General features: G+C 43.0%; 3 protein-coding genes across 3 annotated transcripts; all 3 read right to left on the bottom strand.

The window, feature by feature from the left end:
• Positions 1 to 32,359: 32,359 nt before the first annotated feature.
• LOC127196847 (phosducin-like protein 3) lies at positions 32,360 to 33,246 on the bottom strand. Its single transcript, XM_051154594.1, has one exon. The coding sequence runs from the start codon at positions 33,244 to 33,246 to the stop codon at positions 32,521 to 32,523; it is 726 nt and encodes a 241-aa protein (XP_051010551.1). The 3' UTR covers positions 32,360 to 32,520.
• A 26,940-nt stretch (positions 33,247 to 60,186) lies between these two features.
• Edem1 (ER degradation enhancing alpha-mannosidase like protein 1) lies at positions 60,187 to 86,426 on the bottom strand. Its single transcript, XM_051155022.1, has 12 exons — positions 85,838 to 86,426; positions 78,339 to 78,411; positions 74,847 to 74,950; positions 73,292 to 73,463; positions 71,409 to 71,592; positions 69,512 to 69,686; positions 67,401 to 67,521; positions 66,754 to 66,924; positions 64,983 to 65,056; positions 63,394 to 63,490; positions 61,666 to 61,866; positions 60,187 to 60,740 (listed from the first exon to the last, which is right to left on the bottom strand). Exons 1-12 carry the CDS (start codon positions 86,317 to 86,319, stop codon positions 60,651 to 60,653), a joined length of 1,944 nt encoding a protein of 647 aa, XP_051010979.1. The 5' UTR covers positions 86,320 to 86,426; the 3' UTR covers positions 60,187 to 60,650.
• A 6,980-nt stretch (positions 86,427 to 93,406) lies between these two features.
• Positions 93,407 to 126,679, bottom strand: Arl8b (ADP ribosylation factor like GTPase 8B). The gene is made up of 7 exons (XM_051155021.1): positions 126,404 to 126,679; positions 103,612 to 103,692; positions 101,521 to 101,594; positions 100,827 to 100,920; positions 97,345 to 97,412; positions 97,015 to 97,085; positions 93,407 to 94,232 (listed from the first exon to the last, which is right to left on the bottom strand). Exons 1-7 carry the CDS (start codon positions 126,524 to 126,526, stop codon positions 94,183 to 94,185), a joined length of 561 nt encoding a protein of 186 aa, XP_051010978.1. The 5' UTR covers positions 126,527 to 126,679; the 3' UTR covers positions 93,407 to 94,182.
• Positions 126,680 to 144,179: the final 17,500 nt, after the last annotated feature.

Below are 144,179 nucleotides of genomic sequence, written 5' to 3'. Positions count from 1 at the left end.
ATTATTTCAAGTTTGCATTCTCTACTTTATGCTTGTAACTCTAGATAGGAGCTTTCAGCTTTCTGCTTCTAATGCCATGTCTATGCTCTACCATCATGGACTCTTACCCTCTTACCTTATTTGGGCAAACCACAAGCCCAAATAAACTCTTCCTCATACAGATTGCCTTGTTCACGGGGTCTTATCACTGCAGTAGAAAAATAATTTATGTACTATTCATTAAGAATTTATATACAATACTGCATAAGTAGCTTATATACTACACATTAAGACTTTGTACATCATGCTATATGCACTAAGAGTGCAACACAGTATATACCAGAAGTTCATCTTCACACATGGAGTACAGAACAGAAACCAAATCTTTTCCAGATAAAATATTTTGTGGCTAGAAGAAAGGAGAAGAAAGGAGACTAGAGGTTGGCTATCTGATAACATCCTGACTACACTGATACCACCACAGACAAAAACACAGTAAAAGAAAAATATTTTACATAACCCTAGTCCTCCACTCAGAATAATGTATAAACTCTGGCACCAGAAATATTTAGACACAGTAGCTCTTATCTATAGTCCCTAAACACAAAAGGCTAAGGCAGGGGAACGAGGCAAGTTTCAGGCCATCTTAAGCTACAAGTCACACCACCACATCTCAAAAAAGAAGTAGAATGGTGACTTTAATCTTTGTTCTGCTGACAGGGTCTCCTGCCTTACAGAAGCTTCTCAGCCTCATGAGGTCCCATTTATTAATTGTTGACGTTAAGGCCTAGGCTGTTGGTGTTCTGTTCAGAAAGTTGTCTCCTGTGCCAATGTGTTCCAGGCTCTTCCCAACTTTTTCTTCTAACCAATTTAGTGTCTCGGTTTTATGTTGAGGTCTCTGATCCACTTGGACTTGAGTTCTGTGCATGGTGACTAATATGGGTCCAATTGCATTTTTCTACATGTAGACATCCAGTTCTCAGGCTCAGTAAACCATATATAATGTCCCTGAGAAGGAGATTTAAGACAAAACTCTGATCTATGTTAAGCTTAACTATTTTTAAAGCACTTTATCAGTGATATTCTCTCCCCACCCCCAAATGTAACTGTCATGGTTTTTGGCTGCTGCCGCTGCTGGTGGTAATGGTGGCTTGGTTTGGTTTTTAATTGTTGTTCCGTTTTCTTTTTTCCCCGAGACAAAGTTTCTCTGTGTAGCTGGCTATCCTGGACTAGCTTTGTAGACCAGGCTGGCCTTGAACTCACAATCCACTTGTCTCTGACTCCCTGAGTGCTGGATTATAGCCGTGCACCGTGGTGACTGGCAAATGTCAAGATTTTTTACATACATAATCCCTTTTAATGTTTACAAGAGTCTCCTGAATTAGGCTCTTGCTTATATTTAGAAGATTGAATATGAAAGCCTAGATGAATAAAGTCACCTGCCCTAACCCAGTCAACTAACAGTGGAGACATAGTCCTGACAAAACAGCCAGCCTGGAGCCCAGGTTCCTGTTCACCTCACTGTATGATCCCCCTTTAAACATCTGTAAGTGTGTCTGTACAATAACTACATGAAGCCACAGATGATAGAAAACATACAACATTTCTCTTTCTGAAATTGGCTTAAAATTACCTCAGTATCATTATCTTCCAGTTGCATCCATTTTCCTACAAATGACAGAACCTCACTCCATTATATACATGAACTTCCTTCTCCTTCTCCTTCTCCTTCTCCTCCTCCGCTGTTGGACACCCAGGTTGGCTCCACGGCTTGGTCATTATTCAGAGTTCTACGATAAGCCCTGATGAGCAAGTGCGTCTGCGGTAAGCTGAACTGACATACTTCTCTGAATTTTTTTTTTTTTCTTACACTTGGCCTGCCTGGATCACTCTCCACAAGCACCGGCTCAGCATAGTGCATCCATTACCTTCCACATCACTGTGACAAAACACAGGACAGGGACAACTTAAAGGCGGAAGGATTTTCTTAGGCTTATAGTTCCAGAGAGTTCAGTCCACTGTGGCAGGAAAAACACAGCAGTGCCACCCAGGTCACAGCATGGCAGGTGGGCAAACAGAAGGCATGACAGGAAGCAGCCTCAAGAACCCCCCACCTTGCCCCACCCCCACCCCTGGCCCCACCCCCCGACCCCACCCCCGACCCCCCTGACCTATGTTCTCTATATAGGTTCATCATCCTAAGTTTTCTACAACCTCTCAAAATAGTGCTACCAGCTGGGGACCAAGCACTCAAAACATAAGCCTGGGAGAGACATTTCTCTCGGTCTAAAACACACACATTTGTGTCCAAATCCCACCTCATTTTTTACTACACCCCTCTGTTTCCCCATCTAGACTACGAATGCCTCCAGGATCAAAATACTTCCTTCTACTTCGTGCCCAGAAAATATTCTCACACCAGGCCCTGACAATCAGATTCTCCACGGGAACCTGCTAGTTATAAATGGCCAACAACTATTTCTGTTGGCTAAAATGGCATCTCCAGGAACAGGACCAGGAATCTGCATTTTAAGCCATTTCCTCATGCTCTTCCGATGGACATTTAAGCGTATAAATAACTCCAATATCTCAAACAGGCTTAAACAATTTTTTTTGTTTGTTTTGTTTTTTGAGACAGGGTTTCTCTGTGTAGCCTTGGCTATCCTGGACTCACTTTATAGACCAGGTTGGCCTCGAACTCCCTGGCGATGAAACTGATGCGTGTGTTGCAGGAGACAGAGAAGTCAAACTGGATCTGGGTTGGAAGCTTTGTCCCCGCTGGCTAGCCCTCATATTGCCAGAAGATGTTACTCGTGCTGCAGGGGGAGAATTGTCTTACTCAGCTTGTTTGTACCCTGTGTGCAACAACACCAACCAGCCAGGTAAGATGAGCTCACCAGCGTAGTGATGACAAAGTCTGTTAGCAGGTAACCGTGTGCTTTCTGATTGGATGTGATGCTCACATCCACATCCCTTACAGTAAACCCAGTCAAAACCTAGTTGAAAAGCCCTTAGTTTGGGAGCTTCTGATGTTTTCTTCCAATAGAACATGATGTACTGGTCAGACTGCCTTCTAAATAACTACATTTACAGCTATAGATTATTGCTGCTGTCGCCTTTGGTCAGAGAAGGTTCGTTTCGCATTGATCAGAGGTGACTTTAAAGACTCCTAACTAGTCTAAGTACTGAAAATGAATGGCTGTTGAATGCCCAGCCATAATTGAGACATTTTCATCATCACCTCTAAGGCTCAGGGATCAACTAGGAAAAAGGATCAGAAAGAAAGAGGTGAAGGAGAGAGAGTGGTGATTAAGATAGAAGTCTGGCCTTTTCCGGACCACTGGTTTCACGCTCAGGCCACGAAGAATGGACTCCCTTTCTCAGTGGGGCCTTCATCCCACCTGATCTGGTGAATCCAGATTTCTGTAGAGGGCATCACAAAATCCTAAAAGGAAATATAGGCCCAAGCTTTTCTGATAACAAGCACAGGGAATTCCAGGAAATACCCCACCCAGTGCTGAGATCTTAGCCTCCAACAAATGGTCTTTAATTGTACCCTGGCGCCATCCTCTCACACATAGATAATTAACTACTGCCATCTTCCCTGTGATAAAGGCTGTTAGAACTCTGCTTCGGTCTGCCTATATGTGATGTCATTGGCTACCTGCCATGGGGGCGTGGCCCTGCCCAGTGTATAAAAGGACTGACCTACCTTGCCCCTCCTTCGTTTACCCCCTTTCTCTCTCTCCCTCTCCCTCTCTGTCTCTCTCCCTGTCTCTCTCTCCCTGTTTCTCTCTCTCTCTCTCTCTCTCTCTCTCTCTCTCTCTCTCTCTCTCTCTCTCTCTCTCTCTCTCTGTCTCTCCCCACCCACCCTCGGGGTACCCCTGCCCTCTTTCCTTCTCTCTCCATACTCATTTAATAAACCTCATATAATCTAATATCTGGCATCTGGTTTCTTATTATCTTTTTTCTTATTTTTTAAATCATTATAAAGGCTCCTTGTTACCAAGGCACTGTATCACTGTATGTTAATGAGGTATCCTGGCTCTTTTAGCCCTAGGGAATCAGACACACCCTTACTTCCCAGAGTTTTATAAATTCCTAACCCACAAGTAAAGTTGGCTTGGCTTGACTTATCACTCCACCATGACCATCCGAGACTCCATTTACTCCCAATGAAGGGTGAAAGGGACTCTGGCTGGCTGCGGGATTGCAGTCACTGGGGCCTGCCCAACCTCTGCTGGTAGCTTGGTGCTGATCCCTGGGGAAGCACTCCCCAAACTGGGAATCCCACTCTGTCTGCAAGTGATTAGCCTTGAACTCTAAAGTGCTCTAGCCACCCCTGAGAGAGTGACAGAACCTTTGATATGGAGGTCCATTTCTACCATATAGAGACAAGAAGTGGCTGGACAAATCAGCAGAGGCCCATGGTGGGGGTGGGGATGGGGGCAAGAAGTCATGAAGTGCCCTGCTAGGACCCTGTGGCTAACACTGATGACCAAGGAATGCTGATTTCCAGGCAAGACATGGCTGCTGCAGTTTTGAACTTGCACAGCTGTGTTCACCTGCACAATATCATTACAAGACTGGATTGATCAACCCTCTGTCATGGGACCAGGAGTGACTGATGGGGGTTCTATTCTTGCCTGAAGATTTAACACAGTAAAGATTGATAGGGAAAAGAGACATTTTTTTCTTTACCAGGTATATCCACTGGTAAGGTGCTCCTGTAAATGAACCCTCACACATGCTTCTGTAAACAACCCGAGTGAAACTCATCAAGTCTTACACATACACAAAGAGATATGAACATATAATCAAGACTAACTGAGAAAAAAAAAGAATTATCAGGAGTGGGAAAGAAACAGAGGATAATGGGGGTGAACATGATTAAAATATTGTATATACATGTATCAAAATGCCATAATGAAATTCATTATTATATATAATTACTACCTACTTATAAAAACAGGGCTAATGAATCTGAGAAGAAATTGAGGGCATGAAGGAATTAGAGGGGGATGGAGATTACAGTGACATTACTATAGTATTCATTATGAAATTCTAAAAAATTAATTTTAATTTTAGAATAAAATGAGAAAAATATGCCTGTAGAAATTTTAAACTGAAAAAAAAATTATGAAGTTTAATTACAGATAATTTTTATTCACACACTACCCATCACCTCCTACTTTCTATGATTTCTGCTCAAAACACAGGTCTAGGTGGTCCAACTGACCGCCCATCACAAAGACCCAGGACTATACTGGGCCTCTAAAGTTAAGAGGGAGAGCCTGGAATAGAGGTGGTATAATTTTCCAGTAGAGGTAGAAATACAGACCTATTAAGACATCCCTGGGAGATTTAAGTTGTGCTGAATGCATTAATGGAAATTCTGACAAGAAATTTAGTAAAGCCTCTTTAAAGAGGTTAAGTAGATTGATTGAATGATGAGCTGACATTGAAGGGAATAGGACTGGGGAAAGTTAAGCATGTCTGAAAGCAATAAGAACTAGAGCCCATAACATACCTTTGTTGGTTTTTTTTTTTTTTAAGAACTATATTACTATCAGTAAGTAATGAGCTTCCAATTATATGAATTATATTTTCTCACCAGGCCTTGACAATCGGTGTCCAGGGCTATATGCAACAAAAGGAATTCCCTGGGACATATGTGCTAATGTTAAATCATCTCCAATGCACCTCTTTTAGAGAACAGGATGCAGAGCCACATAAAGTCTATGATTCCATTTGTGCTCAGGGAACATCACAAGTGGTAGGAAAACCTGGGGCTGGAGAGATGGCTCAGCAGCTAAGAACATTGTCCACTTTTCACAGGACCGGAGTTTAGTCCCAGTACCCACATGACAACTCAGAGACATCTTTATTTCCAGTCTTAGGAAAGCCAATGCCCTCTTCTGGCCTCCAAGGATATGCCACACATATGGGACACAGATATACATGCAGGCAAGACACCCATGCATTTAAAATAAAATAAAATAAATTTTTAAAGAATGTAAGAACTGGTGGAAAGGATGGAGTGCTATGAAATGCTCTCTTCTGGGCATGATAGGCCATAAACTCAACACAGATGTGGTTACCTGCACAAGACCTACATAAGAATGGGCCCTATCAACATTGCATCATGGAAAGAGGAACGGGTCATGATGCTCCACCATCTTTAATGGACCATTGACAGTTAATGGTGGTGGGGGTAGAGGGTGGGGGGTTGGGGGTTGATGGGGTCGGGGGTTTACTTTCTTCACTGGAAACAGATATGTTGTCCAGGCCCCAGTAAATAGTGCACTCTAATTAAACTCAGTGCATCACAGATGATAAGAGACATAAAAGTAGGAGGGAGCTTGTTGAGAAGAAAGGGTTCAGTGGAAGAATGATGGAAGAGAGAAAATGGCAGTGAGCAGAAATGAATAAAATTCATTATATGCTGTAGGAAACTGTCCAAAAAATTAAAATTGACAGGCAAATGTGTTTATGTGTATGCACTCACATGAAGAAGAATGAAGGGAGGGAAACTATATAAACAGACACTTGTCTAAAGGCAAGAATATTTGAATAAATATACATAAAATATGCTTGAAGGGCACTTGGGGAGACGTAGGAAAAGTATGTGTTACTATATGTCATTTATACTGATAGATTAATATGCATGAATTAATCTTTTTTTTAATTGGTTAATATTTTAAACACAATGATGGCAGCTGAATAAAAGGAAAACTAATCTAAATGCCACTGCAACCCAGGCAGTGGTGGCACATGCCTTTAATCCAAGCACTCTAGAAGCAGAGACAGGTGGATCTCTGTGTTTGAGGCCAACGTGGTCTACAGTACTAGTTCTACACAGGCTACACAGAGAAACTCTATCTCAGGGAGAAAAAGAAAATGTCATTGTGAAGAATCAGTTCCCTCCTCAGATGAAAAGCACCCCAACTCTAAAGTGTCCAAATGAAACCAAATCAATTGCCAGCCCAGATAATGTAGACACATGAAGAAATGGGTTGCAGTACTGATATTAGTGGCATTAGATGACTTTCTGAGTATGCAAGGCCAGGAGTTCAGAACCTACCCACAAAATAAAGCAATTTCCAGATGACCTATGAGCTACAACCAATCAAGAGGATCTCAGATTCTACGCAAATACCACTGAGCTGGACCTGTATCAAGTTCAATAGAATAAGTTACTAAACCCACAATCTCATTAAAATGCCTACATTTTGAAAGTTCACAAAAATACAATAAGTTCACATGCATGCAGGAGTTATTAACTTTTTGACACTATGGCAAAAATGGCTTAAAGGAGAAAAGATTTTATTTTCACTTACATTTTCAGGCTGTAATCACTGGGTATCACTGTTTCTAGGCACATAATGTGGTAGGAAGCAAGTGGTGAAGAACAGCTCACCTTTGGCAGACAAGACACAGAGAGACTGAAGAGAAAGGACTCGATACAAATCCTTCTGAGACCTCCTTCCTCCAGCCAGGCCCACCTACAGGCTGACCAGCCATGACTACATCGGTGGACGACACACTCATAAAGTTAAAGCCTTCATGATCCAGTGTTCTCTGACTCTCTTATACTGGGGACCAAATTTTTAATGTATGAGACTTTGAGGAAACATTTCATATACAAACCATAGTAGAAATTAAATTTCTGGTTAAGAAATACGCTGAAAGTCAGGCCGGGCATAGTGGTGCATGCCTTTAATCCCAGCACTCGGGAGGCAGAGACAGCTGAATTGCTGTGAGTTTGATGGTAGCCTGGTCTACAAAGTGACTCCAGGACAGCCAAGGCTACACAGAGAAACCCTGTCTCAAAAAAAAAAAAAGAAAAGAAAAGAAAAAGAAAAAGAAAAGAAAAGAAAGAAATATGCTGAAAGTCTAAATTATTAATTTTCAACAGAGGTGACCAGCATTTAGTGAAAAGATTTTTCTCTCTGAGGACTCTTTTGATTCCTAGGTTTTAATAGGCCAGGCATGTTGGCACACATCTTTAATCTCAGCACTCAGGAGGCAGAGGCAGACACATCTCTGAAAGTTTGAGGCCAGCCTGGTTTATAGAGAGAGCTCTAGGGCAGCTTGGGCTGTTACACAGAGAAACTGTGTCTCAGGGGAGGAAAAAAAAAACCAAATAAAATAAAAAACTATGTTATACATGATTGTCTTTCTTTAGCCCAAGGAACAACACCTTCCCTTCCTTCTGTTCTTCCCAGGTAGTGTTGCCTTTGTATTATGATCTAGTACCATTCTTAGGAAGTTTCCTTTGAGCTCCACAATGTCAGCAAACCCACTGGTGAGTGTAATATGTGGCTTTACACTTTGCCTCTAGGAGGACAACTGAAGGCAGGATCATTAATCAAGTTTAGAAATAATGAAAAGCCATTGAGCTCCAAATGGATCAGTGCATGATTAGCAGCCCAGAATATCAGATATTCAAATGTGAAAACAGGAAGCCTTTGTGGCTAAGCTGTGTACTGACTAGGCTGAAGTGCCAACTTATGGGCTTGAGAGCACAGTGACCTTTAAACTGGTGTCAATGTCACTGACTTGCTGATATTTGCATTTTTCTGTCTATCATGAACTGGAGTTTTTCAGGAAACTATAAATGTATCAATTTGGTACAGTCTCTATGGTGACACCAGTGAGCACTGAAGGTTAATTGAGTGCTTCTAGCTAACAAGATGTTTGGTAAGCACCTACTGTATACAAAAGTCACTCTTGAGAATATAGAGTTGGATATTTCATCCAAAAAGAAGGAGGAGGAGGAAGAAGAATTGTTCTTCAGCCAGGCACATCAGTGCACGCCTGTAATCCCAGCACTTGGGAAGGCAGAGGCAGGTGGATCTCTGTGAACACACGGCCAACCTGGTCTACAAAGTGAGTCCAGGGCAGTTAAGGCTACACAGAGAAACCCTGTCTTTAACCAAAACAAAACAAAACAAGACAGAATTGTTGTTTGTGGGGTTCTCCCCACTACTGGGCTTATCATACACTTCTTCCGTGAGTAACGCTTGCCCTGCCCCAATATCTCAACTTATCCTTCCAATCATATGTCCTCCAACGCCATGCCAAATCTTTCTCCTGTAAGAACACTGTAAGTGCTATTCATCAGCATCATTAGATAATGGTTGTGGTGTACATTCCTCATTTTCCCTCCTAGAAGGAAGGATGTATTTGCCTAGCACCCCTCCCCCATACAATGGCCAACACTAAGCCATTATATAACTGTGTGTTTGCAAATAAAAAAATAAATAAAAGATAGTATGTGATACCACATTGAATTTATTAGATTCCTCCCAAAATGAGACCATCCTGAATTAACTAGGTGCACTGTAATCCAATGACATGTATCTTTATGAGAGACAGAGGAGGAAACAGAGGAAAGGAAAGGACCAAGAGAAGGTCTGTCTGAAAATGAAACCATGCTACTGTAAGCCAAAGAACACTGTAAGCTAGCAGGTACCGAAAATTGAAGAAGTAATACTCAGCTTTTGAAATGCTGAGGAGATAAAGATAGAGAAGGTTCTGGCCACAGTCACTTGGCTCTTTTGTTTGGAACCTGTATTAGTTACTTTTCTGTTCCTGCAATAAAACACCCTGGCTGAGGCCATTTATAGAAGGAAGGGTTTATTAGGGATTACGGTTCCAGAAGCTTGAGAGTCCACCATGGCAAGAGAGAGGCATGGCAGCACGGTAGGCATGGTGTCAGGAGCAGAAAGCAGAGAGCTCACATCTTGAACCACAAGCCTGAAGCAGAGATCATAAACTGAAACTAGGATAGAGTCTAACTTTCTCAAGCCTACCTCCAGTGACATACTTCCTCCAAGAAGGCCACAGCTCCTACACCTCCTCAAACAGTGATACCACCTGGAAACCAAGCGTTCAACTGCCACAGAGTATGGGAGGCATTTCTCATCCAAAGGTGAAACAACAAACCCTGATGGAGAAAGTGGTCATAAAAAATTCTCACCACATGCCTGCGAAGGAAAAAAAGAGGAAAACAGAGGACAAGTTCCACTCTGGTGGTTTGAATAGATTTGGCCCCCGTGTGTTTGAAGGCACTTTTAGGAAGTATAGCCTTGTTCGAGTAAGTGCGGCCTTGTTGGAGGACGTGAGGTGAGTTTTGAGGTCTCATATATATGCTCAAACTCTGCCCAGTTTCCTCCTGGCTACCTTCACTCAAGATGTAGAGCTCTCAGCTCTTTCTCTCACACAATGGCTGCCTGCATGCTACCATGCTTCCCACCATGATGATAATGGATAAACCTCTGAACTGTAATCTAGCCCCAATGAAATGTTGTCCTTTACAAGAATTGTCTTGGTCAAGGAGGTCCCTTCACAGAAATAAAATCCTACCTAAGACATCCATTATCCTTTCCAAGAACACATCTCCAGTGCTTGAAAACCTCCTCCTCCCAAGCCTTACCTCTCACTCTGTTTCCTTATCATGCCAATCTAAACCTTTAACATACAGATCTTAAAAGAAATTTAAGACTTAGCCTGTACCATTCTCATGGAGACTTCAGAGACGTCAAGTCCTTGCCAACATCTTTGTTTCAGATCTTCACCCTGTAAACCTGAGACTAATTTTTCAAGTCTCCAACTTTATACCAATATTTTACAGTAGCCCTGGAAAGCAAATACAGATATGGTCTCTGGATTGAAGTAAACTACTTTAGGAGACGATGCATTAAGACTTTGTAAGATCTCCAGTTAAATACAACAGGAATGCCAGTCTCACTAGATACTATATAAACTGCACAGATTTTAGATACCAAATGTCCCGGTTGGTTGGTTGGTTGGTTTTTGTTTGTTTAGTTTGTTTTTGGTTGGTTGATTGGTTGGTTGGTTGGTTGGTTAATTGGTTTTGTTTTTGTTTGCTTTCTTGTTTGTCAACTTGACAAAAGCTAGAGTTGTCTGGGAAAAGAAAAATGACTCCATCAAGATTGACTGTAAACAAATAGGGCATTTTCTTGATTAATTATTGAAGTAAGAGGGCCAAGCCCACTGTGGATGGTATCATCCATAAGCATATTCTATTAAAAAAAAAAAAAAGCAGACTGAACTAGCCAGTAAGCAGCATTCCTACATGGTCTCTGTTTCATTTCTTTTGTCCAGTTTCCTGCCCATCATCAACAATGCTCTATAAGATGCAAGATAAAATAAATTCTTTTCTCCCTCATGTTGCTTTTGGTCATGATCTTTATCATAGCAATAGAAACCTAAAATATAAGACATTTGTTAATTCAATAAATGTTGATTCATTGATTGGCACACTTGCTCCAGGCACTGAGAACTAAAAGAGCAGGCATATTTCTAGCCTCATACATCTTGCAGACTAGGCAGAAAGAACTCAGAAGCTATGTAGAGACCAAGATGGTGATGGGAAACAATGAGGCAGAGTAAATATATCTATCATTTCCCAACTTATGATAAAACATTGATACAGACATGTAGTTCCTTACTTCAAAATATCTGCACAGGTCTGAAAATATATGCTAGGCATGTTTAGGCAGTGTTTAATGCCCCACACTCACATTTGATTTGAACAGAAAGTACAGGAAGAGGTAAAGACTATGGTAAACTAAAACACATGCCCTGAGGTGGGTGGCATAGGGAATAATTTAGTAATCTGGGACTCCACTTGGCTTGGACTTTATGCACACCTCTCTTCTAACAATATGCTTGGCAGCCGGAGACCTATATACATACATACTATGTCTAAACTCCTCTCTCAGAACTGATTGTACCTAGAAACCTATTAGAAACCTAGGGCCTTCCCATACATATATCAAACCGTGGGCATACAGCTTTCTGACTAGTGGAATAAGTTTATTCTCCCCTTACCAACCATCGAACCTATATTCTATTCACCCATAGTCTGCTTATATTCAGGTCTAAAAGTAGGAAAGCTAATCTAACTTAAACTAGTTCTCAGTTCATATTGCATGTTCTGTAATGCAAAACTGTATTCTCAAGTGAACTTGTAAGGATATTCCCTATCTACCATCTTATGTCTGAGCATAACTGTGTGCATATGCTATTAACATCAGATACATTATGGGAAGGAACATTCACAGTGACCAAAGAAAGACCTATGGAATCATAATCCAAGCTTGTCGATCAAAATTGAGAGCAACCCAAACTACACCTTTTAGTATGCAGCCCCTCCTTTTTTTGAACTCCACAGAAAGAAGACCCAACAATAATCAAGGCCATTGAGTACTTTCTCTCATGTGACTCCCTATCATGCTTGACAGTGTATTCCTTTCTAACTCTGCCTTTAACAAATTTTTCTTGCTGCTTTGCAAATCTGTGTATGTTTATTTCAACACTTTGAATAAGATACCAAGGACCTAGAAAACACCTCATCCAGACAGCGACCTTCTACTAGTGGTAACATGCCTCAGCTGACAGGATTCATCCAAGTGGCGGTCACTACCATCTGAACATGAGAATGCAGCATTATCAAAGTTTCTTTTTGAAAGAGAAAAGTAAATTCCAGAGGTTAGTGTTTTCACTGTACACTCCCTCGCATAAAGAGCCAACTGTTTAAAGTAGCCAGACACATAGACCACTGTACCTCACCCAGCCCTCCTACTTCCAAAGCCTACAGTTCATATATAAGGAGAAAGGCTCTATAATAAAACTGTACCCTTCCAAATTTACATGAGAAAGCCCTAACCTCATGTTTTAGTTAGGGTTTCGATTGCTATGATAAAACACCATGACCAAAAAGGAAGTTGGAGAGGAAAGGATTTATTTGGCTTACACTTCCATGTTATAGTCCATCATGATAGGATGTCAGGACAGGAACTCAAGCAGGGCCAGAACCTGAAGGCAGGAGCTGATGCAGAGGCCATGGAGGATGCTGCTTACTGGCTTGCTCTTCATGGCTTGCTCAGTTTCCTGTCTTATAGAAGCCAGGACCACCAGCCTTGAGATTGTACCATCCACAGTGACCTGAGCCACACACACCCACTAAGAAAATTCCCTACAGACTTCCCTCTTATCCAATCTTCTGGAAGCATTTTTTTAATTAAGGTTCCTTCCTCTCAGATGGACTTTCATTTGTATCAAGTTGATATAAAACTTAGCAGCACAATTGAACCCTTGTCATCTTGACACACAAACACATTACTGTCAAGCCACAACCTTTCCTTTCTTGTTCATCCCCAAGGTCATACATTCATATCAACATCACAACATAAAACATTTTACAAATTTAAGTCCCACAGTCTTTACAAATGCAAATACTTTACAATTCTGTGTCTTCAAAAACCCAAAGTCTCTTTTAAAACCTAAAATGGGTTTAAAAATTCAGTCTGCGGACTCCTGTAAAAATCAAAAATAAGTTAAATATTCCCTTCTTCCAATGGAGAAGTATCTGGGCACAGTCAAAATAAGATCAAAGCAAAACCAAACCCCAATAGTATAAATCACTCAATATCCAATATCTGGGACTTACTCGTGATCTTCTAGTCTCCTCCAATGGGCTTGGGTCCTTTTTCTCTATTCCTTCTGAAGCACACACAGCTTGTCTTCTAGGCTCTGGCTGGTACCACTCCACTGCTGCTGCTGTTCTTGGAGGTTGTCCCATGGTATTGGCATCTCCAAGACCAAAATGCTGATATCTTGTGGTATAATGGAACTGCATTTTCACCAATAGCCTTTCCTGGGATTTCTTCATGGTGCCAAGCCTCAACTTCTCTCTGCATGACCCATTTAATCCTAGGCCTTCAACTGCTATTGAGGCTGACTTTCACCCATGGCCTTTCTTGGCCTCTCACAATGTCAAGCCTCAAGTACTCTCCATGACCCTTACATGCCTTCAAAACCAGTACCACCTAGGTGACTCTTACAGTACCAAGTCCTGTTGTCAGCAAACGGTACAACCTTGGCTGTCTCTGCAACACAGCTTCTGTGTGCTGACTCCAAAGAAACACTTCACCTGATGATGGTCTGTTCTTTTTTTCTTAATTTTTTAATTTATGTTATTACACATATATGCAATAAACTACCTACAGCAAGAAGAACCACAAAACAATCAGGAATTTACACACACACACACACACACACACACACACACACACACACACATACACACATATATATATACATTCATAGTGATTTGGCTATTTGTATTTGGCAGCCTTGAAGAAAACATCTTTCCTGTCTTGGTGAGTCTAAAATTCTGAATGTAAATCACTATCTATCATATCTCATCATATCTATCATATCAACTTGAAACATCTAGCTAGACCTAAAAGCATCTTAACACCTAAACAAGTAATCTTACTTATAAAACTAAACTATCTGGTCCTCAACTCCATCTTATTCCCTGCTAATTTCTCAGCTCCAGCTAACAAGCATCAATTGTCCCAGTAATGCAATGACTTCACTTCACTGGTGCTGGTCCCACATTAAAGTCACAGCTGACTCTGCAGCCTAAGATAACCAGAACTACATCTTAATTCAAAATAGCAAATATGCAACTTCCCCCAAAGGACAGGAATTCAAACAGTGCAGGAGCCTGGAGACAGAAGCTGATGCAGAGGCCGTGGTGCTGCTTACTGGCTTGCTCCTCCCAGATTTCTCAGCCTTTCTTATATAATCTAGGACCACCAGGACAAGGATTATACCACCCACAATGGGCTGGGCCCTCCCCATCAATCAATAATCAATGAAATGCCTTACAGGCTTGCCTATAGCCCGTTCTTATGAAGGCTATTTTCTTAATTGAGGTTCCTTCCCCTCAGATAACTTTAACTCCTGTCAAGTTGACATAAAACTATCCAGCACACCCCAGTATGGTGATGCATCTTCTAAAAGGATAAAGTTAAAAGAGCTAATAATGGTGAGGCTTAAATCCAACAGGACTGGGACCTTTATAAAAAGTGACAACAAAATCAGACTGACATAATTCTTGTTCTGCTCAGGTTTCTAAAACCAAGAACCAAAGGCTAGTAGTTTACACAGCAGATAATTTCTGTTAATGCTTGTTTTTAAACTCTATTTTGAGCATTGAAGTCTCTACCTCACTTCCACCAACCCCTTAGTGGAGAGAGGGGGCACAGACCCCTGTACTTCTGCCAGCTGTTTGGGGCCAATGGGTTCTTTGGGGACAATACCAATTGCCATCAACAGCAAGCACAGCAAGCAGTCTCTGCCAAGCTGCTGCATTGAAACGTTTCTCTTCATCTATGTCCAAGCCACCATATCATCCATCTCTGTTCTCTCCAAACTGCTACAAGTCACACTCCACATGCCACTCCCCCCGCCCATTCTGGGCTCTTGTGTTTATCTTCCTCTGATTCCTAGACCACATCCCTCTCCATGCTGCAGGAGGCAGGCCATTACCAGCTGGCAAAGACCACACCCACAGGAGGCAGTTATCAGGTGTGGACATACTAAAGCCCGAACTAAAACCCCAGACTTAGGATTAAAACACACACACACACACAAAGCTATACCACTTGAGCTGACATGGCTTCCCACAAGAACCATAGACTACCAAAAACCCCAGTCCCAAGCACAAGAAACTTCCTTTCAAATGACCGGTCAAAGAAGCCCAAGTGACTCCCCAATCAATATAGACTATTGATGTTGCCCTTGGCTGACTCTCAGAGGTTGAAGGTAAATCTCTATTGCCAGAAACTCCACACACTTAGGACTCAGGACTCTGATTAGTCAAACTGAATCTAACCTGAAAGTTTCCTTCCTGTGGTCTAACTTCTGTGGTACCAGAAACTCCTGGCAGGCTGTCTGGAAAGGGAAGCAATTAATAGGCCTACCCAGCTGCTACACCTATGAGCCATAACAATGACCAGCATGGCCAGGTGTCCTTACAGGTGCAGCAGTGGCACTCGCATGCCGCTGGTAACCAACAGCTGTCTAATTGAACTTAAGGCCCATTCAACATGCCTGGTACTGAAAACCTAGCCAAGCTCCTGGGGCTGGGGAAGTCATGGACCTTTGAAAAGAATCTACTACATCCACTTTGCAAGACTGGCGTAATTCCTTACTACACTCTACAGTATACACTCTAAATCTTATCTTTATACTCACAGGCAAGTGTAGCTACCACCCCTCACCAAAGAAGCCATCATAGAAACACACACACACACACTTACACATACACACACACACACACACACACACACACACACACAAATGGACACAATGCATGGGGAGCCTAGAACCAATGGCTACATCTACATCACATCTCTTGCACATGTGGCTCAGAAAACAACATAGAAGAGAGGATGGAACTATTGCAACAGCCAGAATACCAGATGTCTGCTATGAAACAGTCTCTTCTAGAAATGGCTGCACAAACAAGACCAGAACAATGGCGATATCAATAGACATGCTAACATTGAAGGGGCGGCATTTCACAGGGTCCCACTAATGACTGCAGAGAGAGCAAGAATTAACCCCTCCCAGGGATGAGCCCCTGGTTGACTATCCAATACAAAGTAGTCATGACTAAAGCCATATTCATACAAACAACAAAACAGACTCAGAAGATTATATTTATATATTTGTGCCTGTATATGAACACACACATATATACAATAATAGTGATCAAAGAAAAAGAGACTATCTTCTGATTGTGTCATGCTTATTCTTGCTATAGGTAGTTTATTGTATATATGTGGAATAATAAAAATGTATATGTAAAAAAAAAAAAGAAAAAGAGACTATTAACTTGAGAGTGGAGGAGCATGAATGGAGTTGGATGGAGGCGGCCTGGGAGGGGATGGAAGGAGGAAAAAGATGGGGTAAGTGATGTAAATCAATTTTAATTTAATATTAATAAAAAATAAAAGAAAGAAAATCCATGAGATGTAGAGTTAGAAATGGAAAACAGCGAAGGTTTTAAAAGAATGTTAAAATTCAGGAACATCTTAGTGGGAGGAATAAGGAAGAAAACAAGGTTTGTTTATGTGCTCACTTATTTGTAGATGTAGCTCACATCCTGAGATGTGCTGGGTGTTATCTCAGACACTGAAGATGCAGCTGTGAACACTGCAGGCAAAGCTCCGTTCTCGGGAAGCCTCAATTCCAGTGAAGACAGAGAAATAATAAACAACAGTATGCTAGCCAAGCCTGATGACACACAGAGAGACACATATAGGTGTCAGATTCTGGGCTACTCAGGAGGCTGGGGCAGTTGACTCACAAAGTCAAGGCCAGCCTGGACTAGAGGGAGCTCAAAGCCAAATTGGGCTGAAATACAGAGTGAATTAGACAATGAAATGAGATCTTGTATCAAAATAAAAAAGTGAAAGGTGGCCCTGGAGAGATAGCTCAGTGGTAAAATGCTCACTTGTTATCCACTAGGCCTCAGGTTCAAGCCTCACTACCCCCCACCTATATTATTTGTAATCTCTCTTGGACTTTGTGAAGGAAAAGGCAGAGTAAAGACTTCCCTTTAGAAATAATTATCTTGAAGATCTCTAAACTGAGATGACCTTCCAGCAGAGATATGAAGAAAGTCAGATAGCAAACCATGTGAGCACACACGAAAGAGTTCCAAGCAGAGGGTAGAGCACATGCAAAGGCCTGTGGCTGCACTGATGGACACATGTTGGAAGGATAGTACAGGAGGTAGAATTGTGAATGGGCCACTAATCTCCATGTCCCGACTGTTAATTCCATGAGAATCTGGGATACAGAAAAAATTCATCTCTTGTCAAGACTACAAACTGAACATGGTAGAACCCACAGCAATCACAGCACTCAGGAGGCTAAAACCAAGGATCTAGGGTTTGAGGCTGGCCTGCAGCACAGAACAAGATCCTATCTTTTAAAACTCAACCTTAATAAGAGTGCCAAGATGGGACTGACCTAATCATGAGGGACCTGTAAAAGCAGAGAATTCTCTCTGGCTAACAGCAACAGAAGTGAGAGGAGGCTACAATGCACCCTGGTTGACTTAAAAATGGAGAAGACCATGTGATGTGGGATCCAGCGGGGCTCTAGGAGCCGAGAGAAGCTCTCAGGCAATACCTGCACGGAAGCTAAGTCCTCCAACTGAGGGGAACTGAATTATACCAATGACACACTAAATTCAAGACTCCTGTTTCTGCTGGAATATCCAGATCTACCACCCCGTTCCAATGACACGTGATTTCCAGCCTTGGCAGACCCTAAACCAGGGAACGCAGCTCACCTGCCCAGGCTTCCAAAGCAGCACTATGCTAATACACGGGTCTTGTTGTGCAGCACTGTGTTTGTAGTCGGTGTTAAACAGCATCAAAAACCAAAAGAAACAGCGTGAAGGTCAATACATCAGGAGTAGGGTGAGCAAGAGAGCCTGAAGAGATGACAAAGAGGAAAGACCACCTGAGACCAGACAAAGGCTTTGCTTTCACAATGAGGCCATTGGATTTCCCACTGAAAGATGTTCAAGAGTTGACCAAAAGCAAACGAACAAAAACCACAGCCTTTATCTGCCATTCCATCACACGCACGTGCATCGCCTTCACCCCCAAATGCTAACCACTGCTGGATGTACTCATAGAAAAAACAGCTCCATCATCAGTGCACCTGCCGACCTCCAGAAGCACTGAGAAAGGCTTAATTGTAAATTATTCAGAGGTGGCCTGCAAAGCAAATGGAGACCTGCCAAAACTGAGAGACACAGCACAGCATACATAGCATTAAAGAAGTGACTGCATCTCTAAAGGAAGAGCAAATCCATCCAGAGGGGTCCCATTAGGCAGGGCGAGGTGTAATTCACATTTCCCACATCTCCCCGTTCCCAAAGCCAACACAAAAAGCACTTTCAGCCAGTGTGTTGCTTTGGCACTCGCATCCACAGATTTGGCCTCTGAGGTATGCGATGCTGCCCCACCCCCAGACCATCCTGGCAACTGGCTCACAAATGATTAAACGCGATGATTACCCAGAGCCGATAACTTGACTGTAATAGAGATTGGAGTGGGGAGTAACTTTTGTTGGAGGTTGAGTGCTTTGGCGGAAACTGCCTCCCAGGGGTAGTTGGCTGGGAGAGACTGGAAAGTTGACTAAGAAGTCCCGTGGTGGGAAAAATTAAGCTGTACAGCCATGTGATAATAACAGCAATAGAAAAAGAGGCAGAGCCTCCACCCACGCACCAAGTCAGAAATACCTCAGGTATAATTAAACCCGATTCCAGAATTTAGCACCTTTTTGTAATAAGAATCTTTGCTTGCAGTCTTTAGCATTCTGTTGCCTTGGCAAAAACCCTATCTCTTGACATTTCAGAGGTTTCTGTCCCATTTTCAAACAACAGCTCTGGGGAAGATGCCTTGGGAAGATACATCTGAATCTGTGGGTGCCTCGACTACTGAGTTCCCCTCCGTGAGGCTAGTCTCTTCCTTGAAAGAGACTTTTACAGTCCTCTGCCTGCCTTGACTGGTCAATGATGGGCACTCCTTGCCTCCGCACCAGCAAACCTTGAGTGGGACACGCCATGACAAGCCCAGCAGAGCACAACCAAGATCTCCATGTCAGTGGCGCTTGGGGAAGAGCCCGTGGCTTATCCCTGAATGTCAGTGCTCTGAACTGACCTTCTTAGACTTGGAATTTGTCTTTTATGCTTGTTTGACCCTTCTGTTATAAAACTCAGCTCCAACCATCATTTCATCCATTTTCTTATCACTGTTTCTGCTCACCGCAACCCCCTCAGACACACACACACACACACATATGTACACACACACGTCTACCTATATGTCTCTCCTGTCTCTATCCTCTCTTGCTCCCCTCTTTCCCTTCCTTCCTATCCTTCCATCTTACCCGTGTCTCTCTCCTCAAGAACCACAGTCACAGTCCAATACTAATGTCTGAAAATGGAAACCATGACTTGGACTCAAAGTGTGACTGTGATGAAACAAATACGAAGGCCTGGGCATGTATTTGGCACATGGTACACGCTGGACAAATGTTACTCATTTTAAATAGGAAAAACTGGTGCACAGGTGGCAAGAGATAAAGCCTAAACCTCAGAGAGGGCATTCAGGTAAGAGAGTATGGGAATAGAATTACAATGCAAAATATCTAGACATTGGATCCCTTCTCCCATTTCCTGAGCCTATAATTATAAAAATGTAGAATCTGGCACTTGAGAGCTTGCTTAAAGTTATACCTAATTAAGGATGCTCTGCTTGAAAGTTCTAGTAGTAGAAACCCACCTTAATACTGCTTTAACCTTCTGTCACACCAGTTATAATTATGGTCCATTCAATAAATGTACCCTGCGTGTGTATGACATGCTTGGAACTAGGTGTACTAAAGAAAGCAAGTGAAGTGCTCTGACATCATGCAGTGCAGGGCATGATGGGGAAGACAGATGACAAACGTGCACATAACACAAACGTAATGGTATAGCAGACTGAATGAGTGACGAGAAAGCGTCTTTTCACACATGAGGTGACCAAAGAAGTCCCCCTTAAGAAGCTGCCTTTCAAACTGTGAGAACAGATAATAAACAGCAAACAGAAAATGGACGTGAGGCAGGAAAAAGGCAGGCACAGGGGAATAGGATCAACACCCACCTGCACCAAGTTGCTTGCTCTCTGCCACCTGCACCGAGTTGCTTGCTCTCTGCCTGCCATTTCATGGCTTAGTTCATTTCATCCCACAGCTTCCCAAGGAAGGGAGGTACCATCATCCTAAGAGATAACTGAGGATCAGAGAGTTGGAGCAAATCATGCAGAGTAAGTGGTATCACTGACTAATGCTGAGTCGTGACAGTATATATCTTTGTTTATCAAAATAACTGAACATCTGAAACAGGAAACAGACCAGACCAGGAAGGCTTGGGGCGCCGAGGGCGGGGAGCGCGCTTCCAGTCCAGGAATAAAGGCCAGCAGCCACTGTGCTAGATCTCAGTGGGTCTCTTTGTAAAAAAAAAAGAATCACAATAAATAGCTACAAGGCGCTAAACAATGGCCCTACACAACATTCATCATCCTTATGGTATGCTACAGATAGACACTACAGTCTTTGCCTTCCTCCTCTTACCCATGGCTTCCTCTCCCTTCTGCCATGTCACACACCCAAGGAAACACCCACATTTGTTTTTCTGTGTTGAATCCTGACTCCAAAAGAGAGTGGTAAAGGAGAATACAAGCCCTGAACCTGTGGCATGTGGCCATCAGTTAAAGTGAGTTGAAACTGGAGACAACAGTAACTGGCAGTGGGGACAAAACCATGTCTTCAGGAATCCAAAAGCTTGTGTCTTAGGAAACCTGAACTAGCTTTATTCTGTGTAATATCAGAAAACAGAACTGAAGTGAGTGAGCAAAGTAGAGACCTTGGGTGCCCTACACAGTTTCCCAGATCTGTTCTAAGTTCCAAGTTCCCATGAAGTTGTTTAAAGGCTTTGTTGTCAATTTCTCAGAGTCACGTGGTCTGTGAAATTCCCACGAGGGATGGATACTACAAAGAGTTTTCTCCTGTCCCTTCTTAGAAGATGTACACCTTTAAATATGTGGTGAATACACCAGCCGATCTTCCATTACAGGTAGAATTAACAACCAATGAGCAAAGACTATTGTCAGAAGACAGCTCTGGGGCCCCAGTCAAGCAGATACAAACCAAAGCCAAAAAAGATGCACCCAACATCACACCCAGGAAACAGCTTTGGAGTTTCTGTCTGGTGCTTTCTTGATTCCCCAGAGCTTTCCCTTACTTGGATAACTTGCAGGTCGCTTCTTTCAATCCATTTTGCACTCCTTGTTTTTACCTCTTTCCCGTCAACTCAAGAAAAGTCGGCAGAAGAAAGAATGGAAGGCCATAGCAAAATGTAGATGTGAAAAACAGTACACCGAGATCAAACATTTATACTGCAGCCAGCTTGCTGAATGATTCTAATATTATAGGCTAATAAATCAGCTGGGAAGGGGGGGAGGAAGTGATCAATGTGACTAGCATAATTTGCATTCCATCAGGTGCTGCTAGAAGCTTGATTTTTGTCATTGCTGATATAAACCTAACAATGAACATTTTGATTATATTTTTCTCATTTAAAAACACATTTTCTTTCCCTGCCCCCAAGCCGCTCAGAGGTGCCCTGCTATTAGGTGGCAGATTGTGAAGAATGCACTGAATTCCCTACTTTGTACCCTGTGAAAGGAAACGTGACATTTTCAGAAGCTGTGTCTGTTTTTCAGTGGCTCCTGCTGTTTTTACACGATTAAGAAATTGATTGAAACTCAGATGGACGGGAGCATTTCAAAGAACAGCTGTTTTCAAATTTTGGATTTCAGTAAATGAGACATACAAAAAAAAAAAAAAAAGGACCAGCAGCCAACTTGTCGTTATCTCTCATCCCTAGCCAACCACATCCCCCCACTCCAGTCCAAATGGACAGCAAACAAGAGATAAAATGTAGGTTGGGAAGGACAATGCTCATGATCATTTTCAAAAAGAACAATCCATCTTGATGTATTTTTTTAGATCCATATTATATGCTTCGATTACAAAATCTTCTTGGAAAAGTCTGAAAACAAGGTCACACTTCAGAGATAAGCTGCCCTAATATGCTGCATTGATCTATTCATACACAGTAGAAACAACCTGGTTCGTAGAGAATGCTTAGGTGTGGAATTTTGTTCTGTGTTTAAATCTTTATGTATAGCTGGTATGAGGATATAACTCACACGCCATACAATTTGCCCACCCTAACAGCACAATCGGCTCCAGGTTTTATAATATTCACAGGCTTGGTTTTTCTGGAGAAGCAAGTCTATTGTTCTGAATTGGACTTTTCAGGCTGAAAGCCTTTTGGAAAAAGTCAGAAGAACCGATGACCTCATGGACACCTGAACTCAGAGCACCAATGGCTACTTTTCCTCCACCCCTAGCCATTCTTGGTAAGTGTTCCCTTTGACTTTTGGAAGCATTGATTCCCACAGTTGGCACTCTCTCTGCCTGACGTCTGCACGGCAGTGATGCCATTCTGTCCCTTGTGGAGGGAAGCAGAGATGAGGCTTTGCTGTTAGGACCCCAATGCTTTGTTCCCATCCTCCCCACCCGCCACAGTTCCTGACAGGCCTTGTTGGGCACAGCCGATCTTTATAAGTCCAAATTTGCCCAAGGCAAGTGATTTATCAGAAGCAGCACCCACATAAATTTATAGAGAAAAAATATACCATATTAGTGAACGACAGCTCATTCTAAGCACCTCACACTGCCTCTGGGTGTGTGTATGAATGCGTGTGTGTGCACATGTACACTGTACACACACACGCACACAGGCATATACACATGCACATGCATGCATGCACAGACAATCACACACACACACACACACACACACACACACACACACACACACACACATTAGCTGTGTATATCATGGTTTACCGGTCAATTCTACTTTTAGGAAAAGAGACCAGCACTGGCAAGATGACTCAGTGGATAAAATGTTTTAGCCAAGACTGACAGCCTGAGTCTGATCTCTGAGCCCATATGGAAGGTGGAAGGAGAGAACTGATTCTCGAGAGTCATCCTCTGACTTCCACAATGAGCAAATAAAAGTTCTAAAAAAAATAAATTAAAAAGAAATAGAAGATATTGTGAGCCAAGCATGGTGACCTATGCACATAATCTTACAGCTGAGAGGCAGAGGCAGGACCTATATTCAGGCTGTTAAGATGGCTCAGAGGTTAAGAGCACTGTCTGTTTTTCCAGAGGTCCTGAGTTCAATTCCCAGCAACCACATGGTGGCTCACAACCATCTATAATGCAATCAGATGTCCTCTTCTGACATGCAGGCAGAGCACTGAATACATAATAAATAAATACATAAATACATAAATGTTTTTTAAAAGAACTTATATTCTTGAAGATTTTCTTTTTGTGTTTATTGTTATAACATCTGTCATGGCATGTACAAAACCAAAACAAAATCAAACCAGACAAAAATCCCAAGATGGAAAGGGGAGGTGGGGATGAAGTTGGCCCCTATTTTGAGCTATTGGCAATTGGGAGACTTAACATTTTAAGCAAACTCCCCAGGTGACTCAAAGGCTCTGACACTGGTGAAACAAGGCCACACAACCAAATGCTGGAGCAGGAACATTCAGTAAAGCTCTACATGACATTATAGCTGTCAAGGAGACAGAGGCACTGGGACACATCCTGTCCCTATCAGAAATCTTAGAGCTTCCAAATGTACATGCAAACTAAATGTCTACCAAATGGTCTGTAGAGGAACTACAGCATTGATAAGGCTCAGCTCCTGACTTCCTGTCTGCAGAGAGATGTGGACTTTGACCAGTAATTTGCAATAAGTTATTATAAAAATAATATCAAAAATATGGATGAAATTAGTCAAATTGAAGACACACCATCAAGTTTACTTTATCTCCTCTTTTTCTTCTTCTAAGTGACCTCATCCTCCTGCCTAAACCCACACTTTACACAAGCATAAACTCCACACTAAACACACACACACACACACACATGCTTGTGCACACATGCCTTACCATGTATATTTATGTGTATATACACACAGGTACACCCAGCCTGTGCACCACGTTTCTCCTACAGATATGTCACAGAGGAAAATGCCAAATTTGGAAAATACTACATTCATCCAACTGAAGGAGTTTCAGAAAAACATACTTCAGATATACCTATCTGTTCTAAACAAATTAATGTCAACTTTATATAAGTTATTGCCATCTGAGAGGAAGGAACCTCAATGAGGAAAATACCTTCACAAGATCAGGCTGGAGACAAGCCTGTAGTGGATTTTTCTCAATTAGTAATTGATGGGGGAGGGCCCAGCAGCACATTGTAACTGATGCCATCCCTGGGCTGGTGTAAACTAAGCAAGCTATAAGGAGCAAGTCACTAAGCAGCATCCCTCAATGGCCTCTGCATCAGCTCCTGCCTCCAGGTGCCTGCCCCACCCCTGCACCTTCAGTTCCTATCCGAACTTCCTTCAGTGATGAACAGTGACGTGGAAGTATAAGCCAAATAAACATTTTCTTCCCCAAGTTGCTATGGTGTTTCATCACAGCAATGAAAACCATAACTATATGTCATATACATGTATTCCATCTGTAATTAAAATTTTCTAATGGTCAAAAGTAGTTCAAATGCATATTTAGCACTGTTAAGCCACCATCATTCCTAGGAGTGTGCCCCTTCCAAAACCAATTTAGGAACTGACCCACAATACATCAAGTGTCTGACTAAATGTAAGAGATCATAGAAGAAAAGGAGGAGGGGCAAGAATAGACCCAGCGGGTCCTAGAAACCTACAAGAAGAACATTGTGATGGGTGAATTGGGGCCCAGGGGGTCTGCTCAAACTATTGCACTAACCAAGGACAATACAAGTAGTAAACATCGGACCCCTACTCTGATCTTCCCAATGGACCGGACATTCTCCACAGTTACATGGAGAGTGGGGTCTGACTCTGACATGAACTCTGGTGCTCCATATTTGACCACCTCCCCTTGGTGGGGAGGCCTGATGGCACTCAAAAAAAGAATAAACAGGCTACCAAGATGAGACTTGATAGCCTATGACCGTATAGTGGGGGAGGAGGTCCTCCTCGGTCTTAGACATAGGGGAGGGGAATAGGGTGAAAGTGGGAGGGAGGGAGGAACAGGAGGATACAAGTGATGGGATAACAGTTTACTTGAATCTGAATAAATTAATAAATTTAAAATAAAAAAAAAGAAAGGGCAGCTGGGAATGGATGCTGGGGAAAGCAATCAAGGAAGTCACAGGCATGCTAAGGGCTTTGATGTTTTTATGAGGAAATTAATTCCAATAGCTACCATAATGATATTTTTGTTGTCATGTGTATGTACTGCAAAAGAGGCTCATGGTGGGAAGGGATGCCCTTCCCCATGTTCAGAGGTCGTCTTTTCCTAATTTCTCTAACGGTTTCATAGGGGCTAACAACTGCCTTGGTTAGTATTTCAGATTAATTGTGACATGCTGGGTAGTGTGCTAATTGACTCCAAATTATCAACTCCCTGTGGGGAGCTCCATATTACAAAAGTAACAGAACTCTAGGAAAACCCAGCCAGCAGCAGGTAACCTGGGACATTGTCTAACTCACCCCTTACAGGCTGTCACACTTTAATCAACCTACGCCATCGTGCACCACACTCAGAGAGAGGGATGATGTTTTCCTAACATGACTGCAAAGTGATCTTCCACAGTGTGACTCCCTCATCAGTACATCAAGTCTAATGCCCCCAGCCTTGAGGCCAACCAGGGTGGCAAATACTAAAGAACAGCAGGGTTGACCAGAGTTGATGGAGATAGCTGGGTCATGAGAGACAAGGGGTTTTCCGCTTTGTTTCCTGTAGTGCTTAGCCAGGACTTAAGAAGTGTGGCCATTATAAAGTCACCACATTGTGAGGAACCCAAGCTGCATGCAGAGGCCAGAGGTAGAGTCAGAACTATCTTCAAGACACTGAAAACACGTACGAATGAACCTGCTTCATGGACTCCAGCTCTCAGAAACCACATGGCTATCAACTCGGAGGTCTTCTTAAATGAAAGCCGTGACATCCCAGAGGAGAGACAAGCCATCGCCAAACAGACATGTCCAGTCTCATTGCCTGACCCACGAGGTCCAAGAGCATAAGTCACTAAGTACTGAGGCAACTTCTTATGTTGTCCTTGTACCTAGAACAAGACAGAATGTGAAGATGGTAAGGCCTAACAAATTCTATCAAAGTTGGAGAACTAGGTGGCAAAGAGGTTAACTATCTTCCTGAAATCGACCATGTTGGGGTTGTCTTCATCTCTGGCCTAAACAATACTGTACTTTGATCACAGTAGTTCACAACTTACATGGGGGGAAAAAGCACCTAATTCATTGTTTTCTTTGAATCACCCCAACCCTCTTGGAAATATGAGATTCTTCGATGTTATGAATATTTCTGAGCCTCATGGCTTGCGTAGCACATTCAGCAAAGGAGACAAGACAGAAAATCCTACAGATGAAATTGGTTCACTTAGACATTTAAGTTTTATTCCCTCTCAAGTTTCTAATGAGGGTTGAAGACCACATAGTTTAGTCTTACAATCAAGTTTAGTTGGTTAGGGGATAAGTTATTTTTGGATCAAGTTAGATGATTTAAGTTAATAGAGATGAGATATAATAGATATTGATTTTCATTCAGAAATTTAGACCCAACACGATAAGAAAGAGGTTTACTTCAAGTTTGACAAATACAAATAGCCAAATCACTATGAATGTAACATTTGTATAACTCATGATTGTCTCTTGGTTCATCCTGCTGTATGTAGTTTATTTTATTCATGTGTAATAATACAAATACATATGTTAAAAAGAAACACAATAAAATAAAAAAGAAATTGGGTAGAATAGTGTGATGCCTTTCTGTGCTTCTTCATAGATAGACATCATGACACTGTGGTGTTAGCCAACCACAAGTTTCCGGGGCCTTATTCTGGTCACAGATAATTTTCCTCTGTCTGTCCAACATGCAGAAGAATGTGTCTAGTAAGTACGTATAGTTTTCCTTTCTTGCAAATAAGTTTAATGCACGGTCAAAGTTTTTAAAAAGTAAAAATAGCACCACACTACACATGTGCAGTCATGGTTTCTAAATGATGTAGTGTTCATCAGAGGGCTTAAACATGCTAAACATGCCCTGGAGCAGACAGACATGCAGCCCATCTCTGAGAAGGAAAACAGAATCATGGGACCATCCTGCAGAAACCTTTAGGAAATGCCCCAAATCCGTTAGTTCCATCTATTTGCCCAGGCAATGAAAAAGACATGACATACTGTGGTCAAGGGTAAGTAAAAGGTTTAATTTGCATATATTTAAATAAGCACTTGATAAAGTTTAATAAAGTCCAAGAGGATCCCCGAATCATCTCTATACTTCATGTGCCTCACAATTTAAAATATCCAATGCCCCCATAAAATAGATGAGACCAAATTCATGAAAAATATCTGAATCAATTGGAGCAATTGTATGCTATTATTTAGAAACAAAATCAATAGCACTTATTTTTAATAATGATGTACATTTAATTGTTTTGACTGTAAATGCTCCTGAAAGACCCATGTGTTAAAGCTCAGAGTGACATAATAAAGAAGTTGTTTAAACTTTAACAGCTGGAGTCTAACCCAAGGATTTAGGTCCTTGGGCAGCCAGCCCTCACCTCACGCTCTTCACTTCCTGGCCTTGAGGTTAGTAGTTCTATTACATGCTCCACCATGGCAGGCCATCTCTCCACTGAACTAAGGGTGACCTTTCTGCCTGGTCATGGAACAAGACCTCTAAAGCCATGAATTAAGAAATGCTAAAAAAAAAAAAAAAAAAAAAAAAAAAAAAAAAAAAAAAAAAAAAAAAAAAAAAGAAAGAAAGAAAAAGAAAAGAAAGAAATGTTGCACTACGTTCATTTAATCAGCAACTCTTGCGCTAACACTGGCTCCTGGTTCCCTTAGTCTCCTCCCTTCCAGAATTATTTCCTCCCAACTCCAGTTGTTTGCTTGCTTCAACTGGGACACCTGCCATGGTTCATAAGGAAGCCAATGGAGGTACTCCAAGAACTGAGGGCTAGTGGCCTTTCTGCAGCATCAGACTGAGAGCCAGCCCTGGACCTTTTGAAATGGACTCTAGTTACATAAATATGACTCATGCAGGGAACCTTATTAAATGATGAGAAATACCTGGATCTTTGTGCCGACAGCTCTGGCTACTCTTCCCGTACCACTGTATGGTTCACCTGCATAAGCCACGCCTCCTTAATCACCCTCAAAACAACAAGAATGTCCTCTTCCTTCCCAGAAGTAGACAGTTCTGAGCACATTTTATTGAGAGTCTGGAAATAATTATCTTGTTATGCCCACTGAAGTGCCTGTTCCTGATCCAAGCACAGCCATTGGGTTTCAGATCTAGTCTCTCCTCTTGAACTGCTGGGGGCGGGGGAGAGGATTCTAAGCCACATCTAGAGTCACCAGCAAAGACTTCAATGCATCATTAATGATGTCTGCAAGGGATCAGGAGGAAGGATTGGTGCTGTGGTGTGGATTTGCTGTCCTGGCTCTGAACAGAGGTGTGCTGGAAGCCATTGGAGTCTAGAAACAATAAAACCATTTTTAAAAAGCACAAAAGTCAGTCATAAATTAGCAGGGGAAATTTAAGTAGATTTTTTTTTCTGTAATATTGTTCTTTGTGTACCACCAACCCTTGAGGAGAAAAGGTGTGAAAAATGAGTCCACTTTATTACATCGCCAGCTCCTACAGCCAATTCCAGTGGGATCAGAGTTAATAAACCTCTGAGAGGAAAGAATGAGTTGTTGTATTTGCCGCAATCCCCGATATTCGTTACAGTTAATATGTACTCACCAAAAGTAACTTTATTATTCTTCAGACATCTTTTCTCTAACTCAGAATCAGATGGCCTCACCTATGAAATGTGTGTGCTCCATGCCCCAAACCCTCAGAAGTTGGGAAAAGCCCACCTTGCCAGCATCCACACCTGGCCTCTCCAGGTAGAAACACACCCCTGCTCCGGTGGCCAAATTCACGAGAACCAGTTAGCAACAGCTGTTTCCAAATGCTCAGCTACACCCTTACAGTGAAGAAGGAAGGGCGATGAAGCAGCTGTGGGCCCAGTTTGCTCAAGAGACTAAGAACCAGCACCAGGTCAAACTTATCTCCCACAACAGACAGAGTCTTCAAGCTGCATGATTTGACCAGGTAATGCCTTACATGGTGAAAGCATTTCAAGAGACCTGGCTTCTAAACCAGTATTCAAATACCCTTTCTGTGATGATAAGAATATCTAATAAACTTACCTGTCAGAGTTAAGGTAGTATAGCTCAACTTACCTAGCAAGTAAAAGGCCCTGAGTTCTAAAACAACTGGACAGTCCAGGACAAATAGCCACATGTCTACTGGGCACTCAGAATGTGGCCATGCCCCTGAGAAAATAATTTTTTTATTCAAATTTTAGTTATTCTAAATTTAAGTAGCCACTCTATAACATTGGTCAAATCAGTTTGCCCAGTGCTCAATTTTATTTTCCTCTGGGGCCCCCAAATCTACCCACTCCTTCTTTTCTGCCATCATTCAGTTCTCTAATCTAAGCTACTCAGGTTACCCCTACTCCGAGTGTCTACCATAGCCTCCTAATCAACTCTCTTCGCTGACCCTGAAGAGCAAATGCTTACAAAAGTTAATAGCTCAGAAGTTGAAGAGCATCCTGCTCTTCGAGACGACCTGAGCTTGGTTCCCAGTACCTGAATTAGGAGGCTCACAACTGCCTGAAACTCTGGCTTCAGGGGGATCCCACAGCTCCAGCCTCTGCAGGCACCTGCACACACACACATACACACACAAGCGCGCGCATTAAAAGTGTAAAAATAAACTATTTTAAAAATTAAACTTGCTGGGCATGGTGGCGCATGCCTTTAATCCTAGCACTCGGGAGGCAGAGGCAGTAGAATCGCTGTGAGTTCGAGGCCAGCCTGGTCTACAAAGCAAGTCCAGAACAGCTAAAGCTATACAGAGAAACTCTGTCTTGAAAAAACGAAAAAGAAACACTTAAAAAAAAAAATTAAACTTAAAGGCAGGCATCGTACTCTGGTGCCTCACATTTGACCATGTCCCCTGGAGGGGGAGACCTGGTGGCACTCAGAGGAAGGACAGCAGGTTGCCAAGAAGAGACTTGATACCCTATGAGCATATACAGGGGGAGGTAATCCCCCTCAGGAACAGTCATAGGGGAGGGGAATAATGGGAAAATGGCGGGGGGGGGGGGGGGAGGGAAGAATGGGAGGATACAAGGGATGGGATAAACATTGAGATGTAACAAGAATAAATTTGAAAAAAAAAAGAGCAAACATCCATGATCCCAGCACCCAAGAAAGGAAGACAGTATGATTAAGAGTTCAAGGCTAGTGTGCATACAGCAAGACCTTGCTACCCCCACCCCGCTCACCCACCCACCCCCAAAGACAAAAAGTGGATCTAAAAATTAGCGTTCAAGAACCTAGAGTGATGACTCAGCAGTTAAGAGTACTTGCTGTTTAGGGGGAGGATCAAAGTTTGTTTCGCAGCACCCATATAGTTAGTGGCCCACAACTGTCAATCACTCCACTCCAGGGTGTCTGGTGGCCTCTTCTGACATCAACAAGCATCAGGCATTCACATGCACATAAACACACATAGGCAAAACACTCATACACCTAATATAAATAAATCTCTTTTTAAAATTTGTTGTTATTTGAGACAGAGGTGGCTTGTTGTTGTTGTTGTTGTTGTTGTTGTTTTGTGGTGGTGGTGGTGGTTTTTTGTTTGTTTATTTGTTTGTTTTGTTTTGTTTGGTGTAGCTCTGTCTGTCCTAGAACTCACTCTGTAAACCACGTGGGCCTCAAACTCAGAAATCTGCCTACCTGTGGGAAGCTGAAGCGTTCGCCCTCGCTAAGATGGCGCCTGGCAACCTGCCAGGCAGGATGACTTGCAATTCTGCTCCTGGTAAACAAGTCCTTATTCAGGTTGTGGGCCGTGCTTTGCTCTGACGTATGCATCCCGCCTTGTCGGGAACCAATTGGAGCTACCGACGTAAGGGCTGCTGATTGGTTGAGGCAGAGTATATAAAGGGGCGCGGAGGTGTTGGGGGGGGAGAGAAGCGAGCGAGCGGGAGAAGAAGACGCTTGCTGAAAAGGTTCCTGAATAAACTGCCTGGAGAAGAACGGGTCGTGTCCTTATTTTCCGCTGGTCGGAAGGGACGCGACACCTACCTCTGCCTCCCAAGTACTAGGATTATAGACATGTGCCACCACCTGGCCTAAGAATAAAATTTTTAATTAGTTTTTAAGGAATGCCTATAAAATTATGTCTAGGGAGGTTGATTGTTAAGTTCAAGGCTAATAATCTAGGATACATGGATACATAGCAAGTTCAAGACCAGCCTGGGCTACATGAGACTTTCTCTCTCCATCTCAAAATTTATTTTATTTATTTATTTATTTATTTTTTACTTTTTAAATAGTTTATTTAACTTATTCACATTTTTAAAATTCCATATTCCTTTCTATATAGTTGCATGTCAAAAAATACTAGTTTCATGGTTTGCTGAAATACATGTAGAAAAACATTTGGCATAATAGCGTGTTTACATTTTTCTTTTTTAAAGATCTATTCACTTTTTTTTTTTTTTCGTGTACACGTGTGCTCTGACTTCATGCATACAAGAAGAGCTTGTGAATCACCATGTGGCTACTGGGGATGAACTCAGGACCTCTGGACGGGCAGCCACATGCTTGGAACCACCGAGTCATCTCTCCAGCCCATTTGAATTTTTCTTAAAGAAACATTATTAATTTTTTTAAAAGGTTCCAGGAATTAAAAACAAAAATCCAGCAATGATTATTTCTGAAATGTATAAAATTTAAGCAATTATAAAAAGGTTAAAAACCAAAATGATACACTTTTGCTTTTTTCCTTACTAAAAATCTAGATGATGTGTCATGTCAAGAAAGTTCAAAAAGTTTCAGCAGCTGCTGTCTTAGTCGCTCTCGGAATTGCGGTCCCTTCTCATGGGGGCAGGGCCGCGCACTGCAGACAGCAGCACGCCTTCAATGAGCTTCTTGGGGTTCTTCTCCAGGTCGGTCTTGAATGTTCCCGACTCAGACAGTTTCCACTCCAACTCATCTCTCGTCAGGTTCATGCCACCGAAAACCAGAGGACCGATGAACTGCACCTTGATATCACCCTCCAGATAAACAAATACTGTGGGCAGATTCCTATCAGGGTAATTTGGGATGCAGGTCGTTGAGATGGCTTTGATGAATTTCACATCGGGGAACTTCCTGGCCAGTCCACTCAAGTGCTGGTTTATCAAGGAACCGAGGGGAATCCCTTGTTTGTACAGGTGTAAGACCACCCACAAGCCCTCGCCGGCTCTGATAACTTTTTGAACATAATCCTTTCCTGAGATCTCCAGAACTTCTCCAAACTTGTTCTTCAGCTGGGCCGCTTTCCACTCGGCCAGCCACTGCTGCCGGTACATCTCGACGGCACGCTCGTCCTCCTCGCTGAACTCGTCCTCGTTTTCCCCCAGCTCCTCCAGTGTCATGTCTTCATACCTTTTCACTACTGACTGGCAGAGGAGCTTCTGCTCCTGCTTCTCCTCTTCCACCTTTTCCAATTCCTTCAGGCTTTCCTTCGGGGGCAGGATGCCCTTTTTGCATAAGATGTCATTCCATTCTGTGTCTGCATTGGGGTCCTGCATCTTGCCTCCAGTCTCTCAGACAAGCCCTCCGCGTCCCATCTCAAAATTTAAAAGTCCATTTAAAAAAAAACTGTTCCGAAACATTTCCACAGAAAGGCCACAAAATTGTGTGACCACTTTAAGGAGGTCCTGTTTGGTGTCTGAGCCCTCACCTTCTAAGTTCCAGCCACTCTGATCTTTCTTTAGTCCTTGAAGCCTCCTACCCCAGGATCTTTGCGTGTCCTTCCTTCCTGGTCAGACACTCAGAAGAACAGGGAAGCACACACCAAATAATGGCAGAAGTCTGGTAGTAAAGGACTTCTCCAGGGGTGACCAAGACCACACTTGTCCTGACCCAAAGCTCATGTGTAAAGGCTAAACATACCGTTAAACATGTCCTACTGTGTACCCCTGAGCTATGTTGTAGTGTCCAGACACAAATGTTTAACCACCTTAATGATAGAAAACAAAGACCCGCATTCTAGAATGAGCTTTTTACCACCATTGTCATACTCTATTGGCAAAACTATGAGACTCGTGGACCTTATAAAGGGCAAGGAGCCAAACTAGACCAAGACTTGTGAAAATGTTAGTGCCTCAGCATGTACCTCAGTGGTAGAGAAAACACCTAGTACACATGCGGCCCTACTCCCAGCACCACTCAAAAAATGTTTAAGTATTCTGATAAGTTTATTTCGAGAAAAAAAAAAAAAAAAACTTCTTAACATGTGAAGGTTGGTGTATATCCAAGTTCATATGTAAATCTTAGTAGCATTGTTCATTACAAGAAATTCAAAAGACAGCCAGAATTGCTACTCGCAGAAGAATTAGGTTAAAAGATTGTGGCTCGTTCATGAAAAATCCTGTTCGCGGCTAGTTTGTAATGCCCCCAGGTAAATGATTCTGCCTCATTTTCCGTCCACTGCAACAATCTTGATCAGTGATCGATTGCTACCTAACAAATGACCTCCCCGACCCACTAAACCCAGCAACCCAGAATACCACTACTCTTGCTGGGCATGCATCTGCATCTCCCTGCTCACTCCTCCCCCAGAGCTGCAGTCCCCTGAAGATTCAACTAGAGAAACATCTGCTTCTTCGCTCATTGCTGACAGCTGCAGGTTCATGGGGCTGATGGTCAGTCCTACTTCTGCTTAACACACAGACCTTTCACCAGGCTGGTCACACATCCAGCAAACAACTTATGTCATCAGGGCAAGCGACAGTGCAAGGAAGAGAGTCAGTAGGACCCAGGTCACCGTATTTTATGGAATGGGAAAAAAATAGCCAATCTCTTCTGCCCTATCCTCTTTAGTCACAGTACCTGGTTAGCTGGGCATAGTGGCACATGCCTTTAATCCCAGCGCTCAAGAGGCCAAGACAGTGGATGGCTGAGTTCAAGGTCAGCCTAGAATACAGAACAAGTTTCAGGACAGCCAGAGCTACACAGAGAAACTTTGTTTTGAAAAACAAAAACAAAAGGCGCCTGTTACACCCTGTGAATGGTCCTGCTGTGAATGGTCCTGCCAGCAGCAGTAATGTGCTTTGTTGTTGGCACAGAGAAGCATGCTAAAAATTATACTCAAGATCCAGAGAGAAGCTCTATCTGGAGCGCATACACAGGAGGAAAGGATTCTACAAGCCAGCAAACACCAGCTCGTAGGATCAATGGGACCTCTAGAGAGGCAGTCACCTTCAAGAGCAGGTCAGAGGCCACAAAGCCTAAATTCTCCTGGTCTTTCCCATCACCTTTAGCAATGCTAAAAGAAGGAAACAGATTTACAGTAAGCTCCTACCAAAGGCTAATGAGCTATGAGCACAGAAAAGCAAAGGATTCAAACAATGGAAGAAGTTGAACATTCAGAAGTTCTTCCTTGTAAGTACAAAGACCAACGAAGGTCACAATTCTTAGAGCAACGGGGACTGAAGCAGCCCAAGGAAATTCTGATGCCTGATGTGGAGTTTGAAACTCCACAGAACCAGGGTCTGAGCCAGGACAAGAGATAAATGTCCAGATGATGGTAGGAGGCCCCGTGTTCCCCATTCAGGCTGTTTCCCCATCCTTTCATTACCCACTGGGTCTGTGGACCACTTATAGCAGACAATGAGCATTTTTCCAGTGAACTGCTCTCAGGTGGCAAAGGCCACCTCCCCAGGAAGATGCAGGCACGTTGTTACCAGGATAGCTTACTAACAGAAAGCTGGCTACCTCAGTCATCATCCATGGTCAACTGCTTCCCTTTAACAGGCTGGATTCCTTCCATAGCTTTTGTTTTTGTTGGAATTTTGTATGTTGTTTTTGCGTTTTGTTTTATTTTGTTTTGGGAGTTGAGTGGGTGTGTTTGCTTTCTAGCCCAGGGTGTCCCCAAACGTCCTGTGTAGCTAAGGATTATGTTCAACTTCTGATCCTCCTGCCATTGATTCCCAAGTGTTGGGTGTACAGGCATGGACCACCACACTCAGTCTGTACTACACTGGGGGGTGAGAATCAAGCCCAGGACCCCTCCATACTGAACTGCACTCCTAGACTTATCCTTCATCCTGTTATAGGTCATTTCCCCTCAAGAAATGTCATTCTGCTGGGCCCATAAGCACACATCTGTAAGCCCAGCATTTGGGGACCTGAGGCAGAAGATTGCCACAAATTAGAGAGCAGTGTGGACTACATTGAGGTCCAGCTGGCCTTAACTATCATGTGAAATGCTGTCACAAAAGAAAGGAAGGAAGTAAAGAAGGAAGGGAGGAAGGAAGGAAAAACACTATCAAGGCTCAAATCTCCACCTCAAGCCCAAAGCTCTGCTTCTAGGCAAAATAACTTCAGGTAGTCAAGATACATAACAAAGGCACAAGTGCTAGACTCTGCCAAAAGAGCTTCAGGGTGTGCACCAAGTTCCAGGAGATCTGCCTGGTTACATTTGGGAAAGGCCGATATCTACAACTGCAGGAGGAAGTAGTAAGAGTGACCCTAGCAGGAATATTTATTACTGTTGTTTTTACAGTGTGTGTGTGTGTGTGTGTGTGTGCGTGCATGTGTTGCCTATGTGCCACAGCATACATGTGGAGGTCATGTTCAAGAGTCAGTTTTCTCCTTCCACCTTGTTGACACATGGTGTCTCTTGTTTCTGCATACTCCAGACTGTCTCTTGGGCTTCCCACCAACCCTCCTGTCTCCACCCCTCATCCCACTGTAAGAACTCTGGGATTGCAGAACAAAACCATAGAATCCAGAGTTTTTATTCGTGTTCTGAGGACTGAACTCGTGTTATATAAAGTAACAGTTATGGACCAATGGGATTCAGGTGGTGGTGGTGGTGGTTGTTGTGGTTGTTGTTGTTGTTTGCAGGGCATTACTGAGCCTATCACATTCAGTTTAGTCTTTAATGGAATGTCTAAAAGACTACGTTTAAGTTATCTTGCCATACTGTGCTATTATAATAATTGTAATGTTTACTTGTAAGGCCTGTCTTTGTCTACATTCGGATCTCCAACATTATGTAGTAGAGCATTTGACATTAGCCACAGAGAACTCTGGCCAAGAGTCCTTGGAAGTAATCTGTATCATATCTGATAAGATTATTGTTGATAAAGCTATGGCTGCCCCACCAGATCTTAGGGTTATGAAGCAAGGATGGTCCAAGCTAGAAAGGATAACCATGGGATTGAAAGTAAGGCCTTTGAGTTGTGCCAAGAAGGGTTGCAACATGAACCTCAAACCTAGAAACACACACACACACACACACACACACACACACACACACACACTAAAACCAAATCTTAAAAATAAAATGTTACTTTTCCAGAACCACACTGCATCCTTGCCCCCTCCAGGGTTGTCAGAGTTATCAGGGCTACAGTGATGTGGTGGAGACCGTTCTTGGCTAGAGAAGGCACTTTATGCCCTGCCTCCTTCAGACAGAATCTCAGCTAGCCATGGACTTGTTCCCTCCCCCCCACCCAATTCCTGTTTCGTGTATTATTAAAACCAAACATTGTGAGTGTCTGGGCTGAGATAATTTTACTTCTTTCTTGTTGAAATCTGTTTTCAAAATGACTGATATGTGGTTTCAATTTTTTTAAGGTGTAATGTAAATTAGCCTCAAAAAATGACTGATTTTTCCCCCTGTAATTCTGAGAAAAGAGGAAGTGTCGCCCAAAGAAAGTGTCATCTATCTGCATACAATCTGAGGTAGAAAGAGAATCCTTATCAATATCTTATTATATATCCCTTCATCCAGTGCCAGGAACCACAGGAATCTGACAATGAATATCATCAATTCCATGAATTCAGTATAATTGTATTTCACTGAGAAAGGGGGGAAATGTCTTTCCTCAACCACTCGAGCTGCTGCCATCTGGACTATAAAAATAGAGATAAAAAATAAAGAACAATCCAGCATCTTGTTCTTCATTGAGAATTTAGTCAGATGTTTCTTAAAGACAAATCATGAACACCATTAGGCTACAATGAAAGAAACTTTATGCTGTTGTTGTTTTTGTTGTTTGTTATTATTATTTTCTGGAATATTCTCATGTCTTCTTGAACCCCTACATTAGGTCAAGGGCTAGGGTACCTGCCTTGAAGACTCTCCTCTTGTTGTGTGAGCCTTCTCAACCTGCCCTTACCAGAGATAATCTACTTGGTCCAGGCCAAAGGTGGCAAAGATGTTAATAAATGTGTCTTCACTGGATTTAACATTACAAGTCCTTATGTTTTAAGGAACAAAAACAGGTGCCAACATAAATGCAATATAGAGATTTGCCAAGCTAAAACATGCAACAGTAATGGCTCCAAAGCCTAGCAGTTCAACTGATATGGTCAGAACTGCCTCCTCACCACTGCACAATCTGGGTGGGCGGGGCTCCTTGGGAAATCCTCTGGAAGCCTCAAGGCTAAATCCTCACATCCTGATAACTCCACCAATCACTGAGAGAATTTTCTTTTTTCTCTTTCCAATATCATCTAGGAGAAGCCCCTAAATGAACCGTCCTGACATAGCTTGTGCCCTTCCCTGGAGCATTTGTTGTTGGAGATAAAGGGACAAATGCTTTGATCTGGCAGTTCATAGTCCCATGCCTGCTCCCAAAACAGTGGATAAGGAAGATGGAACCTTTGGCACTGAGAGACACAGGGTGGAAATCAAGGTGTTCTTCTTCCATGCAAGGGTTAAAAAAATACAGCAATCTTTACATTACTCAAGAAAACACATGTTAGTTGCCTCTTCTGACCATCTCCCTCATCCAAATATCTATCCCCAGGCCCTGTTTCTGCCCCCAGAGCTCTGGCCACTATTTGTTATTACAATGTGTGGTGTTTTAAGTGAGAGTGGTCCCACAGGCTCATATACTTGAATATTTGGTCCTCAGTCCCTAGAATTGTTTGGGAAATGCTAGGAGGCCCGGTCTTGCTGGGGGTGGTGTGTCACCAGGGGAGGACTTTGAGGTCTCAAGCGCACACCATTCTCAGGCAGCTCATCTTCTCCCCACCTTCTGGTTGTTGTCTGGTTGTGTAAGTCCTCAGCTACTGCTCCAACTCCCCACCATAATGGTCATGGACGCTGATCCCCTGAAACCATGAGCCTCCAAATTAAATGCTTTCTTTTACAACATGCTTTGGTCATTTGTTTTTTGTTTTTTTTTTGTTTTTTTTTTTTTTCCACAGCAATAAAATGTAACCAAACAATGCCTGCTTATTTTTTTTGCAAAAGCATAATTACATCACTATATCCCCACTACTCTTAGGAATACCTGGCCAATAACAGAACTTAGTATTTTTTGAGTTAACGAGTCAGAAGGAGCAACCTACCTTTCACCTATCATAATACATAGCTAGGCAATAAGATATTGTCAGAGAGGAAAATAAATGACCATTTGTCATACACCTAATAGGTGCTTAATCAATGATCACTGTCCACACACACAGGAGAGTGGGGAACAATTCCCATCCTCACCCCACCAGCTTAAGGCTGAAAGAGATATGGTAGTTTCCCCTTTATCACAGAGAATGGGTTTCAATGCCCCCCTACCCCTACCCAGGAAATGCCTTAAACTGTGGACAGTACCACTGGTCCTCATATATTCTGTATTTTCCTATTCATAACTATGACAGTTTAACTTCTAACTTAGAAAAAGCAAGAAATTAACAACAGCAGCAGAACATGACAGTCACAACAATACTCTATAATAAGCATAAAATTCATTAATTGCTTCTCCCTGGGATTTCTCATTTAATAGTTTGGACTTCAGTTGACCCTAGGTAATTGAAAATGGGATATAGAAACTGCAGACAATGGGAACATAATAGATGCCAAGGGGTGTCACACCCGGTACAGAGGAGGGACCCTGACCCACACACCAGGGGACCCACATCTTTACTGGACTCACCTAACCAGTTCTTTACTGCACAGGGGTCTGGGTCCTAGCTCCAGTGTTTCACGGGCATTAAGTCTAGAGTGTAGCCTTTGAATGTGCACCTCTGACCATTTCCCAAGTGGTGTAGCTGCTATCTCAAAAGCTATATTGTCAGAACCAAGCTCTCCTGGGGAGACTGGATATTCCTAAGTTATTCCAAACTAACGCAGCAACTACTGAATAGCAGAGTCCATAGGAACAGAGAGCAGGCAGCCACTTCTGCAAACCTTGTAAAATCAGTCCCAGAATGCTTTGAGTGCCAGGATATGACAACCGTCTCCCTGCTAACTCTCAATGGTATGATCCACAAAGGAATCTCTGACCACTTACACCATGTTCTCTGCAAGACGAAGTCTGATTCCCTGCCATCAGGAACGTGTTAGCAGCCACACGCAGGGATTCATAGCGAAGTCTGAGGACCACTGCCCAGTAGCAGAGCCATAAAGAGATCACAAAGGAGAACTCCGTGAAGTAGCCTCAGAACTGGGAGCTGTAACTATAGAGAGAGAAGATGGGAGGGTGATGGAGGAGGATGCGGATTTGCTAAGCACAATCATTTACTGTGGTCCAGACCCCTGAACACCACTGACTGAACCACCTCCCCAAACCTATAAGATGGGCTGAAAATCAGTCCCATTTCCCAGTGAGGAGCCCGGAGAAGACTATTAATCTAGGGAAAGAGTTCAGATTCAATCCCACAGCTGTTGAAGCTGAATCCTGTCTTCCATCTGCTGAATGAGATCACGGAAACTGAAAACAGGCAGGAAGCAGTGGGAGGCCCCAGGAGACAGGGAAGCTTCTGGTGGGGAGGCGTGACAAGAAAGAGGGGCTAGCAACGCTGTCCTCTAAGGGGAACTCCTTGTGAGGCATTGGTCTTGAGGGCTGAGAAAGTGGCTGCCTTCCAAGCTTTATCTAGAGCTGTGCATCTGAGATCCTCATCAAGTGAGAACAACTTCTCAAACAAAAAGGAAACCAGCCACCTAAACACAGAGAAAATCCGGATGTCCCTCCCAAAGAGTGAGTCTCGTTTCTCCTTTCTCTTCTTATGGCTGGTGCTGAAATATTGCCAGCTAACTAAACAACACATCGGCCTTCCCTACAACTCAGGGTTACTTCTGGATAATGATAACACTGAGCACAAGGACACTGTACTAACTGGGTCATGGCTATGAAAGACCCATGACTCGGGAACTGTCCCACATTTCAGCTGGCAACACACACCCTGAGTTTCATATTAGATTCCAAAGGACCACAAAATTACATTTTTGTATTGTGTTTATTTTTACTTTCTTGGGTTTGGTTTTTTTTTTTTTTTTTTTTTCCTGAAACAGGGTCTACATTATATTTAAAAATACAAGATTGGTTTTGTTTTGTTTCTTTTTTTGTTTGTTTGTTTGTTTGGGGTTTTTGGTTTTTTTAGGGCACCACTAGAAAAAGCAAAGCAATAGTGGTCTCTTGTGGAAATGAGCAGTATTTGCAACTGTATTTATAACCTAACACTGAAACACAGGATGTTTTTAAGATCCACGGTGGAAAATGGCCCTTTTTCACAGTGGAGACCATTTAAAAATAGAGGCCTAAAAGCCTACCACTATACTGAGGAGACTTTCCTTGGAGCCATGAAAACTTTGTGGTTATTGTTTTTCTTATTGCCCACCATCCCCTGCTCTGCACTCCTCAAATCTCCAGATAAGCCAAAGGCAAGTTCCAGAGACTCTGTGATCCTGTGGTCCAAGACGTCCCAATGGCACTGTACAAGCACATTGCTACATTTCATTAAAAGCTCTTTTCACAAGGGAGTCACAATAATTAAACCCTTTCTACCCAGAGACCCACTCAGAAGTGCACAGGAACCTACTGACAACTGCTCTTACTTGTTTGTGTCCCTGGAAGGCAAAGAATAAGAGGGCAACAGAACTAATAGGGTTGGGAGGAACACAAAACCCTTGGTGAGTTCTTCAAGGGATGATGTTCATTAAGTCCCCCCATAGCTCAATGGATGCTTTGCCATTCTTTACACTGGACAAGAACAAACTAAACTTATGGCTTATGTTTCACAATTTGGAAAGTGGACGCTATTACAACATTAAAATCCACGTAGGAAATTTGGCTTGCATACTGTCTTAGTCAATTCAAGCTGCTGTCCCAGATCATCACCTTCAGTGACTTACAAGGTAACTGTACTTTCTCACAGGCCTGGAGGCTGCAGGTCTGAGGCTAGCATGCCAGCACTGTCCGGTTCTGGTGAGAACATTTTCCCCTTTGCAATTTGATGGCTTCCCATTTTTAACTCACAGAGCAGCAAATGTAAGTGCCTCTTCCTTATAAAGACACTAACCCCCATCACGGGAGCACCACCTTCATAAACTTAATCAACTCCCAAAGGTCCCAATCCTAATACCATGCTGAAGCCTGGATTCCAATACATGAATGGGAAGGAGGGGGCACAAACCTTCACTCTATAACACACAGAGAGACATGTGCATGCTGAGAAGAAGAAGAAGAAGAAGAAGAAGAAGAAGAAGAAGAAGGAGGAGGAGGAGGAGGAGGAGGAGGAGGAGGAGGAGGAGGAGGAGGAGGAGGAGGAGAAGGAGGAGGAGGAGGAGGAGGAGGAGAAAGTGACCACTCATGTCTACTCCAGCTATGCAAAAGTGTCGCTAGTACTTCCCTTAGAAGGCCCCCTATGTGTCACTCTATCATCACATCTGCTCAAAAAAAAAAAAAAAAAAAAAAAAAAAGACCTCCTGCTTTGAGAATCCCTAGATAAACTGAGCTCAGTTCCAAAGCTGGTAGCTCAGTTGGAAGCTGAATGAAAGGGAGCTGGACACAGGTCTCACAGGATGATCCTTCTGCTTGGGTACCTGACAACCAGCAGTCCTCACAAGGGCTGTTGGTTCCACTGGTATCAGCCAATGGTCTGAGTCCGAGGCCTCACTCTGGAGCTGCTAGCCAGACTCTGGCCAGGTCAGCCCCTGGATCTTCAGATGATAAGTGTAAGATTCAAACGTGCACATGTAAATTTTACTTACAGGTTCTGGGCAAGGAGTATTGGTGAGCATTCAGTTCTTGTGTGACGTGAGGCAGGAATGAAACTGGACTGACAGAGAGGAAGTGCGGGTGTGGGTACACAGCAAGTTTCCTTTCTCCAAGACAGCTGAGTAGGATCAGAGCTCCTCAACTGTGCAGCAAAGGCAGTTCAACAGAAGACATTGTGAAAGGAAAGCAGGAGTTGCGTATGCTAGGCTTAGAGCTGCCTCAGCCACATTAGTCGTATCAGCTATGTGTCCTGTCTATAAACTGGGACCTTAATCCAGTATAAAATTGGTTTGTTACTATATTGATTAATTTTATGTCAACCTGACAGGAGCTGGAGTTATTTGGGAAGAGGGAATCTCAACTGAGAAAACACCTTTGTAACATTTACCTGTAGGCAAGTCTGTAGAGTATCTTCTTGATGAATTGTTGATAGGGTGCAGAGTCAGACCACCGTGTGGGGGGCTTACACCTCTGGGCAGGTGGTCATAGGTAGTGTAAGAAAGCATGCCGAGCAAGCAGGAGAAGTAATACAGCAAGCAGTACTCCTCCATGGCCTCTCCTTCAGCTCCTGTCTCCAGGTTCCTGTCCTGAGGTCCCTTCTTCAGTGACTGTTCACTTCTGTCAGCGATAGAATGTGGTCTGATCGTTGTGAGCCGAAATAAATCCTTCCCTCCGCAAGTTCTCTTGATCATGGTGTTTTATCACAGCAATAGAAACCTCTTACTAGGACAGTCACTTCCCTCACATTTGTGCCACTATTACACCAGTGGGCCTATCTTTTGCAAGCCGGTCGTTATTACAGCTCTCAGGGTTTATAGCTAGGCAAGACTGATGATTTCTCCTTTGCGGCATGTATATCACCTCCCAGCACTGCATCTATGAGCTACTAGGGATGGAGCTTCTGGTTCAGTACCAGCTAGATTTCTCCACTGCCTATGCCATAAGCATGTGGGATCCTCAGCAATAGGGTCTTACTGTCAAGTGGTGAGGGATAACTAATAGTACATGGGCCCAAGGATAAATGAACATAGCAATACTATGACTCCTAATGACAGATTGCTATGCCCGCAGATCAGTGCACCACTCTGACTTCAAAAGAGAAGCTTCTTCTTGCAAATGGCAATTATCACAACTAACTGGACAACATGCAGAGAGAGAGAGAGAGAGAGAGAGAGAGAGAGAGAGAGAGGAGAGAGAGACTTCTGAGTACTCAGTTCTGGTTGGGATATCTTTATCATTATCCTCCTCTCAAGGCTCTTGTATTGACACAGAAGAGTCAGAAAGGCTATAAGCATCTGTGGTGGTTAAATGAGATTGACTCCCATAGGTACATATAGTTGCATAGTCCCGAGTTGATCAACTGTACCCTAGGTAGGGTTACCATTGCTGTGATAAAATGACCAAAAGCAATTTGAGGAGGAAAGGGTTTACTTCAAGCACAGTTCCACATAACTTCATCATCAAAAGCAGTGAGGACAGGAACCTGGAGGCAGGAGCTGATGGAGAGGCCATGGAGGGATACTATTTACTGGCTTGCTCCCTGTGTTTTCCTCAGTCTGTGTTCCTATAGAAGTAGGACCACATTCTCAGGGACGGTGGGACCTACAATGGGCTGGGCCCTCCCCAGTGGATCACTAATTAATAAAATGCCCTACAGACTTGCCTACAACGCAAACTTGTAGAACCATTTTCTCACTTGAGGCTCCATCCTCTCTGATGACTCTAGTTTTTGTCAAGTTGACATAAAACCAGCCAGTACAAACTTCTTGGAAGGACTTGGAGGGTGGCTTTGTTGTGGTATGTGTGGCCTTATTGAAGGAGGTGTGTCACCAGGGATGGGCTTTGAGGCTTCAAAAGCTCACACAGGTGTTATCTGCCTACCTACCTACCTATCTTTCTTTCTATTTATCCATCTATCTATCTATCTATCTATCTAATACCAGAGGGTCAGGATATAAAGCTCTCAGCTACTTTTCCAGCACCATGCCCACCTGCATACCACCATGCCCCTTCCCTGATTGGAATGGGCCAGGTCTGTGAAACTGTAAGCAAGCCCCAGCTAAAAGTGTTACTTTATAAGAACTGCCTTGGGTGTGGTGTCTCTTCACAGTAAAGAACACTAAGACAGAAGCTGTGGTGGTGGATTACTTTAAGGCAACGGCATTTTCCACACACAACAGAGCAAATGCACATATGAACTCAAAGAGACTGTGACAGCATGCATAAGACCTGCATGCACTCAAGCCAGACAAATTCTCAAAATGAAGGCGAGGAATTGTGCACAAAGTCCCTCTAGAAACCATGAATTGTCAATAGCTCCTCAGCTAGGGGTGGAGCTCATGAGTCCTTCCCCACTCCATGTTAGCCTGTTGACTGGCTTGATCTCTTGCAGGCAACTGGCCACCAGCATGGAGCATGTGTGTGATAGACAGAACTGGAAGTGTACCAGAGCGATGGAGCCCTGTTTGTGCCGTGGAAAGATATGTTATCAGCATATTATGTCAGAAATATCCAGATATAGGTATACTCTTCTAATGTGTCAGTTTATTGAATAGCAATACATTCCCAAGCTATGTCAGTTTCATCAAATTTTACAAATTGTCTGAGAGTCCTGACTTCACCTGATGGATGGCCATTGGTGCTCACAGGTTCTTTCATTCCAATGCCAAGTACTAGCATTAACTATCAGATCACGTATTCACTTCCCATGGTAATGTATTTGAGAAATATGTTATGGAATGGCTAAGAGAGGTGTAAAAGAAGATGCAGAGCTCACAGAGGATGTCCTGAAGTCAGAGGCAGAAAGATGACACAGGCTCAAAGAGAGGACTAGAGAGGACTAGACGAGATCTTCTAAACTACGCAGAGATGCAAGATGCAAGTCTGTGTATTGGGACATTTAGAAGGTCGGTTTGAAGTGGGCTGAGAGTCTCCGTCAGGAAAACTAGACTCAAGCAGGAGCCCAGGGGCAGGGGAAGGGGCAGGGCAATTTTCCTAGATGAGGCTCATGGCAAGTAACTGAGAGACCAGTTATCAGGCCTGCCACATTCAGTCTTGAAGTAATCCTTTTTTTTTTTTTTTTTAATTGCTGGATTTCTTTTTATTATTATTATTATTAATGTATTCATATTACATCTCAATGGTTATCCCATCCCTTGTATCCTCCCATTCCTCCCTCCCTCCCATTTTCCCCTTACCTCCCCCTTATGACTGTGACTAAGGGGGACTTCCTCCCCCTGTATAGTCCCAGAGGAGGGGACTTTTACGGTTCTCTGGTGAGATTAATAAGTTTATTGTAGCTGGTGTTTCTGATATGATTTATTTTCAGGTGTCATTATTTATTGCCACAAATATACTATCAGCATGTGCATCCTCGTGTGATGGCAGCTGGTGGTTGCTTGCTTATGTGAATATGATGAAGAGATGGTTTTTATTGTCATTTACACTCAAAATAGAGTAAATCAGCTTTAGGCTGTTGCTTTGTAACAAAGAGTAGCCCACAGCTGCCTGTTCTTGTGTAGTCAAAACGGATGTCAAGAAGTCAGAGAGATTCAAAGGCTGAGGACCGGGCTGCAGGGACCGGCTTTGAGAAGAAGTGTGTCGTGGGTCAGGAACCTGAGCGTGATCTGTAACCACAAGCCAGAAAGAAAAGAGGGGTTGCAATCATACCCTGACAAAGAGCAAACATCATACCTGCATCTTAGTCAACCTTAGGGGCCTTCGGGTATTCTGCAGGCTCAGGCCCCTTCACTCCTCACCCACGCATCCCACTTCAGTCAGACCTCTGCTCAAATATCATCTCCTCAGAGCTGCCAACTCTAGGCAAAGCACCTGAAAGAGGTCTGTCCTTTGGCTGTCTCCTTACCAAACCATTTTTGTTGTTGTTGTTGTTTTGTTTTGTTTGGGGGGTTGTTTGTTTGTTTGTTTGTTTGTTGATACAGTGTTTCACTGTGTCACCTTGGCTGTCCTGGACTCATTTTGTAAATCAGGGTGGCTTTGAACTCACAGAGATCTGCCCACCTCTGCCTCCCCAAGTGCTGGGATTACAGCTGTGTGCCACCACACCCAGCTTATTATACTCCATTTTCCCCTCCATTTTTATTTTATTATTGGAGAACTTCATACATGCATATTTTTAAATCAGATGCACCCCTAAACCCTCCCCTTCAGTTCCTCCCCTATCCCTCTACCATTTTCCCCTCTCAGCTCCATGTCCTTTGTTTTTAAGACCACTGGGTCCACTTAGTACTGGCAGCATGTGCATGGGAGCAGGGCCATGAGCAGCCTCTCAGGGAACACACCCCTGAAGAAGACAGTTTCTCCATCTGCCACCAGTCACCAATAGCTACTCAGTTACAACTAGGGCTTCATAAACCCTCGTCACATCCAGGCTGGCTTATGGATGATCTGATCTTGCAAAGGGCTTGCACATGTAATCATAGCAGCAGTTGTGCCCAGCAAAAACTGTTCCCGGGCAGGTATCCACCGACTCTGGCTCTTATAGTACTGTTAAATAGCTGAAGCTGAACTTTCCACCTTCTAGCACACTGGGACTATAAACTGCTTCACTTAGCATTATGTCATCCATTTGTTGTTTTCTGCTGCCTACCATCACAAATATCTTGCTGGTCAGACCAAAATTTCTGTTTGTTTGCCACACCCCACAACCCTCTTTTCCTGAGGTACATACATCATACTTGGCAGATTCTGAAAATGAACTGATAACTAAGTGAATAAATAAATATTATTTTTAAAGAAGAAACTGAAAGCAACACAGAATTATAAGAATTTACATAGTTTATGCTGATTTTTAGGGAACTTATGTTGCTTATGTTTTGTATAATTTTCCACATCTGTTTGTAGCTCTAAGCAATGGATTTACATTGAGTGGGTTATGAAGAAAGTATGATTGGATTGTTACTCACTCTTTGTTATGTACTATTCCAATAACTTCTGGTGTGCTTAGGGTAATTTTACCTTTCTTGGTTTTTTTATTTGTTTATTTGTTTTGTGCTATTTTTGTTGTTTTGGTTTGTACTGTTTTTACCTTGGCAAACAAGTTGCTAGGGATAGCCCAGTTATCATCTGGTTTCATACATCTGAAAGACAGAAAATGGAGAGTATTTCCGTGAAGAGCCCGACAGTGCATATTTGAACCCTGGGAAGCTACAGCGTCTTTGTATCACAAAACAGTCATTGGCTGTTTATGAGCAAAAGAGCAAGACTGTGCTCCAATAAAGCCTTAACAAAAGCATCAGGGCTGGCGAGGTGGCTGTGTAGTTAAGAGCACTGGCTACTCTTGTAGAGGACCTGGCTTTGATTTTTACCAGTTACATGGTCACTAGCAGCCATCTCCAACAGTACAGGGGATCCAATACCCTCTTCTGACCTCCAACAACACCAAGAATGCTTGTGGTGCACATTCATACATGCAAACAAGACATCCATATACGTGAAATAAATGTTTTTTATCTTAATGACAAAAATCATATGCACTGCCCCTGCTGAACATGGTTGCTTAAGCATGGAACCGCAGTGACTCTCTTGGTAGCTGGAGTAGGACCTGGAACAACGGAGCTGCTGGGTCAAAGGGCACGTGGGCATTCAACTTTGCACGATGTCCTAGTTAGGGTTTTTTTTTTTTTTTTTTTTTTTTTTTTTTTACTGTGAAGAGCCCCTGTGACCATGGCAACTCTTATAAAGGAAAGCATTTAAGTGGAACTGGCTTACAGTTCAGAATTTAGTCCATTATCGTCATGGCGGAAGGATGGTGACATGCTGGCAGGCATGCTGCTGGAGAAAGAGCTGGGAGTTCTACATCTGGATCCACAGGCAGCAGAAATAGACCATTAGACCACCAAGCCTGGTTTGAAATTCTAAGACCTCAATGTCTACCCCCACCCTCAGTGACACACTTCCTCCAACAAGGTCACACCTCCTAACAGTGCCACCCCCTAGGAGACTCTGGGGGCCATTTTCTTTCAAACCACTACACAGGACAATGCCAACCTCCCATGCAAAAGTATTTGAGTCTAATTTCCCACTGGCAATGTATAAGGTTTTATACACAGATATACAGAATTCACTTGGAGGGGCCCATCTTCTAATAAAAAGAAACTTTCCCAATAACAATCTTAATTTTAAAAATAACAACACAGGGCTAGGATACAGAGCTCAGCAGTTAAAAGCACTGGCTACTCTGGCAGAGAACCTGGGTTTGATTCCAAGTACCCAGATAGTGGTTTACAACTGTGTATAATCCAGTTCCAGGGGGATCAGATGCCCTCTTCTGGGTACTGACCGTACACATATGGTTCACACACATGCATTCAGGTATACACATAAAAAGACTAAAATATATTTACTTTTTACTTTTTTATTTTTATTTTTTCGTTTGGTCTCTAAACACAAGATTCCTCTGTGTAGCCATGATGTGCTGGAACTCACTCTGTAGACCAGTGGTATAGTGTATGCTTACCACACACAAGCCCCTGGGTTCTACTTTTAGCACCAAAAACTGAAAACAAACAAACAAACAAAACCCTCTATAGTTGTTAACTTTTAAATGTCACTGTTTGGGGGCTGGAGAGACATCTCAGTGGGTGTATGCATACTATTCTTGCAGAAGGATTTCAGTTCCATTTCCAGAACTCATATCAGATGGCTCACAAGGCCCTGTAAATCCAGCTACAGAGGATCTGACATCATTTTCTGCTTTTTCCAGGTACCTGACACTCACATGTACATACCGCACACAAAACACATACACAGGTAATTAAGCATTACAAATAAATCAGAACCTGATTGCTCAATCCAAATGCCAAAGAAAGACACCCACCTCCCCAACCCCCAAGCCACACAGACCCATGGCAGCTGAAAGATACCCAAGCACCTGCTGTGGGTACCACTACAATGGAGAAACTCTATGATGGGGAGATGGGAAAGACATACATAGTGGGAGTACATGGTAGAGAGATGCAAAAGAAATTGAAGCCAAGAGGTTCGTATACTGTGGAAAATGGTGGAACTGGAAACTCAACAGTGGTAAGAAATAGGACAATATGAGGAAGACATGGTGAGGTCCCGGCCCAGGACACGACTGGGTTCATGGTCCTGTTGCAGCTGAGGTCTATGCTAATGTCTGTGGCCTGAGTTACCACCAAAGGCCAAGCAGATATCCCTGGTCTGGGCTGCCACTGGAGACCATGTGGCTATCTGAGAGCCATGCTGCCAAAGGGAAACATGCTGATCTGAGTGACCTGCACTGCCACCTGAAACCATTGGGACATCTGGGCCCCATGCTGCTAACAGGGGCCATGTCTGGGTCTGTGGTCCTATGGCAGCCTGTGTCTGTGTTGATGTTCCAGGCCTATTTACTTGGTTTGGACTGGGGCCTGAGGCACTATGCTGACTTGGCTCCACCCCTCACCCACCACTACAAGTGGGAGAGCTGGCCCCACTACTCACCTGGACAGCACAGTAGAGCTGACCCTGGTGACTGGGAGCAAATGAGCAGGCCCTGAGGGAATGATCATGGAAAAGCTGGCCCCACGTCATCTCCCATGGGGTAGCATAGACAAGGGAAAGATGCCTTCCTCCCAACTTAGTGCCTGTGGCAGGCCGGAGAGATGGCCCTGAGAGTGGGAGATCTGGTCCCACCTCTCACTAGCTGCAGCACTCGGGAGAGGGGCCACTGATCCTCACCTGGGCAGCACAGTAGAGCTGGCTCAAGGACATGAAAGCAGGAAAGCTGACCTTGCCACTTGCTAGCTGTGGCATTGGGTGAGCTAGTCAGGACAATGCTGGGGAGCTCACCTTGGCGGTGTGGGCACAGGAGAGCTGACAGGCTGACCAACTCCGCTCCCTCCCAGGCCCAGATCTAGGGCTTTGAGTTAGCCCACCCCAACATCTACCAGATCCATAATCTGCTAGAGGGCTAGAAAGTGCCAGTCCTGCAGATCCAAAGTTTCAGAATCTCCATGACTCAGGAAACCACAGGATATCTGAGAGGAGTCTGGTGAGAATCCAATATAGATAGTGTACCAGAAGCCAGAGGTCTCAAAACAGACCAATGATTCACTGCAATGAACATTTGCAAGTAAAGATGTGTGGACAAAAAGATACATCATAGGACACCCTGTGACACACTAACTACAGCTTCAATGAAAAAAAAAAAATCTCTTTTCTTTTGGGGAAGAGGTTGCAAAGGCAGAGGGTGAGACAGACAAAACAGACGCCAGCCCGCACAGAGACGTGACAGAAAAAAGACAAACCGCAGTAACTAATCAGTGCTCGAGCAGTCCTCCGAACCAGAGCTTCCGAGACTCTAAAATGGGGCTTCAATTCCGGGCTAATGCACCAGATGTAAGACTCTGACCGGGAGAGTCTATACCAGGAAGCAACAAATGAGACGGAGACCGCCTCGATGGAAAAGCAAAAGGCTTTATTGTTCCAGAGCGCTGGGGTCCACCTGCACACAGGAGTCAGGCAATCCCGAACGGTAGAATTTTAGGGTTTTTTATATTCTTCGGCTGGGCAGATTTGGAGGGGTGGGATAGATGTGGCTGTGGAAACTTCATAGTTCCTTTGGCAGGTTGGGTGGAGACTGAGTCTCCAGGGAAGTCGTTTTATCTCAGCTGATCGCTCCAGTGGTGTTTCTGGAAACTGCTAGCAGATCTAGTTTATGGCAGTGCGTGGTCATTCGCAGAAGGCAGGAAGAAGTGAAGTCACCTGGAGACAAGTTCTCATACAGAACACGGTATTAAATGCGGACTATAAATTACATATAGTATATGGCATTAATTTTGCCCCTACAGGTAGATAGGAAGGTGCCCTGGCCCGCGGAGTCTTCAACGGGTACCTGTGAAGGGGATGGACAAGTGGGGAGACAGGAGACAGGAAGGAGAGCAAGTCTGGGTTCTGATCCAGCTCTCAAACTTTATTTTTCATGCAATAGTTTATAAAGGGTAAGCAATGAGGAAACGAGGAGATCTACGTGAGCGGGTTGTCATGGCAGTTTAACTGCAGGCTGTCCCAAGGCACCAGGTGTCCCAAGTAATTTCCTGCAACCTATCTGATGATCTTATCTCAGCGTCCTGTTTCTCAGGGAGCAGGCCAAGAGCTGGATTCTCGTAATTATCCACAGACCTTGGGCCCTTGGCATGAAGGGACAGGGAAGTGGGGGTACTGAGGTATATGACGAAAACTTCACCAAGACTCAGTTAAAAAAAAAAAAAAAAAGGAATCTGATTGCTCACCACATACAGACCAGTTCCCAAAGAAAATCCAACTTGCAAAGGTGTTAAGGAAAACCAATCTTTTCAAAGCAGGCTTATCTGTGTGCTGACTCAGTGAAGAGCCCCCCCACCCTCCTCAAAGTAACTTCTTCATATCCCACAAAGTCACACACAACACTCCAAGTTGAGGAGGAAAGGTCTTTATTTCCCAAAGCATCAAGGGCTCTGGCACCAGCACCTAGCACTAAAGTTCTGTAAGGCAAAAGCAGGTCTATTAGCCCAACCCAACTTCCTTCTCCCAACCCTTTGCCAAGGTATCCCTGGGATGAGATCTGTTTAGCTGTGTCCTCTAGGAACATTCCTCTCATTTCTCTCCTTCCTTAGACTACAATGACAATTAACAATGGTTCCCAAAAGAACTTGACATCGTTGGTCCAAACTGGTTCAAATGTTGACTACAGGGAAGATCATTTTCCCAGTGCATTCAGGAGTGGACATGCAGAAATAGAATTTACCTCCATCAGTGAGATATGAGTTTGGCAACATACGACAGGTGGGTCCCACAAAGACTGGTGGCATGAGGCCACAGTTATCACCTGCCATCACTCAGACCTCATGTTCTAAAACAGAAGACAGCATATTTCCCTTGCTACATGGTAGAAGTAACACAGTAATGCTGTGCTACCACTAGCATGTTCTGACAAAAATGGAACTGTAGTTTACTGTGCCATCCTCAGAACCCTGAAAGGTGCTATGAACATGAAATTACATGAAGGTAACAACTGAACCCAAGCCACACACTCAGAAGGGATAAGACAAATTTCCAACCAGGACTCTGAGACTGGCCCACATACTTACCCCTCCTACATTAACTGTTTAAACTAGGGTATGATGGCACACACCTACAATCTCAAGTACCTGAGAGACTGAGACAGGAGGATCACAAAAATAAAATATAAAAAAGGTACTTGTGATAGCTCAGTGACAGAATGCTTACTTAAAGTCCTGGGCTTAATCTAGGAACACACACACACACACACACACACACACACACACACACACACACACACTTTTAAAAAATATACTCTAGGGGTCCTGGAAGATGGCTGGGTAAAGGCACTTGTAACCAAGCCTGACTTAAGCCTGACTTCAATCCATAGGACCTATATGATGAAGGACAAAACCAACCCCCACAAATTGTCCACTGACTTCAACATATGCAAGCCTACTCTTTAAAACACACATAAACATAAAATTTACACAAAGGCTTATCCTGGGAAAGAAATGCACCTTGACCTTTGTGACAGGAAACACAGGAACCCTATACCTGTCAAATGTTGTGTTTCACACATAGGAATCTGTCCCAATCCTTACAACCATCCTATGTAAATAAGCTATCCCATATGATAGACAGAGAAACTGAAGGTATCCAAACTGCTAGCCCTGAACAGGACATCAATACCCCCACCTTACCCCCCGCCCCAAAGCTTGGAAAACAGTGGAAGACGGGGCTGAAAGAATGTAAGAGTTGGATATGGAAATATCATCTTCTGGATATGACTAGAGTAGCATTTTGTGAATTCTGGAATGCTGGTTTCTTTTTTAAAAACAACGAAATTTTATAAGAATGTTGCTTTCATCTTAATCCCAGGTGTAGGATATGGGTCTGGTTCTAACTGTTCACAGCAGCTGACCATCCCCGTGCTCTAGCAGAAGCAGTTTTACCAGCTGCAGATAATTTTTGTTATTGTGTGACATTTGGAATTCTGGGACACCTTCAGAGGGCACATAAATGCTAGGGCCCCAAGAGGTGGGAGGAGGGGCACTGGGGGTTGCTGGTCCTCTGGGGAAAATGGTTGTGGTTTGCTAGTAACCATGGTCAAAGAAGAAACAGGAAAAGAATTAGATTCAGGGATCTTCCTAATTCTTCTCTCCTTGTTGCTCATCTATTTAGCATTAGGGGCTAAAGCCAGGGGGATAAAGAATGGGAAAAAGAATAAACCACAAAGTAGCAAAAGACTATCTATAAGTAGCACCCAAACACGGGGTTTGATAAAGAAAAATAGTAAATTTTATTTAAAATGCCATAGAGGAACTGGCAGAGGATGAAAGATTTTTTTTTTAGTGAGGCCAGCAAAAAATGCATTGTAGTTGTTATCACTGAGATATCACCTGCTTGCTCCCAGATGGGATTTTCTGTTTTTCTTTTTCTTTTTTGCATATTCCGTTTCAGTAAAGGTTGAAAGACTCACTAAGCAATTGTGAGGGGAAGGGCCTAAGGGAAAAAAATAGCTGATACGGGAAAACAAAGGGTCACTCTGCTCTCTTGTTTCTGAAAGGGTTGCAGAGTTGGTTGTGCAACTGGAGAGGTTGTGGGTAGAAGCACTTGGGAAGCAAGGAGCACTAGAGAAAACAGAAAGGCTCAGTCCTGGTCACAGAGCAAGAGTGGGAGTTTCCTGCAGGAGCAAAGAGGGAAAGAAACTGTGTTGATGGGCAGTGGGGTCAGAGAATAACTGAAAAATTGGGAAGACAATCTGATGAAACCCCGTTTCCAAAGAAAAGGTCAATCTTGGAACGACAGCACTGCCAAAGTTAGAGATTACAAGATCATCATTAGCTTTCCCAGTAGTCCCATACAGCATATGCCTGCTGATGATGTAGAACAGTTATGATGAGATAGGACAGTATCCTATAGAAATGATACATCTAAGGCATTTTAAAGAGACCATGATTCTATATGAGATGCACTCGCCTTATGTAAAAAAAAAAAAAAAAAAAAAAAAAAAAAAAAAAAAATCTAAATAACTGGACTACTCAAAATAGAATTATTCCCAAAGACTGGAAAAGATTGGTAGCAGCTGTAGTGGAGGCCAGTCTGTAGTTGCAATGGTTAATATGGTTGAGGGAAGGTGTGAATATTGAACAGCAAAATAGAGGGAGGGGAATAAATATAGTGAAGAAAAAACTAGTTGCTATGTGAAGAATGGCACCCTGATATACGAGATTCAACTTGATAACATTATAGAACAGTATCTCCTAGCAGCTTTAAGAGCTTGGGACAAAGCTGAAGAGCTGAGGCAAAGGGTACATCTCATTTACAAAGATTATTCAAGCCTCTGGAGAAGCCTTCACTGATTTAAAAAAAAAAAAAAATTAGTATCAGCTCTGAACAAAGCTGTATCACACCATGGTGGCTGAAAATGAAAATGGCAAATGTAAAAAGTTTATTAGACCACAAAAGGCAAGAGTAGTGTGTATGAACTAATGGATAAGGGATACAACTGGTATTGGTTCTAACGTGGACCATGCTAATAGGTCAAGCTATAACTAGAGGTTTCAGATATCAAAATGCCCATGCTTCAATTTCGGGAAATGTGGTCATTTGCAATGGGACTGTGACCAAACCAAAAGCCTCAAAATGCCTGGTGTATTAACTGTGAGAAATATGGTACTTTGTGCCAGAAAAGTAAGCGAGCCATTTCTAGGGCCAATGGTTTTCCTGAATCTCAAACAGAAAGAATACTTAGGCTTTCCGAGGTGTATATGCAATGAGGCAAAGGCTGCCATTGGGTTCAGGAATGCAGAGCCAAGAGATATTCAGGGTAATTTCTTACCATCAGGAAATGGCTCTGGGAGGCCTGGCTTGAAGCACTACTGCAAAAAATAATGAGCCATTTCAGTCCAGGAATAACATGCAAATGGGAAAACCTCCACTTACTAGAGAGAGTGAAGCTAAGACTGTAGCCCACACACGGTGGACCCACAGTCCATTGCTCTCAACCCTTAATGCTCCATTTTTACAAGACTGCTCTGTAGCACTAAATACTGTCTAGCCTAAGATGTATGCTCACAATTATTGAGACCTTGAACCTTGGAAAAACTGGATAGCCACAACAGACAGTATGCACGGCTTTTCACCTGTTGTCTGTTAACTTGGAGCACTGTGGTTTTGAGAATAGTTATAAACCCATTGCACTTCACAAACAGCCACACATTACAATGGTAAAGCACTTTTAAAGAAGATTTTATTTTTGTGTGTGATGAGCAAGTTTGTGCATGTATGTGTTCATGAACCGTACGACACTGCTCAGTTTTCAGATTTTTTTTTTTTTTTCAGAATTGCCTATGGTCCAAAGATGGGACCCTGAAATGCCACAAATAACTTTACCACCAGGATCTGAGAGAGCAGTGCAAGGAGGGAAGGCAGACCTTTATAAGCTCTCCAAGATTTCCCTGAGGACAGTGTTCCCTACATCACCAGCAAGATGGCAGCATTTTGCTTTTAAAGATAGGTTCTCATTATGTAGCTCAGGCTAGCCTCAAAGATCTCAAGCCTCAGGAGAGTGAGGATTACAGGTATGTACCCTCACTGCCCAGCACCATTGCCCATCTTGACTACAGAGAGAAGATATGAGGTGCCTTGCTTAGGACAAGAGAGAACCAGTCCCAGAACACAGGTAACTAGTACCAAACAGAGATTGAACCATTGGATGGGAAAGTAGTAAAAGGCAATGGGACACATGACAAACAGGGTCTTGTCCACAAATGAAGGACATTATTGAAAAAGAAAGTTGTGACAGATTACTGGAGAGAAACCCCCAGAAAAGCATAGCTATTAAGAAAAACAAAACAAGCCGGGCAGTGGTGGCACACACCTTTAATCCCAGTACTTGGGAGGCAGAGGTAGGTGGATCTCTGTGAGTTCCAGGCCAGCCTGGTCTACACAGCTAGTTGCAGGACAGCCAGGGCTACACAGAGAAACCCTGTCTCAAAAACAAAACAAAAAAAAAATAGAAGAAAACAGAAAACAAAAAAACAACCTGGGTGCAGTGGCACATGCCTATAATTCCAGCACTCAGAAACAGAGGCAGGTGGATCTCTGTAAGTTTGAGGCCAGCCTGGTCTACAAAACATCCAGGACAGCCAAGGCTACACAGAGAAACCTTGTCTCAAAAAAAAAAAAAAAAAAAAACCTCAAAAAAAAAAAAAAAAAGGAAAAACAAAACACCCTAAAGATTTTAGTCATCGAAGTTTAAGATTTCTCTAAATTATTTTCCTCTTGTCCTACTCAAAATGAATACATCCAAGTATGCAAAGGAGAAACACAGTGACAACTCAAAAAGAATCTTTTAATAAAAATTATTCATAAAAATCCTAATAAATTTCAAAGAGCAAGATATTCCTTAGTACATTTATAAAAGAACATTTGGTCCTTTTACAAAAATCTCCCATTTAATTTAAATACATTTCTTATTTACAGATTAAACATGAAATATCATCTATGGTTGCCAAGCATATTGCACATCACAGAGAGAGAAATAATTGTGCATCTCAGTAAGTTTTCACAGAGTTTCCAACTCTAGACTTTTTGTTTTATAGAAACAGATTTACTTTTTGTGTATGTAATAAATAAAAACACAGTTTGTGGTTTCCTATTTAACACTAAAACAAAACACCCTTAAAAGTGTTATTTTTCTGCCTCTCAGAAGAGGAAAGGGTGAAGCAAGGTTTCACAGGTTCTTGATGTCTTTAGGAGAGTCACATCCAAATTCAAGAGGGACCATAAGCCTGAGCCCTGTAGAGTTGAGACCAAACAGCCCCCACACATCACCTTCTCCAATTCATGAGGGTCCCTGCCCTGCAGGAAAGAGGCACTACAGTAGGTGATGGACAGCCAGGAACAGAGAAGCAAGGATCAGCATCTTCTTCTCAAGTCCACGCTCAGCCACTCTGTGACTAAGTTGACTGAGCCCCATCCTGTGCCCAGCAGTGCATTTGTACATGTCAGGAGAACAAGAGCTCCCAGCCCTGAAGAAAGGGATGTCCAATGTACACTCCACAAGATCCAAAGGGAAGAACTACAGCTGGCACCCACTCACTGAGCAGAGTGGGAAGGTGGCGAGATTCCTCTTCCACAGCGGTGAGAGGAGACAGGATGGAGACAACCGCATTTAATCACACCAGTAAAACATGGGCAACCAGCTGCACAGGTACTGCCCTCACATGTTTCCTCTTCAACACACAGAAAACTATTTTGAATGTCATGTATGTGGTGAGTCTGCAATCCAAGATAATAAAAGCCCAGACACAGAACTAGGAATCCAGTAACAATAAGTTCTGGCCAAGAGCAGGAAGAAACTAAGGGAGGCTTTGGAAAACAAGCCGCTTCTACACAGCAACCAAAGCCATGGGAGCCACCATGCATTCCTTTGTCACCTCCTCTCCCAGGAGAATGGAGTTCCTCTGTCACAGTGTTTAGAACAGCTAAGGCAAGTCTGTTGGTTGTAGAAATGGGCTCCACCACACCTAACCATAAGGCAGCTTGCTACACACTCTGCACCTTTGAACATGTTGCTCAAAGCGGACACTGGATGCTGGCTACTCCTGGGAAAACAGGCATGGCGGAGATACCTGTTCACATTCCAGCTACTCTTGTAACAAAGCAGTGCGTTAGAAAATTTCTACCCATATTCCAGCACACAAACTGGAAGGAACAGCAAACATACTGCAAATACATCACGGTTGCTAACATTTTGATTTTTTTCAGAGAGCAAGCAAGTCAGCTTTGAAGTTGACTCAAATAATGTTCTTTATATGACTGGCACTAGACAGTGATCTTCAAGCGGCTCCGCAAATCACTGACTTTGGCCTGTGTCGTCTAGAAGGTCAATAACTAGGATTTATAGGCCTTGTCTTACTTGTCAATAGGTGAATAATCGAGTACCAAAAAGTCAAGAGGGTTTGAGACTTAATAAAATACATTGCATGTCTGTCTGTACCCTGAGACCCACTGGCAGCACAAGGCACCACGGTGCTTCCAGACATAGATCATTATCCCAAGAGCACAGGGAGAAGAGCCCATGCTTGCTTGAGCAAGCTCTTGAGAGCGACAGATGAAGAGCCCAGATGAGAGGATTGTTGGGTGCTGACATAAACCACTGTTGCCACAGAAACCAGACAGAGATGCAGAAAAAAAGAGAAGCATCAAGAAAGTGTGCTTTTCCATGACAGGTCTTCAGTGGGTCATTCACAGTCATGTGAATGATCCTGGAACAAAGGTAAAAAGGGGTGCGTGCACACACACACCCGTGCACGCATGTTTAACACTTTTACTGACTTAACAAACATATTTAAAACTGATAATCTTCTCAGAGAATGCTTTCTATACAGTAGATGAGACACTATGGATGCACAGAACAATGCTTGTGAAATCAAAAGAAAACAGAAACATTCACTATTCATAACAAATAAATAAAACCAATTGCATAGTGTTTAAAAGGTGACACTGACTACTGAAAGCCCTCTCTAAAAATGTCAAGCAACTGAATGATGTATCTATTTTCAAAACAGTACATTTTAAAGAAAGAATATAATTTCTCCCTTTTGACTAAAAATCCAATGATTCAGATGAGTCTTTTTTCCTAGCTCAAGGAGACTAGAATGAAATATTTTTGAGTGTACATTAACAGTGCAGAGGGAAGACATAAGATATGTGAGGTTGAACCGACTTTCTCAAGGACTTCCCACCCTTTGCCTAGGATGCCCTTCACCCTGTCACAATGCAAGGAAGCCAAGGCAGGGTTCAAGCTCAGGTATGCTTCTTAGAAACAGTCTGTGCAAATCCAGAGAGCTTTGTATTTCAGCAAAGAAACAACAAAAAACACTTTCTCATAATTTCCTCCTTTAAGCCTGGCTAAAATCACAGGCTGAAAGGCAAAGATTGACAAGCTGACTTCCAGGGATCTTCCTTCCACCCGCCCTGCTCCTTATTGACCCCATCAGATGGCAATACAAAACAAGCTGTCCGAAGCAGTGGGTGTGACAGCCGATGGCCCAAACAAAAACCCATAAGGCACTAATCTAAAGCCCATATCACACAGAGAAATGGCTCAAGGATGTCAGAAAGTCATCTGATCATTTCTTCGTCCCTGATTAGCTAATTGGCACTATACATAAGCCAACAAAAACAGAAGTCTAACCCAAAGATGGTCAGCACTGAGCATCCTGAGTTATGAAACGTATGAGATGGAAGCCCCAGAGTTTCCTCTCTCTAGAAGGCGCCCGGTTCTGGAACCATGGGACTTCTTCAGGTAAGTTGATGCTCAAAATAAATCCTAAACACAGTACAAAAGGATCTGGGAGGCTTCACTTCAGAGGCTGCCAGTCAGACTTCTGGCTAGACCATTTCACTAAAATAAGTAACACTGAATAAATTTAAGATGTAAATAAACCAGGTGAATTTTCCCCATGTGATCCAAAATCATGGCTGGCTGTTCTGGAGACAGCCCAATGGTTCCATAAGAGAGAGAAAGGATGACACTTTCACTGCAGTAAGTAGTGATGCCAAGTGAACCTCAGGACCTTTGCCCAGGAATTACATTCCTGATCCTCTAGCAAAGAGGTAGCAATACTTCAGCACAGTTAAGTGGAGGAAAGCGAGGAGACCGGGGTTCTCTGCATGAAGTTAGGAAGAACAATCCAAAGAGGTAACATCCATTGTGCTTAAGAACATCAGCATATCACAAGAAGCTCTCCACGTAGCTTCCAATTTCTAATATCCTTCGGAAAAAAATAGGGTATTTTATTAAACAGAAGGAAAACACTAAGTGCAAGAATCAACCAGAGGTGAGTAAGAGCTGGAAAGAAACTTCTACAGCGTCATAGATGGACAGACTCCACCCCTTCCACGGAGATTTTGGTACGCTTGGGTTTGGTTTAAGGTCTGGCCACAATGAGGTGAGCAGGTCAAATCAGGCCAACCATTTGGTCAATCTGGCGCATGTAGATGCTTTTCAAGGGCAGAGAGTATCTCCTCTCATCAGGAACACGATTGCACTGCAAAGACAAAAGTATGAGGACAGGTGAGATGTGAATTAGAAACCCAGGAAATGTGAAGCCATGGCCAGTGACATGTGAAGCAGACGCCTCTTTGTTATGGGAACAGGCCTGTGTAGGAGAGGGTAGTCAGCAGAGCAACCCTGGCCTTGTCCACTGAGGGGGCCAGCACAACTTCCAGCCTCCAGCTGTACCAAAACCGGTTCCAGGCACTGCCAATGTCATGAATCAATGACCTGACTCAAATACACAGTGAGTTTGAAGACAGTGAAGGCCACATGAGATCATGTCTCAAAATACAAATCAACAAGGTGATTTACAAAGAGACCGTTGTCCTGTCCTGCTTGTGCGTGGCAGGCAGCCTTGCTGGAAGTCTCCCCTGTGCACCTATACTCCTCTTCCACTGGTGGAAGCAGCCAAGGAGGACCACCAGTAAGAGGTCACAGAAGAGAGTGAGGCATGTGGACATACATCTGTAAATTTAGGGAGTTAGTGGTAGTAGAAGCAGAGGTTCGAGGCCAGCCTCCATTACCCAGAGTCCACTGCCAGCATGTACTACATTAGTATACAAAATCTTACACCAAAATAAAACAATTACATCACCCCACATCAGATGAAGAGATGGGGAAGGATGAAGTGTTGATACTGTGGCTTCCTCCCTGAAAGTCACTGGTCCCAGATCTAAGCAATGGGACCTGCCAGCCGCCTCTCTTCTCACAGGACTACTTTTCCAGGATACTGTACTATTCTCTACCTGCCCCTGCAGACAAATCCTCTACATCCTAGTGGCACCTACATAAATGGTCCCTTTATGAACTCTTGCCAAATTACACAATCTGAGTATGTCATTTATTTCATGTAGAACTTTGAGTGCTAAAGGAGTTAATATATTCTTTTTCCACCTGCAGAGGAAAAAGCAACTCACGTTAGAACTGGAGTTAATGACTCTGAGCTCCTGGGACTTAGGCCTGTGCACAAACTTTTCCTCTTGGTCCTGCTCCCCATCTTCCAATAATTCTTTCCAAGGCAATTCCCGAAGACGTTTGTCCACAGATATGATGTGGCCCTCTGTTGTAAACATGTATCTGGTTCCAGATTTGTGTACTGGATTCTCTTCGTCAAACAGCTAGAGACAGAGAATAAGAGGCAATGAGAAAACCAGGGTTGGCTGGGCACAGTGGCACAGAAGATTAATCCCAGCACTAGGGAGTCAGAGGTAGATAGATCCCTATGAATATGAGGCCAGCCATGGCAGAAAAGAAAGGAAGGAAGCAAGGGAGAGGGAGGTTCTAGTGCTGGGATGCAGCTCTGATAAGCCCTTACAGACAGAGCATGCAGCCCCTGGACTCAATCCCCAGAACCAGCTTTAACAAGAAACTACAAGTGGTAACAGCACTAACAGCAAAAGTGCTAAGCTGCTGCAGAGCAAAACTGCATATAAAGGCACTGAATATCAGCCCAGGGTGGCAATGCAGGATTTATTTTTGTTTAAACTTGGATGCCTCATGTGCCAACCCTCGCACCCTATCCCAAACCAGAGAACCAGAAACCCCAGGTCCAGGACCCAAGCACAGCCGTCTATAAGGACGCCCCTAAAGTCCCCACAGCTAACGCTAGAACTACCTACCTTCCACCTCATATATTCCCAGACCATAAGGAGACACACCGGAGGGGAAGAACATAGATTTCGACCATCACTTTATCCAAAACTTGGCATCACACGGGATCAGTGCAGGCATTGTCAAAATTAAACTCTCAGGCCCATTTTCTTCAAATCCTCGTGTACAATGTAAAGGAATTCTTAACAGGGACCCTAGGGTCATTCCGACCTAGCTATTCCCAGCGAACTATGGGACACAACCTAACATTACTGCTGCCGTCTCTGAATCTCCCAACCCTCTGTGCCTTCCAAGTGTTGTTTGTGTGCAGATGTGTATGATAGAAGAGAGGCCACACACAATGAGCATACCGATGCTACACATGTCTGTGACAGAAGGCAGAAGCTGAAAGAGCAATGGACATGGCTCAGGCCTTAGTCCAGCCATGTGGGTACCCCAAGGCCTCAGGCAAGTTAGCTGACCTCTCAGCGTAAGCTGCAGTTCCCAAAAGGTAGAACGAAGAGTAACCATGTAATCCCAGGGTCTCTGCCAGGCCCAGAAAGTCTCCCCTCCCCCCATACACAAAGGCATGCCTAAACATATGCACGGGGACCGGGAGACAGCTCGCTCTCTGTCTGAGCCAGCACCACCATGTCAAGAGCTACAAATACCACTCCCAGATTGGGAGTGTAGCTCAGTGGGAAAATACCTGCCTGGCTTGCCCAGGCTCTGAGCTCAATGTCCAATATCCCAGGGGAAGTGAAAGAGAACCCTGCTTCCTCCTCTCAGAAAGCTGCAGAGCACCACCACAGAGCTGGTTCTCTATCACTGGACACCAGCACTTCCACAGCTCTTAACCGTGAGCTCGGTTCTGTAGCATGACAAATGAAGGCAGACAGCACTATCCTTCAATCTTAAGGAAGCTTGTAACTCTGGAAATGTACAATGTCCATCAGAAAGTGGCAACCAGTAAATATATGTTGGAGAAAAAGACAACACAAACATTTGCTCTCCGCAGCACAAAATACCTCTGGCTAATCCTGCAACACACGTACCAGATACAAGTATTTGCAAGTCTCACTAAGAAAGAAGCTCTCCATCCGGTCCTCTTTCGACTTGTCAATGACATGATGCAGTGTGGCATACCCGCATCTACAAAATAAAGGTCCAGTTAGCCCTGCTTCAGGCTCCTCTTCTTGTACTCATTGCCTGTCAGAATATTCTTTACCATGAGAATCAACCTACCTCTCCAACACATCATAAAATGTAACTGTGCTAGGTCCAAGGGCTAGTCCTTCCTTCCTCCCTTCCTTCTTAAATGTAGCATGACTAGTTTGTAAACTTACTTGAAAGCATGCTTAGATTGCTTCTTGTCAGGTTAGCTCCACGCTTGGGATGAAGGACAATGGGGAGTATTTAACAAAAGCCAAATGGGGCATCATGAAAGTGACTGGCAATAAACTTAGAAGGGCTGATTTAAATTATGCATTATTACTGGCGTAACATGAAACAGTATTTTCTATTATATACTTCTGCACAATATACAAAAAAGGCAGGCTACAAAATCAAAGTACGTGTTTTTATATGTGTGTGCGCTTACATATACACACACCATATGCTTAAATGTAACAACTATATTGGAAAGATTCTCAACATGGGTACTTCAGTGTTCACTGTGGCGACCTATAGGTGTAGATCACAAGAGTCTTCCACTCCTAACATCTTCTATGCTGCTTAAGGGCTTTAATGAATTGCTGGCATAAAAGCAAATATCTCAAAAAGAACACCATTTGCTCAAATCTTACACAAGGGGTGGGCATAAAAATGCAATTTCCACTATAATGGAGAAATTCTGCTTTATCAAAAGGTAAACCATTTCTCTAGAAAGCTAACATTAATCATGTGCACTACACATTTGAAATACATATAATACTATTTTCTGGTAGGAGAGATGATTCCCTTGTCACTAAACCTGAGTCTAATCCCCAGGACTCAAACAGGGTAGAAATGGAAAAGATTGCTGTAGGTTATTCTCTGACCTCCACTCATGCACTATGGTGGCATCCATGTGGCACCCCTCCTCCCACATTCTAACATGCATGCACACACATAATAAATTAACACAATTTTTAAACATCACTAAGGGACTAGAGCTGGCTCAGCAGTAAGAGCATGCAGTGCTCTTACTGTGGACCATGTTTTGGTTCCCAGTACCCACAGTGGGCAGCTCACAACCAACTGCAAGTCCTCACACACATACTCACAGACATAATTAGATTATTACAAAAACAAACACGCTTGGGGGATAAATTAATGTTGTAGGTGTTAAGAGCACTAGCTGCTCTTCTAGAGGAGCCAGGTTTAATTTCCAGCACCCATAGCCCATAGGCATCTGTGACCCAGTCACAGAGGAGCCAATGCCCTTTCTGGCCTCCAAGGGTACCAGGCACAGATACACAGGCAGTTAAAACATTCATACACATAAATTTCATAAATAAAACATTTTCATATAAATATAGATAGTTAATTTTAATTTTTTAATTTAAAATTTTTAAAGTAACATTTCTCCAGAATGACTCTCAGGCAAGCACAAGCACCCGAACAGTAAGGGGCTCAGAAACAGTAAGGGGCTCAGAAGACTGACTTGACTTTTGTGTATTTTTCCAGGCTCTGCAGGATGTCCATTCCTACATGGAGGTAGAAGGGATTCTTGGTTGCCTAGACAGAACACAAGAGAACATTATGCAGGAAGGGCCTGGAAGAGACATCATTAACACACATCGTGTGACAGGAGGAGCTCCCTGAGGAGTTGGGTGGTCCCCCAGCTAAAGGAAGGAGCAGAGCCAGATTCACTTCATCTGATGAAGGTGTTCAGTACACCTCACTGTGATGTGCTTACCTGTTAGGAAATCTGTACACCTCACTGTGATGTGCTTACCTGTTAGGAAATCTGCGCCAGGGCAGAGCACTACTTTGGCTCTACTGATGCCCACCATAGACAAAATGAAACAACGGGTACAGTATATATCAGAGAACAAGTCCACTTCCTATCTTGCCTCAAAACTCCCTGGAAACTTAAGGTGCAAACACAAGGAACAGGACTCTGAGTCATTGCAGTTACTGCACTGTGAGGGGCAGCAAGGGGATGATAGTCCTTTCTAAAAGAGGCCTGAGCACTTTCCTCTAATCACAGAAAATCTGGCCTCAGATACTCACTCCTCTATCACATGCTGTTTTTTCAGGGGAGGGAATTCTCTCAAAGATGAGACTTTGACTCCTTAACTCTAATGCATGCCTACTGCCAACCTATGGCAACACCAGGAGCCAAGCAGCATGTTGGCTGCCTCTAGTTTGAGAGCCTGGGATGGCCTCAGAGGACAAAGTGGAAGATTCCTCTGGATGCTAAGAGCACAGTGGACAAGGATGAAGTGAAAATAACAAAGAGGTATTAAGCCCACAGGCAACAGGGCTGAGCTGACAACAAGCCACACAACAGCAGGGACGACATCTTCAGAGCGCACACAGCTTCACTTTACTCCAGGCTCAGAGAAACCACGTCTAAGATCACCTCTTCCCTCTAAACCTTGTGAGGTCTTTTGAGATGAATATTAATATCAGTTTCATTACATTCCCCTACTACACACACACACATACACACACACACACACACACACACACACACACACACACACACACGCAGTACCTTCTAGTTCAGTATATATTTTTTAAGAAATCCAAAGCACAGAATGAATCCTACTATCAGACTCTGTAGGAATGAGGGTCCTGGTGAACTACAGGCACCTATCTCATACCTGATAAGCTCCCTAGAGCCAGCTTTGCTTACGTTGATAGGTTTGCGACTGTGTGAAACTATGTAGAGCATGTGAAACGTTTTTGTATCAGGCTTCAGCTATCAAGGAGACATTTCATAGTAACATTTCCTCTGTTACTGAGTGATTCTACAAAAATAAAAGCCCACTTAAAAAAAAATACAAACAAATGCGCCTTTCTACCAAAAAAAGAAAGAAAGAAAAAGAAAAAGGGAAACAGAGTGAGAAAAAGAGAGAGAAGGAGGGAGGGAGGGGGAAGGGAGGGGAAGGAAGGAAGGAAGGGTAGATGGATGAAAAAGTATTTTTGTATCAATGTGTTTTTGCAAACCAGAGAACTGGGGTGGGGGCTGTCAGACAAACCTAGAGAACACAATCATCCCTTGAGTATTTAAAGATAAGAAACATAAGCCCATAATAAAAACAGGATTTTTTTTTTTTTACTAAATGTGATGTTAAAAGCATATTAAGTTGCAGATACTTTCTCCATCCTACAAAATCAAGAAGTGACCTGTAGCAAGATAGAAATAAGGCAGAAACAAAAAAGGTCACTGTGCAACAGCAAACTACCGTGAGCGAACCCATTACCTGGTAGAGCAGATAAGTGGACTCCACCAGCTCCGGCCTCAGAGGGTAGAAGAGAACATCAGGGGCCTGTAGTTGCCAGTTATAGCGCTCAGGGAGGGCCCCATACCGCTTCCATATGGCGTAGTAGAAGGCATGTAGACAGATGGCATCTTCCACATCCCCTATCAGAACCTACAGAGAAAATCCTGGCAAATTACATAAAACTACAGACAAATTTTCCAAGTCCAGGGACTGGTTTCACCGAGGGATCAAGACGTGCTAGTAACCTCCCAAATCCAAAGGAGCCACAGAGTGCTGATGATAAAAGAGGGGAAGGGGCTTTCCCAATAATTGCTTATTCTTAACAACTGTGTGTGTGTGTGTGTGTGTGTGTGTGTGTGTGTGTGTGTGTGTGTGTGAGATATGTACTCATGCTTACACTTGGAGGCAAAAGCAGGATGTCTCCTCTATCACTCTCCACCTTGTTCCCTGGAGCTAGGCGAGCAACAGTAAACCCCCAGTGAACTTCTCATTTCTGTGCCCTGCCCACCCTCACCCAGCCCTGGGATTGCAGGTGAGTGCTAAAGATCCAAACTCAGGTCCACAGGTTCATAAGGCAAGCACTCTCACCCACTGAGCCATCTCCCCAGCCCTTCTCAGAAAAATACCTGCAGTCCAGGGAAGAAAGCCTGCAGAGAGTCAATCCAAGTGTTCATGAGCTGCCCACTGAACATATTCACGTTGACATAGAGTGGCGGGTCTCCTTCTCCTTCGTTGCAGGCTTCCCGGCTGTGGAGCCAAACAGCACAAGCAAAGATGGAAAGGAAGGTCTTCCACAGAGCCCCAGCTCTGCTCCTCTCACAGTTTATCTCTCTGTGTTTCACTGAAGCAAAAGCAATACTAATTTTTTCCCAACTCCTTCCTTAAGTCTTTGGCAGTAAGACAGCCTGCAGGTGTCTATAAGACACCTAGTTCTAAACGTAGACTTTGTGGAATACCAACTTCTTTAAGTTTACAGAAAGCACTCTGGCATTTGGGTTCCAGAGCACCGACATGTAACAGAACAGGTCTGTGCTGGCTTTGACCAAGTGGGAAGCATGTTTTATTCTGCTCAGAGTCTCTTCTCTGGTACAGAAAAAATACAACCTTGTAAAAACTAGGCCTGTAGGGATGCATCAAGGCAGGACTGAGAGCTTTCTACTCAATTTACTTCAGTATTTTGTAAAGCTAAAATGAACGGGGAATGGCAGTGAATGCCTGCAATCACCACACTCAGGAACGAGGCAGGAGGATAGCAAGTCTCAGAAAGCAAAGAGCACACTTCAGCAAAAAGTAGTAAAACTGCAATGACCCAGGAAATCAGCATAGTCTCTGCATAACAATGATATTCACAATCACAACGCAATCTACATTTGCAGTTCGAGGGTTGTCTGACAAAATCACTGAAGGAGCTGGAGCAACAATTACTCTCCAGAACCCGACACTGAGGAAAAGAGAGAAGCAAAGCAAAAGTGACAACTCTAGCCAAAAAACCTTATGTTTTTGTTTCGTTTTGGGCGAGAGGTTAAGTTTGGGCTTTTGCTTTTGGTGTGTGTGTGTGTGTTGAGGGTCTACATGGTGATTCAAGCATGTACATGTGGGTGCCAGCGAGGCCAGAACAAGGCATCGGACACCCTGGACCTGGAGTTATGGATTATGCTCCAGCACATACAGGTCATATGGGTTTTGGAAAAAAAAACATGGGTCCTCTGCAAAAGCTGGCATGTGCCCTTAGCCTTTAAGCCATCTCTCCAGCCTCCAAAAGCTCTCACAAAAAATGGTCCCTACAGCAGCTGATGGAGAAATGAGTCAAAAGCTTATGAAACTGGAAGCTCGGAAGCTATTACTTGCACTAGGCATTCTCCACGTACATGTACAGAGAAACGCCCCGGGGAAGGGAGAGCTTGGTGGGGCGGGCTCTACAGCTTTGCACAGCTTGTCTATAGACAGTCTCTAAAGTCACTGTGACAGTACTGGAAAAAAGGTAAACACTGTCTTAAACAGACTGTGAGCAGGGGCGGGGGCTGGTGGTAACTATCCGCTGACTCGTACATATAAAGGACACTTCTGGGGCTGGAGGAATGAATGTTCCAGAGGTTAAGAGATCCTGGACAGAACCCAATGACTCCCCAGTTCCCAGATCTCTGTCCCTTAGGAACTGTGAGGTATTTTAAGGTTTGGGGGACTACAGTACACAATGGCAAACCCCAAAATGGCTAACAACCGATTAAGAGAGATAGTAAGTAAGAACACAGAGACCCTGGAAGTTTATACTAAGAGAAATGGAATTGGCATGGCAGCTCACGCCTGTACCCCAGCACATGGGAGGCTGCTGCAGGCCAGCCTGGCTAAAGAGCAAGACCTTGGCCGAGTGTGGTCGAACACGGCTGCGATGCCAGCACTCAGAAGCAGAAGTGAGAGGACTACTGCAAATCTGAGTCCAAATGAGGCCAAGCAGGGCTACCCAGGGACACCATAAGAAGACAGCTGGCCAGAACTGAGAAGTGAAGATGCTTGTCATCGAGCCTAGACACTCAGATTCCATTCCTGGACTACCATGGTATGAGAGAACCAATCTCTGCAAGCTGTCCCTCCGACCTCCACACATGTACCATGGCACATAAGCCTCTCCAAAACCAATAAAATACATTAATAATTATAACAATAACAACAGTAACAGAAAGCAGAGCAGGAACATTTCTGAATGGTACAGCAAACAAGCAATGTCAAGGACACACACCCTCTTCGCAGGTAGCTCTGGATGCTCTGATAAGCTGCATTGAACATCTCTAGGTCTTCTTTTTCTCCAAAAAGAATGTAAGATTTCAAGAGGTATTCATAGAAGGAATCCAGCCCAGCACCCAAGCCGCTCTGCTTTCCAACCCAATGGCCTGTCTGGATGTTCACAACATTGCCTGTGGAAACAAACAAACAAGGCATCTCAGGTCTCAAGATGGCAGGATCGGGGGAAGGCCCTCCTACTTGCACCCCACTGCTCCTCAGCACCTTTATCCCTGGCAGATAGGAGGAATGGATAGTTAAGCCTAAATGTTTTTATTAGTCCTGGCAGTAACTTGGAAAACAGAGATTATTCTATAGCACTCAGGTGTGTGTGTGCATGTGTGCATGCATGTAGTAACTCAGCAACAGATGAAAAAATGGGGATAAACATGTAATGAAAATAAACAGACTCAACATTTTTCTTTTCCAGGATGGTAATACATTTCAAAACCCCAAAAAATATTCATAACTTTTTACCCTGTATTCTCATTCCTTGGAATTTGTCCTGAAAATGCTTATAAAAACAAAAGGTCAGAGGTAGGGATTCAGTTCAGTGGTGGAGTAGCTGCCTAACATATGCAAGGCCCTGAGTTCTAACACCACAATAAGAGCCAAGTATGATCAGAATAAATTATAATTTAAAATTAAAAAAGAAAAAAGAAAAGAAAAGAGCCAGACATGATAGTGCACAGTGTAAAGGATGAGGAATTTAAGGCCATTTGGGGCTGCACAGAAAGGGGAAGGCAGTAGATGCTACACAGCAAGACCTTTATCAAAAAGAGGGGGAAATGTTTAGCTTTTAAAGTTCGTAACTATGAAAGCAAGGCAACAACTTGGAAGCATTAGAATGATCTGCCAAATGCATACAGCATAAGACTTTGTTTTTATTAGTAGTGTGTTATCATGATAAAGTCACAAAAGTCACACAGGGAAGACTAAGAGGGCCTACAAGAAGCTAAGTGGTCAACCATTTTGAAACAAGCTCACTATGCAGGCCAGGCTGGCCTCAGACTCACCATAACTCCCGCCTCAGCCTCCAGAGTGCTATATTTACAGGTGTGTGTCACCACATGCAGCCTGGGTGACTTTATTTCTACTACTGCTGTTCAATGTATAGAGTTTGTAGATAAATTTCAGAAGATAGAAATTACTTTTAAAAACCTTTTATAAATGACCCAATATGGTCCCAAAACAAACAAGTTATTTCCAGATGCCAAAAAGAAAATATGTCCCAATAAGACAATTTTATGATGTTAAAAAGCCATTTTAAAACAACACTGAGTTAGCAAAATATGGGTAGTTACTAAAGACGAATGTCATGATGAAGCCATAGAGGACAGTATTTGTTATTAAGTCTACTACCAATGCTTAAAACTTTCTATAATAAATTTTAAATATCTTGACTAAATATTCTCAAGGGGGGGAAATGTAATATATGGTTCACCTAGGCTTTTAATAGATTTTTTTTTCTCTTTTATTTAAGAAGGAAGGCTTTCCACCGGAATTGTTAAATTCCTGTATTTTTAGAACCTTATATTGAAACAATAAAGTTTGCCTCTGAGACAGTTCTTTTTATGGCATTTCTATTAACAATAATTTCCAATGGAATATACCAAGGGATCCAAACCCATGGGGCTCTTACCAGCTAAACCACTACTATCATCCATCAAACCCTAACGTTGCACTACACAAAGGTCATGTGAGGAAACTGGACCTATTATGCATAGATGGCTGCTGTTTATCAATTTCCCGATGGAGTGGTACAGGGAAGATGAAGTAAGGTGGAATGTCATGAGGAGGAAGAAAAGGGGACCAAAGGTTATACAGACCAAGAGACGGCAGAAGGTGAACCCCACCTAATAATCCTGTGTCATTGCTCCGAAGGTTCCAGAGGGCTTTCACAGCTCGTCTAGCAACCCACTCAAAAGTAGGATCCCCCAGCAGCCGGCTCAGAATCCCAAATTCCACCAGGAGAGAGCCAGCGCCCGCCGTGCAGGTTTCATTATTGCTGTCAGGAGGAACACCCGTCTTCAGATTCACCTGGGAGGGGAAGAATTGAAGGTGGTGTGGAAGGCCACGTGGTGTTGAGCCACTGTACCCCAGCACTCAGAAGGCCAAGGCACAAGGGTCAGCCTGCCTACAGAGCAAGTTCAAGGCCAGTCTCAGCTCATAGCAAGATCTCGATTAAAGAAAAAAAAAATGCAGCAAAACTTAAGAATTCATGGTGCTGAAAAGCCGCACCATGGAAATGACACTGAGCTAAGGGCCCAGGCTCAGCACTTGTCACGTATCAACCACCTACAGTAGGAACCGAGAGATTTACCATCTTCTTATGACATTATTCATTAAACCATCTCTTTCTGCCAAGTGTCCATTAAGACTACGGAAGCACCAGGCTGAGGGTTTGTGGTGTTTTGAATAGAAATGTCCATGTCATACAGTCAGTGAGGCTATTGCCTGGGACTGAGAACCTTTAAGACAGCCTTGTTGGAGGAAGTGCGTTACTGGGAGTTGAGTGGGCTTTGAGGGTTTGTAGCCTCACCCTCCTTCCTGTTCACTCTCTCTCTGTTCCCTGTGTGAAACACAGTCAGTCAGTCAGCTTCCTGCTCCAGCTGCCTGCTCCTTGCCTTCCCTAGCACTGTGGATTCCCTACAGAGCCATAAGTTAAAACAGACTCTTCTGTTAAGTTGCTTTTGGTCATGGTGTTTCATCACAGCAACAGAGAAGCACCTAATAAGGGGTTAGAGACAAATACAAGCTATAAATGGCTTCTAAACTTCAAGTGAGTTTCTAAAGACTCACTCCTTCTCAGCAAACACAAACAACTGAGAAAGACGCAGAGGCTCAGGCTCAGTATGACAACCAATTTCATCATGGAGGTTCTATGGTCTGGCTTTTCTCCCCTGGCTACCGCAAGGGCTGACACAATCCCCAGAGGAGTTATTTGGCTTGCTAAATCAGATGCCACAAATATACAATCTCACTCCAGATCTTGTATCTAAATCAGCATCTAATTGGCTGGTCCCGCAGGCTTCACTTGCAAGCGTGTGAAGAACTCATATGAACACTTAGCAGGCTCTGGCAATACCTGTGAGATTGTTGGGAAATATATGCGAGTAAGAAATGAAGAAGCATTCTCCACACTATCTGGTAACAGGAAATGTAACCTACACATGGAACAGTGAACACAGTTCTACAAGGTGAAAGGCTAACTGCTGTATTATCTATTGCAAGTCTAGCACACAGAAGGTGCTCAATAAATGCTATAAGAAGCTTTCAAATTGACATTATGGGGCTAGGGAGATGGCTCAGTGGTTAAGAGCACTGGCTGTTCTTCCAGAGGACCTAAGTTCAATTCCCAGCACCTACATGGTAGCTCACAACTGTCTGTAACTCCAGTTCCAGAGGATGTGGCATGCTCGTACAGACATGCAAGCAGTACTCTGATGCATATTTAAAAATAAAAATTGACATTATGTTTAGGACCAAAACCTCTCCAAGAGCATCACTCTTCTTATAGCCAGGCCCCACCCCTTTTGTAAGAGTTTTAATTCAGGAAAACAGTGAACTGTGAAACAAAAGGGGGACAAGGCATCCAGGTGTGGTAACTCACACCTCCAGCACGAACACCTGCAAGTCTGAGGCAAGAAAAATCACAAATTCAAGGCCTGTGTGAGCTACACAGCACAAGACCACTGCTCAAAAAAGAGCAGAGACACGGAACAAACCAGCCACTTACCCGAGGGTAGGGGATCCCTGTCTTGGTGTTTTCAAAAGCTGGCAAGAGCCGCATGGCCAGGTCATGGGCCATGTACAACAATTCATTATCATAATCCTCAATTGTCATGTCACCAAAGGGCTGCTTGGAGTCGGTTATTATTCTGTGAGCAGAAAGGAGGCTTCCCAGAACCCTAACAGCAGAAAGGAAATAATAACAAAAGCATATTCTCATAAGTACATGGACTCCAACTTACAGACAGAAGATGTCTCTACTTCTCAGGCTCCACGCTGTCAGGAGCAGAACATGGCCCAGTGGCCTCCTGCAGTCCCCTCTGGCTCTCAATGGCTGACTCTTAGCTCACTGCATTGCTGACAGGAAAGGAGGATGCCTCAGACAGCTAAAGCATCCATTCCCTAATCTCAGAGCACGAAGAAGAGTACCTGTGCCAGCCAGGAAAGCATCCACTGCTTGTCCTCAGAGGACATACTTCCTATTAGCATCACCAAATCCCTGTTGATTCTTCTCACGTGGCAAAGAAACATCAGCCATATGAGAAATAGAACAAGGTACAACGGAACTATGTAACTGTGCTCTGACTGCCGGGTGATTGATGAATTACCCCAGTGTCTAGTGAGACAACAAGGGGAGGGAAATGATAAAATGAGAGATACTGAGAAATAGAAGGCTACCCTCTTAGAGATTTATGTCCTTGTACTTAGATAAATGTTCCATCCCAATTGTCTAAAAAGGACTGCAACATTTTTCAAGCAAATGATTTTTTTTTTCTAGTTTTAGAATAAATAATTTCATAACTTCCCTTTCAAGGTTCAAATCTGGATGTGGACTATTGTGTACCAATACAATTTTTAAAATATTCAAACAAAAAGACTTAACTTTTCACACTAAAGAAATTCAGGCACAGCCCTGGATATACACCATGAGTTTACCATATTTGGCAAGAGTGGGCAATAAGTGAAAATCATACAAGAAGAAAAGACATCAAAAAAGGTTTTTTTGTTTGTTTGTGTGTGTGTGTGTGTGTGTGTGTGTGTGTGTGTGTGTGTGTATGTGTCTGGAGAGTTGCAAAACTCCATTTAAAAACATGAATGAGAGGCCGGGAGTGGTGGCACACGCCTTCAATCCCAGCACTTGGGAGGCAGAGGCAGGTGGATCACTGAGTTTGAGACTAGCCTGGTCTACAAAGTGAGTCCAGGATAGTCAAGGCTACACAGAGAAACCCTGTCTCAAAAAAACAAAACAAAACAAAAACAAAAAACTGAATGAGGATTCCAGAGGTGGTGAACAAGGACATGAACAGAATCAATGAAATGCATTTGAGGAACATCTCTCCTTATGCACCCACTAACACACGTGCAGATGTGCGGATGACATTCAAGCATCAACAGGACAAGTTTACATGAATGCAAAACTAGAATGAGCACAAACAGTACACAGGAGTCCATACCGCCCACGTGGACTCGAAAGAGAATTAACTCTCTCTCTCTCTCTCTCTCTCTCTCTCACACACACACACACACACACAATCATCAGTCCATTTCATGTACTACTTTACCTTATCGTAGCCTCAAAGACTTGGACGGTGGAATCTTTGTCAAATGAAACAGTGTTGATCACTAACTTGACTGCTTTCTGGAACTCGGATGAATTTCCCATTATCTTTAAACAGAGGAACACAAACATTACAGCAGCTTGACATGGACTCTGAAGCGGCACCTAGCTGCTGCATCTACGTGTCTGCACCGCCTGTGGCTCTGCTGCACAGGAAATGGAAACAGTTATTTCTCATATTATACTCCAGGACAGATAGCAAGCCTGTCTCCTGCCACTCACTTAAGGAAGCAGTCTCCGAGTGGCCCAACTGTGCAAACAAACAGAATCAATTGCTGGAATGTCTGGGTCCCTACTCCTGTCTCCCTGAAGCTCTGAGCTGACCTTTATTTGCAAGGCAGCACAGTTTCTAAAAAGTTGCCATGCAATCTTGTTCAGGTTACATGCAATAGTCAGGGGACTCTTTTCCCCTGAGAGTTCTTGCGGCACATCTGCCAACATCTGCTGAAAATGCTAACAAAAGAAAAGAAAAACCTCAACTCAAGAACACCTGGCAAATGAGCCAACACGCTAACACATTCCAGACCAGATACCCTGAATGAAAAGCCACAGAAATGGGTCTGTTTCTTCACAGATGTTCTCAAAGAGCAACGCCTGGTGCACCTGCAGGGTTGGTGTGCTCTCAGATCAAGCAGGGGAAGGCGATGAAATGCAGGCACACAGAGGTACACCCTGTAAGGTGTCACATTAGAGAGACAGTGAGCACAAAGTGACCAGGGCACAGAATCACACAGGCCTGAGAAAAGCTGGCTGGAATAGGAGGGGCTTCTCAGAATCTTGAAAATGCTGAATGGCAACTCACACCTCTAATTCCAGCAATCTGGAGGCTGAGGCATGAAGATGGTGACCACTTGGAGTCTCTGACTCAAAAACCAAAACATTCATCTTACTGTGCAAAGTCCTGGGATTAATCTCCAAGTCCATCATTTTATATACATACATACACACACACACACACACACACACACACACACACACACACACACACACACACACACAGCATGCCTGTAATCACATCACCTGGCAGCTGAGGCAAGAAGATTACTGCAAGTTTAAGGCCTTCCTGAACTTTCAGGGTCTCAAAAATTAAATAAGTAGGGCCAGTAAGATGGTTCAGTAGATGAGGGTACTTACTACCAGGCTTGACAACTTGAATTTGATCCCTGGAATACAAATAGTAGGAGAGAACCAACTCCTACAAGTTGACCTATGCCCTCCACTCACATGCTGTAACGTGTGCGCGCGCACTAAATTAAGGTTCTTAAGTTTTTAAAATTACATTTTAAACCTCAACACACAAATTTTCAAAATTAAATAATAAAATGCTGTTGTGTGAAGTGGATCTCCAACAGCTGGAACTTCTCCAGTTTGTTTGGGAACAATACCCTTAGAATACATGTTGGACAAATCAGGACTAGAATCACGTAAACAACAACCCACAGTCCTACTATGTACCACTTCCTGTCAAGTGTAATAATAACATCTCTGTATTTAGTAAGCAAACGGAGAGAGACATGATGTGGAGGAGGAGGAGGAGGATGGACTTTCCTAAACTGTACACACTCCTTCTGACGCTCTGACGACAGCGGGCTGGCTCAGGCTCCAGCATCTTCACCGCTTTAGCACTAATTGCGCTGCACTCACTTGTCTGGGCACATTGTGAGAAGTGCCCAGGTGGAGGAACTACTGGGAGACTGAAAGTGCTCTGCAACTAGAGCCTAGAAGAAACCCAGCCGCCCTATTAGAACCAGGGCCCAGTCCTGTTTCTGCGATCTATAAAATGAAGGCAACGTTACCCCGCCAGCTCTTTCTACGCCCTCTCATAAATCTACTACCTCCAAAACAAAATCATGGGGTACACTCAGCTACCTCACCCAATTCCAACTCCTAACTGTTTAAAGGATTCACATAAATTATTAAGTACAAGGACTTGGTATATGATTCGACAGCTTTCTAATATAAAGATGTCTTGGACGGGGAAAACAGGTAAGAGTTTTTAAAATAACTAAAGAAATTGTAAAACACTGGAACCGTCCCTTGTGAAGAGTGCTCTATGGTGGTAGGTAAGGAAGGACAGACACAGCCTGACAGGATGTCCAGGGAGGTGTATCAACTTCAGCACGTGCCTTGTGTTTTTGTTTGAAGGTCCCCAGCTTCCCAGGGTCAACAGAGGATGTCAAGGGACAAGAGGGTAAACGCAGTATGCAGTTTGACAGACCACACCAGGAGTGAACAGCAGCCAAAGCCAAGACACAGTAAGTATCAGGGGGGCTGAGAGGGCCTCAGACATGGGCAGGCACACGGCACACACACTCCTGGGAAGCCAATACCTACACGCATTTTGGGGTACTCTGAGATCTTCTAGTTTTTACTCCTGAAGTACTGTGTTGAAAGTTAAAAAGAAGAATGGTGGATTTGTAAAAAGAAGCTAACAGAAAAATTCCCCTTCAGAATGACCCCTTCAGGAAAAGAGCCTCCCAGCTAAAGCCATGACATTACAGTCAGAGCAACTAGGAGAGATAGGTGCGCATGTAGTAGGCTGGGGTCCTAAACGGAGAGACAGACCATGCAGCTCCAAAAAGCAAACAAGGTTCTGACTCTTAGAGGTTCTTAGGGTTATTTAGCTTAATCTGGTCTGTGTCCCATTGGACCTGGACACAGGCATTCAGTCGGACTGTACGCTTATCTTGCAGCTGGGAGAGAGGGGTCTGAGAGGCACTGTTTTTGTTGTTGTTGTTGTTGTTGTTGTTGTTTTTGTTTTTCTTTTTTATGATCTCTGTCCCTGAGAAAAAGAGCTGCAGGAAGCTGTGGCCTGCTTTCTGGCAGAGACGTGGCGCCTAGAGGATCCACGTTGTGGCTTGAATGAGAAACTTCTGCTGTGGGCTGACGTACTGGAATACTTGGTCCCCAGCTGTTGGTGCTGTTTGAGGACGTGCAGCCTGTGGATGAAAATGTGAACACCCAGCTTCCTGGTCCAGCTGCCATGCCACACCTTTCCCGCCGCTTCAGACTACCCTCTGGAATCATAAATCAAAATAAACTCTCCCTAAACTTCCTTTTGGCCCAAGTGTTTTATCACAGCAACAGAAAAGTAACTAATACAGCCTGTGATGTAACAGACTACAGTAACTAAATAGTAACAGAATTCTCCAGACTGTTAGGACATAGGATGGTAAAAGAAAATAAATAAATAAATAAATAAATAAATAAATAGGTCTTCTAAAGACTAGCCGTGCATTTCTTATCTACCTTTAAAGGAAAGCCATGCTTTCTTGCCTTTTCATAAAGCTCATTGAAATAAATAACACTCATCAAAGCCTTCTGAGTGTGGCATTTCCTGGAATCCCCATTCCTAGGGTAAATGAGAAAATACAATAAACCCCCAAACAATGTATCTTAATTATCTTAATTAAAGAAGAAAAGGCTGAATACTTACTGCAAGTGTGTCCAAGGCATCAACTAGAGTCAGGGAGTAATTCCCCAGGACATCATTGATGTTCAGATTTGAGCTGAAAAAGAAAGAATTAAAGTTCAGCAAAGATACTTTGTTTAAAGTGAAAGAGAAAAGACCATAAAACTAAACACCCATTGGAAATTAAAACTGCTACAAAGCACAGGACCCAGAAAGTGGCTGAGGGCAGACAGCAAGGTAGAGGCCTTCCGTCTCTGTGTAGAGCAGCAGCGTCCCTATGTTCACAGGATGAGGGGCAACCTACAGCACCACAGACTTATTTACAGAGTGGTAGTGAGCAGGGGCACAAGGGGAAATACAGAGACAGGCAAGCCACTCAGACTCTGAGACAGACTGTCAACCATTCCAGATCTCTAACCTTGTCTGCCTTCGAAACTCTTAATTTCACAATCACTAGGAGGGATCCTGTCATATGACCTATATTTCTTCATTGCTCAAACTATGACACGCAGTGAAAACTAATACATCTGGAAAGGCTGGACAGTGAACATGGCCTGGTGTAGCTGAAAGAAATTCAGATCATAAGACTTCCCTGACTCCTTTGTCCTATTACCACAAAGCCAGAAAATAATTACAGAGGCTTAAAAGGGAAACAAAATGATAGTAAAAGAAGAAATAACTAGCAGAGAGCTCATTGGCTACAGACCAAAAAGTAAAGAGAGCCCTACTTTCACCTCCAGGCACACGGTCACTCACATCTGGCATCCTCCACCTTCTCTGCATGCCACCACCCTTGCATCCTCCTAAAGGTCCTTATCCCACAGTTCTTGGCCTGCTGTCTCTCTAAAAGGCCTATCCAGGCTAAGAGGACTCAGCGGGAAAAGGCAGTTGACACCATCAGAACCTCCCCAGGACTCACATGGTGGAAGAAGATTGACTCCCACAAGTTACACTCATCTGTACATATGCATCACAACACACACCACACACACACATACAACAAACACTATACACACATTATGCACATATACACACTACACACATACACACAATGCACACATGCACGCACGTGCACACACACACACAAAGTATAAAAATGGAATGCCTTTCATGCTTCACTCAGCATGGCTGGAACTTACATGAAGAAGCAGACATAAACCATTTCCACATCTGATCTTATCTGGACTTTCCAGTGGCTCTACTTCATGTGCGTTGAGCACTGAACAGAGGACATAGAATGCACAGCAGAAAACAAGTTCCCAGAGAGGGTTATGTAGGAACCACGGCAACCCACAGCATCAGAGGAAAACTGCACTTGTTCCTTTTCTTTGATTCTCTAAAAAAAAAGTTCATATGAAGGCAAAGTTGCTCTCAAGGTGAGAGCTATAGATTCAAACAGGCCGCTCAGAGATAGCGCTAAGCACACAGAAGGAGGGTCAAAGCAGACATCCTCACATTCAAGTGCGTCCTCAAGAGCACTTGGCTGAGTTTAAATATTTAACTACAGAACTATGCTGCTCAGAAACAGAGTGAGTTCCAAACACGTACCTCACTAGAAAATATTTCCCATATGACCTAGCACCCCACCTGGAAGGACTGAACAAGAACCCCGTATTATTACTCTGCACTACGGCCCTTTCTGGAGTTACACCCTCATCTGTGGCAAGGGCCGCTCTCCCTAGCTGCCCATGGAAGCACTAGCAATCTTGACCAGCGTGCTCCTTTCCAGGCTTACTGTGCTTTTTCTCCTAGTCCACACATAGAAGGGGCATAGTGTTCAATATTTAAGTACACAGCTGGGTACACTGGTGGGCTGCTTGCCTTGCACGTTAAGATGCTGGGTGTAAAGCTCAGCACAGCTCCCACCCCCAAAGCAACAATAAATCCTCAATAACACTGACCAAGCAGTCAGGAGCAATTGGTAACTGTTACCAGAATTGTTGTTTTTCTAATTTATTTGTAATAACTGTGATAGTTCCAACTCTAGTCAGAAAATCCACTTAAAGTGGAGGAGAACAAAGAGGAAGAGAAAGAAGAGGAAGAAGACAGAGATGATGACTAGCCTCTAGAAAATCTTTGATTACATAGGTACTAAAATCAAGCAGACATGTTCAGTGTGGAAAAAAGTGCTGTATATATTCAACCTGCAACAACTGTTTGGAAATTTTATCTGTTCTGTGTGGGCAGAAAGATAACACAACAAACACTCCCTCTGCACTCAAGTATTTAGTAATCCAGAGAGAAGAAAAGGGGCCAGGAAGGTAAATATACATGGTACTCAATTCTCAAACAAAGTTAAAATGCGGAATGGTGGCTCAATGGAATCCAACCGGAAAAGAGCAAACCAAGAAGAATCACCTTCCACAGCTCAAAGAAGGCTTGACTTGAGCCTGACTAAAGGAATTCTAAGAGAGGTTCTCTCTCTCTCCCTCTCTCTCTTCCTCCCCCCAACCCCCGTGTGTGTGTGTGTGTGTGTGTGTGTGTGTGTGTGTGTGAAGGCACACACACTCATGCTTTTTTACAGAACCTGGAACTCACCAAGCAGCCAGCAAACCCCAACAACTCTCTGGTCTCCACCCCAAGGTTTGGGGTATCACACCCAGCTTTTTACAAGCTTGCTAAGGGATTCTAACTCTTCCAAGTCTTCTTACTTAGCAGCCCTCTAACCCTGAGCCCACTCCCGAGCCCCGGAGGTGGCCATCTTAAGTTAGAGGGGCCTAGGAACAAAGCAGGTGAGGAAGCAATATTTGGTCTCCTCATCTGGAGTTTTCTTTTTGTTTTAAGAATATGGCTTGGAGGAAATGGTGGGATAAAGCATGGTCACGGGCCCAAAGCCCAAATATATAGTTGCTATCCATAGGATTACAGAAATATCTAAATTTACTCAAAGGTTTGATTTTTCATTATAAAACCCAGCAGCAGCTGTGGGCTAGACAGAGCCTGGCTCTTTTTATAGAGCTCAAGATCTGTTTACTTCATGTTAACTCATCATAGGACCCACGTCTATCAAGATAAGCATCAAGAGCATGTGACTAACAAGAAATGACACAGCCTGGCATGGTGGCTGCGCCTGTGATCACATGACTTGGTAGGTAGAAGGCAGGCTGATCAGAAGCAGAGGTCATCACTACGGCCCATTCAGTTGAAGGCCAGTGCATGTTACATGAAACCTTGCTCCCACGAGTCGGGGGAGGTGAGGGGGTAGACCCACATTTTGACTTCATACTATTTTAGGTAATATTCTAATGGCAAGTTCATTTTTTAAAAAAATATTAGCTAATGATGAATATATTTGAATTTCTTAAATCTGAAACATCGTTTCTGGGCATGGTGATAATTCTGTAATAATTACAGGCTGAGGCAGGAGAATCCTAAACTTGAGGACAGCCTGATAAAACTCTGTGTCAAAACATTTCTGTTCTTGTTATTGTTATTACTTTCTTTTTTTTTTTTTTTTTTTTGGAGTGCTAATGTCAAATAAAGGGCCTCCTACACACTAGGCAAGCACTCTACCACTGAAATACATCCCCAGACTTCCAAATAAAATGTTACTTTGTATATGCATGTGGGCCATGTGTGTGCATGAATCCACTGGGACACCAGAAGACCACCTGGAGCTCAAGTCACAGGTGGCTTCGAGTGGTGAGAGCACACTGCAGCCTCTGTGAGAGCAGTGAGCACTTTTTACCGAGCCATCTCTCCAGCCCTCCAAGTCTAGTTTTGAAAAGGGCGAGGAATGTAGCTTAGAAGCAGATCTATTAGCTGGAATGTGTAAGCCTTGGGTTCAAAGAATATTTAAGCCTTTTTATTACACTTTATTTGGGAAACGTAAACATATGCTGCTTGTTCAGAACCGGAGTGACAAAGGTGCAGGCTTACAACACTCCTCAAAGTACCAAAGCATGAGAGAAGCTAAACTGCACAGAGTGGGTACAAAAATCAAAAATAAACAAATGCATAAAAATTAAGCTTTCTAGTCTCTGAATTAGCCAGTATGAGGGTCTACTCATGGCCACAAAATTCCAGTGCTCAAAACTATATCAAAAGCACAAAGGCTTGCCAACCCTGAGTCAAATGCCACCATCTCCAATGTTGCTAATGCCATCGTCCCACTCAGAGATGTGGACTTCAACTCATACAAACTGCCACTGCACAACCAAAGCAAACCACAGCCCTTACCATAGACCTCTAAAAAGGCCAATGCCCAGAAAGATGCCACTGGGACCAATAGTTCCAAACAACCACCATCACTTCACTGTGCTAAAGAGCCCCAACCTCCACCCCTAAATGCTCCAGAAAATGCTTATGGTTCAATTAAAAAAAAAAAAAATCATTAAAGCCAAGCCTGGTAACTCCAGCTACTCAGGAGTCTGAGGCAAGATCACAAATTCAAAGCCTGCAGGAGCTTCAGGACAAGTTGAAAGAGCCTGTTCAACTTCAGAAGACTCTCAAATAGATTTGGTCCGTGGTGGACTACCTGCCCAGCATGCACCAGGCCTGCGTGTAACTAAAGGGCCCTGAGATGCTGCTTCTGCTTAAAAGCTCTGCTTCTCACGTGAGGCCACAAAGTAACTAAATACAGGGAGAGAGACTGACATCTGTCTTCCTTTTTTGCATCTGTTTCTTTCCCTTTGGCTCATCCTGCTTTTCTGGACACATGGGCATGTTAACCCGTCCAGGAGAGCCTGTCTGTCCTCTCTCGCTCCTGGGAGACAGTACACCTGGTCTTAAACCTATAGTGACCTTAGACTCCAGATGATGAAAACAATTATCTATGAGGCAGTACCCTACGCACATCATCTTACAAGAACTAGTCTGGCCCCTCAGTTGGTGGGGACACCTAGGAACAGAGATTAACTCTGCGCAGGCCCGCCTTGCAGGACATGAGCCAAGACCACAACTTGATCCAGACTGCTTAGCTACATCTCTCTCACACACTGCACCAATCCTTCCTCTACTTGAACCTAAAACTCAAGGCAAGACCCTGAAGCCCAATTTAGGACAGTGGGACCCCTTTATTTGTTCCTCTTCCCAGGAGGTTAATTAATCTCTTTACTCTACTTTGCGCCAGTAATTGTCTCTTTAATTGGCACTTTGGGATGAGTGGCCAAGCCCAGCTTATTAGGACAGCTGGAGCCAGGGCTTTTACTGTAACACATAAATTATGGTAGAAACCTGAGCATGAAAGGAAGACAGAAATACCAACAGACGAAAGGAAGAAGAAAAAAAAGAAAGACAGACAGGCTGGAGAGATGGCTCAGTGGTTAAGAGCGCCATCTGCTCTTCCAGAGGTCCTGAGTTCAATTCCCAGCAACCACATGGTGGTTCATAGGCATCTGTAATGTGATCTGATGCTCTCTTCTGGTCTATAGGTGTATATGCAGGTAGAACACTGTATACATAATAATAAATAAATAAATCTTGAAAAAAAAAGGAATAAAGAGACAGAAAGACTGACAGACCAAGAAAGAAAGGGAGAAAGAAAGGAAGAGAGAAAGACAGAAAGGCAGAGACAGAGAGAGAGCAGCACAGCAGTTCCTAGTCTAGAGAAAGAGAAGAAAGGAGAGAGAGTGATGGTTGCTGGAAGGGAACCATGACTCATGCCATGCTTAAGGTTCGATTGGGAGCATGCGCGAAAGCCTTGTAAAAGGAGGCTGCACCCAACAGTGGCCATCTATAGATTTTCAAACCTTTTTGTGTCTTGATGCCAACTGTTAGTCTTTGGTACACAAATAAAAAATATTGTCTTTGTAAAATAATAAAAGAAAATCCAAATTAGGCACACACTTAAGTTGTAACTATGTGAAACGAATAAATAAATTAAAAATGTGTTGATGCCATATGGGCAGGAACTGACAGAAACTGAAAATAACGGGTGGGATTTCTCAAGTTTCCCCTCCCAGATTTAATGAAATTTATTCTCACAAGATAATGGAAAGAAAGGGGAGGGAAGAGGAGGGGAGAAGGCAGAAAGCTGAAATTAAGAAAACACAACCAGAGATATAGACTCCCTGTGTCGCTTAGGAGTGAGACAACTCTTCCACTTCCTTTAATCCCAAAATGACTAGTGTTACTTCACAAAATGCTAGAGTTTCCCCCCAAAGAAGCTGGGAGAAAATACATTTATATGAAAGAAAGAAGAGCTGAAATTTAGCTCAGCTGTGAAGGACTGCCATGTGGTCAATCCCCAGCACTGCGGAAAGAAAGCAGAAAAGAAAGGGAGGGGGATTTTTTTTTTTTTTTTAAATATATACAAAGGCTGATGTCGGTAAGCAAAACAAATAGCTCAGCAGTCAGTCAGCTACAACTACTAAAAGACCCAATGCCTCTGTATGGGATGCTCCCTCGCTATTAGCTCATCAGGGGAAACTAAGATACAAATGTACACACAGCCGTCCCACTTTTAAAGCTCCCCAGGGCTTTTAGAGTACTAGCTAGCTTTCCTTTTTAAAAAAAATTTTTTTTTAATTTATTGAGGAAGGTGCACATATGTGTCACAGAGTATGTGTAGAGGTCAGAGAACAACTCCAGGGGACTCTCCTCAGTCCTCTTTCTCCTTCCTCCATGTGGGTCCTGGGGGGGAATCAAACTCAAGTGCCCTTACTGGCTGGGCCATCTCATCAGCCCCCAGCTTTCCTTTTAGAAACTAAGAATCCTCCACTGCTTCCCACCAGGTGAAGGGAAATGCACGCGCCAGGTGTCCAAGGGTGCCCATGTGGAGTGTCAAGACAAGGAACCCAACTCGACTCCCGTCTGAGGGGAGGATTAACACCAGTCACGAACTGGCCTGACTGGGTCCGCAGCAGCGCACACCCTTCGGGGAGGAGGGCCTTGGCTGTGTGTTGTGCTCTCTTGGACTTTGAAGTCCACTAGAGTAACCATGGAACTCCACCTTCCCATACGTGGCTAGTGTGCAGGGTGGACTGGCTGACCTTCTGACAGCACCATCACCCCACTGGTGTTTACGATGGTACCAAGCAATGTCAGTCAATTCAGCTCCTAAGAAATCATCCTTTGAGACTCCAGATCGCAAATCTGGGCCAGGCAACCTCCATCCCTCCCAACTAAACTCTTCCGAGCCTAGGCAGAGGCCCCTGGAAAGGAGAAATGCTAACCTCTCAACCCACTCGATGGCCCCTTTCTAGGAGCCCGCTCCTAGGTCTTTATATTAAAAAGCTTTGGGTGTGGCGTTCTGATCAGGAGTGGGGAGGGTTCGTTCTGAAGCTGTTTTCCAAAGGAAGCATATAACTAGCACTTAGATAATGTGTCCATCTGGACAAGCGGAATTCCTTGCCATTGTGACTGACTCTTCCGGTCTCTGGCCCTCAGTTTCCCCATCTGCAACATAGAATGCCAGGGACAGCTGTCCTGAAGTTTGGAGGGTTCGGGACAATCAAGAGGATGTCAGCGCACGGGGCTGCGTGGAGGAGGAACCCCGGACTACGGCGGACCCTAAAGACGCTGGCGTCCCCTCGGGGACCCGGAGGGGCGGAAGGCAGCGCGCTGGGCGTCCGGCTACTCACGGGTCTCCGCGGTCCGGTCCCCGGCCGCGGCAGTAGATGGGGTTGAGCTCGTCTTGCGGAAAGGCGTGCGCCATGTAGTTGTCATAGCCAAAGACGAACATGCCCCGCGCCAGGTCGCGCATCTGGGCACGCAGCTGCGGCGGGAAGGCGCCGCTGTAGCGCCGCTCGTACTCGTCCGGGCCGCAGCCACGGCCGCCCAGGGCATAGCCCCAGTGCGACGGGCCGCACACGCCCGGCCTCGGCCCCGGCGAGTTCTCGAGCCGCCCCTCTGCCCCGCGCCTTGACCGCTGCAGCCAGGCCGGGCCTCCGGGCGGACCCACTGGCCCCGAATCGTCGGGGTCCCTCAAGCGCTGGAAGCCGAAGCTGAGCGGAAAGCGCTGGTAGAAGCCCATGCTGGGCCCCAGCCCGAAGACCAACCAGAGCACCGCATGGAGGCCGAGGCGTAGCAGCACCAGCCCCAGGACGAGCGCTCGCCATTGCATGGTCGCGCGGCCGCCGCGGGCATTATTTTGAAGCGCCTGGCGCGTCCCTAGCCGACCGCCGCCCCGTGCGTCCGCCCCGGAGCCCGCTCACTTCCCCTTTAAGGAACTCCCTCGTGACGCATCAGGAACTGGCCCATTGTCCCCCGCCCCGCGGCCCGACCGGCCCGCCAGGCCCCGCGTTTGCCCGCCCGCCGCCCGGGATTGGCCTCGCGCGGGCCTGACCTCGAAGGGCGCGGCCGGGGACTCCCTCCGGCTCTATAGGCCGCCCGGACCTCAAGACCCCGCCCCCCGCCTGACCACGCCCCAGGGCGTATCCGAGTCCCGTCCGGCTGGCGTGGCGAGCCTAGGTCGCTCAGGCTTTGGGGGCGGTGGGGAAGTGGGGGGGCGGGGGTGGGTGAGGGGGAAGGGGTGGGGAAAAGAGAACTTCCAACCAATGGGAGCGCAACACGGGAGCTCCCGGCTCTGGACACTGACGCGGCCCTGAGCCGCCCTAGCTCGGGTAAGTGGTGGCCCTGGGACGGAATGTTTCTTGGTCTGAAGATGGATGGAAGAAAGTGCCTCCAGGTCTAGGATAGAAAGTTAAGGGCCATTAGGCAAAGAAAATACCTGTGCATATCTAGGAAAGGTTTTTAATTTGGTGGGAGTAAGACTCTCTGGCTGAGACTGCACGAAATGGCCATCCAGTTTTTGTTTTTGTTTTTTATTGGAATGCCTTAATTCATGATACTTCTAAAATATTCTGAGAACCCATCCTATCCCAACAGGGCGTGAGGTGGAACTAACACCAAATCATTTTCATCTGAACTATTTAAACATCTTTTCCTGATTCTCCACCATCTCCACGGTACAAGGCAGCGGCGACCTTGGAAATGTAGGGCAGATTTGGGGCTCAATCCCTTTAAATCCTAATTCCTATAATTAAGAAGATTACGGATTTCATTTCTTAAGGGCTGTGGCTTTCAACAAATGGAGCGCCTGAAAAGGTTTTGCCTTCCCTAAGTTTACACCTGTGTCTATCAAAGTTAAGAAGTAGGGGAAGTAAGCAAATAGCCAAGCATTCTCGGTTTTCAGGGTCAGGGTCAGAACAGTTCCTGCAACATTGATAGGTTACAAGAGGGCAGCTAGCAAGTTATTTGTGTTGGGAGAATTTATTTTTGAGAGACAAAGGCCCAAGCAGTATACAAAAAATAAAATAAAGGAAGGGAGGAAAAGAAGAAAAAGTGACTAGCGAAACTTGTGGAAGTCCAACTCACTCCAGCTCTTGACCCTATTAGATTCTGTCTCCCTGGAAGCAGAAACAAACTGAGCATGAACATTAAGATTCACGTCTTTCCTCCTTAAGGTAGTTTTGTGTAAATTTTAGATTAAATTTATCTTGCACTCTAGTCAGCTGTCGGCCACACCGATGAGAGTGGCTGTTCTCACATTACAGAAAAGCCCTAATTTTAAAAAGCAAGTCTAATAACCATAGAAAACCAGCCAACTTAAGAAAACTGCTAAAAAAAAAAAATTTTTTTTTTTTAAAGAAAACTGCTTTTCTTGGCACAACAGACAAAAGGTGCCAGTAGAACAGGTTTTCAGGACACTATTATGTATTCCTATTTTCTCTTCATAGAAAAGCCTGAAAATGGAGTGTCTGTGACTGGCCCTTTAGACTAGGATTTCTGAGACTGCATGTGGCTGATAAAATTGAGACCTCTATATCTAATCAGAAAGTTCAGCCTTAAATATAAAAACAAAAGAATTCTGAAACAAGGTCTTGACTATGTAGCTCCCAGTTTGCCTCCAACTTGTGATCCTCCTGCCTCAGCTTCCAAATGCTGAGATTTTAGGTTTGAACCACCATACTTAGCTTTAAGAAAATTATTAGGGAAAAGGTTTGCAAAAGGTTTTTCCAAATACATTCTCACGAGAGCATCACAGGATTGACAAGAAAAAAGAAGTCACTTTCATTTTAAGAACAGTTTCAATGTGCAGCCCCAAAGAGACAGCTGAGAATCCAGTCAGACTCTTGCCTGGGTAACACTAAGTTAGTATCTGCACCTGTTCCCTCAGCTGCAAAATATTTCCCATATGAAGATAAGAACAGTACTTAGCACAAACTCTCTCACACACTCACATAAAACACTTGCAATAGTGGGCCCTGCTAATAATGAGATTATATTTTGTGTGAAGAAAATAAATAAGAAACTGGTATATTACCAGGCAGAGGTTACTTTTAGTGGGTAGGGCCAAGACAATGTCTTGTGAACTGTTAATTTCTGAAACAAGTGACTTTACTGAAAGTTAATTTACTCAGCCAGCTGTGGTGGCTCACTCTAATCCCAGCACTTCAGAGTCTGAGGCAGGCAGATTCCTATGTGTTAAAGGCAGCCTGGTCTTTATAGCAAGTTCAGGTAGTCAGGGATACATAACTATGTATCAAAAAGAGTGAACTTATTAGACAACAGATAATAAGGATGGGGTTTAGTCAGACAGCACATGCCTCAGGTCCTACTCAGGATGCTAAAGCAGGGGGCCTGATTTGATACCAAAAGACTAAGACAAGCCTGGGCAGGCAGCTCAGTGAGCCCACTGTTCCAAAATAAACAAACAAAAGGGAGTGAGCATATTCCTCTCCGCCAGTTCTGTCATGCCAAATGCTGCACCTACCCATGAAGAACTGACATTATGTGTTTACCACACCCCCAGCTCTTTTTACTACTTAAACTGCCACAAAAGAGAAATCACCTTAGTGTTCAGTCTTTCTGTGAACTGTGTCAAATGGTATAACAGACCATAGTAATTTTAATTTCTCCTTGCAGAATGGAAACAGAAATGTTATGAAAATAGAAAAGAAAGTTACAAAGCACAGAAACAAAATAATCCGTTGTGGGGGACTTATTGTGTGGTAACAGAGAGCAGACAACTGTTGCAGATGACAAAAGAAAAGGAAGAAGAAATAACATCAACTGGATGATGTTTCCCGTGTCAAAAGAGAAGGCAGAAGTCCACTTGGTTGTCTCCCAGTCTCTTATTTTAAGGGGAAGTATTTTTCCCTGAAATGTTCCAAGTTTCTCAAAAGCTGAAATACTTACTGAGTCTCCAGCAGCTACAAAGTGTTACACATTCTAAACAGCTGTCCCAAGTTCTTAGTGGACATAAGTGGATACAGAGTAAAAACACCTGCAACTGTAAATGCCTTTCTAAACACGTTAAGCCTGTACTTCCTTCAAATCAAAATTGTTGCATCATTCTATAAACTTATGATTAACTCTTCATTACATTAAAACAAAGCAGGAAAAAGGCACTTCTGTATTTCCAAGTAGATGGCACATAAAACACGTTGGCACTGTGTGTGTCTGCTCTAGCTACCATCTACACCTCTAACCTGCCAGAATCACTATAAGAAACTTCCTTTAAAATCCTCCACATTGGCTGGGCATGGTGGCGCATGCCTTCAATTCCAGCATTTAAGAGGCAGAGGCAGGTGGATTTCTGTGAGTTCAAGGCCAGCCTGGTCTACAAAGTAAGTCCAGGACAGCCAAGGCTACACAGAGAAACCGTGTCTCAAAAAACCAGAAAATCAAAAATAAAAATCCTCCACATTGGATAAGACTGGAAAGCTGGAACTTCAGCAACTGACCAGGGATACTACCAGTTAATGACAAGGAAAAGGAAGCCTTCTCCCAGGTGCCAAAGTGACACTCTTTTCAGAATCAGAATTTGCATTAGCAGGTCACACTGAAACCTCTTCCCCATATCCCCTCCTTTTAGCAATGCATGACCTGTGAGGGCCAACAAACGGAGGCTGAGGTATCTTTTTTCCTTCCTGATTCCTGCTGGGAGAGCTGCATTACCTCAATGTGGGGGTTCTATTTTCAGATGGAATGATTCTGCAAGGGAGACCTTGTTAGTAAAACGGAGCAATGGATGAGTTCTGCTAGTCTATTGCTATTGTAGTTTAAGAGTTTCCATTGCATTCTGTCTAGAATGTCACTAACCTGTTGGTTTCCCTTACGACACCCAAGAGGCACCAATGACAGGGGCCCCCACTTTTATTAATAGCTCAATTTTAAACGGAAATCTGTAAAGGATATTTACCAACAGGAAACACCTGCCATGGGCTGCCAATCTGTAAAGCGGCCAACTAGCAGTAAGGCCACTATTTGCATGACTATTTTCTTCTCAAGTCTCCTGACTCACAACTGTGCACTGCTGGAGGCAGAACATTCGGTTTTTGATAAAATGTAAATATTTAAAACAACAAACATGATGGTTTCCTCGGAGTGGCACATTTTCAGAGTAAAGCACTTGGCCAGCAGGGTGTTGCTCAGTGGTGCTTCTATACCTCATTTAAGCTTCCGCCCTCCAGACCTTCGGAGAGGCAAGTACCAAATCAACCTGATTCAAGTAGATGCAAAAGGAAATCACCTTCTTAGTCAAAATAAAATACACAGAAGCAGCCATGGTCCAGAACACCCAAGTAACTTACCACGGTGAAAAAGACTAATTTTAGAAGTCTCTTTTTAGCCACATACGCAGCAACCCAGCACTTAAGGGACTGAGGAAGGAGGATCAGGGGTGAGTCCAAGCTGGGCTCCAAAGCAAGACCTTGTCTTCAGACAGACAGAAGACCATTTTAAAACAATAAACTTCCCATTTTTGAAATAAGCTAAATGTGTACTTTGAATGTCTTTCCCAGTCCCACCCAGACACAAATTCTAGTGACCCAGTTAGTAATACAGAATGACAGTATGTACAGAGAAAGATGACCCAACTTACTTAAACCATTTCTACAACGGTGGTGCTGTTGTTTGCTTTTTCTTGTTTGTCTTTTTGAGACAAAGTTTCTCTGTATTAGCCTTGGCTGTCCTAGACTTGCTTTGTAGATCAGGATGGCCTTGAACTCAGAGATCCACCTGCCTCTGTCTCCTAAGTGCTGGGATTAAAGGCATGTGCCACCACGCCTGGCCCGCTTATTTCTTCATATGTATTTGTGTGCCTGTATATGTATATTCCCATGTGCAGAAGTGTAGGGGTGCATTCACTTGGAGCCCAGGGGTTTATATTGGGCATCTTCTGCAATCATTTTCTACCTATCTATTGAGGCAAAGGCTCTTAGACGGACCGAGATCTCACTGATCAAGCTAGTCTAACTGGCCACCTAGATGCCCTGAGCTCCAAGCCCCAGGCAGGCTGTCCAGCGCTGGGATTACTGGCAAGCCAGCACATACATGTCTAGCCAATCATCAACTGCTAGGGATCCCATCTCCAGTTTAAGAGGCAAGAGCTTTACCCATTAAGCCATCTCCTCAGCCCCAAAATAGCATGTCTGAGTATGACAGTTTGCATTCTGAAGTAAACATGTCTTAGAATTTCTTAATTACAGCTTTGATGTTTTTCCTTTTTTTTTTTTTTTTTTTAAAGCTGGGATGTAGCTCAGTGGTAGAGAACTTTCCTAGAATATGCAAGAGCTAGGTTCAATTTCTGGTAGTATAAAATTTTAAAATAAACTGGATGACAAAATTCTTCACTAGCCACTGCCACCTAAAGGTCCTAAATTTGGGGATGAGGAGAGAGAGTGTGGCTCAATGGCACCGGAGTGCCCGTTTAGCATTGGTGAGGATTAGGCTCAACCCTCCGTACCCACCCACCAAATGACACTACATGTTGTAAGTAACAGAACCCTTTCCCAGCAAGAGAGAGAAGGGAGGGCCATAGTACCAACAGTGTAGACACTGTAAAAGTTTATTTTTACTTCATCCACCAACCCAATTCTTTGACAGCTGAGATGACAACTTCTTTCCAGCACATGGTCTGTGGAGCCCTTTTCATGGTAATTATCTTTCCCCTCCATTCCAAAGATCTGGATCTTTCATCATGATGCACATTTTAAGGTAAAAGTATCAAGGCAACCCTCAAAATGCAAGTTTATTGAGTAAAGCTGAGAAGAGCAGTAAACAGACAAAAAATGCATCCACACCTAAATAAAAAAATTTACGTATTTACAAAGTTCAGTAACTGTTAGGTTTTCACATGCAGAGGTTATGCACAGGAAAATGTTGGTAGTAGCTTTTAGATATCCTGAAATGTTGGAAAGCAATGGAAAGACACAAACACAGTAAGGTTTGGCTATAGGTTAATTAACAAAACCTATGCTACATATTCTCGTTCCAATTCCTCCTTTTAGGCACAAGCAAGTCGCCACATTCTTTAAAATGGTTCATAGTGACCACTAGTAAGTCATATTGGGCTACAGGAGCAAATATAAATACCCCTTCATTCAAACCACCCATCCCATCCAAGAGGAGTGCAACATGCCTCCATGAATAAGAAGAGAACTTTAAAGCCCAGATTCTACTCTGTAAAAACGTGAATGAAGAAAACAAGTAGTGTTTGTGCAACACAGTGCAGTTATTTGTACAGAATATTTTTAAGGCTGTGGCAGTCTATAAATTAAAACGGTATTCATTAAAAGAACTTACTGTTGACTACACTCGGGAGTACTCAACACATCTGAATATGTATTGTCGACGTAAATGCTGCTCAACAGAAGAGAGACAAGTCACACACAGTGTGAGGCAACACATAAGCAGGTGTAACCACAGGGTTTATCTACTACATCGGCATGGGTAACAATTTATATGTGAACCAGTATTAATATGTCCCTTTATGTATGCGGAGGTCACTATGCTACAAAGTATGTTCATTGTAAGTTTTTACAGTTCTGTATCATAGAAGCAAACAAGAAAGTGTGGTTGGTTCCTCAGTGTGGCCGATCATTAAACAACCTGTAGACTTTGCGCATGATTACATTAGATAAAGCAGGCAGGCCTAGAGTTGTCACAATCAACAAGAAGTCTAGTGGCACCAGTGAAAAGAGTGCCAAACCTTACATTGGTAAGAAAAAAATAAGAATTTGTTTATAAGTATCCTTTGTGCTGAAAGTCAACTTCATGACTAGATATAAAAAGTCAGGAGTTAAGGGTATCATGCAGCACAGGGTGGTTGACTGGAGACAAAGAATAGACGTGTGTTCACGCAAAGTCAGACATTCGTGATGGGTTTTATTATACTAGCTGGAATGCTCTAAATTCATGAAAGCTTTTTAAAAAAAAACTTCAATTCCCATCTCTTTAAAAAAGTGTGTTAAAAGGGAGAAAAACTGATGATCTGGACAGATACAAAAGAGCATGCTGTAACTCCTCCCACCTCCCCAAATGCTATCTGGTGACAAAGGAGTCTCAGAAAGCAGAAATGTTTTTAAAATTCCCCAGGTCAGAAGTCTGCAGTGTGAGGAACCCACTGTGCTGACCTGGTGCCTCTGTTAACTCTCAGCAGACTGATTATTCCTACGGTGTAAATCTACATTTCACATGCATGTGTGAGATGGGATAAACATTACGTCCGTATCCCACAATAGTCAGGCTTAAAGTTTTCTAAATACTGTGTGTGGCACTAGGAATTCCATGCTGCATCAAATCAGTACCAGTATAAGCTACTGGACTCTGCAATGAAATAGGTAGACATTTACTGAAAACCAATACAAAATCTGGCCCAGAAAGACCAGAATGGTAATATGCAATTGTCTTAATTTAAGATGATCAAATATGTGGCTGTTTTTAAAAAAGAAAGAAAGGAAAGAGGCCTCAACACACTAGATATGTGTGAAGTCTTTTAGTGTGTGCTGACTTTATCATGACAACTCCAGCTGATCTGTTATGGACAGGGATACACATCTTCAGCAGTGCACATGAGAAAGAAACTCTGAAAAAGGCAATTTCTTGGGTTTGGGAAGGACCATGTTCTGGGAAGTACTTCAAAGGAACGACAGCAGTTCTAGGATTATAGCCAAGAAGGACTGGAGATTCAGAAGATGTCTCAGCTTCTCCGGGATTTTGAGTGTTGAATAAGCCACTGGAGTGTGATATCTAAAGATGGGAAGAGTGAGAGTTAAGAAATCGCATTAAGAAACTGAAGACACAGACAATATTTAAAATGTTCAGGTGCTCAGTCTCTTGTGCATCTGTTCTCCATACCTGAGCTCCAAGAGGGCAGCGTGAGGAACTGGCACACGCTGAGCATGAACTTGGCACCCTTACTCACTGCTGTCAGGTCAGGAACTAAACACGCACTGCCAGGAAGGCAAAGCTGGGAAACTCTCTGACCCCAAGAAACTTGTAAGTATAATAACAAAGACAAAAGTAATCACTTGGGGTTTGATGCCACTCGGAGACTGGCTTTCAAAGGAAACCACAAAAGCAAACAGTCTCAGAAGGCTTGCCTCGCTGCAGAGGGGGGGACTGCCAAGCTGTGGCTAAAGCACAAGGAAATGGGGTTGCCATCCACTGTGCCGCCTAGACCAGCGCTTCATAACCTTGCATTTGGGGCTCAATAATTTCCATTTGATGAGGTGAACCTTTCATGTGTCCCAAAGAATGTTTTAAGGCATCCATGCCTGTAACAATTATGTGCCATTATCACACCCAGTACCACTATGACACCAAAACTGTCTCTTGGGAATTATATTCAGCCATAAAGAATAAAATTGGGTCATATGCATGTGCACACATGCATGCGCACACACACAACATAAAAGCAGAGATAGAACTACTTAGGAAGAGTGAGCCCAGCAAGAACAGGGAAGACACAAAAAGGAGGAAGGAGTATGTGTGAAGTATAATTTTCATACATGCAACTGTCATAATGAAACCCTGTATTTTGCATGAAAAATTAATTTAAAGCACTGTCTCCTGGTGAGCACATGTATTTGAAACCATTAGGCTAATTAGGACTTTATTCTCAAGTCATTAGAAACTTGTTGGAGAATTGAAATAGGGACGCTATGTTGGTTTATTTGAGCAAGCCAGCAAGTGCAGGAGAACAACCTGAGGGACTACAATATACAGACTGACTCAGCTCAACTGCACAGGACAAGAAGGAATAAAACCTGAAGCAATCCAAGTATACAGAAGCTGAGGACGATGCACGACTGGGAGGACTTCATGTGTAACTACAGGGATAGGAAGGAAAGTCTTCAGCCCGGAATGAGGATGTAGACCTGCTAACCTCAAATTCAGAGCCCTACCTGCCTCTGCCTCCCAAGTACCAGAATTAAAGGCATGTGCCGCATGCCCAGGCACAACTGGTTGTTTCCCAAGTGGCTCACATCTCCAGTTCTAGAGGATCTGACAAGAGAAGAGATGCAGCTAACAAGGACTCAACATACAGGCAAATCTACAGCAGCTAAGTAGAGTCAGAAAAGCCCACAGGCTGAGAAAGCAGCTAGGCCAGCACAGTGAATTACTGTCCTGAGTTCTCTAAAATGTACTAACTACCTCAAGGCTATGTGAGACTCCACTAGATGAAGTACTCTATCCTCCAAGCTTGAAACTGTAAATTCAGTCTTCCGCTTCCCCAGCTAACACACATCAGAGAAATTGTAGACCACACATATCAAGTATAGATTAGGGCTGGGAGATGAACAAAAGTAACTATTCACAGTTGGGAAAACAAGGATTTCACAATTGTTAAACGAGTCTCTTACATCTTTTACGACACCAGTGTGAAATCAGAGGAAGAAAGTAAGCCTAAAATAAAACAACCACAATTTCATATTAAAGAAACTTAAAGAAAAAAGGAGAGAACTTTTCTATCTTCCACGGCCACTGCACAGAAGGTGAAGCCCCAAAGGCAGGTGAGTCCTCAAACTAGACAAAACGCAGAAGGAAGACAAAATACTCTAAGAGCCACGGGGTCCTTACGTAGTTTCAGGACACATTCCTCAGATTAAGACACCTCCCTTGCCACATGAAGGGGAAGTAAAATACAAGAAACCATGTGCGCACAAATACTTTTTTGAGCAATTCATCAAATTTACATTTTTGGGACAAAAATATTAGAAAGTTGAAAATGAACTTCTTGATAATCCAGGAAGTTAAATCTTGATTCCTACAATGTTCAGCTTGAATCTAGCTAAAGGATCGTGGTTTCCTTAGCCTCAGGACAACTGCATGGGAAGTACTGAAAATTACAAACTATTACTACACCCTAGTAAACCATGATCAGCTACAAACTTAACCAACTCTCAGCACCACTGCCAAATCCTTTGTAACCTTGAATGAATGAACCCATCCTCACCCCTCTCTTTGAGACAGGGCCCTGATAGTCGTAACTGGCCTAGTACTCACCATGTAGCCCAGGCAGGCCTCAAACTCATAGCAATCTTCCTGTCTCAGTTTCCCCAGAGCTGACCATTTTTTGTTCTTTTAGAAAGCTATTTAATTCTTGACAATAATAAAAGATTATTTTTCCTCCCAAAGTTTTCCATTCCTAATTTAGGAAATATATATATGAGAGAATACTTAAAGGAATAATGGCTCTAAAGAACAGCACAATACCCAACAGTGAAGAAAGGGCAGCTGGGCTGCTACTGATATTCTGTGCTAATTCTTTACTGTAGTGACTAAGATGTTTAGAAACAGCTGTCTCTACCCATTGCAGTTCTGAGAACCAAAAGAAAATGTCTTCATATGTTCCATATGTTTCATAGGGTAACAATGCCTTAGTTAAAATACAAACATATTAAAAAGAAAAACAAAACAAAACAAAAACACCAACTAAAAATGCCCCCACTCACATACAGCATAGGAAAAAGCATGCAGTCCTTCCCCATAGCACTCATTTCTTCCAAAAACACAAGCCACTTCTTACCTATATTATCCTTTTCTTTGCAGGAAATTGAATAGCAGCAAATTTCTCTATCCTGAATAGCAGACAGGTTCCTATAAGAAACAGAATTGGTAAAAGCCGATGACAGCTGTCATACTTAGCACTCTTTATTCAGTTTCACTTATTTTCATTACTATACAAAATTATATTTTTCTACTAATACATTTTTAGATTTTATTAGTTCTTCTCTGGTTAGCCCAATTTATTTGCCTAAAAACATAGTACGATCATTACTTTAAAAAGTAATCATGTTTACAAAACAGAGGACAGTCTATAATATATAAACAAGCTTCTCAACATTACTCTTCTTACATTTTTTCAATTAGCTGTTTCTCATCCAAGGCGTTTGGGAGATCTCTTTTGTTTCCAAGTACTAGTACCTTTAAAAAGAAAAGATTATGTGTAAATCTTATGAACTTTTTTTACATACTATAGAAGCATACTATAGTATCCGAATACACCAAACTACTTTTATGTTAACATGCACCTTAATGTTAAAGCACACTTAAGAAGTAATAAATAAATAAAAACACATTTGAGTGACTAGTAGCCAGTCTCCTTTATGAATTTATCCTGGCACTGAATAACTCCTACCATAAAGGCAGCCTCAACTCTGTGGGCAACTTTTATTTAAAATATTCTATCTAAGCTACTCTAGGAACTAAGAGGATGGCTCAACGGGGAGAGGCTGATGGCGGCTAGGGCTCACTTAGTAGACTAGGGGAAGGTTTCCTGTCAGCTATGGAACCCTCTGACCTCTCAACACAACCACAGCACACAGGCATGTCCAATGGCTTGGTCCATAGAACTAAATAAAATTTTCTAAGGCTATTATGTACATTCTGAGATTACCACGTAAGGCAGAGGTAGGCAGATCTCTGTGAGTTCAAGCCAGTTTGGTCTACATTTAGTTACAAGATAGTACGAGTGATGTAGAGACACTATCTTTAAAACAACAGCATCTGGGCAGTGGTGCATGCCTTTAATCCTAGCACTCACACTCGAGAGACAGACAGAATGATCTCGGAGTTCGAGGCCAGCCTGGTCTACAAAGCAAGTCCAAGACAGTCAAGACTACACAGAGAAACCCTGTCTCAAAAACTAAAAACAAAAACAAAAAGCACCAAAACAAAAAACTTCAAAGCTAAGGGTTGATCTCAATCAAATGCAAATGTGAAGATTTAGCTGATTTTCTTTTTTTTAATTTATTTAAATTTAAATTTTATTAATTTATTCATATTACATCTCAATTGTTGTCCCATCCCTTGTATCCTCCCATTCCTCCCCCCACACACACCGCTTTCCCCCTACTTTCCTCCCCTACTCTCCCTACTCCCCTAACTCCTCCTCCCCCTGTAAATGCTCTTTCCAGCTTTTCTTTCACTCTCCCCTGCCCCACCCCCACAGGGTTTCTCTGTGTTATCTTGGCAGTTGTTTTGTAGACCAGGATGGCCTTGAATGCATAGAGATCTGCCAGCTTCTGCCTCTCAAGTGCTGGGATTAAAGGCATGCGCCACTTCACCCAGCATCCAGCTTTTCTTTCAGCAACACCATGGACACATGACCTAGAATCAATTCACACCCAGTCAACATTCTAGCAAAAAAAGGGAAGACGCTCAAGAGCTCCCAACCTTAGCTGAGAAGCCAGTATAGCTAATGGCTTCTGGAGCAGGAAGAGTCAAGTTTTTTTTAAAGGAGTGGCCCTGGTAAACTGACCATGCTCCAGTGGATGGTCCCACACCCATGAGAAGATGGCAGCATAAACTGGACTTGGTGGGTCATAAAAAATCTTTTTTAAGGGAGGGGGCACAAAATTGGGTGAGGATGGACTTGGAAGGAGTTAGGGGAGGAGGAAGGGAAATGTGAACACAATACATTACATGAGGACCAGGTATGGTAGCCCACGCCTTTAATTCCAGCACTCTGGAGGCAGAGGCAGACACTGTAGGGCCAGCCTGTGACATAGTGAGAATTTTCTAAACACACTACACACACACACAGAGAGGGGGGGGGGGAGAGGGAGGGAGAGAGAGGGGGGGGAGAGAAAGAGATTCTCAAAAGAACTGATAGAAGTATAGCAAAGAAGAAAACCAAAGAGTGGCTATTACATGGAGAGCACTTTCTATGAGAGCAATTGTGTTCACGGTTCAGATCTGTTTCTCATCTCTAAAACTCCCCCTTCCCTGCACATTGTTTACTGTGCTGGTCTGACTATTCCATGACAGGACTAAGAGCTTACTAAAACCATTCACAACATCACAGTGCCTTCTTCACTATTTCAATTCATTCTACAACTGTTATCAGTGATATATTTAAATCCTAAATCCAATCCTTTAAAACATGTCAAAGGCTATCCAAGCTATCTTGTAAGTGTGGCCCTCTAGTGACCCAGCCGCAGCTTAGCATGCTACTTAACCCAGCTATACCCCTGTGCTCAGAGACTGCTTCCAAAAACCAAGGACCTGCGCCTGGAAGCCTTCCCTACCAACTGTCACATCCTTCACACATCCTTCAGACCTCCATTCGTACTTTACTTGCTCAGAGAACCTTCTTCCTTCACCTACAACTAGATAAATTCTTTCAATTCTTTTTTTTTTTTTTTTTTTTTTTTTTTTTTTTTTTTTTTTTGAGGCAGTTTCTCTGTGTAGCCTTGGCTGTCCTGGACTCCCTTTGCAGGCTGGCCTTGAACTCAGAGATCCGCCTGCCTCTACCTACCTTTGCAATTCTTAATGACGCACTTGTCTTCATACTGATTACCAAAGCCACACTGTTAAATGCCCCACCCCAATCTATCTTTCTCTCAGGCATGCAGTGTTCCTAACAACTTCTGTCCATCACCACATCCCCAGAACTAAGAGCTGTTCTCACCACGTATAGTTTCATGGCTACATCTATTGACAGAGCAATATCCAGAACCCAGCAGACACTGGGCACAGGCGACCCCAGTTTTGAAGAACACACAGAACTATGCCTATTCTCCTGTACATCAGATCTTTGCATCAACACAGCACTTTTCCAGGCTGGCCTCAAACTCACAACAATCCTCCCAGTCTCCCAAGCACAGGGAATATAGGCATAAGCAACCAAAACCAGGTAAAACAAGCAATTCTTAACAAAAATATTTCAAATAACTCATTCAATGAAAAAACACACTAAGTAACAGAAAGATCAGGAAGATTTTTCAAATTCACAATGTTGGGGCCAAAGTACTCTTAACCTTTAAAAAAGAAGACATTTACTAATTTCAGATATAGTTAGCAGCCCTCTAGATCCACAAGCTCCAATTCACCACATCAAAAACACAGGGGAAACAAGGCAGGAAACTTAGAACTCTAATTCTAGTGCTCTGGAACTGAGTCAGAAGACTGTCCCGTTTGAGACCAGCCTGGGCTATATAGTAAGATTTGGGGGGGCTGGGGGGGAGGGGTGGCCAAGAGATCAGTGTGACTTCACACAAAATGTACAGATTTTCCTTTGCTGTCTTCACTAAAAAATACAGTCAACAACTGTAACAAAGTGCTTCTGTTGTAGTAGGTATTGGTAGTGATCTAAATATAATTCTAAGGACATGGAAGAATATGTGTAGTTTGCATGCAAATACTATACAACAGGATCACAAGTTCTAGGCTACCCTGGGCTATATCGTGAAGTTTAATCTCAAAAAAAAAGAAAGAAAACTCTTGAGAATCTTCAGATCTCTGTACTTGTGGGGAGTAGGGATCCTAAAACCAACCTCTAGGGATACCAAGATTGGTTCAACGTTAAATATAAAATAATAGATTCTCCAAACTTACCGGAATTCCTTGTAACTGTGGTTTGTCTAGAAGATTATGTAGTTCATTTCGAGAGGCTTCTATCTTCTCACGATCTGCAGCATCTATCATGTAACTTGAAAAAAACAAAGTGATCTCAAGTCACCTCTATGAATCTCAGTGAACTAGGACTATAGAATTTTTAATTCTCTTAAGATTTACAATACTGAAACGGTTAGTGACAAGAAATTAAATTCTACATTCAGCATGAATAAATACTTTTAGCTAGACTGTTCAGATGCTAAAACATACAATACTTAGGAAAACACACTCCACGGCACCCAGATGAATAAAGGAAACAATAAACAAAGCTCTTACTCTGATTTTTAAAACCCTCGTATTAATAAAATTATACTGAAATATCAGCTAAGCAAGACAATTACTAACATATTTTTTCTTTTTAAGTTAATTTATTTTATGTGCATTGGTGTTTTGACTGCATATGTGTGTGTGAAGGTGTCAGTTCCCCTGGAACAGGAGTTACAGACAGTTTTAAGCTGACATGTAGGTGCCAGGAAATGAATCTGGGTCCTCTGGAAGAACAGCCATGGTTCTTCATGGAGCCATCTCTGCAGACCCTGTCTAAGATAATTATTGAGCCTACTTTTGGAAGCATTACAAAGCAATTATTTCTTTAAAGATTAAACTGACAGAACCAAACCAAACAACAACTCACACAATAGCATTGACTCCTCTGCAATACCGCTCCCACATGCTCCGGAACCTGGGTTGTCCTCCTATGTCCCAGATCTTTAACAGAAACAAGGCAATTCTTAATAAGGATATTTTAAGTAGTCGTTGATGAAGAAGTGGAGAACAATCACAAAGACATGTCAAATGTTACAGAACCAAAGTACTCCTAAAATCTTAAGTCCAAGATCAATCTGTAAAATCTTGGGCGCCTTTTCAACTTGAAATTCTAAATATGTAGATACTAAATCTAAAAATCCGCTTGAACAATGACTTGGTTAAATATGATAGTGTGAGTCTTAATAACTATTAGCCAACAGATTTTTTTTCCATTTTTCAAGACAGGTTTTTTCTGTGTGTAGCCTTAGCTGTCTTAGACTCGCTTTGTAGACCAGGCTGGGCTTGAACTCACAGAGATCTGTCTGCCTCTGTCTCCCAAGTACTGGGATTAAAGGTGTGCACCACCACTCCCTAGCCAACAGATTTCTAATCATAGATGCATATAACTTTAAGACAACAATTTTAAGACAAAACCAACAGCTCAGGGTCTACTGAAGTTTCAGTGTGTCTTTCTAAATTATTCAGCAATCTTTTCCTTGGAGTCTTTCATAATAATCCCACTGCTCTGTCTACTCCATTAGGCATTGTGCTGTGGATGGCTACATGAAACTCCTAAGTTAGAGCTTTCTTTAATTTCCAACTTAAATACTGAAACTGGTAAAATGAATAAAGAGACACACAGGCAACGAAATGAGTGTCATTAGAAGAGCCACAGAGAGAAGGTAGCAAGCAGATCTACGTGTTAACAGCAACTGGGTAACGTGGTCACGTGGTCCAGGCTATAGGCCTAAACTCATAGAAATTAGTGTAAACAAGATCTACAAGAAGTTAAATCCCCTAACATTCCTACAGTCCACAAGCTAAAAAAAAATTATGTTAAAAACGAGTTACACTTTTCCTATTTTGGTTTCAACTTTAGGCTTAATAATTAAAGATATAAAAAATTAGATTTGACACCTGCTACCACAAATATACTAAACTGACATTATTGTAAGTAATTACCACCTTTCCCTGCTTAGATTAAAGATGGAACTGTTATTTCCCAGAACTCTCAAGATACCAAATGTTGCTTCTACCAACCCATGTGATAAGTTGACTTTTATGAGCACTTAACTACATTTCAACTCTAAAACTCTTTTTGTTGTTGTTGTTGTTTTCAAGATAGGGTTTCTTTATGAAGCCCTGCTGTCCTGGAACTCTCTTTGTAGACCAGGCTGGCCTCAGACTCACAGAGATCCATCTGTCTCTGCCTCCTGAGTGCAGAGATAAAAGGCATGTGCCACCACACCCAGCTTAATCTCTTTAACCTATCAGAAAACATCAATAACTAATTTACAGTCTTCCAGAATATACCATCCATTACTTCAGAATTATAAATAGTAGGTCAACTACAGGCAAACATTGGGTAAAGTGCAGGGAATTTTGTGGAAGTACAGAAGAAAGGATAGAAATAATCAGAGGGGACAGGAATTCCACAAAAAAACCAATAGAGCCAACTAACCAAGGCGTGGTGGGGGTGGGGGTAGAGCTGTAGAAACTGAAGCTCTAACCAAGGACCATGCATGGGCTGGACCTAGGCCCCCTATACTCCTACAAAGGGTATGGACTCTGTTGCCTGCTTTTCGGTCACTTTACCCTGCTGGGGCTACCTCACCAGGCCACAGGAGAAAAGGATGCACTCAGTCCTAATGCAACTTGATATGCTGGGGGGGGGGGGGGAAGGGAACCTCCGCTTCTCTGGGGAGTCGGGGAGTGGGGAAAGAGGAAACAGGGAGGGAAGTGGGAAGAGGAAGAAAGGAGAAAGAGGCTATGACTGAGATGTAAAGTGAATAATTAATTTTTTAAAAAAGAGAAAAAAGATAGACAAAGAAAACAAAAATCTTCTGATTGGCATTTATATCAATTATAAGAGGGATGGGGTAATGCATACATGTATGTACATGCATACATAACATACATACACCCACATCCATTCATGCACACACATACACATATAGAATATGAGAAGCCAACATACCTTTATTGTGACGTTACCTTTAGTTACTTTCCTCATGTTGAAGCCCACTGTGGGTATCATATCTTCACTGAATTGACCAGACTAAACAAAATAAAACATTTCAAGTTAGATTAATCAATAATAAAGAGCTGCACATCATATAGCTTTCTAATATAAATATTACGTTTGTACCTATTTTTAAAAGTAGTATTTTAGTGGTGGAAATAGTTGAAAAAAAATGTTCCTGGCAATCATAATTATTTAAGGACTGTACATGAGTGTTGTTTTCCTCATCGGAAACATCTCATTTCTAAAAGGATATTTTGGAGCTGGGGAGGCACTTGATGAACAGGCCTGGCAACCTGAACTTCATCCTCAGAACCTGCATAAAGATAGGAGAGAAATGGCTCCCCAAAGTCGTCCTCTGATCTTCATGTGTGCACATGGCATGCATGTTCCCACACAGACATCATGGGCAACAGTCATCAATTAATGTTTTAAAATGTCCTGTATGTGGGGGTTGACATAGTGGATCTCATCTGTAATCCCACAACTAGGCACGCTGAGGCAGAAGAATGCCACACGTTCAACGTCAGATTGGGCTATATAAAAATACCCTGTCTCAAACAAACAAATAGGGAAAAAAACCATTTTGGGTAAGTGCCGGTGTTTCTTATAGATATTCCTAAGTTTTAAAAGGGAATTTTTGCTAGGCATTGTAATATACACCTTTAATGCCAGCACTAGGGAGGCAGAAGGTAGATCTCTGTGAGTTCAAGGTCAGCCTATTCAAAACAACAATTTCCAGGCCAGATAGGTCTATATTTAGTGAGCCCCGTCTCCAAATAAAACGTGGGAATGGGGAACTAGAGAAATAACTTGGCAGTTAAGAGCACTGGCTGCTCTTCCAGAGGGTCGGGTTTGATTCCCAGAACCCACATGGCAGCTCACAACCATATGTAACTTCACTTCCCAAGATTATGACCACCTCTTGCGGCCTGTGTGAGCACTACATGCACATGGTAGACACATGCCTGCAGGTAACATACCCACATGCATAAAATAAAAGTAAATGCTTAAAAATCAGAGGAAAATGTTTTATATTGCTACATATGGAAATTAAAAACTTTTCACCTCTACACACATTTTCACAAAGAAATAAGAAGTCAAAAGTAAAGCCAGTTTTGTCTTCGGTGTTTAAATTGTTTTGGCAATAAATGTTAAAATTTAATGCTGAAACAAGTAGTTCAGAGGGAAAAATTGGTGATGTTTGAGTTTATCTCTAATAAGGCTTATAAAATGTACAGTAATATAGAACTCCTTTTTATGAATAAATTTTGTTTCCTTTTTGGCTTAACTTTAATATCTATAAGACTAAATTTAGATTTTTACAATAGTGTTTTATTAATATTTTACATTCAAATGCTCATCCAGGACCAGCAAGATGCCTCAGTGGGTACATGTGCTTACCACCAAGCTTAGTGACTAAGTTCAGTCACTGGGCCCACATGGTAAGGGAGAGAGCCGACTTCTGCAAGTCATCTGAACACACACACATACCATGGTATGCATATACATGCATGCAAACATTCAACACATAAATAAATATAATACTTAAAATAATATTCCTCTCTCTCTGGAACTTGATTATGTACTTTCAGAAAGTTTCCATTTCCGACCGGACAACCAATAACCATTGTATCAATACACCCTTTTCTAACTAATCAGAAATGGCATGCTAAGCACCATACAGAGAAAACTATAACTGGATCCTCAAATTTTCCCCCATTACTCTGTGTATTTCTAAATAAACAGTAGATTTACATTACACTACTTACTATACTATGTCAACGATCAAGAATTTAGAATGCTTCTAAATTGTCTTGACTATCTCCTACATCCCAAATAAACTCTAGAAATCAATAATGTATTAGCACACCAGCCAGAATCATTACTACCTTTTGTCAGGGGTCAGTTTTTAGCAGCTACCAAGTCATTCCACAAAGCACCTGATTTACACTCTCAGTTATTATTCTAATCTTCCACAGCTTTCAGGACAATGTCCTATTACTCAGGAGTCTCACATTTCATACCATGTCCTCTGGTGCTACTGTGAAATACAACTTCCTGAACCATAGTTAATCCTAAATTTACATGTTTACGTTCTAGACACACACACTCTTTGGCAACTATCAGCATTTCTCAGTTGAACCGGCTCTTTCTGGGGTCAACACAATGTGCGGGTTAAACAAGCACAACTACTTTCAAGAGATCACTCAAATACGATACTTTTTTGTTCTTCCAAGGCTCTAACACTAGCTAATTGTGCACTGTGACCTTACATTACCCACGCATGCATTCTACAGTTTTAAGTTCTCAGAAATGCTGCTGAACTGCAAGTTTACAAATTAATTTCCTATGCAGAACTCAGGAAGATTTTTTGCCTGTGTAGTAGTGCTTTCTTTGATCCAGGCAGGAAAAATGTTAACAGTAACCGAAATCACTACTTTTAAATATATTCAACATTATTCTCAGAACTTTCACATACTGTTTTCTCCCCACTTCCTTCTTTTCTTTCTGTTTTTTTGTTTGTTTGTTTGTTTGTTTGTTTTCTGGTTTTCGAGACAGAGTCTCTCTGTGTAGCCTTGGCTGTCCTGGACTTGTGTTGTAGACCCGGCTGGCCTCAAACTCACAGCAATCCACCTGCCTTTGTCTCCCCAGTGCTGGTTTTAAGGTGTTTGCCACCACACCCGGCTTCCTTCTTTTCTTAATGACTATGTAGAACTAACTACTTGAAGTGCACTGATGGTGGTACAAGCAGCCTGTAATCTCACACTCAGGTAACGGAGGCAGGAAGATGATGAGTTCAAGAATAATCAGGCTACACACTGAAATCCTGTCTAAAAAGAAAACCAAAGCCAAACACAAAGGACCATTTATACTATGATTTAATCTTTACAACACATCCAGAAAAGGGTCAGAAGGTAGACTAGTGGTTACCTGGAGCAGCGACTAGGAATGAAGTGAGTCTAAGTGATCTTATTAAGGGAAGAACATGAGAGCTATGTATGCCACAGCTGTGCAACTCAGACAATTTGCTGAAATCACTGATTTGTATATCTGATATTGGTGTTATGGTATGTAAATCAACACTTCAGTAATGAGGTGGGAGAGTCCAAGGGCTAGAGATGTCACTTAGTAAAGACCATTTGCCCAGTTTTGTAAAGGACTGGGTTTGGTCTTCAGCAAGAAAGAAACCATTGACCCACTCCCTGGCCACACTGATAGTCACAACTAAGAAGCAACTACAAATACAAAGCACCAGCAGTGATAGAAACCAGATACACAAGCCTCTGAATAATCATGTTCTCTTTGATTTGTAAGCACAGATGATCTGGACTGACCTAAGAACTCACAACCCATGCTTCAGAACTGCCGGGTGCTCACCGGCGCCTGAACCAACATACCCACACAAGATGCTGTAGAAACCTGGTTTCAGTGGTACCATTCAAGATAGTGTCGGGCATTAACCTCCCATCTTCCAACACCCCAGTATTTTGCTAATAAAGCATTTTCTGCTCCTGTCACTGTTTCAAATTACTGACTTTCTTCAGCTGCAGGACAGCCAATCTTCTGCAGCCCCAGATCTTTTAATGCTGTCACCAAAAGTGGACCATATGACCCAGCAACCACACTTCTGGATACAAACCCAGAAGAACCGGAGAGACAGAGAGGCAGAGAGAGGCAGAGAGAGAGAGAGGAGAGGAGGGGAGGATGAGAGAAGAGTAGAGAGAAGAGCGAGAGAGAGAGAGAGAGGAGAGAGAGAGACGAAGAGGAAATTGACGAGATTTGATGTAGACTTGCATTCACAGCAGAGGTAGATGGAATCCACGAGAGCACTGGTGAACAAAGTGTGGTACATACATAAAACAGAATAGTAAACATACTTGAAAAGGGAAGGAGATCCCATCCTAGATGAGCTATGTAAACTAGGTCAATCATGAAAAAGACAACTAGTACATGATCTCGTTGAATGAGGTTCTCAAAGACAGTTCATCAGCAGACAAGCAGCAAGCACAGTTATCTTTCTAAATGAACACACACTTGGCTACCTTCCAGCACACAACCTATGGACCAAGAGTCAATGTTCTTGTGTTCAGGGACTTCCCAACAATTACATAACAACAAATCTCAATGAGGGGGGTGGGGGTGGGGGTAATCAGGTGCATAGCATCCAGCATGGAAGGATGGAAGAGAAGGGAAGACGACCTGTGATGGCTGTGCTGCAATTTCAGCACTCAGGAGGACTGAGATAGGATCAAACAGCTCAGAGAACAGCAATAGGCCTTGAGTTCAAACACAAATGCCATCACAAATAAATAAAGAGGACTAGAGCAATAGCTCAGCAATTAAGAGCACTGGCTGCTCTTTCAGAGGATCTGGGTTCAATCCCAGCACCAAATCCATATTGGTTCCTAACCAGGGTATACATGCATAGCCATACAAAGCATACGTACAACCAAACAAGTGAAGTACAAGGCTGGTAAGAGTTTGGTTCTGCTGAAGGGCAGACGGGTGTTCTCTGAAATGCTTTTTAACCCTCCAATTTTTCTATACACTTAGAATAATTTTCAAAGACAGCAGGCTCTTGTTTATGCTTAAGTAATTGCTTTTCTCAGAGCTATATCCTCAGCCTCAAATGTTTTTTTTTTACATAGGGATAGTCAAAGAACACTTCACAGCATCTTCTAGGAACTGCATATGGATTTAGAATACAAATAGCTTTTTCACAACACATTTTATATAAGGGGCAGAGCAAACTCCATTATTATATTCAATCATAAGAAGTTGACAGTTATTCAGAAATAGATATAAGACTACAAACCAGATTCAAAATTCCTTCAATATTCCAAAGGACACTAACTTACAAATGTCTTCTAACAGAAGAAAGTATGTTTTATAATTTTTGTATGGAAAAAAAACCTTGACTTTAAAACTCCCTAGTTTGTTGCTTAAAGCAATAAGAATTGATTTGCTGTCTACTTCAATGTTTCCATTGTAACTTAGAAGGCAGAAAGTGAACTGTATGTGTGCATTCTTTCAGGACCAAGCTCCTCATTGTTTGGAAATGTGTGTACCTACAATGTGCTTGTTCTTTAAGCAGCTGCTGTATACGCCTTTTAAACACTCTCCCTGGAAGGGGCAAGCTCGTTCACAGTCGTCCATTCTGGTATCATCTTAAAGATCATGCAAATCATTGGCTCCTCCTTTCCAAACACTTGAGCCAATTGTCCTTTTAAAACACAACCATCTGTTCTCATCTTTGTGCACCAATCTGGATTCCCTGCCAACTACAGATATGCTTCCTCCCTACAGGACATTAGTTTAAAAGTACAAGTTAAATGATTCATCTTGGCAATTAAATCTTATGATCAAAACACAAAGTCCCTCGAAATCCCCACAGCCTTTGAGTGAGAACTCTCTTCAGTACTATCAGCAAAGTGAAGTAGTGTGCAAAATTGTAGGTTCAAAATTCTCGTTTTCCTACTGTGGCAATCTTTCTGTAAATGGTCGGGATTCTTCACACAGGCCATCACTCTAGACGAGCCAAACTCAGAAATGTGTTTCTCTGAAGCAAAGAAAATCAAAATCCTAACAAGGCGAGATTATTTTTTCAAAACTAGCATAACTGGCAATAAGAGACTCAGAAGCATTCTTCAAACTACTCAAGAAATGCCTGGCAGAGACAAGGCAGCCTTCCATTCATGCTGCACACAGGCCCCCTGTACAAACAGGCTTTCCTTGCGGGGACACTGGTATGTGGCTAGTTTCTTTCTTTTTTTTTTTTTTTTTTTTTTTTTTGCTAGTTTCAACTCTACAAATTCAAGTCAACTGGCAATGGCTTCAACCACTGAGTGAGGTGTTTTTTCATCTGCAGTGTCCACACAGATGAAAGGGATGTTTACTAGGTTCAAGACAGGCAGGTAAAGTAAGACACAGGATGAAGTAAGAGACTCCATCACAAGCCATCAAGTGATTCATAGCCTCACCTTGTGTATGCCTTCAACAGCACGTGCAGAATGAACTGTACCATACAGTTACATGGACCTACCTGCACTCTTTCCTGTGGTCTTATAAACCCATACAGCTACTTTCCCTTTCCCATTATGAAACCACTTAATAATCATCCATTTGTTTATTTAACAAATAGAAGGAAAAGAGAAACTAAAAACCAAATATAAAAAAATACTGGTCAAGTGCAAGCCTTATTACATTTAGCATTAGGTTATGTAAACTGAACAGATCAGACCAAAATTCTCTGTACAATAACTTTTTACAAAGTATAATGGTGTATGAGAACTACTAACAAATCACCTGACTGTGTTCCAATCCTAACACACTTAAAACAACTAATTAATTCTTACTGTCTGCCTGTTCCAGTGGAGCTGCTCACTCTGCAACAACCTCCTTTTCAAAGACAACTCCTGAGGACTGAAATGCTCTCCAACCCCCATTTCAATTAGGAGCATGACACGCTCATTCTGGTGACCTCTGTTACTTAAGAACATTCATTTCCAAAGATCTCTCAGGGCTGCTTCCTATATGCACTACGCTTTTGATTAACAGAGTCTCGCGAAATCCATGTCCAAAAAGCTGCCTAGAATTTTGTTTGCCTGTATGTAAATCATTTTGCTACTCAGTCAACCCAGTAAGCGTCCCCAGTGCAGTGGTTTCAAATATTCAGGAACACTGCTAAGCCCTAAAAATGCAAATAGACATGCTACAGAAATGTGTTTTAGAGGATCCAAGTGTATGGATGCATCTCCCAAGAACATTAAAGAGCAAGTATAATCACTAATAAACAATTATGTATTGACAGAGATTAATTTTGTGTGTTCTTAATACAGGATCTGATTATGTACCCCAGTATAACCTGGAACTCAGTGTATAGGCCCTGTCTCAAATGAATGGAAGGAAGGGAAGAAGGAAGGAGGGGAGAGGGAGGGAGGGAAGAAGGGAGGGAGGGAGGGAGGGAGGGAGGGAGGGAGGGAGGAAGGAAGGAAAATAACAAGGTAAGTATTTGAGCTTTCCTTCCTTCTGGTAAGAACTGGTATTTCAAGAAGTCAGAGGAGAAAGACAGGCTCACTGCCTGCCCTAAAGTGTACATGCACTGGTATCTGAGTTATTTTATTTTGTTTTGTTTTGTTTTTAAGATACAAAAGGGGGGAAAGGGCGGGGCACACAAAGAGACTCAAAGCCTATAATTTCAGCGTGTGGGAGGCTGAAACAAAAAGTTTTGAGTTCTAGGCCATTTTGGGCTACTGAGTAAAAGTTTGTGTTTAAATTGATATATACTCATTCAGCCTGGTGTAGTGACACATAACTGTAATCCTAGCACTGGGGAGGCAGAGGCAGATGGATCTTGAGTTGAAAGCTAGCCTGGTGTACAGAGTGAGGTCCAGCCCAGCCAGGGCTACATAGAGAACCTGAGGGAGGAAGAGATTATGAAAAGGGAAAAAAATACCAAACAGTCAAAATCCCAACTCATCTTCTAGGTACCCATTAGAGCTTTACTGGGTGGTTGTTAGAGGAACCCATTGACTCTGCAACACAAGTCCTTTAGTCTAAAACACAAGAAAAAGCTTCATGGCAAGGCTCAGACAATGCTGCTACTCTTATTATTTTCTTTCCAATTGTGTGTCTATGTAAGGGTATCTGCATGTGGGCACCAACATCAAGTGTCTGATCCCCAGGAGCTGGAGTCACAGCTGGCTATGAGATGCCCAAAGAGCGTGCTAGAAATCAAATCCCTGAAAGAACAGCCTGTATTCCCAACCACTGAACCATCTCTCGAGCCCTATACTGCAGGTTTTCAACCTTACTAAACATTAAAATGAATCATAGTCGCTTTAACAAAATTATACCTCTGACCTCACTGCCAGCCTAGCTATGAGTCCTTACATAGTTCTTAACTTTATACAGCCTTGTTTTCCTTGATTCAAAAGGTACATGAAAACAGTCTCCATTCAGGGGCTGCTTAAAAATAAAGGCCAGTCTAGTCCATAGAGAGAGTTCCAGGACAGCCAGGGCTACACAAAGAACCCTTGTCTCGGGGTGGGGGGTGGGGGGGGAGAAATGGATTAACACAGAGAGAGAGAGAGAATTTTTAATAAAGCCTGGTATAAGCTCAGCAACCATGAGTGGTGTTACCTGTTACTTCCACTGGGAACTAAATCCTAGTCCAGCAGTTCTCCAACTTCCTAATGCTGTGACCTTTTCTTTAACGCAGTTCCTCATGTTGTGGTGACCCCCAGTCATAAAATTATTTTCATTGCTACTTCATAACTGTAATTTTGCTACTGTTATGAATTGTAATGTAAAGTGTTTTCCATTGGTCTTAGGTGACCCCTGCAAAAGGGTCATTCAACCCTCACACCAAGAGATGTTCACTCAGAGGTTGAAAACTACTGCCCTAGACTGAGTGCACTAGAGCTGCTGAGGACTCTCAAAAGTGAGGCCAGTAGGAAACCTAGAAAAGGAAGGCAAATTCCAAGCACAAACTCTCTGGCACTTTTCCCCAGCTGTGCTGTTTGCTTCTTCCCAATCTCTTAGGTGGACTCAAAAGCAAACTGACAGCAAGTATGAGCAGAAACGGCTCCTTACAGAGCCTTGGTTGGTGAGGACAGAGTTCTGTGGTGCAGGGATACAGTACACAAATGAAGAAGAAATGCCCTAGAGTATTTTTACTCTCGGTCCTGAGAGTAAGTGCCCCAGACACAACCCAGGCCTGCAAGCTATGAGTAGGAACCCTGACCACTAGGGAAGAGAAAATCCTAACAACAGAAACTGCAGCCCAACAAGCGCTTAGGGGGCAGAACAACAACAGACTGTTGACATTTTCCCCCTCACACAAAACTTACGTCTATTAAGAGAAGTACGGAAACTTCCCAGCGTGAGAAGCCTTCCACAAGAGGAATACCATGTTGATTTTCCCTCTCTCCTCTCATCATTTGGCCTCTAGAACAGTCTGAGTTGCGGGAATGGAACAGCAAAGCAGGGACCCCAGAGCCCATAAGGTTATGTGTGAACTCCTAAGCTCTTCCCCAAGCAGAGATGCACACAAGTTAACCCTAAACACAGCTCTAAGAACAGAACTGCAGTGTAAACCAGCACCTACTCCCCTACGACTCCCAGCAAGAGTTGACAGAAATACCCATCAAGCACAATGCAGTCTTTGAAAACTGAACTAATGTTACCAAGACAGACCTTAGAAGGCTGACCTTCTTGGATTCTCAGGGAACTGCCTGTTAAAGCAAAATCAAAAAACAAATCATTCTTCTAAGATTTCATTTTTTTGTTTTGTTTTGTTTTTTGAGACGAGTCAGTAATGTGGTAGCCCTGGTTCCCCTGGTACCGGCCTTGAACTTCTGGTGATTCTGACTCAGCCTTCAGAGTATTGGGATTATACACATATACCACCACTTATGGCTTTCTCTCCAAGGGTTAAACAAAGTCTGGAGTCTCATAAAGTCTCACCAACATGACTGCCTACACGAGCTGAAGAAAGACAACAACAGACATACCAGAGTGAATGGGGGAAGGCCATGGGTCTCAACACTATACAAAGAACTCAGGCAACTAAGGGTGGGAGAAAGTCTTCCCCAGAGAAGAGCACACCACCTGGTTATTCAATACCAAAGTCAGTTTGGAAAGCATACACACAAGTAACATTATATAGACCAAACACATTATATTTAGAAAGATATGTATAGACATATATGCATGTAGTAATTAATGAAAGAAGAGGCCATAAATTTGAAAGACGGCAAGGAGGAGCACATGGAAAGATTGAGAAGGATGAAGGGGAGGGGAGAATATAATTGTCTTATAAATATGTGTAATTGTACTAAAATTCTCAAAAATAAAAGAAAACAATGTCACCAAAAAGGTGAATGAGGGCTCGGCGTGGTGGCGCACGCCTCCTTTAATCCCAGCACTCAGGAGGCAGAGGCAGGTGGAAAGCTGTGGTTTCTAGGCCAGCCTGGTCTAGAGAGTTCCAGGGCAGCCAAGGCTACACAGAGAAACCCACCAAGACAGAGAATCCTGGCAGCAAGAGGGAAACAATCCATCACAGATTCGTATTAGCAGATTTTTCATCAAATGATTTAGAAGCTTGGCTCTGTGGTAAAGCCCAGAGATACAATATATTAACATGCACTCAACACCCAATACCAAAGAGTACAGGCAGAGGAGGCCAGAAGGTGCTGGGGATGCAGTTCCATGGCAAACTTACCTAATCTCAGTAAGCCCCTGGATCTATTACTTAACACCAAAAATATAAATAAAAATGCAATACAGCATATGAACAGAATAGAGGGTTGTCCACATAATCATGGTGACTGACAGCAGTGATGCGTGCCTATAATTCCAGCACTTCTTGAGAAGTAGAAGAAGGAAGGGAAGAAGTTCTGGGCCAGCAGTCAGCATCAGATATCTTCCTCAATCATTCCCCATTTTTTTTCTTTTTTTTTTTTTTTGAGACAGGGTCTCTCACTGGAACTAAGACACCTGCCTGGCTGGCTGGCTAGCAAGCCCCAGGGATCCTCCTGTCCATCTCCTTGTGTGCACATCTTAGGTGTGGACCTGAACTCATGATTGTGAGGCAAAGTAGTTTACTGTGCTTCAGCTATCTCAGCCCCATCCTGAACTGTAAAGGTTCTGAGTAGGGCAGGAATCATGGATTAACTGTAACCTAGGAGACAGTTCCTTGGTAACTTCCTCATGCTTCTCACATTTGCTTAATTGCAGGCCTAAATAGTCACTAATGGCTGCCGCAGTTTCAAACTACAGAGATTGTTTCCCTGGAAGCAGTATGAGACCAACTTCATGTTAAGCGTTTTATCTTGAAATCCATGCTCAACTCTGCCATTTGTTATTTTCCCTTCTGGTTTTTTGAGACAGTGTTTTCATGTAGTCTGGGTTGGCCCCAAACTAGGTAGAGAGGATGACCTTAAACTTCTGGTCCTCTGCTCAACCTCCAGAGTGCTGGGATTACAGGTGTGCACCACCATGCACAATTTAATAAAAGTGGGATGTTTAACTTGCATATGCCCTTGCACACAAGTGGAGGTCAGAGGACAGCTTTGAGGAGTGCGTTCTCTCCTTCTATCGTATGCTGTTTGTGGGGAAAAACTCAAGTTTATCTACTAAACTATCTTACTAGCCCTAATAATATTATTTTGAAAATACTTAAACCATGATGCATCCCTTTCAGCTATTGCCTTACTTTTCTATTGCTGTGACAAAACACCATGACCAAAGGAAACTCATAAAAGAAAGCACAGAATTTGGAGCTTATGGCTCCAGGTGAGTCCATGACCATTACGGTGGGGAGCATGGCAACAGGCAGGCAGGCATAGCTCTTGAGTCACAGCTCAGAGTTGTACCTGATCTATGAGCTACAAGCCCAAAGCAAAGAGAGTGCTAACTAGGAATGGCATAGGCTTTTGAAACCTCGAAGTCCACCCCAGTGAGACGCCTCCTCCAACAGGCCACACCTCCTAGTCCTTCCCAAACAGTTCCACCAGCTGAGACTAAGCATTCAAATATATGAGCCTATGGAGGCATTCAAACCACAGCTATGTTTGTTTAAGATATCAGTAGAGCACTGCTATGACATCAGTCACTGTCTCTGTGTGTCTCTCCCCCCACCCCCGGCCCCCAACATCAGTGTCTCTCTGTGTGTGTGTGTGTGTGTGTGTGTGTGTGTGTGTGTGTGTGTGTGTCGTGTCTCCGTGTATCTCTGTGTGTGTGTGTGTGTGTGTGTGTGTGTGTCTGCCGTCCTCCTTCCCTCTGCCCACCTCTATACAGTAGGATACAATGTGGCTGCAGAAAACACCCAGGATGACACAGGTTCTCTTTCAATGGCTCCTCTCCTCTCTCTCAAGAAACACTGAGCACTACAAAAAACATTCCATTAGCTCTGTCAATCAGGTCACCATTGTTTTACAGTGAGACTCAGCTCTTAAATGAAATACTGAGTCTGGCATATAGTACAGATTCCAAACGGGGGTGCTTTCTAGATAGATATGAGCATCTTTACTTATTCATTAGCTGTCTATAACCCACTTACTATCATCAGAATGGAGACTGGCAGGCAACAGTTCAGGAAGAGGTTTAGTAACAACACAATTCCTAAGGGCACATGACTTCTTTACCAAGAATCCATCATTGTTCAAGCCAGGTGAGACAGCACACCTATAGACTCAGCTCTCAGGAAGAGGAGGCAGGAAGATCGTCTCACAGCCAGCCTAGCTACATGTTTAGATCCTGTCTCAAATAAATAAATAAATAAATACATACATACATACATACATACATATATATGATGGGGAAGGAGCATCATTATAATTAGCTGGGTACTATTGCTGATGAATACTATTCATGGAAATAGTAATGATGGTAGGCTGTGGATGTAGCTCAGTGTCAGCACACTTGTCTAGTGTGCATGAGGGGTTCAATCCCCAGCAGCATATGTTAATAACAGTAACCCCAATAATAGTGATGGTAGTAATGCCAACACACCATCCACTTCACTGACCTCATTTTACAGAAAAGGAAAGTTGATATTAAGGTCACAGATACAATTAAATGGTGTCAAAACTGATTATTTAAGGCCAAGTCTAAATTTTAAAAACCTAAAAGCTATGTTACACTTCAGTATAATGCCTCAAATACTTCAAGGTAATTTGTTCCCAAGCAAACAAGAATCATTACTTATAGGGAAATAGAGAAGAGAGTCAGTGTTAGCTTACTAGAGTAGTTACTTTTTATCGTCACCATGACAAAAATGATAAAATACAAGAAACAACTTAAGAGAGAAGAGAAAAGATTTATTTTGGCTTATAGTTTGAAGACAGGATGGTGGAGGCAGGTGACAGATGGCAATAGGGGCAGAAGCCAGCAGCTATAAGAACCTTCTCGCATATGAACAGATCAAGAAGCAGAATGGCTTGTCCCACAGTGATCAATCCATTTCCTCCATAAGGCCCCACCTGCTAAAGGTTTCACAACCTCAACAAAGAGTGCCACCAGCTGGGGACCAAGTGTTCAAACACATGAACCCAACTGCCACTGTACATTTAAAATACAACATTAAAGAGCAGTAACAAAATACACCAAATAGCCATTTGAGACGTTTTAAAGGGGATGAAGCTGCTGACATTGTACATTCAACATTGACAAAGGCCATCAACTTAAAGCCACTGCAACTTCATCTAGAAAGCAAATTTGTCAGCAAGAAAACAAGCCAGAGATGAGCAACCTACATGGCATGATGGCCTAACACATGCATAGTGAGTTATGGCAAAGCAATACCATTGTAGTTTTCTCTCTCAGAATGACCAAAAATTTTCAACAAGAACCAGAAACTAGTGCAAAGCATGGTGGATCATACATGTAATCCTAGCTCTTGAGAGAGAGAGGCAAAAGGATAATGTGACAAATTCGAGGCCAGATTGGGCTACATAACAAGTTCCAGGCTAGCTTGGGCTATACAGTAAGAACCTGTTTCAAAAGGGCATCAAAAATAAAAATAATAAATAAATAAATAAATAAATAAATAGGTATTACCCTATACTGCTTCACTTAAGTCAGTAATTACAATGGACCAGTGTTACATTCAAGGAGCTTACATACAAAGAGAGTATGCTGTGCAAGCAGAGACGGGGGTGCAGATACTTTAGCACTCACATGGCAGATTACAACTGTCTTTAACTCCAGCCCCCAGTGACTCAATGCCCTCTTCTGACCTCCATGGACTCCAGGTATGCACATGGTGCCTAGATATATGCACAGGGAAACACCTATACACATAAAGTAAATAAATACAATGTACATAAGAAAGTGGCTTAGTACATTGGTGTCTCATTCTGTCAGCATCACAGTCAAACACTAAAAAGGAAGGTCCATTTCCTTGTCTTTCTCACATCTCACTAATTCACCTGTAAATCTTAGTTCCTTTCAAAGCTTGTCAAAATCTTCAAGTGTTCCTAGGAAGGCTAATATAGTCAAGAGCTTCCTTCATATGTAATAAGAAGACTAAAGTAAGCATAAATTACTGTAACAAGCTGTAACTGAATTTCCAAACTAATGGTCCTCACAGGGCCCAAAGGAGCTGAGCTTAAGGAATGGTAAAGCAACCATAAAGAAGCATCTGTGGTTATGAAAGTCACAAGCAAAGTTCAACTTCTTTATGGATCCAAACTCCAAACTTGAAGCTAGCTGGACATGGGTGGCATACACCTATAATCCCAGAACTCAGGGGTATGTAGTGCAGGGTCATCTCAAGCTGCGTAGTGAATTCGAGACTTCTTAAGAGTATGTGAGACCCCATCTCACAAAACAAAGAAACAACAAGCTGCTTTAGGCTGGCCTCAAACTCAAACCTGTCTCAGCTTCTCCACTGCTGGCACTGGAAGTGCATGCATGGCAGGTTTAGGATAGAGGTCAGTGATGAAGCTCCTCTCACATGGTGAAGACGGGTATCACATACTTCTTGGCTCTGTAACATTATAGTATTGTAGAAACAATTTTCAACATGGAGTTCAAAATACAGGTATCCCGTCCCTTGCCCCACTGTTGACAAGTTGATGGATTACCAGCAACTCAGCTAACCTTCCTACTGTTCAGTTCAGATGTTCATGGTAACTTAAGAATGATGTGAAGACCTGGAATCCTGTACGTCGATTAGAACTCTTCTGCTCAGAACAGAGCATTAAACCAATAAAGGCTCCAGTGTTAGATGCTGGCCAGGAAACATGAGTGTCTTTGAAGGAAACAGTGAGGTGGCTGGCAGCTTTATGTCACAGGAGTCTCCTCTATGGAAAGGAGACTAAGGCCACAGAAAGAAAGAAAAGACCTGGCCTGTATCCCAGGTGGCTCCCTCTAGAATGCAGGAGCTCTGGTGAAGGGTGTGCTTAGATGAGAGCTTCCAGGAAGACTACAATACCACTTTCTGTTTGTGTGTGCAGTAATTTTTAAAACTTAAGAGCCCTTTTTTTTTTTTTTTTTTTTTTTTTTGAGACAGGGTTTCTCTTGTAGTCCTGGTTGTAGGCTGGCCTTGAACTCACAGAGATCCACCCACCTCTGCCTCCCAAGTTCTGGGATTAAAAATGTGCGCCACCACGCCTAACCTCTGCCTCAGCTTGAGGAGCAAGTATTATTACCCTACACTGCCAAGCCTGCTAACTGTACTATTCTCACATTCAGGCTAGCTAAGAAAGAAAACGAGGCTGAGAATTTAGCTCAATGGAAGACTACATTCCTGGCACAAGTTCACACTCCATGCCGTGAGGTGAGGGATTCCTAGTTACTCTAGGGCTAAAGATCTTTATCTTTTCTTTCTTTTTTTGTTTTGTTTTGTTTTGTTCTGTTTTGTTTTTTCAAGACAGGGTTCCTCTGTGTAATAGCCCTGGCTGTTCTCGAATTCTCTTTGTAGACCAGGCTGCCCTTGAACTCAGATATCTATCTGCCTCTGCCTCCCGAGTGTGCCCACCATGCCTAACTACTAAAGATCTGTTTTAGTCTGTCTCAGTGATTAAATTCAACACACTCCAAGAACTAAGCAAAAAAGGCTTACTTCCTAAACCAAAGCTACTAATCCTTAAAGTATAACCAAGTGAAACGTGGACAAGGGCTGAACCTAAACAGCACCCACAGAACCTTGAGAATGTGGCTGTTTATTAACTGTGTTTTATGCACAAATCCCAGCACTCCGGATCTCTGGGAGTTCGAGGCCAGCCTGGTCTACATACAAAGAGAGTTCCAGGACAGCCAAGGCTACCCAGAGAAACCTTGAAAAACCAAAAAAAAAAAAAAAAAAATCTCTCTTTGCTGAGGTGAAACACAGCTGAGTGACACCTCTACAGACAAGGTCTGGCCACCAGCATCACATTATTCAGACCCAAACCTGCTGGCTCCAGAACCATGCCCTGCCCCTCAATTTGGTTTGGTTTGGTTTCCTTTTTTTTTTTTTTTTTTTTTCTGTTGTTCTTTTTGTTTTCTCCAGACCACCCCCATTTTGGTTTTGTTTGTTACTCCCATTCTTTTTGTTTTCTGAGACACAGTCTCATCTGGTAGCCCTGGTGGCCTAGAACTCACTAGGTTCTAGAGCTGGCCTAGGCTCACAGAACTGAGAAAAATCTGCCTGCCTTTGCCTCAGAACACAGGGATTAGAGTTGTGCGCTATGGCACCAGGCATAAAACTCTTGCTCTTAATATTATACTTTGAGTTCTGGAATACTTAATATGAGTTCATAAATACAAATTTTGCTTAATTTTATTTTATTTGCTTAATTTTATATTTTGGATACTACTGGTTTACTGGGAAACATGGCTGGGCACATACCAACTATGTACCAAACACCGTTCTAGTGTTATCAATGAAAAGGAGGTCCCAGCTTTTGAGGTAAGCAGATTATAGACAGTAGTGTCGTAGCTAAAATTTATGGTTAAGCTTGTCAGCTTGAGTAGAATGAGAAATTCCTACAAGATAGGTAAAGAACACCTCTCGGGATATGCCTACGTATAATGACTATGTTCATTTTATTTAGTTTGGTTTTTTTTTTTTAAGTTCTATCTATCTATCTATCTATCTATCTATCTATCATGTATACAATGTTCTGCTTGCATGTCCACCTGTAAAACAGAAGAGGGCACTGATCTCATTCTAGATGGTTGTAAGCCACCGTGTGGTTGCTGGGAATTGAACTCAAGACTTTGAGGGAGCTGATAGTGCTCTTAACCTCTGAGCCGTATCTCCAGCCCCTAGTTTTTTGGTTTTTTTTTTAAACAGCATTTTACTCTGTAACCCAGGGTAATCTACAACTCAGACTCCTCAATGCTGGGTTTCAGGCATTAGCCACCACACTGAGACTAAGCCCCTTGATGGATTCTTAAAGCAAGCAAAAGTAGAAGGTAGGGCCTGGTTGGAGACAGGTCATGGCAGGCATGTCTAGGGGGATATAGTTTTATCCCTGAACCCCTTCTGTTTCTTTCTGCTTCCAATGCCAAGAAGTTAGTAATAGGGCTGGCAAGATGGCTTAGTGGATAAAGGCACTCATTGCCACGCCTGACAAGTTGAGTCTGATGGACCCAAATGATGAAAGAAAACAAGCCACATGCATACAGTGTATACACACATAAATATGACTTTCGTCATATTAGCAATATGACTAAGTTAGTAATGGACTAAGCTATACATTCTTGCCACTTTGATGTTCTGACTAGGAATATGGGGACTAATGAACCCTGATGGAGCCTCTGAAGCCATAAGTCAAAGTAAAGAACTATTCCTGTGAGATGAGGTGTTTCCGCCCAGTGACACAGGACTCACTAAAGTAGACTTCCCATGTGCCCACTGTACAAAGAGCTTTTACATACTGGCTCTGGAAGACATGCCCTACTTTACCTTCATTTTACACATGGAGAAGCAAGCATTGAGGTGTGCCAATTAGTTGTTGCCACCTGACACAAACACAGACATATCTGGGAACAGGGAACTATGACTAAGGAATTATCTCCATCAGAATGGCCTGGGGCTACAACTATAAGGCACTTTCTTGAATAATGACTTTTATAAACTTTATTATTAAGAAACTGCAAATAAGAGTTGGAGAGATTGCTTAGTCATTTAAGAGCACTGTCTGCTCTTTCAGAGGTCCTGAGTTCAATTCCCAACAACCACAAGGTGGCTCGCAACCATCTATAATGAGAGCTGATACCCACTTCTGCAGATAAAGCACTCATATAAGATAAATAAATGCATCTTAAAAAAAAAACTGCAAATAAGACAGCACACACCAAAATTAATGAGACCCAAAGTCTATACAACTTTAATAAACTTATATACAGCTAGAACTGCCATTCAAAATGGGCGCTATAAAGCTTCACATTAAATTTTATACTTTCAGTATGGAATTTATTTTTTTCATTTAGCCATCACCTAACCAAAAAAATTCATGACAGAATTCAAACTAGAGAAACAACTGCATAGCTAGGCCTGTATCCACTTCATCAGTCACTCCTTCCTCGCCCTCTTATATCTGGGTGATCATCTCTTTTCTCCATGTTACTCCAGAGCCACACTGCACCCACTGTAGGCGACAGCACCCCTGGGCAGGTGGTCCTGGCTATTTAAGAAAGCAAGCTGAACAAAGCATGGGAAACAGCCTGTAAGCAGCACTCCTCCATGGCTTCTACGTCAGTTCCTGCCTGAATCCCTCAGTGATGAAGTGCCGTTACCTTGAAGTGTAAGATTAAATGAACCTTTCTTCCCAAGTTGCTTTTGGTCATTGTTTTTGTCACATCAACAGAAGAATCATGTCCATGACAGAATTCAAACTAGAAAACTAGGCCCAAGGTTTACAGGGCTTGCAAACAACAGCACAGCAGACTCAGGACTTGAACAAGGGAGTATAGCTGGCTCTCAGGCCTTCACTCTACCCTTATAACTCACAGTCTCTTAAGTATCTCAAACAAATTCAGCCACATAGAAATATATGCTAATAAATTTAGCCTTAAAGAACTTCTCATAGTAACACTATTTTCATACATACTAAATTAACTGTTACTAACTAAATGGTACAAAAATATTTTTAGTATCATTCTGCAAACACATGATTTCCTTTCTAACCCAATTTAGGAGGAAAAAAAGTCAATTTTTGAGCAAAAATAAAAGTTACTTCTTGGGCCAGGCATGGTGGCCCACGTCTTTAATCCCAACACTTGGGAGACAGAGGCAGGCGGATCTCTGTGAGTTCAAGGCCAGTCTGGTCTACAAAGTGAGCCTAGGACAGCCAAGGCTACACAGAGAAACCCTGTCTTGACAAAAAAAAAAAAAAAAAAAGTTACTTCTTAGATACCTGAAGTCTACAATCATCTTGCCAGTATAAGTCTAAAGACATAATTACAGGCACACTGTTTTACAGTGTTGGGGACTGAAGCAGTCTTGGACAGCCAGCATGTCAAACTCTATCAGTGAAGTATATCACCAGCCCCTTAGAGGTTACTAAGCAATCCCTAAAGCATTAATTTTTAAAATAAAGTTTTTTTCAGATATGAGATAAGAATATAATTCTGGGGCTATACAATAGCTCAGCAGGTACAGGTACTTACCTCTAACCCTAATGACTTGAGTCTGATCCCCAGGACGCACATGGTCAAAGGAGATCACTAACTCCCACAGGCTGTCCTTTGACCTCCACGTATGCATACAATATACACACAAAGAATATAATAACAAAAATCATTCTACTGTATTAAACTAGAATGTACAAACTATGAAACTGGATCCAACTACAAGAGCCAGCATCTAATTTAAGAAGCAGAATAACCTTTTAAAAAAATAGCACACCTCAGAACAGAACATAAGGCTTAAGGTTTGGATGCTGAACTGTCACATCTTAGAAAAACTAAACTCAGCCTGGCAATGGTGACATACAGTTTTAATCCCAGCACTCAAGAGGCAAAGGCAGGAGGATCTCTCAGTTCAAGGCCAGCCTGATCTACAGAGTGACTATCCAGGAAATTGAGGGCTACACAGAGAAAGCTTATCTTGAAAAACAAGAACAAACAAACAAAATGCCTCAAATCTTTTATCTGGTATAGTGAGCAAATGGGTTAATATATTTCCCTAGTTTTCTGAAGACACAAATTAACTTTACAATTACAAACAATATGAAAGTAATTTATTTATTCATTTATTTATTTTATTTTTTGGTTTTTCCAGACAGTGTTTCTCTGTGTAGCCCTGGCTGTCCTTGACTCGCTTTGTAGACTGACCTTGAACTCACAGAGATCCACCTGCCTCTGCCTGCTGAGTGCTGGGATTAAAGGCGTGTGCCACCACACCAGCTGAAAGTAATTTCTTAATTACACTTTAGAGTGTGTGTGGAAGTCAGGCGACAGCTTGCAGGTCTGTTCTCTCTCCACCATGTGAGTCCTTCAGGTTTCTAACTAGAAATTTTCCTTGAACTCCAACTCAGGAAAAAAAAAAAAAAAAAAAAAAAGGCAAGGAGAGGGAACAGAAGTAAGCAGCACTCCACCACTAGGCCAAAGAGGTAAATAAGGACACTTGAAAACACCAGAGATCTAGGGCATATAACCCGTACGGAACTGCACAGCAGACCACTAGAAAGCTAAGGTGAGCCGTACTAGGGATTGAGCACAGGGCTTTGTGCAGTGTTAGATGGTACTCATCAATTGACCACATTCTTAACCCCCAATCTATCAGATAGTGACATAAATTAAGAGAAAGTGCTTATTCATGAAAGGTGAGGGTAGTGGACAATCATGGGCAACTAGCTGGTAATACACATTGTTATCAAGCTACCTTTATAATTCAAAAGCAGAATAATTTTGAGTTATTTTTACTTATTTTTATATAAGTTGACACTATATCCCATGCTGATCTTGACTCCCCCATAGCCTAGGCTAGCCTCAAACTTGTAATAACCCTTCTGCTTACTGCGTCTTGAGGTACAAATTTATATTATCATACTTGGTTTCAGTTTTGAAACATGGCTTATTTGAATTAATTTGGGATAATAATGGTAAAACCAGTTAAAAATTTTTTTTAATTTTTTTAAAAGATTTATTTATTTTATGTATATCTGTGTATGTGGGGGGGATAATGTAATGTTTTACTATATAGAGAATTTGGAATGATAAAATAAGTTAAACATAGCCTGTCTTCTGTGGGATTTTTTTTAACAGAGACTGTACCATCATAATTCCAAAAGAATACACTAATATTGATTGATAACAGGTCACTAAATTCAACAACACTACAGACAGACATTTAACAGCTGTTACAAGAATCTAATGCAAGCCAAGCCTAGTGGCACACGCCTTTAATCCCAGCACTCGGGAGGCAGAGGCAGGTGGATCACTGTGAGTTGGAGTCCTGGACAGCCAGAGCCACACAGACAAACCCTGTCTCGAAAAACAAAACAAACAATAATCTTATGCATCAGGTGCCTCATCCCACAAACCATAAACCTAACTGCAGAGCACACTAGGAAACAAGCCCCGCTGATTCCTATCTCAATATATCCCCATGTGCTTGCATTGCATAGAACAGCCACTAAAAATATTAACATGTTATCACTTCCCTAGTCCTCCTACTTAGCCCTTAGAGCAACTCTGTTAAGAAATATATTGTTATCTACATTTACTAGATAAGAAAACAGCAGTCAACTCAACCAACCAGACCCAAGGATGCTAAGTGGCACATCCAGATTTTAAATCCAGGCTGCTTGGCATTAAAGTTCAGGCTTGTTACACTAAACCACACTGTCTAATGATATATAAGCATTAAAGTACGCGGTATGTCTCTTCAATTCTACTCATCAGTGCGGGTCTTTGCATTAACTACTACTCCACAGCAGATCCAACTGGTCATACTGACACACTCACACACCCCATCTTGTCCAAGAGGAGGATTCCCTAGGAAACTCCAATCCTTATCTAGAGTAAATAACAGAAAATAAATACTTTGCAGGCTATAGAAAAGTTCCGATATTAAAGACAGCCTAATGTCTGTTCCACCTGATTCCCTTTGTCTTAAACACATACTCACTGGGGGCGGAGGGAGCACAACACAGAAATCAAACATTCAGCACACATATTTCCTTTACACTTATATTCATCCTTTTTCAAGAGACCTTTGGGTTTTGATCCCCTCTTTCTCCAGGTCCTGCTCACGCCTATTGCTCTATTACTACACGGACTGAGTCACAAGTTACCTAGCTTCTCCCTTCCTTGGCAGTGTGTCTGAATTATTCCAGTAGCCAAACTTGTCGGACAGCTCAGCTTGTCTCCTGCAAGAGGATTGGATCAGTCCTCTTGAAGGTATGAGAACTGCCGACACTTCTCTTCAGAGCAATCGTAAAGCTCAACCCTGGGAGTACAGCCCTAAGACGGTGACTTCTTAGCTCTAAATAAAGACAGACAAGGAATCCTTCACGCCCATTCCTTTCCCAGGCAACCAAAAAACCAAAACTCAATAACCACTTCTCCCAGTGAATTAATCGCATAATTAAGTTCTCCAGGCAATTTCCCGGAGCCTGCATAAGCCCAATCCAAGCAAAGTCTTTCTCTAGGAGGAGACAAAACAAAACAAAACAAAATCTTTCAAAAGGCCAAACCCTGAAGGATAGTTAACTTTATGTTGAATGCATCTATCTACCCGCTTAACACACTCAGCTCTGCGAAAACAGAAACTCGCCTCGCCCTTACTCTTTGCCTTAATAAATACTAGGAATTGAATGGTCTCTGCAACAGCTTCCACCAGTGAGCCAGGTCATCAGTTTGGTCTTCAACTCTCCACCGACAAGTGACAAACGACCAGCGAACTGGAGGCGCCAAGGCTCCCCCTGGCATCCAGAGGCGCCCACACGGGTCGCCTGCTTTCACAATACGGCTCCTTCGTCCCAAGTGGAGAGTTCAGAGTGGCTCCCCCTTCGCAGGCGTTCTGGACAAGGCCGGACTCACCCGTCCGGGTGAGAAAGTGACAGATTGGAATTAACCCTTCAGCCTCCACAGTCCCCAAAGGCGGCAACTGTGACCGATTCAGATTAACCCTTTCCAAGCCGCATTAAAGGTACAGTTCCCACCAAAACGCGGCGTGAAATTGACCCCCGGGCTGCTGACCCGCCGGCTACCACCTCCGAGGCCCACACACGCAGGATCGCCCAGCCCGGCCCTCGGGGAGGTGACAGGCACGGGACACCGCCCACAGACGGCTGCTCACCGCGATGACATTGACGAAGGTGGTCTTGCCGGAGTACTGCAGCCCCACGAGCGTCAGTTCCATCTCCTCCTTCCAGAACAGCGAGCGGAACCAGTCCAGCAGGCGGGAGATGAGCGCCAGCATGGCGGCGGCCGGCAGAGAGCGGGGACGGGCGCGGACGACGATGGACACTGCTTCCCAAGAACGGGTATCGGCCCCGAACCCGCCAACGGCTCCTCGGCGGGGCCCCCGGAGCGACTCGGACAGACACAAGCTGGCTGCTGAGACGGCCGGAGCCAGGAAGCCCAGCGGGTCATATGACTCGCCCTACCCACCCCCCACGCCTGGCCCCGCGCAGCCGCGGAAGCGCACGGCAAGAGCGGCGCGGGAGGGTTGGGCCCCGAGCGCCCGCCGCCGGCAGCGCCACCTGTTGGTGCATCCCGCGGCACAGTCTTTGGATCGCCTTAGTGTTAATTCACTTTGTCATATGCCTTCCCTCTTTCATTGTAAGTTCACTCACCATTTTTTTTTTTCCAAGTTATTGGTCTCCACAGCCAACAATTTCAGGCAGGGGAATCAGGAGTTTGACAAACAAAAAAATAGGAAGTTACGGAGATAACTCGGAGGTTAAAACCGCTTCCAGAAGACCTGAGTTCAGAATCCAGCGCCCACATCTGGAGGCCATTAACAGCCTGTAACTTCAACACCAGGTGATCCAGATCCAGGGCTTTCCGACCTTGTGGGCTCCTGCAAGCACACGAACATACTCCCACAATAAATGAATACACATAAATAATAATGAAATTTTTTTAAAAGTTGACCCTTATTCTCTTATTGATTGAATTTTTCTATAATTGTTCATTGACAAAATACCCTGAAAGGAAATGTTAATATTCTGACGATTTAAACACAAAATAAAACATCAGAATTTGGGTTGGGGATATAATCCATGCGGTAGAATGCTTGCCTGGCATGGATGAAGCACTGGTTTCCATTCCTGGGCTGAATTAAGTGCCCAGGACTAGATAAAATTGAGCATACTGATGCATGCCAGTAACCCCAGCACTTGGGAGATAGAGGGAGAAGATTTACAAATTCAAAGCCAATCTGCGCTTCATGAGACTCTGTCAGATGATGATGACGATGATGATGATGGCGATGATGCTCTGAATTAGGTGTAGGGTGCATACTTGTAAACCAAGAGCTGTGGAACGTGAGGCAGGAGTTTTGTGGGTCAAGTCTTGCTTGGTGAATTCAAGACCAGCCTGAACTACAAAGAGAACTTAGAAAATCCTTTCACGGGAAAACAGGGATGGAGATGCATGCAGTTCAGAGACTAAGAGCTTGCCACACATGCCCAAAACCCTGGGATCCACCCTCAACTCTGCTAAGGAAACAGAAATTTTGCACCATGTCTTTGGCTGGTAAAAGCAAAGGAGAACGAGTTGGCTAAACTGTGATGCAATCACAAGAAGGAATAGTGTGTAACTCGTGAAAAGTGAGTAGTCATTTAATTCCAATGTACATAAGAAAATATGTGCACGAGGGCTGGGTTTGTAGCTCAGCTGGCAGAGTAATTGCCTCACATGCACAAAGCCCTGGTTCTGTCCCTGGGCTGAATAAAGTGGGTATAGTGACACAATTCTGTCATCCCAGCACTTGAGAGGTGAAGAAAAATGGATCACAAGTTCAAGATTATCCTAGTTTGAGCCCAGCTTAAGATACACGATACCTTCTCACAAACACACACACAAACACACACACACACGTGTGTGTATGTACATATACGTGTATATATATAAGAAAAATGAGGGATTATTAACTTGAATAAAATTCCCCTATCTGTGAGTCTAGATCAACGATGAAATGCTTGCATGTGCAAGACACAGTGTTCATTTTTAGCACAGAAAAACAATAGTAACAGCAAAATTCATACCCTCCTGGGGCTTACAGTCCAGTGGCGAGAGCATAACATATAGCAAACAAATAAAATGGCATGTGGAGCGGGCGTGGTGGCGCACACCTTTAATCCCAGCACTCGGGAGGCAGAGGCAGGCGGATCGCTGTGAGTTCAAGGTCAGCCTGGTCAACAAAGCGAGTCCAGAACAGCCAAGGCTACACAGAGAGACCCTGAGTCCAGGACAGACAAGGCTAACACAGAGAGGCCCTGTCTCGAAAAACAAACAAGAAGAAAAGAAAGAAAGAAAGAAAGAAAGAAAGAAAGAAAGAAAGAAAGACAATGGCATGTGGCACTTAACACTGTAAAGAAAACTGAGTGGAACAGAGAAGAAACAGGAGCCGACTCACTTGTCTTTAAAGTCAGGTGGTCCTGAGTGGAAAGGCTTGAGGGAAGTGAGAAAGAGAACCAGGCTGACCTTTGGTGGAAGTACGTTCCAGGAAAAGACGAAGAGCAAAGACCCTGAATAGGGAAGGATAGTGAAATAGTCTGTACATTGAAAGACAGTGTGGCTGGGGGTGGGACGGGGAGGAAGGAAATGATGAAATTATATTTTAATTTAGAATATGTTTTTTAAAAAGAAACTCCAGCTGACTGCCTCTGTAAGCCTCTGACTTGATATTTCATTTGCTAGCTCTCTCAATCAACTAACTAGTCCAGGCATCTCTGCTGGATGATGTGAGCTTGAATTATTTTATTTTATTATTTTATTTACTTATTTTTTTATTTATTTATTGGTTTTTCAGGTTTTTCAAGACAGAGTTTCTCTGTATAATAGCCTGGCTGTCCTGGACTTGCTTTGTAGACTAGGCTGGCCTTGAACTCACAGCGATCTGCCTGCTTCTGCCTCCCAAGTGCTGGGATTAAAGGCATGTGCTACCACACCCAGCCATGAGCTTGAAATTTGACGAAGTTTGGCTACCTATCTGCTACTTGCTATTTATTTTTCTTGCTATATGCTTAATATCAATTTAGTAAACTCATTTATTTAAAACTGAAAGTGAGCTGTTGTAGGCTATTTTCTGGAGAGTACAGAACACTGACACAGTGTTCTGGACATCAGTGAGGCGTGGAGTAAGGAGAAGTGGATAGAGAATTCAGGGACTGGGGCATGGTGGCCCTAGCTTGGATTTGATTATACAAGAATGAAAATCAGGAGAATAACTGAAGATTTCATTGTTTTTATTATATATGTGTATAGGTGTTTTGCCTGCATGTGTGTCTTTACACCACATGCACCTGAGAAAACCAGAAGAGGACATTGGATCCCCTGGAACTAGAATTACAGACAGTTGTTAGCCTCCTGTGGGTCCTCTGCAACAAGCAAGTGCTCTTAACTGCCGAGGCACCTCTGTGGCCCCAGGGAAGTGACTGACTGTGTGTGTGTGTGTGTGGTGTGAGAGAGAGACAGACACAGACACAGACACAGAGACAGAGAGACAGAATTGAATGGATGCAGAGTGTATCAGTGCCATAGTACACATGGAGAGGTGAGAGGACAATTTGCAAAAGTTGGTTCTCTTCTCATACCACGTGGGTTCCAGGGATTGAACTCAGGTCATCAGGCTTGACAGCAAGTGCTCTTACAAGCTGATCTATCTTGCCAGACCTCAACTTAAATGTGTAAAAGTTTACTGGGAGTAGATAAAGAATATCGCTGCCAAACCTGACATCCTGAGGGCCATCCTCAGGACTCCACAAGGTGGGACGAGAGAAAGGACTACAGCAAATTGCTCTCTGGTCTCCAAATGTATACCATAGGTCTTGTGCATAGAGCAATAAATCATTGTTAAAAGAATGTGCTTATGGGGCTGGAGAGATGGCTCAGAGGTTAAGAGCACTGGCTACTCTTCCAGAGGTCCTGAGTTCAATTCCCAGCAACCACATGGTGGCTCCTAGCCATCTATAATGTGATCTGATGCCCTCTTCTGGCATGCAGGTGTACGTGCAAATAGAGCACTCATATACAATAAATAATATTAAAAAAAAAAAAAAAAACCTATGTGTTTGTTTTAAGGTTCACTGAACCAGGCCTGTGGAGAATTGTCTGTAGGAGGATGTTGTGGGTTGAATTATGTCCTTCTGTCCCTTAAAGAATGAGACACTTCTGGGCTGGAGAGATGGCTCAGTAGTTAAGAGCACTGACTGTTCTTCCAGAGGTCCTGAGTTCAATTCCCAGCAACCACATGGTGGCTCACATCCACCTATAATGTGATCTGATACCCTCCTCTGAATAAATAAATAAATCCTTAAAAAAAAAGAATGGGACACTTTGGTTTGAGATTTCTCACCTCCAGCACTGATAGAAGATAGCTTTCTGTGATTTTAAGCCACTTAGCTACTGGAACTTTGGCTCTAGAAAATCTAATACAGGAGGTGAGAATGGAGTCAGTGTTGGAAACAAGCTCAGAAGCCTGTTTGTCTAGCTTAAGGAGGGAAAACAGGTAGCCTGGCCTCTAATTTTGTAAGCACTTGTGTGTTGGCTGTCATGAAGCTTTAATTTGCAGAAGGCTTGGCCTAAAGATCTGTACCACACTGAGCTCCAAGCTAATTTTAAAATGAGGAACATCCTTCACCTACATTTACTGTAATTCTTTCCACTTCTATAATTGTTAGTCAATGGAAAATAGCCCTCAACTGGGGAATATAGCATCCTATTTAAAACAAAACAAAACAAAGCAATTTATAACCCAGACGTGGTGGTGCATGCCTGTAATCTCAGCATTCAGGAAACAGAAACAGGCATATCTCTGTGAGTTTGAGGCTACCCTGGTCTACAAAGCAAGTTCCAGGACATCAGGACTGTTACACGGAGAAACTCTATCTCAAAAACACAAAACAAAAACCTTATATAGTCTGGGGAGATGGCTCAGTTGATATACTACTTTATACTACTTGCTGTGCAAGCCTGAAGACCTGAGTTCGGATTCCCAGCACCCACATAAAAGCCAGGCTCGGCAATACATGTTTGTAACCCCAAAACGGGAAGGTGGAGAACAGGGGTCCCTGGGAGCTGCAGGTGCAGTGACAGCCTTTGTCCTTAGAGAAAGGTAGAGAGCAACTGAGGACACCCACCATCAGCCTCTGGCCTCTGCACAAATATGGTCACAAATATGTAGCCACCCCAAACACCATTGGCATGTACACATACATATACCCACAGAGACAGAGAGAGAGGAGAGCTAGAGAGAGAGAGAGAGAGAGAGAGAGAGAGAGAGAGAGAGATGAGCTAGGGTGTAGCTCATTTGACTAGCATTCACGGAGCTCTGGGGCTGCTCCCAGCCACTGCATAAGCTGGGCATGGTGCCTGCAACCTCAGCTTTTGAAGTGGAGACAGGAAGATCAGAAATTCAAGATCACCCTTGGCTACGTATGGAAGTGTGATGTCAGCCTAGGCCACATGTAAATAAAAGTTATAAGTTCTTTTTTATCTTTCTGATAAAAAAGTATGGCTACAAACATTTAAAGTGAGATGTGCACAGTGGTTTATCCCTGTTCTTTTAACACTCAAGAGACAGAGGCGGAGGGATGAAGGCAAATTCAAAGCCATTTCACCTAAATAGTGACTTCCAGGAACCAGCCAGGGATGCACAAAAATAAATAAATAAGTAATTTTAAACAATTTTAATCCCGCTTTTCTGAAGTGTTCAACTACTGTTTTTAAGGGTTTTTGTTTGATTGATTGTTTTTTGGTTTTTTGTTTGTTTCTGGAGACAGGGTCTTATGTAGCTCAGGATGATGTCAAATTGTAGATAGTCAAAGATAATTCAAGCGCTGAGATTATAGGCATGTGACATTACACCTAGCTTCAAATTTCCTTTAAAAGCCCAAACTTGATTTGAGGTAAGCCCAACAGAGACCACCGCTCAGACACTCTTAAAGCTGAAAAGAAAGTCTTTATTGTGCCTGGCAACTGCAAGGGAAACTTGCCCAAATCCTGCAGCCCCAAGCCTTGCAGCCCTTAGTCTTTTATGCACAAAACCCACATCCTCAGTTAGCAAGAGGCCGAGCCACAGCAGTCAAAAGGCAAGGTTAGTACTTTTAGGGAGTTTCTTGCAACTATAGACTAGGTCTTTGATGGATTAGGTCTCTGATGGATTAGGTCTCTGTTCCTGTTTTGGCAGGTGCTGGGGCCTGCACGCTGCCTTTTAAGGTCAGAATGGTGCTTCTGACATGGCAGCAGTTGTACTAAAGTCTGGGTCCTGTTATGCACATACAGGCATTGCCTTACAATGTTTCTATCCACTCCTTTCTCTTCATCTTACGCTGAATAGCTCCTCAGCTCTGTCCCATGCTGACGTTTCTTTCTGTGGCAAAGAATCCTAGCTTCACCTGAGCAGAGGCATCACAGATGAATTCCTCAGGCTGCTGGAGGTAGCAGCACGAAGCTGTGTCTTTAACCACATCCCCATTGCTGCCAACTGAAAAGGAATTCGGACTAGAGATAAAGACGGGAATTCCAAAAATCTCAGGATTATGGCTAAGAAAGGACAAGGCAAGAGGTAAGACTGTCCCTTATGTTTGCTTCATGGCCATTGTTTTAAGAACAGTAACCTTCAAGCCGGGCATGGTGACACACACCTTTAATCCCAGAATCCAGGAAGCCAAGGCAAGTGATTTCTGTGAGTCTGAGGACAGCCTGGTCTACAAAGAGTCCAGGACAGCCACCAGGGCTATACACAGAGAAAACCTTTCTCAAACAAACAAACAAACAAAGAAACGGAAAGTTCTATGAGTTTGAATCTAGACAGAGCCCTGAAGACCATGCCAGCATCCCTAGGACAAAGTGGATGTTGGGTGTGTGGCTGGGGGTAGAGTGTTTGCTTGTCCTGGTTTGTTTTCTGTTACTTCGATACCACCAGAAACAACCTGGGGAAGAAAGTGTTCATTTTCTCTTAGAGAGTCCTTCATGGAGAGAGGCCAAGGCAGCAACTCAAGGCAGGAGGCTGGAAGCTGGAGGCAGGAACTGAAGTAGCAAATTTACTGGATTGTTTCCCATGGCTTGCTCAGCTAGCTACCTTTCTTATGCAGCCCAGGACACCTTGTCCAGGGATGGTACTACCCACGGCAAGTGAGTTCAGGGACGGCCTGGTCTATATAATGAGTTCTAGGATGTCCAGGGCAGCCTAAAGAGCCCCCCACCCCAAACTCAAAACCAACAAACCAAAACATACATACATTCATACATACATACATACATACATACGTGGTAATGAGCAGTTGAGAAAGATACTCAGTATTACCCTCTGTCCTCCACACATATGTCCCGTGTGCACACACAAACATGCACTGAAAAGATAGAAAAGCTGTTTTTCAACCCTGCCCACTCGATACTTTCCAAGATGGCTTCAGGGCTGTTCTATACTTTCCAAGAAAAACCACACCCTCATACCTGTCCCAAATACCTGACAGCACATGATGTTCCAAGCTGAGCTCTTGCCTCCTCCGGGATAAAATAACTTGTAACCAATCATTTTAAAGGCCATTCTTAAGAACCAATCATGATCCAACAACTCTGTTTAACCACGCGCGCACACACACACACACACACACACACACACACACACACACACACGCACCCACAAGACAGATTCCCCGAGGCCACTAGATGATCACCCTAGCCAAAGCTGCTAGATTACACAGTTCAGTTAGAGATCTTGTGGGAGGGGGTAGGGATGCTCTCACTCCTAAGATTACACTTTAGATATTGATAGTATATGATACCGAATAAACAACCAATGGCGCAAAATACTGGGACAAAGGCAGACCTAAAGCTGTTCTGAATCAATTACATCACCACCACCCCCATCTTCCTTCCCTCTTGGAGCTGGATTTCCTATCAGCTGCTCTATGATACTAGCTGAACAGAAGCCAGGTGTGCTGGCTCACACCTTTAACCTCAGCACTCAGGAAGACAGAGACAGGTGGGTTGATGCGAGTTCAAGGCCAGCCTGGTTAACAAAAAAGAGTCCCGGACAGCCGAAGCTACACAGAGAAACTGTCTCAAAAAATCAAAACAAATAAATAAAATGAAATAAATTTAAATCAAAACAGAGCTAAGAGTACAGCACAGAAGTAGAATGTTTGCCTACAACTGGGAGGTCCTGGGTTCAGTCAGCAGAAGAAGATAAAAAAGAATAGCATAAGACACACACAGAGACAAATAAAACTGAATTAAAGGTGACACACTAAGGGAACAGACAGAGGCCTCTCTTCACCACTGTCTGTAGGAGGAGCAAGGCCTGCTGTTAAGCAGGAACAAGGCCTGTTGCTAATAGCACATGCGTGCCTGGCCTTCTGTAAAGGGCCGGCCTGGGACCTGCCAGGACACCAGGAGACTGATGACATCTCATCAGGCAATAAGACACAAGCAAATGAGGGAAAACCACAGCAGCAGCTTACAGTCTGGGAACCAATGAAATGCTGGGGGGGGGGGTTATAAAAAAGCACCCTCTTCCTGGAAGAACTTGCTTCTACCACTTGCCGGACTCCTGGAATCAGTGTCCTTGACATCCCAGCCTCAGCAACATTTGACACCCAAACGTGGTCTCTTCCCATGCTGGCGTGGGTGATTGACTACACCTGGGCCCTGGTTTATTTTTTATTGCAGCTGTTATTTCTTGGGCCCTCATTTGTTGCTTTTTGCTGTGCACACTGCGTCAAACGGTCCTAGCCTCCTTGCTTGTTGCTCGCCCACCTTCTGGACCCTTTCTCATCCATGGCACAGGCACGTGCCACCTCTGGCATTCCTTCAGTGAGTTGGCTCTTTTATATCCTATGTCCTTTGCCCTTGCAAATGGTTAAGTGTGAGAGACCTCTCTTTCTTCCTTTTGTTGGTTTGTCTCACTAGAAAGGCACACTCAATTTACTTTCGGTTCACCACGTAAGGGGTGCTCGCCAGAAGACAGAACCACTGATCGGCCCCTTGAATGGCCTTTTGAGACCAGAGACATTGTGTGGGCATGGAAGTCCCCCAACTAAACACAAGATTCTCAGGTCCAATACTTGTCTTTCCTTTCTCTTTGTTTTGTCAGTTCCCTTAGTTTTTGTGTGTGTGTCACCTGATCGTGGGCAATCTCCCATCTCTCTGTAAGGAACCCCAAGTGAGAGCTCTGAAGTCTCTTTTGGTGACATGAGGGCTTAATGGTAAATCAGGAGATAATGAGGGCTTTTGGAATGAGGCTGCCATCTTGGTCACATGCATCTCACCTGAAAACATGTGGGATGCTGATTTATGGATGTAGGGTTTTTTCTTTGTTTGTTTGTTTGTTTTGTTTTGTTTTTAGCATGGAAAAGGGAGGTACAGTCAGGTATTACCCTGCCTATCTCCTTTGTCCCTATTCTCTTGGTCATCATTGCTAGTTTAAAATCTTCCTCTCCTGAAGAGGTGACTGTTGCCCATAATAAACACTGCCAAGAGCAGGCCAGTGTCAACTTGTCCATAACAACCCCTCCCCCAGCCCTTGAGGCCATGGAGGAGGCGAACCGAGAAGATGGGAAGATGAAAGAAACGGACTTCCACTCCTGCCCAGGCGGTCCTGCTTACCAGGGACCTCCGCCCTTCCCTCACCAACTGGGAGTCTGCCCGCCCCCCCACCCCAATCCCCTTGGCGTAAACTCCACACCCCTGTGGAGGAATTGCTTCCCACCCCAGCTTTTCCCCCCACCCTCTTCATGCCCTGCCTACCTCATTGCTTCCTCCTGTCACCCATTTACCCCCTCTGGGGGCATTCCTGGTCAACACTGGCCCAAATGCAAGCTAATTAGCCATGGGTCCCCGACCTTCTGACCCAGCACTTATCAGGAAAGCTGCCAATGAATCAGGACCTGACGCTCCCTGTTTTGAGGAAGTTCTGTGCCAATGCTCTATGCAGTTACAGACCCACTATGACTGGAACAACCTCCTCAAAGCTGTCCTAGAGCCTGATGTCATTTTAAACTGGTGGTCTGCTTACAACCACCAAGCAGAAGCACAAGCCTGCCTCAATCTCCAATATGGCCTTAAAGTCACCCTGGAGATGCTGACTGAGCGTGGCAACTATATTGACACTACTCTCAAGCCACTATGGCATGCTTACTTTCAACAGGTCTCCTGCCTGGTCTTTAGAGCCCTCAAGGCATATACCCTTCCTGACCCATCTGCCTATTTCTGTAATCTGGTTCAATAATCAGGGAAGTCCTTTACTCACTTCTTCTCCAGAGTCTCTGAGGTGGTGGAGGAGTGAAGGTTAGATCCGGCACTACCGGGGACATGATGATCAAGCAACTACCTTGGGAGGGGCTTAATGCTCCAACCCGCAATGCTTTGGCAGCAGTCCTCAATGATGACATCCACAAGTGGGTACTTGCTCCTAGAGATCTTGACCCCGGGGTGCCCTATCACTGCCCTGACAGCTCTGACACCTGCCCACAACAGGCTAGATCCCTTGGTCAAACTTTCTGGGGATATGGCAAGCCCAGCCAGTTACTCAGGGACTGCTCTAATGCTAGACCAAGAACTAAATGCCCCAAATATAATAAAGGATTCTATCGGGCAAGAGATTGCAGGTCTCAAAATGCTAATCAATCAGACAGTACTTTAAACTTTAAACAGGGCACCCTTCAGCCCCTGCAGTAAGAGAGGAACAGGCTAAGTCTAATGTCTTTTGGACTTTGCCTGTTTTTTCCACAGTCCCCTGTGATGACTGTGTTTTTGGACAGTACCGTAGTAAAATAGCTAGTTGATGCTGGGACAGATGTCACCATCATTACTGAAAATGAAGCACTGGACATTCAAACCTGGCCCTGCCTACCAAGGCAACTCTACATCCCGTGCAGTAGAAGGATCTACATGGAAACCAAGGCTCATTTTCCCCTATCGTTGCTGATGTCCTCCATAACCTCTGGGCTAGAGACATCTTTGAGGGCATGAGAGTCATTCTAACAATTGATGACAGGGCTTTTTATGATGATGATTTTGGCCTCTTGGGCCTCCAGCAGAAGGATCACCCCAATTCTAGACATTGTCCACCCAAGGCCAGTTTCCACCACAGCACCTGACACTATACCCTTGGCCTGGCTGTCTGATGCCAATATTTGGATGGATCAGTGGCCTTTTGTTGAGCCTAAGCTTACTTCCTTTAAGGGGCCGATTGAGGAGTAATTTAATTTGGGTCACTTAGAGCCCTAGACAAGCAGACATAATATCCCCATCTTTGTTATTAAAGAGAAATCTGGAAAATACAGGCTGTTAAAAGATCTAAGAGCAATCAATGAACAAATGGAAAAAAATAAGGATTACTCAAGTTGGTTTATCACACCCTAGTGCTATCCTACCCTTACATTGCATTATGGTTATGGATATAAAAGATTGTTCTTTTCTAAATTCCCTTGGCTGAGCAGGATAATCACTGCTTTGCTTTTATAGTCTGGGAGTCCAATATGCAAAAACCTGCAAGGAGATACCAATGGACTGTTCTTCCCCAAGGGATGAAAAATAGTCCCATTATTTGCCAGCTTTATGTTACCAAGGCATTGCGAGGGAACCTAAAGACATCCTAATTGTCCATTACATGGATGATATTATGCTACCTCATCCTGATTCATCTTATTTAAAAAAGGTCATGGCTCAATTATTGGATAATTTGAGGAAACATAAACTACAAGTCACCCCAGAAAAGATCCAGACTGTCCCTACTTATGCCTTCTTGGGATTTTCCATTGCTGAGAGGATTAGGCCATTAGCATTCAGCATTCCACAAAAGAAGTCCTACTCCCTTGTGGAGCAACAGCAGCTATGTGGGACCATTACTTGGTTAAAGCCCTTCTTACCTATACAAGATTGAGAAATGATACACCATCTGTCCCTCTTGGAGGGCCCAGACACCTCCTCTGCAAAATTTAGGCTCCATAGGAGGCCAGGAAACTCCTGCACAAGATTATGATGTGTCTATCCACCTTGAGCTTGGGTAGGCAAAACCCTAAGAAACCCTTGTCAGCAATAATTATGTGGACCCTTGGAGATGTACTGGTGGATTTTATGGCAAGATAGTCCCTTTCCATGGCTTCACCAAGCCCAATCTAACCTCTATAAAGTGACCTCTAAATTTGAGACTGTTCATCAGAACAGGACAGCTTTGAAGAACGCTTTCAATCCCAATTGTCCAGCAATTCAGACTGTCCCACACAGGACTTTGATTAAATCTTGGATTTCTCAACATTTAGAAACTGGACCACAAATGCTATTCCTAGCTTGTTTAACCATTTCCCCCAGTTTTATATGGGCCCCTACAATGGTACTATTTGTCCAAAATCAGCTAGAAGAAACCTTAAGAAAATGACCCTCTCATTTCTATTAAGAGGGTTGGGTAGATTTTTGGTTGCTTTCTTGGGCCATAGATGTTTATGTTTATTTTCATTGGGAGTTAGCTATAAGTTATTATTGGTATTATTGAGAGAGAGAAAATGAGGCTGGACTCAGAAATTTCTCTCTTTTCTTTTTTCTTAAGTTTAGAGATAAGAGTTGAAAAGAAAGAAGGGGGATACAGAAATATATATGGAGTAATAGGACAAAAAGTAGATTAGTGAATCTACTCTGCAACTCAATGCCTTAACTGTTACTCAAAAGGCTATTTTTAATTCACTGGTATAGAATATTGTATATTAATGCAAAATAAGTTTAATTTTGATACATTGGTATAGAATTCAAATGTAAGATTATTCTTCACACACATTATATATATTTCTACTCTAATATGAAATATTATACTCATAAAACTCAACTAGAATACAAGGTTTACTTCCAATACTTTGGAAGTACTATTGCAAGCTGCTTAGGATAATTGAGTAATACAAGTTAATTGTTAGTTGATCAAATTGTCATCATGTCAATTACTAGTCTATTTTTTTTTTTTTACAAAAATATACATCCTAGGTTTAACAGATAGACATAATTCTTTGGATAAAGTAAAATAGTTAGATAAGGCCTTCGAAAACATCAGAGGCCTACAGAATATGGCATTTAAAGAAGTTTTTAGTATTTTAAAGATTCTTTGACAATAAGACAGTTTAACTCCTGGCAACACCCAGCCTACCTCAAAGAAGATGACAAGCATCCCTGAACCTCCTTATGGAGATGGCTTCAAATATGGCAAACAAGCCACTGGGCAAAATGTCTTTGTTTCTGCCATAGACAGAATTCTGCCTAAAAAAGGGCAAGCTTGGATGCAGACAGAGAGGACAGCCAAGCTCTGCCAAGACAGGGTAAGCAAATCCTCAATAGTTCCTGCCTCACAAATATGTCTTTCAAATATTTTGGACCAGAAAACTGAAGATGATGCTCCAACATTATAGAGTTTTGGGTGACTGCTCAGGTAACAAACTGTCTCTGTCATGTTCTCATTTTGAAAGCTGCTAAGCTGCACTTCCAATTCACTCATGTAGTTAAGTTTATTTCCTTCTCAAATCTCTGATGGTGTTGAAGTCCAGTTAGATTAGTTTTACAATTAAGCTGAGTTGTTTAGGGCTTAAGATGTTTTTAGGTCTAGATAGATGTTTTAGGATGATAAAGATGAGATATGATAGATATTGATTTACATTCAGAATTTTAGATGCACCAAGATAGAAAAGATTTTTTTTCAAGGTTGCCAATACAAATAGCTAAAACAGTAAGAATGTAACATTTATATAATTTCTGATTGTTTCGTGGTTCTTCTTGTGGTAGGTAATTTATTGTATATATGTGCAATAATATAAATGTATATGTAAAAAGGAAAAATAATAAAAAGGGAAAAATTGAAAAACAATAAACTTAGAGAATAGGTAGCTACTAAAATAAAATTTTGCTCAAAACACATAAGCAATTGTAAAGAACCTTGTTTTCTTATATTTTTTTAAATACTTTCTTTAAATTAAAAAAAAAGGGGGGGCTGGAGAGATGGCTCAGTGATTAAGAGCACTGACTGCTCTTCCAGAGATCCTGAGTTCAATTTCCAGCAACCACATGGTGACTCACAACCATCTATAATGTGATCAGATGCATACTGTATTTATAATAAATAAATTTTTTTTAAAAAGGTGTTGGCAAGAAAAAAATATAAATTTGAGATTGTTTTCAGACTGTCTCTTAAAGCCAGAGCCTTAGCTAGGCGAACCTTTAATAAGGAACCTGATAAAATAATACTACCATTTTCTTTAAAATACTCCCAATTGGCCAGACATGGCGGCACATGGGAGGCAGAGGCCAGCCTAGTCTACAAAGTGAGTCCAGGACAGCCAAGGCTACACAGAGAAACCCTGTCTTGAAAAACAAAAACAAAAAACAACAACAACAGAACCTCCCCATTGCTTTGGGCAGACTCATTAAGTTTTCAGGAGATGGTGACGGGCTTCACCGGCAATCACCCACCACCAACCACCCACTGCCTAACAAGCATTTGGCAGTGCTTCCTCGTTTCCTCATTGAGATCAGACCCTATAGAACTTCCCAGTTCTAGTCCAATCCCCAAAGCAATGTTAGCCTGTTCAAATGCAAATAAACAAAGGTATGGGGTTTTATACAAAGACCAGGCATGAAGGATATCACCTATATCCTTCCAAACCCAAGGTCAGTGCAATTGGGTGAATTGTTAGGCCTCTTAAAAAACTTTGAGCTATGCCAGTCTGAACTTGTTAAAGTCTTGACCAGTCAATATGCAGTACAAGGCAATCAGGACTCTGGCATTCTCCCATATACAGGTTACTGTTTTTTTCTTTTTCATTTTTTGAGACAGGGTTCCTCTGTGTAGCTTTGGCTATCCTGGACTCACTTTGTAGACCAGGCTGGCCTTGAACTCACAGCGATCTGCCTGGCTCTGCTTCCCGAGTGCTGGGATTTGAAGGCGTGCGCTCATAAGGTCCTTGCAAAAGGGCGTCTTTGGCTTATCTCCCATAGCGGATCTCATACTAAGCTGCCAGGAATCCTGGCCAGGGGAAATAAAAGACCTGACACCATGATAAGTGTGGATCTTAAACTACCGGAGCAGGCACGAGCCCTGCACCAACAGTTTCACCTCTCCCCGCAAAACTTGCATAAACTCCTGCCCAAGTTATCTATTACACAACGCAAACATCTCACCAGGCCCTGCTCCACAGGAGTGGTGTGGCCCGTAGAGGTTTGCTTCCAGACGCCATTTGGCAAATGCATGGGACTTACCACCTCCATTTTGATAGTGGGTACCTGTGGAAAGAATGTAACCTTGCCTTAGACTGGGCCCAAGGTGAAAGCAGTCTTGGGTGCCTTGACCCTACTGAGACCCCACTGAGATAAAGATCTCAGATAGACTCAGAGAGAGAGGAAGTTTCAGCCCAAGATACAAGACAGGCTCCAGCAACTCTGCCCGGGGTATTGTATTGCAAAACACGACCATAGATTAGGAGGAGACAGAATTGGGGAATCAGAGGAAGAGAGATCAGAGGTTCCTGTCCAAAACAGCCCCACTGGTGGAGTTGGAAGATTCACCAGCTAGTGGCAAACTCAGTGGATTTATGGGAATGTCAGCCACATAGGGTTTCAGCCTCCCTATCTGCCCGTCTGGTCCCACACACTGTACACTTTGTTTTATTTGAGATAGTTTATCAATTTTTACAATTTTTGTATAAACCTTCTTAAGTGGCCAATTTTGGTTCCAAGACTTCTGGCAAATGATGGAGACATCGGCTCCGCTGTCTACCAAGCCTTCTATTTTAACACCATTCAATTGTACAATTAACTTAGGTCTCTGATCATTAATTACTGTTTGTCAAAACACACGGTTCCCTGTGCTTCCGAATGCACCAATTCTTTTTACTGGAGCGGCTTTGTCCTTAATGTAAGGAAACAGTAGGAGTTGAGCAATTCTATCCCCGGCATTGATTTTTATCTCCTTTTTTACACATGTCATGATTTTTATTTTTTTCTTTAGAATCTCCGTCTATAATACCGGGATGTACAATAAAACCATGAGAAGTCAGCCCACTTCTTCCCAGAACCATTCCTACTGTGCCTGAAGGCAAAGGTCCGAAAACACCAGTATTTAATTTGTAACATTCAACCTGGGGAGATAGGGTAAGAGACATATTTGAAGCCAGATCTAAGGCTGCACTGCCTTCAGTAGCATGTATTAGATCACTAACACTCAGTTCCCGTTTTCTTGTGGGTTTGTCACTTCCTGACTGTTCAAAGGAATTCGGCTGGCATTGTTTATGGGGGCCCGAGCCGATGGCCCCCTCCTGCCATTTCCCGTCGGCAAGATATTGCCTTGCACATCTTTCTTAGACTGACAATCCCGAGACCAATGTTTCCCTTTCCCACAGTGACTACAGTACCCTGGGAGTCTTGGCACCTCATTACCATCATAACCAGAACCTCCTTGTTCTCTTTTACGAGTTACGTTTTCTCTTGGGTTATTGCGCCTTCTATCTCTACAGTTTTTTTGTACATGACCAATTTTACCACAATTGAAGCACCAAGTATTAGGATATCTGGGCTCTCTGGCTAAAGCTTGTCCCACAATATTATTTTGATACTCCTGAGAGTTGATATTAACTGTCTCCTTTACCCAGTCATCTAGTGGAGTGCCTCTTTCCTTTAATGGTCTAAGCACCCTCTTACAGTCAGCATTTGCATTCTCATAAGCCATGATAAGTTTTAATGCCTGTTTGTTGTCAGAATCTGGCATCACCTTATCCATAGCAGATCCTAACCTCTGCAAGAATTTTGTAAAGGGCTCCAAGGGTCCTTGGAACACTTTAGTAAAGGGAATAGTTGTTTTCCCAAGTTCCTCTACCAGCTCCCAAGATCTCAAGGCTGTCTTACGACATTGTTCAATCACCCTATCTTCAGCTTGAATTTGTTCTCTAATGTTAGTATATTGTCCTTCACCAAGCAATTGATCTCTATTAATATTTATTCCCTGTGTCGTATTTTCCTGTTCTATTTTTATAGCCTCTGTTTGTCACCATGATAACCACTGTAACTGTTGTGTTGTTTCCAATACCGCTGAAACTAAATTTTTCCAATCTTGGGGAACAAGTCTATTTTGTGTGGCCCAGCTATTTAACATTTGTTTAATGAATGTAGAGTGTATACCATATTTGACGACGGATTCCTTAAAATGTTTTAAATCCATCATGTCTACAGGACACCAGGCCATTTCATAACCCTCAGCACCATTTTGTTCAGGCACATGTCTTACAGTGACTGGAAAAGCTGAAGGTGTCTGGGCGACTGTGGAGGTATCCTCCACTGGGACATTTACTTCCAAAGACCTTTTGGTCAGTCTGGCTTCCTTTGCCTCTGGTTTCTGACCTTCTCCATCCTTTTTAACCACAGGTGCCTTCTGCTTTTCCAGCCCTTCTAGTTTTTTCTGCATTTTGCCCATTTGTTCAGTCAAGTCAGTAATTCTTTCCAAAAGGATAGAGCTTATTGACTCTTCTGGGTTTTTTGGCTTTCCAGTCTCTCTATTTCCTGTCCTTCATCACTACCAATTACCAAAAATTTTTTCTGCTTTCCCATCCCTTCATTTTCTTTCCTCAGCCTTTCCATCTGTCCAGTCAAATCTTCAATCTTTTCTAAAAGGATAGAACTTACTGCCCCTTTCGGCTTTTTTATGTCATTAGCCTTTCTTCTAATCCTTCTAAACATGAAATATTGTAATAAAAGGACAATGAAAAAACAGAGAATTCCCTCTAGGTATAATGCAGGAAAAAGTTTTGTAACAGCAGTTGCAACTTTGTTGATACCCTGAAACAGCATTTTTATACCTTTGAATACTGACTCTTCCTTCGTACCCTTAGGGACTGTGGAACCCATCGGGCCCCACGTTGGGCGCCAGATGTTGACTC

Source organism: Acomys russatus, chromosome 13, assembly GCF_903995435.1.
Source record: "Acomys russatus chromosome 13, mAcoRus1.1, whole genome shotgun sequence".
Classification (NCBI taxonomy): Eukaryota; Metazoa; Chordata; class Mammalia; order Rodentia; family Muridae; genus Acomys; species Acomys russatus.
This window is presented reverse-complemented; position numbering and strand designations above follow the sequence as displayed.

Bases quoted from the DNA above. Each gene is read 5' to 3' on its own strand.
- Edem1 (XM_051155022.1), bottom strand. From the start codon at position 86,319: ATGCAATGGCGAGCGCTCGTCCTGGGGCTGGTGCTGCTACGCCTCGGC. The intron at 67,522-69,511 runs GTGTGTGTCCTT...TTGGCTCCACAG, and splicing joins CAGAGCTACCTGCGAAGAGG to CCGGGAAGCCTGCAACGAAG. The intron at 65,057-66,753 runs GTAATGGGTTCG...TGTTCTGTCTAG, and splicing joins CCACTTATCTGCTCTACCAG to GCAACCAAGAATCCCTTCTA.
- LOC127196847 (XM_051154594.1), bottom strand. From the start codon at position 33,246: ATGCAGGACCCCAATGCAGACACAGAATGGAATGACATCTTATGCAAA.
- Arl8b (XM_051155021.1), bottom strand. From the start codon at position 126,526: ATGCTGGCGCTCATCTCCCGCCTGCTGGACTGGTTCCGCTCGCTGTTC. The intron at 103,693-126,403 runs GTGAGCAGCCGT...TATTTTGTTTAG, and splicing joins CCTTCGTCAATGTCATCGCG to TCTGGTCAATTCAGTGAAGA. The intron at 94,233-97,014 runs GTAAGAAGTGGC...TCCCATCTTTAG, and splicing joins CAAAGAAAAGGATAATATAG to ATATCACACTCCAGTGGCTT.